This window comes from Acinonyx jubatus, chromosome E2 (genome assembly GCF_027475565.1).
Source record: "Acinonyx jubatus isolate Ajub_Pintada_27869175 chromosome E2, VMU_Ajub_asm_v1.0, whole genome shotgun sequence".
NCBI lineage: Eukaryota > Metazoa > Chordata > Mammalia > Carnivora > Felidae > Acinonyx > Acinonyx jubatus.
In genome coordinates, this window is record NC_069396.1 from 42,830,320 (window position 1) to 42,959,298 (window position 128,979).

Below are 128,979 nucleotides of genomic sequence, written 5' to 3' on the forward strand. Positions count from 1 at the left end.
GACTCTGGTTCTCACCCACTCAGGGTCTAGTGGCTCTCCCAGCTGACCCCACTTGCCCCTGAGCTAATTCCCCAGCCCAACTGAAAACCTCGAGGCCCCATCAAGGGTCACTACAAAGGCCTGCTGGGAACGCAAAGGGGTGAATAAGCACAGCCCAGGGCTCAGTGTAACAACAGCTCCATTACTACAGAGCCTCCCCATCCCACCCAAATCCACACCACCTGCCAGACTCCTCCCTCCTTACACAGCCCACCAGCTGTCCCCCACCACCAGGAGCGCTACTCTTCATGTTTGTCTTTTTAAAAAAATATTTATTTTGGGGAGAGCGCAAGTGGGGGAGGGGCAGAGAGAGGGGGACAGAGGATCCCAAGCAGGCTCTGTGCCGACAGGCTGACAGAAGCAAACCCCTGTGGGGCTTGAACTCACGAATCACAAGAGCATGACCTGAGCTGAAGTTGGATGCTCAACTGACTGAGCCACCCAGGTGCCCCCATGTCTGTCTTTATAATGCCAAACAAGCCAATCATAGTCCCCTGTTCTCAGTTCTCAGGCCCCACCTTCCTCTTTCCCTCTAGTGTCACTGCCACCCTGACCTGAAAGTTCACCCTCCTGAACTGGACACACAACCACACCCTCGCCTACATACCAGATGCCACATTTTAGATATTTTAACTGTGGAAATAAACAAAGAGCAACCAAATAAGAAAAGCAAAGGTATTTAACCAATCTTTTTTTTAATGTTTATTTATTTTTGAGACAGAGAGAGACAGAGCATGAACGGGGGAGGGGCAGAGAGAGAGGAAGACACAGAATCGGAAACAGGCTCCAGGCTCTGAGCCATCAGCCCAGAGCCCGACGCGGGGCTCGAACTCACGGACCGCGAGATCGTGACCTGAGCTGAAGTTGGACGTTTAACCGACTGCGCCACCCAGGCGCCCCAAGCAAGGGTATTTATACCGAGCTTGCTATAGCAAGGGAGAGCGCTACCATCACTTATGTTTGGCCACCTCCAAGGCAGGCAGAGGCGTGGGAAAGCTTTATAGAGGAAACGGGAAGGCTTCAGATGTGCCCTGACTGGGGGCTGTGGGCACAGGGAAGCGGCAGGCAGGCTAACTAGAAATGGGGCGTCCTATGTGATGGGTTAGGGGTGCATATTTGGCTTTCTCTCCTTGGTCCCAAGGTGGAAGCGGGAACAAAAATTACAGAAGCTGTCAGTTATTAATCAAGCCCTGGTCATTTGGGGGCAGTTGTTACAGAAGCTATTGTTCCTGGATTGTCACTAGAGATAGCAATCTGGCTTCCTGAACTCTAATTTAAGCAGGCTGCTTCCTGGGTTGTTTATTGTAGATAAAGAGGTTGGTTTCCTGGGCAGGTCCCTGCAGGTTGTGGGTCAGAATTCTATTTTTATGGATGGTCTAGCCTTTGTCCTCTTGTGTATTCGGTCTCTCATAACCTTAACTATACCTCACCAAAACACCAAAATTGGTGTCTACCTGCCCACTCAACTCCATTCAGGCGTCTCTAGAACATCAGAGCTCAAAAGGGCCAAAGCCTCACTTCTACTTTTATATTGAATATTCCTTCTACACTCAACCTCCCCATCTCAGTTGATGGCAATCCATCCTTCCAGCTGCTGAAGCCAAAAACCACCCCTTTTCCTTCTCACCTTCCACATCAGAAAATCTGGTCAGCCTGACTTAAAAGGCGGATCTAGAAGCCAATCATTTCTACCTCCAGCCACCTGCACTACTCATCCGAACTACTGCAATAGCGGACTCCTTGGTCTTCCTGCCTCCACCCTTACCCCAAGTCAATTTTCCACTCTGCATCCACAGGGAGCCTGTCAAGACCCGAGTCAGGTGTTTCCTCTTTTACTCTAACCCATCTATGGCTCCCAACACAGTCAGAATAGACATCAAGCTCCTCAGCCCGCCATTCCGGGGCTCACTGTCTCCCAGCTGCTCTCCGGAACACTCAGGTCAATCTCACCTCCAGGCATTTGTGCACGCCGATTCCCGTGCCTAGGAAACCCTTCCTCGCGTCCTAAGATTTCGGAAATGGGAAGCGCTCTGTATAATCGCCGGCCTGGATTCAGCACCCCGGACCGGGCGTGGCTCCCCTCCAGCGCTCCCAGACTGAAAACCCGGAGAGAGGTGGGAGACGACAGAAGACAGACAAGGCCCACCTCCGCGGTCCAGGTGCGGGGCACGCGAACGTAGGGGTCGCGGCATACACCTGGGCACTCACCTGCGCCGGGTCCCTGAGCGCCGCAGCCGCCGCCATCGGGACCCGGTCTCGCAGAGCAGCCGCCAGAGACGAGTGGGCCCCCAGTGCCCCCCTCCCTCGCCTGGCCCCAGGTGCGGCGGGCCCTCGGGCTCCCGGCTAGTGCAGGCGCGCGGGACGCGGGGCACAGCCGGACCGGGCGGACCCGCGTCTCTGGGGCGCGGCACGGAGCAGGGTCCCGGCCCCCGGCTCCGGAAAAGCCACGAGTGACGCCGGCGCGCACACCCGGCCCGAGCTAGGACAGGCTGGCCTGGAACGCAGGAAGTTCCGGCCCGAAGCGGCGCCGAGCTCAAGGGCTGTCATTGGCCCGGCGCCAGGCGCGGACTCCTGGTTCAGCCTCCAAGGACCTGCGTTTCTCGTCCCGCCCACTCTCGGCCCCGCCGGAGGGCTGAGCGAGGGGGCGGCCCCGGGGCGGTGCTGGGGGCGGTGCGAGGAGGTGGAGCTGGGGCGGTGAGAAGGGGCGGAGCTGGGGCGGTGTTGGGGGCGGTGCGAGGAGGCAGAGCTGGGGCGGTGCTGGGGGCGGTGCGAGGAGGTGGATCTGGGGCGGTGCGAGGAGGCGGATCTGGGGCGGTGCTGGGGGCGGTGCGAGGAGGCAGTGCTGGGGCGGTGCTGGGGGCGGTGCGAGGAGGCGGATCCGGGGCGGTGCTGGGGGCGGTGCGAGGAGGCAGCGCTGGGGCGGTGCTGGGGGCGGTGCGAGGAGGTGGAGCTGGGGTGGTGCTGGGGGCGGTGCGGGGGGCGGAGCTGGGGCGGTGCTGGGGGCGATGAGAGGTGGTGGCACTGGGGAGAGCGCGCGGGTGGGTGATGCTAGGGGGCGGTGTTGAAGGCGGAGCGAGGAGGGAGTGCTGGGCAGTGGTTCTGCGGACGGTGCGGGGGCCGCTGCTTGGGAGGGGCGAGGCGGCGGTGCTCGGGGTGTGGTGAGAGGGGGCGGCAGTTGGGGAGAGGGCGACATTGTGGGCGGCGAAGCGAGGGGTGGAGTGCTGGGGGGGATTCTGGGGGCGGTGCTTGGGAGTGGCGCGGGGGGCAGTGCGAGGGGGTGGTGCTTAGGGGCGGTGCGGGGTGGTGGTATGGAACTGGAGGGCGGAGCGCAGGGGCGGTGCTGGGGTGGCACTTGGGGAGTCGGGGTGGGGGGTAGTGCGAGGGGGTGACTCTGGGTGGGGGTTATCGGTGCGAGGGGGCGGTGCCGGGTGGATGGGGGGGGGGATGTTGGCACGCGCTCCGTTACCTGCTTCTCGCTGGTTCCTGCTGGTTCTCTGACAGCGGAGCGCGAGCTTTTCCTCTTAACGGGGCTGTCTCCAGACTTCTCTTTCTGGAACCAAGTCCCAGTCGCCCTCAGGTGTGTATCACGGGATACCCATTTCTGCGTGCGGGGACAGAGGCTGGTCCTGCAATTCTCAGACCTTTTGGGGGGGCCCAGGTTCACACTGACAATTGAAGGTAACACCTGATCTGCGGGGTCTGTGTACTAACATGGAATGTAGCTCTAATTCAGTGCTTCTCAGCATCATCTGGGAATTTGCATTAGCATCATCTGGGAATTTGTTAAAAATCCTCGTTTGGGGGGCAACAGCCCAAACCTAGGTACTCGGAAATTTTGCTGGTGGGGCCCAGCGTTCTGCATGTGAACAAGCCTTCCAGGGGACTCCAATTTGAGAAAAAGGAGTCTTGGTAAGTTAACAGGGCCCAGGGTGTGCTTACTGCTGGATACTTAAGAGTCGTTATGGGGGTGCGTGGATGGTTGAGTCGGTTAAGCGTTTGACTCCTGGTTTTGGCTCAGATCATGTCTCCCTCTCTCTGCCCTTTTCCCAGTCGCTCTCTCTCTCTCAAAATAATAATGTTTTTAAAAAGATTCATCATCATCATTGTTATCACAAGTCACAAACCCTGCTGTGAGAGGGCAAATCAGAGACCGTTCTCTGCACGGTAACTTATTTGTCAAAATAATGAGTCTCATTCAGCAAGTAGCAGCAGAGGTAATGATGATAATGCTTACATGAGCGCACACTTTTTACCATTTGGTTATTTTTTTGTGTTCTTTGAAATACATCATGCAGGAGTGTTTCATCAACTACAGGCAGGCCTACTGCACAAGGGACAGATTCTTACAGGCCACATGACTCAACATTTGAGAACAGCAGGGTTAGATGCCCTCAGGCCTAAGTGGGCAATGGAACTCACATGGTTTCACGTTTGTTACATAAGATGAGATACCATTACTCATCTCTGGTTCTCAGGCATTAAAGAAAAAGTTATTCAAGACACTTGTTGAGAATGATAAGGCAGACTGTCTTCACCGGCCCTATCGTGTTAAGTATAGGGACCACTGCAGTAGGAGTTTGTAGTAAGAAAGAGTTTGAGAACAAGAGTTTCCTTGTTCTCCAGAGAGAACAAGGAAAAGTAGGAATTTATAGGCGCAGGTGGGAGGGAGGGGATGGGAAATTACTAAGAGGATACATCAGGGGATAAGAGGGGTTCCAACTGAACCGACTTAACAAGATTCTTGCTGAAGGCAGGTCAGGATGATCAGACCTGGGGGGTGTTGGGGAATGAGGGCCTGGATCAGATATCACCCGTGATCCGATATGGAGGGTAGTTCTGGTCAAACTGACTTTAGGGTTCTTGCTACAGTTAGACAACGCAGAGAGAAACATGGAAGTCTGAAAGCCAGGGCCTAGTTGAGAAGAGAATTCAGAAGTGTCTAAGTAGAGGTTGGTCAAAGAGAATATCACTGTCACAGGAACCAAAACTTGCCCCTCTCCTGACTACCCTGTCGTATTCAGAGCAGCCAGATCCAGGTACAAATATATGATCGCAAGACATCCCAGCTTGATGTCCGTTGGCTGGAGGCCCTTGTCCTCATCAAGACAGAATCAGCCCACCACCGCCTGGGCCTGTAGCCCACCAGGGAGCACTAAATCCTGGAGAGGTGAAAACGGAGGTCCAAGTAGGCCATACCAGGAAGGGGCACAAAATGAAGACATAATGAAGACGCAATTTCACGGTTACATCTGTCCATTTTTCATTGCCCCAAACTAATTTGCAACGGTCCAAATTAAATGTCAGGGAAGCTGGGTGTACAGAAAGAGAAAAAGAGATCGGTGAGCAAATATAACTGGCTTCAAAAACAATCCATCAGTTTGGTAACCAAATACTCATTTTGTATTTCTCCTACGCATGAACACTTGCTGCCCCTCCCAACCCAAAACCCCATCCCATCACCACCTCAATCTCAATCTTAGTACTTACACTCCGAACCTAACCTCATACCAGGAGACTACAGCAAAATAGGTTACTTATCACTTCTCGCTCCCTCTGGATAGCTGTGGTTCAGGGACACGGTGAAAGGATCTTTTCAAACTGCTGAAGAAATTACCAGCAACCTAGATTTCTATACATAGCAAAAGTGCCTCTCAAGAAAAAAGATATCTTAAAAAAGATTACTTCAAGCCAAAAAAGAAAAGGTTAATGGGAAATTAACCCACATAAAACTCAATGCTAATCATTATAATTAAGAACAAGGAGAGGTGATTCCAGGTGAAATCTTCAGGGTGAAAGGAATGAGGATCTGAGAGAGGGGTGTGTTTGTGGGCTCATGCAACTGTTCATTCTCTGTGTAAAACAGAAATACTATCTCCTGTGGGGTTAGACTGATGGCATTGCCATGCATACCATAAAAATCATAGTAATCGAAATGGGACAAAGTGATGGATATTCCGAGTTCCCTATATTGTCTGGAAGGAAGGTAAAGGTATTTATAACTCTGCGCTAATGGATTAAAATAAGTATTTGTAATTTTTTGCTTAAATAAGTAAAATCAAAGAAAATACTTTCCAAAGTAGAAAAATTGGGGGGTTGTAAATGAGTAGACAGTACTTTTTTTTATTTTTTTTAACGTTTATTTATTTTTGAGACAGAGAGAGAGCATGAACGGGGGAGGGTCAGGGAGAGAGGGAGACACAGAATCTGAAACAGGCTCCAGGCTCTGAGCCATCAGCACAGAGCCCGACGCGGGGCTTGAACTCACGAACCGCGAGATCGTGACCTGAGCCGAAGTCGGACGCTTAACTGACTGAGCCACCCAAACGCCCCTAGACAGTACTTTTAAAGTAGTGGGTAAAGAAGAAGGGAGGCAAAGAAAAGCAGAGAACCCAAATGCATCAACTTTTACACTAAGTTGCTATCGAATAAATATTCAGATTAGCAATCAGAGATTTTTTCTTTTTCTTTTTTTTTTCCTTAACGTTTTTTTATCATTGAGAGACAGAGAGCGACAAAGCATGAGCATGGGAGGGGCAGAGAGAGGAGGAGACCTAGAATCCGAAGCAGGCTCCAGGCTCTGAGCTGTCAGCACAGAGCCCAATGCGGGGCTCGAACCCACAAACCGCGAGATCATAACCCGAGCCAAAGTTGGACGCTCAACTGACTGAGCCACCCAGGTGTCCCAGCAGTCAGAGATTTTTAATGGCTCAATATGTCCCTGAAGGATTCGTCTTAATTATTTTTTTTATTTGAGTGTAGCTGACACACACTAGTTTCAGGTGTGTAGTGTAGTGATTATACAAGTTTATGCATTGTGCTCACCACAAGGAAGCTACCATCTGTCCCCATACAATGTGACCACAATATCGACTGTACTTCCCATGCTACAACCCTCATTCCTGTGACCTAATCATTCTATAACTGGAAACCTTTTATCTCCCACTCTCCTTTACTCATTTTGCCCATCTCCCTTCCCTATGGCAACCGTTGGTTTGTTCTCTGTATTTATAGATCTGATTCTGCTTTTTGTTTATCCATTTGGGATTTTTTTTTTTTTTTAGATTCCACGTATGGATGAAATCGTATGGTATTTGTCTTTCTCAATGTGGCTCCTTTCACTTGGCTTAGTACCTTCTAGGTCCATTTGTGTTGTCACAAATGGCACACACTCATCCTTTTTTATGGCTGCATAATATTCCGTCCACATCTTCCTTATCCATTCATCTATCGGTGGACTTCTAGGTTGCTTCCATATGTTGGCTATTGTATATAATGCTGCAATAAACATAGGGGTGCATATATCTTTTTCAAATTAGTGTTTTCTTTTCCTTTGGGTAAATACCCAGTTAGTGGAATTATTGCATCATACGGTATTTCTGTTTTTTTGAGGAGCCCGCATACTGTTTCCACAGTGGCCATGTCAATTTCCATGCCTACCAACAGTGCACAAGTGTTCCTTGTTCTCCACGTCCTTGCCAACACTTTGTTATTTCCTGTCTTTTTAAATTTAATTTAATTTAATTTTTAATTTTTTTTTTACATTTTATTTATTTTTAAGAGAGAGAGAGAGAGACAGAGCAAAAATGGGGGAGGGGCAGAGAGAGAGGGAGACACAGAATCCGAAGCAGGCTCCAGGCTCTGAGCTGTCAGCACAGAGCCCGAGGCAGGGCTCGAACCCATGAACCGTGACATCATGACCTGAGCCCAAGTCAGTTGCTTAACTGACTGAGCCACCCAGGTGCCCCTGTCTTTTTTTTATTTTAGACTATCAAACAGGCATAAGGTAAAGGATTAAATTTTAAAAATTAATAGTATATTTAGAGCAGTTTTAGGTACAGCAAAATTGAACAGAATGTATAGTGTTCCCATATACCTCTTCCCGCACATGTGCACTTAGGTTCTCCTTCCTCAACATCTGCAGTGTTGTGCATTTGTTACAATCTATGAGCTAACATTGACACATCGTTATCAAGCAAAATTAACCTTCAGTTTACATTTGAGTTCACTGTGTTGTACTTTTGAGACAGGGAAACTGAAAGGACCCTGTTAAAAAACTCCTTTTCCTGCTTCTATTCTTGTGAGGACCACCCCCCCACCCCCAGCTTATGTATGCCTATTGTATGTCCTCCTTGTAGATGGCAAGGAGTTAATGATTTCTTTGGAGTCTTCTAGCAAATAGCTAACATCTAAAGGGGTGACCAGGTGGGGTTTCATGTAGGTTTCCAAGACAACTGACTCCAGACACCGAGACCAGGGCATAAGTGACTTATGGAGGACACCCAGGTACTCGTCCTTATCCGACTAGGTCCTCGATGCCCAAGAGGGCATGCATACCAGACCACACTCTTCAGTAAAAACTTCAGACCCCAAACAAACAGGAGAGTCATTATTCTTTTCCTTTCTGAGTCTCTTCCAGATGCTCTGTCTGTATCTGTTCTCACTACATCTTCAATAAACTCTGCTCTTACTTCCTGCTGGTTTGCATTTGATTTCCATCCTGCTCAGTGCCAAACACCCTCTTGGCTGGACCTATGGGACCCCCCTCTGGGTCATCGCACCTGCCCTGCCTGTGTCACTTTCTCTGGGCTTTAACAAACATATGATGTCATGCGTCCACCATTATAGTTTCATACAAAATACTTTCACGGCCCTAAAAAAAAAAATCCCGTGTTGCATCTATTCATCCATCCATCTCTCTCGGCCCCCACGAGCTCCTGGTAACCACTGAACTTTTTATTGCCTCCATAATTTTGCCTTTTCCAGAATGTCATATAGTTGGAATCATATGTAGTCTTTTCAGATTGGCTTATTTCACTTAGGAATATACATTCAAGTTCCCTCTAAGTCTTTCAATAGCTTGATAGCTCGTTTCTTTATAGCACTGCATAATATTCCACCGTCTGGACGTACCACAGTTTATGCGTTCACCTACTGGAGGACATCTTGATGACTTGCAGTTTCCGGCAATTATGAATAAAGCTGCTATAAAAATCCATGTTCAAGTTTTTGTGTGGACACGAGTTTTCACTTCTTTCAAGGAAATACCGAGGAATGCATTTGCTGGCTTGTAGGCTAAGAGTCAGTTTCGTTTCGGAAGAAATTGCCAAATTGTCTTACGAAGCAAACGGACCGTTTTGCATTCCCATTGGCCAGGAATGAGAGTTTCTGTTGCTGCACAAATTCATCAACATTCAGTGTTGTCAGTGTTTTGGATTTTGGCAATTCTAATAGGTGTGTAGTGGTATGTCATTGTTGTGTTAATTTGCGTTTCCCTAATATCTCGTGTGCATCTTCATATTCTTGTTTGCCCTCTGGATATCTTCTTTGGTGAGGTATCTGTTCCATCTTTTGCCCATTTTTTATTGGGTTTGGGTTGTTTACTTTCTCTGTTAATAGTCCTTTGTTTTAGCTCACAGTCCTTTATCAGATACACCTTTATAAAATTTTTTTTTTTACATTTATTTATTTTTGAGAAACAGAGTGAGACAAAGCGTGAATGGGGGGAGGGGCAGAGAGAGTAGGAGACACAGAATCTGAAGCAGGCTCCAGGCTCTGAGCAAGCAGTCAGCACAGAGCCTGATGCAGGGCTCGAACCCACGAACTGTGAGATCATGACCTGAGCCGAAGTCAGACACTCAACCGACTGAGCCACCCAGGCACCCCTATCAGATACACCTTTTGCAAAAAAGTTCCTCCCAATCTGAAGCCTGTCTTCTTATTCTATTGACGATGTCTTTCACAGAGCAGAAGTTTTTAATCTTAATGAAGTCCAGTAATCAGTTTTTTTCTTTCACAGATTGTTTTTCGGTGATGTATATAAAAAGCACAGCCAGGGGCGCCTGGGTGGTCCAGTCGGTTAAGCATCCAACTTCGGATATATTGTATATATATTCATTTCTGAGCTCTCCAAGACCACCATGCAATTCTTCAAGTCTCAGCAGACACTGACTGGGTGTCCTCCAAATTGGACTCCATTCTGACCCTCTTTACCTGGAGTTAGCATCATATCTGATGCGGTTTTAGAGTGGTGGTGGGGGTCCAGAACTGATGGCCAGGAAAGAATTCTTGAGATGTCTTTGGTGCAAAAAGGTGATTTTATTAAAGCATGGGGACAGGACCCGTGGGCAGAAAGAGCTGCACTGGGGTTGTGAAGAGTGACTGGTTATATACTATGGAGTGAGGGAGGTAAAGGCAAAGGGAGGCTTCCAGAAGGACTTTATATGCTAAAGAAGACTCAGAAGATACCAGAGGTCTTGCTATTGTCAAGCTAAGGTTGTTTTCCCTCTAGTAAGGCATTAACTTTAAGACAAGACAGTTGGGAGTTTATTGGAGGAATGTTTTACTCTGCCTATCTCAAATATTTGTCAGTGGGCTGCAGGTTACAAAGAAATTTAATTGTATTATATTTTTGTCTTGCCTTTGTTCCCTACATTGCCATGCAGGGAAAGGTGATGTTAGGGTTCCAGGAAATTGAGTCTATGGGTTTCTGGAGGTTAGGCTATTGATAAGATTGCTTTTTTCTTGTAATTTACTAAGACGTTTGTAAACTTATGTCCTGCAGGACTGTGATCTCTATCAGTTAGCCCTTTGTTTTCTCCTTCTCTTAGCTTTAAGGCAGCCAGGAGCGCTTGAGGATTGTCACTTGTATCCCACCAGAGGCCGGAGGCTGGAGGCTGTTTACGGGGTCTCAGCTTGCCTCATGCTCCCTCATCAATATCCTAAAGGTTAAAGGTTCAGTCTCACAAGACTGTCCCCACTTCAGATGCCAATTCCAAGTCCAGATTGTTACCTGTGCCACTGACTGATTGACTATAAATCAGAGGTTCCCACAACCTCCTCCTTGGATTTGATCATTTGTTAGAATGGCTCACAAAGCTCAGGGAAACATTGACTTACACTTACCAGTGAGTACTTATTATAAAGTATATAAGTAAGTACTTATTATAAAGGATATTATAAAGGATACTGATGAACGGCCAGATGAAGAGGTATGTAGGGCCAGGTTTGGTAGAGTCCCACGTGCAGGAGTTTCTGTCCCCATGAAACTGGGGTGCACTACCCTCTGGACATGTGGATGAGTTCACCAACCTGGAAGCTCATCAAATCTTGTTGTTCAAGAGTTTTTATAGAATTTAATCTGTGATACTCCCTCTCCCCCCTTTCTTCCCAGAGATCAATGGCTGGAGCTGAAAGTTTCGACCTTAAATCACTTGATCTGTCTGGTGATCAGTTCCAACCCGAGGTTGTCTAGGGATCCCTTCTAAGCCAGCTTACTAGCATAAACTCGGGTGTACTCAAAAGGGGCTCCTTATAAATAACAGACACTCTTATCACTCAGGGAATTCCGTGGGTTCTAGGAGTTTTTTCAGTGACCAGAGACAAAGACCAAATATATTTCCTATTACAGCACAGTACCTTTGATATTATGTGGGGAAAATGACACTTTACCTTAATGATCTTCTTACCCAAGTCCTATAACCGCAGTCTAATTATGAGAAAATCATGAGATAAATTCCCATGGAGGCAGGTCCTACAGTATACCTGACCAGTACTACTCAGAACTGCCAAGTTCATCAAAAACAAGGAACGTCTGACAAACTATCATGGGCAAGCACAGCCTGCAACGACAGGACAACTGAATGCAGCATCCTGGATGGGAGTCTGATACATGAAAAGGGCATTAGGTTAAGAGCTTGGGAAGTCTGGATAAACTATGGGCTTCATCTAATAATAATGTATCAACATGGATTCATTCATTGTAACAAGCGTATCATATAATGTAAGATGTTATGTGCATATGGGAGAGGTATAGAGAAGCCTTCTGTACTTACCTGCTCATTTTTTCCCCTGTAAATCTAAAACTATTCTTCAAAAACATAAAGTCTATTATTAAGTTTAAAAACTCTGGGATATTTAGAGCTTACAGGTGTGATTGTGGACAGAGGATATGCCAAGAAACGTGTGGGATGGAGAATCAGATCTACAGCGCTCTTGGGTGCAGGTAGGAAAACCGAGACTTGCATATATGAACACTTCGGACGAAGTTCAAGGTTAATCTTTTGATAGTGAGGTTTCCAGAGAGCCAAATCCCCAACTTTTATATGTGGACTAGTTTAGATGGGAAGACTGGAGGAAAAACAGTGTTAACCTGTTGATAAGGCATGGGCATAGTCAGTCAGTCCATCGCAATATTTGGGAAAGTCTGAAATGACCAGACCAGAGTCTTCTGTAGCCCATGCCATGTGTGGAATTCTCACAGATGCTCCAGTAAGTGTCTCATAGAAGAAGAGTTGATGTGGGTGGAGATTCGAAAGTCATCAAAGCCGAAGATAAAACCTCGGATCATGGAAGGCCAAGTTTCTCTGAGAGTTTTGCAATTTTAGATTTAACAATCCATTCATGCGCTCAGTCAAGACAGGGCAAAAGCAACATCCCAGAGAGAGAAAAATGGTTCCAGCAGAAATTTAGCAACAGTGGTTAAGCAGTAGCCCTCTTACACGGGGAAGCTTTGATCCGCGTAGGCAGAGGAGATTTAACATTCTGTCTGCTGTGGAATGGGGGCAGGTTTCTGAGCTGTTGGCTTTAGCAAGTTCCCCCTTTGCTTATGGATCTTATCGCCCATATGAGTTTCTGTGTTAAATATGTCCACTTCTTTTGGCACCGATAAATCCTCGAAGTGATCAGCCACGCATCTCCCGTCTTGAGTTGCTGTGCCACGTGCGGTCATAAATACCGATCAAGTACCGCTAACCTTAAAAGTAAAACTGTTGATTATTTTGCCAGAAAAATGGGCTTGTTCAGGAATAAATAGCAGAGAACTGCAACTCAAGACATGCAAGCTACAGCAAAACCATAGGCGACCCTGTCGGCGGGCAGGGAGAAAATCTTCCTTCCGCCTGCGGGCGTAGTACAAACAGGCTTCTTCCTGTGGGAACATGCAAGGAAGGTCTCTTGTGGGGTCTGCAAAGGGCTGTGAGGAGTGCTACAGCGTGAGCGCTCCCCCTTCCGGCCTTATTTATTTATTCATTTCTAGGGAACCTTGCTTTTTAGAAATATTTATTCATTTTGAAAGAGAGAGAGAGTGTGCATGCGCAAGTGGGGGAGGGGCAGAGGGAGAATCCCAAGCAGGCTCCACAGCGTCAGCGCTCAGAGCCCCATGTGGGGCTCAGACTCACCAACCGTGAGATCATGACCTGAGCTGAAATCAAGAGTTGGATGCTTAACCGACTGAGCCACCCAGGGGCCCCCTTTTTTTTAATTGAAGTTTTGTTTTTTATTTCTTTGTATCCCAGGTGGGACTCCAACCTATGACCCCAAGATTGAGGGTTGCATGTTCTTCCAACTGAGCCAACCAGGTACCCCCTCCCAATTCCATTTTAGTTTAGTTTAGTTTATTTAAGTTTATTAATTTTTGAGAGAGAGAGAGAGAGAGATAGCAGTGGAGGGGCAGAGAGAGAGAGAGAGAGAGAGAGAGGTGAGAGAGAGAATCCCAAGCAGGCTGCATGCTGACGGCGTGGAGCCCAACTCAGGACTCAAACCCGTAAACCTTGAGATCTTGACCTGGGCTGAAATCACGAGTGAGCTGCTCAACTGACTGAGCCACCCAGGGACCTCCCAACTCCATTTAAAACGACATTCTCTTTACTCAGTTCCATAGTTCCAACTCAAAAGGTATCTGCTATCTGTGCAGATACTAACTCTCCTATCCTTAACTAACGTGCAGGCCCGCGTGAGAACCATAAGTTCCACCAATTGGAATGAATTCTGTTATCTGGGATGGTTGGGTGTGAGGCTGACACTCATATTCATGGGGTTCTGGAAACCTACAGATTCAGGCAGATCCTGCCTGAAATGTTCCTTGTGAAGTGAGGAGCTAGTAGCCATCAACAGAGAAAGTGAGGTCTGGGTCCGTTAGGGGAAGCTCTGAAAGGCCGGAGTGCAGAAGGGTTAAGTCCAGGTGGCTGCCTTGCAGTCACGTGGGTCCCCTCCAGTCAAGAAAGGAAGAAGACCAGCAACGCTAAGATTTCGAACAACGGGGGTGGTAATGTGAGAAGGAGCGAGCAAAAGGATCTCAAGAGAGGTAAGATGAGAGGTGAAAAAAAAAATATGCGGTGTTTCAGTTAGGAGAAGGATTTGGGCACACGGGGTACATACCTAACACAAGATCCGTTGTCGCCTGAACCAACTTTGCTCTTGCCATGACTGCTCTACAACAAGAAATGGCTTCAGCCACGCAGTCCAGAGCGAGACTAAAATACCCAATGGGCCTCTGCTTGAAAAAGCACCTAAAGCATGTCCTTCTCTCTCATGAATGAATGACTAGTGAGAAGGGCAAAGGATGCTTTGGGAGACTCAAGGTGGAAGCACAGGAAAGGGAAGTTTTTAAGGATTTGAATACATCATGGAAAGTGAGTCCCATTGTAGAAGGTGAGGCATAGTTTCCTAAATTATGCCATATAAAGGGGACGCTACGTTAGAAAAACTTGGAATCCACTTCCTACAACATCCAGGTAATCCTAGAAAGCCCCAGAGCTGTCTTTTGGTTTCAGGCTGAAGGTAATGAAGGATGGTCTTGCTAGTTCTGAGGACAAGGGTTTTCCCTCAGGGTTAGATACCATGTTCTAAATATTGCACCTGGACGGCAAAGTTGTATTTTGCCCCTTGAAACCTTATGCTCCTCGTAAATGTGAAACTGAATAAGGAAAATGTCAGTTATCTTTTTTTATAAGAAAGTCTCATTTAAAGTGGAGTTGGAAGGCCAGAAGGGGGAGCTCTCACGCTGTACCATTCCTCACAGCCCTTTGCAGAGCAAACAGAAAGAGACAGACCTGCGTTCCCAAAGGGAAGAAGCCTGCTTTACAATCCCAGCAGGGGAAGAAAGATTTTCTCCCAGCCCAGCAACAGCCTAGCCAATGAGAGACTGTCACACACAACTCAACCAATGAAAAGCCACTACACTTCCCACTCCCGGTTTACTCCAATGGACTTTTTGTTTACAACAGCTCCTCCCAAGTCCCCCACCCCCCTTTTCTCTATGAAAGAGCCAACTTCTCCTTTGTGCTTTGGACTTGTTTGTGGTTTTGCTGTAGCTTGCGTGGCTTGAATTGTAATTCTCTGCTGCTCCCGAATAAATCAGTTTTTCTGGTAAAATAATTAACAGTTTTATTTTTAAGGTTAACACAAGCCGGAGCTTCTAATAGGTATCAAGTGTCTGTGAGTCACTGAACCGAGTAAAACAAAGAAGGTCATCCGCATATTGACTGAGGCTTGAATTATAAAAGAAGCCTAGATTCTTTGGATTTACACTTAATATTCAGGCAAAAATAAGCAGGGACTTTGGAACATCCCTGGAGCACGACGATCCAGGTATGCTGTTGGTTTTCCCATGTGAGGTGAAGAGGTATTTGGGAGTTAGGTAAAGGGGTCTGCTGAAGAAAGCAGAGCGTATCAACAGTGACGAAATAAGTAGTGTCAGAGGGTATAGGAGCAAAGACAGTGTTGCGATTTGGGAAAAAACAATATGCATTTTACAATTTTATTTATGGCTCACAGTTCTTGGACAAACTGGCAACCCCTTCCGTTAGGTTTCTTTATGGGTAGAATAGATGTGCTGCAGGGGCTCCATGTGGAGATCGGAAGCCCTTTGTCAAGTAATATATGAGTAATAGGTCCGAGACCATAAATTACCTCATTTTTAAGGTATCGTATTGAGTTAATTTAGAGAGAGACATAGCGAGGTCTACATCCACCTTTAAAGGCTCTACCTCTCAGCGGCGTCCTACACCTGCCATTCCTTTAGGCGAAAGTGAGTCAGGAAGGTGAATGAGCGTGTCCCTGCATGCAGCCCTTATCAAGGGCTTGGGGAGCTCTGAGGGGTCAAGAAAACCTTAGTAATCTATCAAAGCTGTCAGAGGGCACAGTGCCTGAGGTTGGAGTCTGGAACTTCAAAGGTGAGTCCCTTGGATGAACGTTAAATATTAACATTACAGGGGCGCCTGGGTGGCCCAGTCGGTTGAGCGTCCGACTTCAACTCAGGTCACGATCTCACGGTTCGTGAGTTCGAGCCCCGCGTCAGGCTCTGGGCTGATGGCTCAGAGCCTGGAGCCTGCTTCCGATTCTGTGTCTCCCTCTCTCTGCCCCTCCCCCATTCATGCTCTGTCTCTCTCTGTCTCAAAAATAAATAAACATTAAAAATAAAAAAAAATTAAAAAAAATATTAACATTACAATGAGAAATCAAGTCTGCCTCGTAGCTTAAAAGAGGTTGGGGGATTTAAGAGAAAAGCTTTGTTGGGCATCATGGGGTCCAAGAGACAAAGAAAGGGTATTTTTGTTTATTTGTTTTTTTAAGGGATGGATCATGTGACTGATTATCTAATCATGTGAGGGATTATCTAACCTCACTACAGAGGTGAGTTGTGTACCCTGAGGAATTATAGTAGGGCCATCTGAGGTGTTGAGGGTGGAGTATGTGACCCCACCAGAAAGGTGGCAGTGTGCCCATTGACTGAGGTGATCATCTCACCCCGTGTATTCAAGGGTGTCTGGGGAAAGACAGGAACAGATTCCTTAAAGGGAAGTCATTGGGAGTAACAATTACAGAGGGGAGGTGAACTCTGAGAGGTTACATGGCCTCAGGTAAGGTACGAAGAGACTGTTGAATGACCTGATGAGGGTTGTACTAAAAAGGCCATTTTTCTTTTCTTTTAAAAAATTTTTAATGTTTATTTTGGAGAGAGGGAGAGAGAGTGTGTGAGCAGGCTCTCACAGAATGTGAAGCAGGCTCCAGGCTCTGAGCTGTCAGCACAGAGCCCCGATGCGGGGCTCAAATCCACAAACCTCGAGATCATGACCTGAGCTGAAGTTGGACGCTTAATCAACGGAGCCACCCAGGTGCCCCTAAAATGGCCATTTTTCAATTTCATACTAGGAGAAACTAGCAGACCACTTTTAAAAAACGTTTATTTATTTTTGAGAGAGAGGGAGAGAGACCGAAAGAAACAGAATCCCAAGCAGGCTCCATGCTATCAGTGCAGGGCCTGACGTGGGGCTTGAACTCATGAACCATAAGATCATGACCTGAGCCAAAATCAAGAGTTGGACACTTAACCAACTGAGCCACACAGGCGCCCCCGAGGACCATTTTCTAGAGGGGATTTGGGAACCTGAGGATTCAAGGTCCCCTGGAGATAAACCAATTTGGGGAGACCCCAAGAACTCCAGAGAGATGATTGTAGTTCCAAATTATCCTTAGTGAAATTCTACCTTTTTCTGGAATGTCGGACTGAATTAGTGCTATCGAGGCAGAGCGTGTGTAATCAAGAACAGAGGAGGAAAGGGGGGATCCAGGGAAACGAGAATTTCCCATGGGATTAGACATGTATTCAAATAAACAAAAGAGGTTTCCCCCAAGAGCTGGGAAGATTCTCACCCGTCCCAAAACTTGCAAGATTCCTGTTCAACGGGCAGATCGGATGCCCACTCAAGAGCCAAAGAAAAAAGTTTTCATTCAAAGAGAATCAAACTAACTCCTTGCTTGTGCTACAACAGCACATGTCTGGAGCACTGGATTAGGGGTTGTGATTGACAGTGTGGAGCCAGATCTCCCCAATGTGGAAAGGACACAAGGGGTACGAGAGGCTGACATGAACACCTGGGTGACGGTAGAGGGACCTGAGCCAGCACTCCCTCTGAGTCACAGCACCAGAATACTGTCAAAAAAAAAAAAAAAAATCCAAACTTGCCTAGAGAAAGACTATTCAGAAGTCTGGACAGACCATCAGATCTGTAAGCACCTGAGGAGGCTGTGGGGAAATGGCATTTCTTTTACAGGGAGGCACAGACAAGGCTGGAAAGAGCCAGGTGTGGGGTAGGGAGGTAAGCAAGTGGTGTCGTCAAGCACCCGAACAGGAAATGTCTTTCTCTGCCGTCAGCCGATCCTCGATCCTCGGGAGGTGCCGTTGAGGTTGTCCAGCTTTCTAATGCTTGCTTCAGCTCAAGGGTGGGCTGCAGTTCAAGGGCCTGTGGAGAGGAGAGGAGCCTGACCAGTTTGGTCAGAACGAGTTAGCAGGGATTTTGTCCAGATTGGTCATTTGCATTTACGAAAATTGTAAATAGACGGAATCGTACGGTAGGCACGCTGGCTTCTCAGTATAATTGAGATTTGTACCGCCTCGGTGACCCTCTGAACTACCTTCAACTTTTCATATTTTGTCCAGCTTTCTGAGTGTTCTTCTGTGGAAAGGTTGATCTGAAGTGACCCAGTCAACCACCGTGGGAAGTGCAAGTCGACTTGGTTGTTTTGATGGCATTCTACTCATTCTACTTTTAAAATATTTATGGGAACTCTCTGGGACCTATGGTGAAGGCGCCTTCCTCCAGAGGAGTCATGTGTTTGTTTAGTATTTGAGTTCAGCAGATCCTTTCTGGTTTTTTTTTTTAAGTTTTACTTATTGATTTTTTTAGTAGTCTCTACGCCCAGCATGGGGCTCGAACTCATGACCCCTGAGATCAAGAGTCGCACACTCTTCCTACTGAGCCAGGAGTCAGCAGATGCTTTCAAGCTGAGAATTTGGATCATTGTTCAATCTAGAAAATAGGTTTTTGGAAAAACTTTCCTCTCCTACATACGTTCTTCTTTATTCCTGGATCTTTAATTTTTTAAATATATTTTATTTTTTTAAGTTTATATATTTATTTTGAGAGAGACAGAGAGAGACGGCGTGACTGGGGGAGGGGGTGAGAGAGGGAGAGAGAATCCCAAACAGGCTCCTCACTGTGAGCGCAGAGCCTGATGTGGGGCTCGAACCCGAGAACCGTGAGATCATGACCTGAGCGGAAATCAAGAGTTGGACGCTCAACCGAGTGAGCCCCCCGGGTGCCCCCTTTGTTCCTGGATCTTTAATTAGATGGAATCTCTGCCAGTCTTCCAAAAGTCATCCCTCTCCCCAACCAGAAAATAAAAAAATGGATGTTCTTTGGATTTTCTTCTAATTCTTGAATGCTTTATTTCTTTGAATTACATATTCATATATAATGCAAGTCCATTCTTTTTAAATTACCATAGCTTCCTAATTTATATGCTAGGAACAGTAAGCACCTCTTCATTACTTTATTATTATTGTTGTTATTATTTTAATTCCAGTGTAGTTCACATATAGTGTTATATTAGTTTCAGGTGTCCAATATAGTAATTCAACAATTCTGGGCATTCCTTAGCGCTCTTCAAGATAAGTGCTCTCCTGGGGCGCCTGGGTTGCCCAGTCGGTTGGGCGTCCGACTTCGGCTCAGGTCATGATCTCGCGGTCCGTGAGTTCAAGCCCTGCGTCGGGCTCTGTGCTGACAGCTCAGAGCCTGGAGCCTGTTTCAGATTCTGTGTGTCTCCCTCTCTCTCTGACCCTCCCCCGTTCATGCTCTGTCTCTCTCTGTCTCAAAAATAAATAAACGTTAAAAAAAAAATTAAAAAAAAAAAAAGGTAAGTGCTCTCCTTAATCCCCATCACCTGTTTCACCCATCCCCCCACCCGCCTTCCCTTTGGGAATCATCAGTTTGTTCTCTATAGTAGAGTCTATTTCTTGGTTTGTCTCTTTTTTATCTTTGTTCATTTGTTTTGTTTCTCAAATTCCACGTACGAGGAGTGGTCCTGGATGTCTCAGTCAGGTAAGCGTCCGACTTTCGGTTTCATCTCAGGTTATGTCCTCACAGCTCATGGGATTAAGCCCTACATAGGGCTCTGCACTGACAGCCTGGAGCCTGCTTGGGATTCTCTCTCTCCCTCTCTCTCTGCCCCTCACCTGATTGCCCTCTCTCTCTCTCAAAATAAATAAACATTAAAAACGATTCCACACACGAATGAAATCATATGGTATTTCTCTTTCTCTAGCTGACTTACTTTGCTTAACATTATACTCTCTAGATCCACCATGTTGTTGCAAATGGCAAGATTTCATTCTTGTATATAAGTACCACATCTTCAGGGTGCCTGGGTGGCTCAGTCGGTTAAGAGTCTGACTTGATTTTGACCGAGGTCGTGATCTCACAGTCGTGGGATCAAGCCCTGAGCTGAGCTCTGTGCTGTTAGTGGAGCCTGCTTAAGATTCTCTCTCCTCCTTCTGCCCGTCCCCTGTTTGTACATGCTCTCTTTCTTTCTCTAAAAAAAAATTTTTTTTAAATAAATACCACATTTTTTTAGTTGAAAATCCAAAACGTAAGAAGAATTGAAAATTCTTTACTTGGGGGGCACCTGGGTGGCTCAGTCAGTTATGCGTCTGACTTTTGGTTTCAGCTCAGGTCATGATCTCACAGTTCGTGGGTTTGAGCCCCGCATCGGGCTCAGTGCTGGCAGTGTGGAGCCTGTTTGGGATGCTCTCTCTCTCCTTCTTTCTCCGCCCCTCCCTTGCACACACACACACACACACACACACACTCTGTCTCAAAATAAATAAACTTAAAAAAAAAGGAAGAAAATTCTTTATTTGGTAAAATTAAGAATACATTGTATAACTCATGGACCACCAAGAGGGAAACATGTGAAAGTGCAAACAACAACATGAAGTAATACTGATGATGCTCACATTCAGTTGTGCCGTCATGTGGCTAAAATAAAGTTCTTCTGGTTCCTTTTGTGTCAAACATTTAAGCGCACACTAAAAAAAAAATAAGGCAATTTTGCTAAAAGGGAAGATCCTTTAAATTCTTTAGGAAGAGGTCACCTACAGGGGGAAGAGTGCTTAAAATTCTATAGCACTAAGGTTAAGTGGAGGCCATGACCAAATAAATGTGTAACCAAGACATGTTTTATGCTCTTTAAAGCAGTACTTTTGAGTCGGGAAAGTATCCAGAGAAAGATGATTCTTCCTGATGTGCTTCTCGCTGAACAACACCTTTATTCACCTTTGTATGTATCAACTGTCTAGTGCAAGTACTTGAACTCTGAAATATCTCAATGCAACTCACAAATGACACTTTATCATGCATAATACCTTCACCTGGAAATAAATTCTTCATGCCTTGCACATTCATGATTCCCAGGAACATTTCAGTTATGGTAAATTACAGGATGGCAAGAAAATTTCTTGAAGATCTTGAAGTAAGAAAAAACTTGAGGTGGGGCGCCTGGGTGGCTTAGTCGGTTAAGCGTCCAACTTCTGCTCAGGTCGTGATCTCGTGGTTCGTGAATCTGAGCCTCGTGTCGGGCTCTGTGCTGACAGCTCGGAGCCTGGAGCCTGCTTCGGATTCTGCGTCTCCCTCTCTCTCTCTGCCCCTCCCCCACTCATGCTCGCTCTCGCTCTCTCTCTCTCTCAGAAATAAATAAAACATTTAAAAAAGTTAAAAAAAATAAAAAACTTGAGGGAAGGATATGTTAAAGGGCTTCACAAATATGAAGCACAATAAAAGGCAATTTTTCCTAGATCCAAGGCTCAAGTCTGAATCCTTAAACTTCCCACCATCAAGACAGCATTTGTGAGTGTTCTTTTTGGAAAGCTCCAGTGAGCTCCCGTGTCAGGAACAGGTGCCTCTCAGCCAGCGCTGGACAGAAGAGGCTTGTGAGGCTTGCACCGAATCCAAACTCAGTACGTTGTTGGCTCTTTCTGTCAGGTCGCTTATAATCGGCAATCCACCATGTTCTGGACCTTCTCCGGTCCAGCAGTAGTGAAAAGTGTATCCAGTTTACCTTGTGTGAAGAACTAAACTCTAGTACCATTGCTTGTCACATGGAAATTTCAGACAGACACTGATCGTTTCTTTTTAATGTTTATTTATTTATTTGTTTTTAATGTTTACTTTTGAGAGAGAGAGACAGAGTGTGAGCAAGGGGAGGGACAGAGAGAGGGAGACAAAGAAGCCGAAGCAGGCTCCAGGCTCTGAGCTGTCAGCACAGAGCCTGACGCGGGGCTTGAACTCACGAGCTGTGAGATCGTGACCTGAGCCGAAGACAGCCGCTTAACCGACCGAGCCACCCAGGTGCCCCGACACTGACCTTTTTTAAACCCAAGCTAAGCCGTGTCACAGCGGCCATAGTCTCGAAGAGGCATCATCCCTCTGGGCTCCAGAAGCCTGCTCAGCCTGTTGAGAGCCTCCTGCATCTTGTCCTGAGGGTGACAATCTCGAGACTAGCCGTGGGCACTGGGTAACTCTGATCTTCATCACATGGATTGTGAACAAAGGGAAAACACCGGCAAGGATCCTGTGCTAAATTTGGCTGAACCAGTTCTACAGCCGTGGAAGAAAAATCACAACAGTAAACAGAGTCCGGGATCCCGGTTAGTCTGTAAAATCAGAAAGACTGTGTCTCTCACGCCACAACTGACCCCGAGTGTTTGGGAGCTGGCTGAGGAGCCAGAGAACTCATCAGCACAGATCTGCAGGTGACTGAGTTTCTGAGTTACATTTTCTTCCACGGGAGCCGCCTGTGTTTTATGTCCAAGACTATCTGAATTGTTCCTCTATTTTAAAACCATTCTCGGGGCACCTGGGTGCCTCAGTTAGTTGGGGGACCAACTTCGGCTCGGGTCACGATCTCACGGTTTGTGAGTTCGAGCCCCGCGTCGGGCTCTGTGCTGACAGCTCAGAGCCCGGGGCCTGCTTTGGATTCTGTGTCTCCCTCTCTCTCGGCCCCTCCCTCACTCATTCTCTGTCTCAAAAGTAAACATGAAAAAAAATTTTTTTTTTAAATATCAAGGTGTCTGAACTCAGGCACCAGTTGGATTCCTGGCTCAGCTGGTTGTTGGCTTATCTCAGCCTCTGCAAGCCTCTCCCACAAACAGCCTACAGGTGAGCTTTAAGAAGAAAATGTATATAAAGCCATCAAGTGACTAGTAATCCAGTTGTCTGTTTTAGGCGAGGAGTGTTTCTGATGTTGGTCCTTCCAAAATACGGATCCGTCCTTTACAAGTGTTCTCGACCACAACTCCCTCAAATGACAGCCGCATCAGTTCTGACTCTACACGTATGACAGCTGCCCCAGACTTGAAAACCCCAAGTGACATACAAGCATCGTGTGGCTTCTTGCTGTCCTCTCCAGAAGCTCAGCCAAGCCATCCCACCATCACCAGGACTGCTCTTCTGGGTTCCAGCCACCGAGGATTAAATGGAGCCACCAAGCTATTCACCCATATTCTGTATCTTACTCTTCCCTCTCATACAACTCAGCCACAGCACATGCATATCCCGAGTCAACTAACTGTTATCTTATAACCTCGGAGACGCCTTTCCCTTAACGTGACACCATGCAAAGCTGGGGATTCGATTTGTATTGCAATTCAGCCATCCAAAGGATTAGACTGTGGGTTTAGTTTCCAGAAATCTCAACTCGGGAGCTAAGGGAGATAAGGATTTCTCTTAGGATGGTCATTAATGGCTTTCTATCCCTTACCTTGACTTTGAGCTGAGAATTTAAAGCCCTGAGCTCATTTTCTTTCTGCACTTAAAAGCAACCAACCGGGGGCACCTGGGTGGCTCAGTCGGTTAAACATCTCTTTTTTTTTAATTGTTTTTTTTAATGTTTATTTTTGAGAGAGAGAGAGAAAGAGAGAGACAGAGCACGAGTCGGGGAGGGGCAGAGAGAGAGGGAGACACAGAATCCAAAGCAGGCTCCGGGCTCTGAGCTGTCAGCACAGAGCCTGACGCGAGGCTCCAACCCATGAATCTTGAGATCATGACCTGAGCTGAAGTTGGACGCCTAACCGACTGAACCACCCAGGCGCCCCAAGCATCCGACTCTTGATTTTGAAGGTGATATTCCCAGCTGGGAATACCACCATATGGGAGGTATGGGTCCACCATATGGGAGGTATGGGTGGTATGGGACCACCATATGGGTCTGGGAGGCACTCGCCAGACCCATATCACAGACGTTCCCCCCAGCAGGGCCCGTGTTGTGACTGGACTGGATCTCGTGGCTCCTGTCACGACTGCAGGATGTGCGTCAGTGAAAACCACCAGGGAACTTTGACGAACAAGGCTAATTACTCCCAAGTCCTGGCATGCCGGGGCCACCGAGTGAGGTCACAGGCAGACAGAACGCAGACCTGGGGCTCTGCCTTCATTAGCGTCTGAGAGGGGGGGTTCCTGGGGGCTCGTGAGGTCACTCTATATTGACTAATTTGAAGCCTAAGAGTGGGATTCAGGGCACGGGAGACTGAAGGCAGGGCCACTCAAGGCGTGTCCGTTTTCATGGTCGTCCAGGGTTTTCTGAGAGGAAAACTTCGTGGGCGTGGGGGTGCCTACTGCCTTATCTGGTTGTGCTGATCTGGAGCAGACGGCTTTTGAATGGATGCCTTGCCAATCAATGCTTAATTCAGGCATTACACCCCGACACTTCCTTCCACCACGACAGGCGGTCGTTGTTGTCACCATTTTGCTACTGTTGCACGCCGCAGACAACCGGCGTCTCCTTTACCGTCAGAAACGGGGTCATGAATCCGGTTGAGTCTGGCCAGAGAACCCGGTCCAGATTCCTATCCTCGAGTTTCTGTTCCCTGGAACCGCTCACAGCACCATCGCTGTCTACCCGTCTGCATTCAGCCAGGGAAGCAAAACTTCTCCGGGGATTCTGGGGTAAGGGATTGCTTGTGAGAACTGGACCTTCCGTGATCTCACGGTTCACGAGATCGAGCCCCACGTTGGGCTCTGCGCTAATGGTGTGGAGCCTGCTTGGGATGCTCTCTCTTTCCCTCTCTCTCTGCCCCCCCCCCACCCCGGTCTCTCTCAAAATAAATAAATAAACATTAAAAAAAAAAAAAAGAAAAGTAGACCTTATACAACTGCTTCACTTTCACCAACCAAATCTCATAAAAGTGCTTTCCTGGCCAACGGTAACCCAGAAGCATGCAGGGCAAGGGTTTCTGAGGAAGATGGCTTGAGTGTAATCGGAGCGACGTGGTAGAACCCACAACGATATCCAGGCAGTGGATTTTATTTTTTTTTTTTTTTAATTTTTTTTTAATGTTTATTTATTTTTGGGACAGAGAGAGAGAGAGAGACAGAGCATGAGCGGGGGAGGGGCAGAGAGAGAGGGAGACACAGAATCGGAAGCAGGCTCCAGGCTCTGAGCCGTCAGCCCAGAGCCCGACGCGGGGCTCGAACTCACGGACCGCGAGATGGTGACCTGAGCCGAAGTCAGACGCTGAACCGACTAAGCCACCCAGGCGCCCCTGAGGTTAATTTTTAAAAATACTTTTCCATGTTTACATCTGCATTTCATGGTTTCCATGCCTTATGTTTAGGCAAACCCTGCGTCATTTGGAATGGATCCTGATTTGAGATGATGGTTCTCTGTGTCTTATCTTCCTCGGTGGCACCACTTTCTAAGACAGTGCCTGACACCTAGTAGATATTCAATGAATATTTATTTATTTATTTATTTATTTATTTATTTTTATTTTTCATGTCTCTCTTTCTTAATGTTTAATGTGTTAAATGTTTTTTTATTTTTTGAGAGACAGAGCACGAGTGGGGGAGGGGCAGAGAGAGAGGGAGACGCAGAATCCGAAGCAGGCTCCAGACTCTGAGCTGTCGGCACAGAGCCCAACGCGGGGCTCGAAGTCACGGGACCAAGAGATCATGACCTGAGCCGAAGTCGGACGCTTGACCAACTGAGCCACCCAGGCGCCCCGACTCAAGGAAAATTTATTGAGCGGATGAGCAAATTAACACTCAGGTCTGCCAATCCACCCTCTCCAGAAACCATTAGTTTCTGCTGCCTGTGGTGCTTTGCGGCATCTCAGAGACCTTCCACACTGTGTGCTCCAACATGTTACCTAACCAGCCTGACTGAATTCCTTTTCGTAATGTGGGGCGGGAGTTAAAATATGCCTGGTTCCAGAGCATGGAACACCTGTTCTTCTAGGCTTGGCACTGAAAACCATGGAAGATGTGAACCCAAGAGTCCTGGGAAAAGGCTGGTGTTCGAGAACCAGAGCAGGTCTTTTTTTTCTCCGTGTGCAGTGTTTGGTTCCTGTTTATAGAACGCAAATTTAAAATGTAATGGGTGGGGGCGCCTGGGTGGCTCAGTCGGTTGAGTGTCGGCCTGCGGCTCAGGTCATGATCTCGCGGCCCCGTGCGTTCGAGCCCCTGCGTCGGGCTCTGCGCTGACAGCTCAGAGCCTGGAACCTGCTTCGGATTCTGTGCCTCCCTCTCTCTCTGCCCCTCCCCCACTTTCTCTCGTTCTCAAAAATAGTAAACATTAAGGAAAAAAAAAAAGAAAACTTTAGAAAAATAAATAAAATGCAACGTGTGAAGACAGAAGGAAATATCAGGGGGATGAAGGCCACCTTTGTGGGGAAAACAGCTTATGTTGTTACATGATATAAGGGGGTGGATGTGGGGGCAGGGAGGGGAGGCAGAGAGGCCAGGCAGAAACACCCAAGTGGCCCCAACTTCCACTGTTCTGCCTTAAAATATTCTTTTTCCAACAAAACTCAGCCCAGAAATCCACTTCCTCTCCTCCTGCCCTCCTGCTGCTCCAATCAATCAGTACGGGGCAAGACTTCTCAGGTTCCAACGCTAAGGAGCATAAACAGCTTCGGATCTGAGGATCTCGGGCCAGAAGTGCCAGAGGAGAGGCAGGAGCTCAAATGAAAGAAAGCCCTTGACTTGGAGGAAATGATTCTTCCTGTCACAGGAAGAGCCAGTACATCCTGAGGAAGCCACATATTTGCAGAGTCTGAGCTCAGCCTGGCCCAGGGGGAGAGAACGTGAATTTGCAGTACTCAGGGATGGAACATATATCTGAGGCTCTGCCTGATTCAGACAGGATCCACCCAGGCTCCAGGGGAGAAGATTTACAGGGGTGAGGAAGACGGTCAGTGTTCTAAGACAGGCTCAGCAAACACAGGTACAGACACACAGGAAAGAAGCCACCTGGCGGGGGGGACCTGAAACAACACTTCCTTCACTTCGATGCAGGTCAGCACGCTTGGGTGAAAACCCTGGTTGTGTGTGGTGAGTGTAGACACATGTTGTTAGCCTGAGAGTGATTGGGGATTCTGATAAAGAAGTGACGCTCGGCAGCCAGAGGAGGGGTGGTACGTTCGTTATCTGTCGCTGCATAACAAATTATCCCAAGACTTAGTGGCTTAGAACAACACACATTTATTATCCCCCAGTTTCTGTGGGTCAGGAGTCCGGGCACGGTGTAGCTGGGGTCCCCTCCTCAGGGTCTCTCCTGTTGCTGCCATCGAGATGCCGGCCAGGGCTGATGTCTCATCGCCTGGCTCAGCCAGGAAGGAGCCGCTTTCTAGTTCACTCCTTTCTCACGAGCTCTTGGACCGGGGGCCTCCGTTCCTCACTGGCTGTTGGCCAGAGGCCGCCATCGGGTGCTTTTCCCCAACGTGGAAGCTGTGATGTCAAAGCGTATGAGCCAAGAAGGCAATTGAGGGAGTTGGCTAGCAAGACAGAAGTCACAACGTCTGTCATCTAGTCATGGGAACGACAGCCCATTACCCTTACCATATTCTATCCATTAGAAGCAAGTCACAAGGTCAGGCCCCACACTCAAGGAAGGGAGTGACACAGGGCACCAATGACAGATGGGGGAGGGGCACCACAGGCCCTCTTAGAAGTTGGCCTCCCGCAGGTGGGGAAGAATCTGCAGAAAAATACTCTTGAGAAGTATTTAAGGAGACAAACTTTTAAGTGAATTAAATGGCAAAGAAGAAACGTTACACAAAATGCCAGGCTTTCTAACACACGCGAGGGGCTGATTTCCTAACAGTTTATAAGCACTGAACTTAATTTCTAAGGAGATGGCCTTGTAAAAATAGTAAATAACGAAAAATAGGTAACTCACCTGTAATTAATTGAAACCAGAGTTTCCCCACCGCCACCCCCCACACCTGGCCAAATTCAGAGTCTTCTCCCTGGGAGAGTCTGAGAGGGTTCCAGTTACCTCTTGCCCCATAAAAACAAGCCAAAGTTTAGTAGCTTTAAACAACGTTTATATTGCTCACAGATCTGCAATCTGGACAGGGCTCGGTGCCTGCAGCTCAGGTCTGTTGTACTCAGCATCAGCTGGGGCAGCCTGAAGGCGGACCTGGAATCTTCTCAAGGCTCTCTCACTCACATGTCTGCAGTTGACGCTGCAGTGGATGGGGGGGCTCTGGCCAGGACACCTACAGGTGGCCCTTCTATGTGGCTGCTAGGGTGTCCTCGCAGCATGGGGCCTGGGCTCCAAGGATGAGTGTCCTGAGAGAAACTGAGGCAGGGTGTACCGCCTTTTACGACTTAGCCTTGAAAGACACCTACCGTCACCCCCACCATGGTCTTGCGTCTGCTGGGCTCAAGGGGACGGAATGCAGATCCCACATCTTTTTTTTTTTTTTTTTTAAGTAAGCTTCACGTCCAGCGTGGAGCCCAACATGGGGCTTGAACTCGTGACCCTCAGATCCAGACCTGAGCTGACCTCGAGTCCAAAGCTTAACCGACTGAACCACCCAGGAGCCCCTCCCCCCCTTTTTAATAGAACCCACATCTTGACGGAGGAGTGTCTCCACCGTAAGAAGGTCCTATTGTGAGAAGGGCACATAGGATGGGATTCATCTTCGGAAAATACAATCCGCCACCGAGAGCAGACCAGCCGCCACCCCGTCCTTGAGCTTTCACGAGTGTCAGTGACAACAGACCTCACAGGGTGAAAGGAGGTGTGTGTGGTCATGGGAAATAAGACAGCAGGTGTAATGCTGATAAATAAGAAATACAATCCTTTCTGCCTCTTCTCCCATTGAGTGGGAGGTTGGGAAGAGATCCATCAGAGACAATCGTGCAGGGCCACTGAGCCAAGCCTGTGGGCTTGAGAGTTTCACTTGGCCTATTATCCTAAAGCCTGTAAAACTCCCTGTGTTAGTTTTCGGTTGCAGCGTAACACAGTACCATAAATTCAGCAGCTTGAACGATACCCATTTATTACTTCACGGTTTCGTAGGTGAGGAGTCCAGGCAGGTTTGCATTCAGGTTATCGCAACTCTGAGATGAAGATGTCAGTGGCCAGTCTCTGGGGAAGAATCTGCAAACATTCTAGAAATTGAATCTATTGGAGAAGGCGTCTCGCATCATTCTCCGCTGGGTGACGCTAGGGAGATTTTTGACCACCAGAGGGCGCAAGAACCTTAATCCCTGTCGCCTGGGTTCCAGCTCCGGTCTTGGCCCACGTACCCGCAGCGTCAGCAACGCCCAGGAACTTGTTAGAAAAGTGGAATCTCGGGCCCCAAACCCAGAGCTGTTGAGTCAAAATCTAGGTTTTGTCAAGACCCCCAGGCAATTTGTGTGCACGTGAAAGCTGGATGGGCACTGCAGCTCAGGAGTTCTCACCCTCGGCTGCATGTTTAGAATCACCTCGGGAGCTTTGAAAATTCCTGGGGGCAAGGGCTCCCTTCCCCCCACAGATTCTGATTTTAACCGCCCTGAGGCCAGATTGTTAAAGGGCGCCCTGAAAATTGTAACGCGCTTCCGAGGATGAGATTCTCTGCAAGTCTGGCTCATTCCTGGCTTTAAGCACCTGGTGTAGGAACCGAGCTGGGCCAGAACCGGGGTTCACCACCTTGGGTGTAGACACAGGAGAAGGACGCAAAGCCCCATGGTCAGGGGTCTCCTGGGATGCAAGACCAAGTCGGGACAAATGTGGAAGTGTGAAACGCTGAGGAAGTGTTCTCTCATACCTCATACTCAAAGTGCGTCTGAAATCCGGGTCAAACACCAATTCCTCCGACGGAAACTCCAGTTTCTCTGCCCGGTGCTTGGTGAGAACACTTCTTGATGGGTGCCCTCTGATCATGATGCTGCCTCCTGGCGGCCGCCTTGAGAACAGGAAATGTTTGCTCCACCAAGCACCATCCACAGCCCTACCTTGACCTGAGCAGTCACCACCCCCCCACCCCCGCCTCGCCCTCCCCGCCCCCCCCCCTCCGCTGATGGTGGACCCGGGGAGCTGACTTCAAGAAAGACGGTACCTGGAGGGCGGAGGAGCTCAGCAGTGTTAGGAGGGACTTTTAAAAACCTTTCTCCTCACCATTTATATGGCGTTTCCCAGTCCCAGTGCACTTTTATGCACAGCGCCTCATTTTCACTGTACTCTACCTACACGCACCCAGTTAGCTTAGACCGGGTTAACGGTGCAGATGTGGGAAACGGAGTGACCGAGGGGTGAATGGGTATGCTGAAGTTCACAGGATGAGACAGGCCGAACTAGGGCAAGAAATCGCCTTGCGAAATTTCCTCATTTGCTAAGTGCTGTTTCCAGGATGTGGCAATATCCGACTTCTGACTGTCCTTTCCTCACCGTTTGGGGGCATTTCTGGGTATTTTATCATTGTTCTTCCTTCTCCGTTCCCCTCCCCCCAACGGAGGGTTTGTTTTTTCATTCTAGAATTCTCAGTCTCCTATTAAAAATGTCCACTGACTTCTACGATTTCTCATGCTCGATAGATTTCCCGGGGGGGGGGCAGGGGGGGCAGCGAAGTCTCAATACAGACTAACAACAATGACAACGATTTCATTATCGCTTTCTTGAATGCAAAGGACTGATTTCCTGTTGTGTCTCCAGCACTTTCACAAAATATTTGTGGAATGAATGAATCACGGATGAAGTGGAGGGATTTGCCAAGTGAAATGGGAGGGAGAGAGGAAGCCGATAGAGAAAACCAATCCAGTCGGGGGCGTGCAAGTGCTGTGGCGCGCGGGCCAACCTCGGACCCCAGAGCCGTGAAGGATGGTGCAGTGTAGACACCGCGGGGAGCGAGCTGGGTTCATCCTCTCCAATCATGGCCGACACTCTGCATCCTACGCCCTTTTCCTGTTCTTCTCTATGGTGCAGAAAAAGGAAGTTTAAGTCTGGATGGATTTCCTGCTCAAGCGAAATGCTATGAAGTTCTTTGAAGAGTTCAGCGAACCTCCAGATGTTGACTCCTACCATGAGGGCCCTCCAGCTCTCCTCTGTCAAGTGCCTTACTCCTCTTGGGTAGAAACCCTTCTCCTTCCCGGGGCTCCAGGCACCCTCTCCACCCCCTGATGTTTGAGGAGGGATGGGGAACGGTGTGCTCTGCCTTCACCCCGTGTTTTTGCCCTGAGGCCCCACCCCAGGCTCCCCCCCCACCACACACACACCAGCTACACTCCCTCTTCTCCCACTGCTTCCCTCCCACCATCTCCCACTTTCTTCCTTGAGTCCTCCAAGGGGCTGCAGGGCATGTCCAGGGCGGTGCTGCAGCCCTGAGGCATGGCTCGGGCTCAGCCCCACTCGGCCCCTGGCACTGAGACTCAGGGTCCAGCATCCACGGTGCAGGAGGCCTTCTGTTGATTCTTGCTCTGGGCCTCATGAGGGGCGAGCGATGGCAGGTGAAGAGGCTGGCACCGGCCACACCCAGGACTGGCGACGGGAGCCAAGGGAAGCGTGGGGGCAGCTGGTGGGAGCACACGGGGAAGGGCATCCCAGCAGGAGAGAAAAGCTTTGTGTCTCCGTTCACAGATCACAGGGAGGAAGCTTCCGTGAGTGTGTGGATGAAAAGACAGAGTGTTCCGACTGGGGAAGTTGCAAAATGCCATAACGATGTTTATTATGTTCATTATTAGTAGTTCTATCACTTGGATTCTTAGAATTAAAGTTCTTGGGCCTAACAAAGGCAGGCTTCTTAAATTCTCATGCTGATCAGTTATTTTTTAAAGTCTTTTTTTTTTTCAACGTTTATTTATTTTTGGGACAGAGAGAGACAGAGCACGAACGGGGGAGGGGCAGAGAGAGAGGGAGACACAGAATCGGAAACAGGCTCCAGGCTCTGAGCCATCAGCCCAGAGCCCGACGCGGGGCTCGAACTCACGGACCGCGAGATCGTGACCTGGCTGAAGCCAGCCGCTTAACCGACTGCGCCACCCAGGCGCCCCTCATGCTGATCAGTTATACACACACATAGTAGGAAAGGTAAAATGATTCAACGTGCCTTTGTCTCCTCCACTCCATGCCTTCTCACCCTTGATTCCACTCTCCAGAATCAACCACTCCCTTTTCGCCGGTGCCTCTGTCGAAATCTTCATGTTTACAAATAGCAAGTTTATACACAGTCTTGATTTTTTCATTGTATATATTACCCACGGACTTTTTACTGGATGACGATAAATTAGCTCTTATACACATATTTACCTATTACACACATCCTTTCCCACACACCTCTTTCCTTCCCTTCTGTCCATCCTCCCAAGGTTGTTCTTTGATGATTTTTATGAAATCAACATTCAGTGATTCTATGATTATGATTAGTAAAATGTTAGAGCTGAGCTATGTAGTGTGCTGGGATTCACAGCACAGCGTCTCCAGTCAAGCTTTTGGTTTTTCTTTACAACTGGAGTTAACATTGCCTTCTCTTCCCCCCACTTAGAATAATTTAACCTCCAACATCACTGTTCTGCTCCAGTCTGGAGATGGATGCTCTTTAACAGACTGCAGAATTCTCTCCCTGGGACTTCCCTTTGCCATCTTGCTAGGTTGATTCCCCCATTTTGAACCTCCTAGGTTGAACCTCCTGGTTCACTCCTTTGTTTTCGGTGGAAATACCTTCTAGAAGCTTCTTGAGAAAGAGAGCTTAGGAGGCAATTTTTTGAGACATTATGTGTCTGAGAATTTCTAATCCTGTTTCCCGTTGATTGATAGTTAGAGGTCCTTCCCCCTAGCATGCTTTAACTGTGATTTTTTTTTTTTCTTTCTGGAAACTTTTAGAACTGATGTTCTGAAGTATCGTTATTGTATTTTAACAATTGTGCTCCATACTCTGTAGGCCCCTTCCAATGTTCAGTTGTGGGATTTTTTCTTGTAATATTTCTTTAATACCTTCTTAACTATTGTGTTTTCTGCTTTTTTTTTTTTTTTGGAATTTCTGGATTTATCCTCTAATTTTCTTATCTTTTCTCTTACTATCCATTTTGTCTTGTATTCTCCTTTCTAGGAGCTTTTCTTTGGGTTCAACACTTTTACTGTATATGCCATTTATCAGTTAAAGGAAGTGCTTTTCTATTTCAAGCTTGCTAGGAGTTGTTTTTTTTTTTTTAAGTTTATTTATTTTGAGAGAGACAGAGACAGTGTGAGTAGGGGAGGGGCAGAGAAAGAGAAAGAGAGAGAGAGAGAGAGAGAGAGAGAGAGAATCCCAAGCAGTCTCTGCATCATCAGCACAGAACCCGATATGAGGCTAGAACTCACGAAACCGTGAGATCATGACCTGAGCCGAAAGCGAGAACCGGACGCTTAACCGACTGAGCCACCCAGGCGTCCCCAGCTTGCTAGGGGTTTTTAATTATGAATCGATGTTGAATTTTTTGGAATATGTTTTTTTTGCATCTTTTGATCTCTTAATATGTTAAATTACATTTATTGATTTTCTTTGTTAAATCATCCTTACATTCCTGGCATGAACCCAACTGCAGGATTCTGTTGAGCATTTCCTGCTCAAGCGAAATGCTATGAAGTTCTTTGAAGAGTACAGCGAACCTCCAGATGTTGACTCCTACCATGAGGGCCCTCCAGCTCTCCTCTGTCAAGTGCCTTACTCCTCTTGGGTAGAAACCCTTCTCCTTCCCGGGGCTCCAGGCACCCTCTCCACCCCCTGATGTTTGAGGAGGGATGGGGAACGGTGTGCTCTGCCTTCACCCCGTGTTTTTGCCCCGAGGCCCCACCCCGGTCTCCCCCCACCACACACACACCAGCTACACTCCCTCTTCTCCCACTGCTTCCCTCCCACCATCTCCCACTTTCTTCCTTGAGTCCTCCAAGCGGGGGGGAGAGAGGGAGACACAGAAACCGAAGCAGACTCCAGGCTGTGAGCTGTCAGCACAGAGCCCGATGTGGGGCTTGAACTCACAAACCATGAGATCATGACTTGAACCAACGTCAGACCCTCAACCGACTGAGCCACCCAGGTGCCCCATTTTTTTTTATCTTTTTCAAGAACCAACTTGTGACTTCCAATCTTCTCTATTGTATCCTCGTTTTCTATTTTATTTTCTGCTCTTACCTTTATTGTTTCCTTCCTCATGTATTCTTAGGATTTATTCCCCTCTCTTTTCCGTCTTCCTAATTTGATTGCTCACTTCATTAAATAGAGTTTAAGGCTGTAGTTTTTCTTGTTTTTCAAGTTTTTATACATGGCATTTTCATTATTGTTAGTTCTGTATATTTTCTAATTTCTCTTATGGTTTCTTATTTGACCTGTGAATTATTGAGAAGTGTCTTTAATTTCCAAACAGGTGAGTTTCCTAGTAATATTTTAGTTATTAATTTCTGACAGTTTTATTCTGATCAGAGAATGAATTTGTTTGCCATTAAAAACTTTAACAGTGCATTGGCACTTTTTTTTTTATGTCAGACTGTGATGAAATTTTGTAAATATTCCATGTGTGCTTTAAAGAATGTATATCCTATGGAAACCAATTTGACAATAAATTTCATATATTGAAAAAAAATAAAGAATGTATATCCTAGGGACGCCTGGGTGGCTCAGTCGGTTATGCATCCGACTTTGGCTCAGGTCATGACCTCGCGGTTCGTGAGTTCAAGCCCCTACGTCAGGCTCTGTGCTGGTAGCTTGGAGCCTGGAGCCTGCTTGGGATTCTGTGTCTCCCTCTCTCTCTGCCCCCTCCCCTGCTCATGCTCTGTCTCTCAAAAAATAAATAGACATTAAAAAAAAAGAATGTATATTCTTGTCGAATCACTGTGTTGTATGCCCGAAACTAACTTAATGTGTGTCAAAAATACTTCAAGTTTTAAAAATGTTTATTCTTTCCTTACTGAATACAATTTATTAGTGCACCCAAGCTTAGAACTGTTATATTTTCCTGGTGAGTCGAACTTTTATACTGTTAGGTTGTAGCTGTCTTTACCTTTAAAAGTGTTTTTTGCTTTACATCTTTGTTGTCTGATGTATTACAGCTACACTACCTTTCCTCCAGTTAGTATTTTCCTGATAAACCTTTGTCTATCCCTTTATTTTCAACCTTTCTTTATCCTTATTTGTCAGTTATTTGTCTTGTAAAGAGCATGTAACTACGTGTTTTTCTTGGTCTAATCTGGCAATGTTTGTGCTTTGACAGGAGTAGTCTTTTAACTTGGATTATAATAATTGATATGCTTGTTAGATTTCAGCCATAATATTGTGTACACTTTCTCTTTATTCCACTTTTTCCGTGCTTCTTTCACGTTTTGGATCGAAGGTTTTTCTCTTCCATTTTCTTCCTTCTACTAGTTTATTTTTTATTTTTTTCAACGTTTATTTATTTTGGGGACGGAGAGAGACAGAGCATGAACGGGGGAGGGGCAGAGAGAGAGGGAGACACAGAATCGGAAACAGGCTCCAGGCTCCGGTCATCAGCCCAGAGCCTGACGCGGGGCTCGAACTCACGGACCGCAAGATCGAGACCTGGCTGAAGTCAGACGCTTAACCAACTGCGCCACCCAGGCACCCCTTCCTTCTACTAGTTTAGATGGTAGACATTCTCTCTTATTTTAGATGTATGCTTACTGTTTCAAAGTTTCTTATCAGTACCTTTATTCCCCTTGAACAACGCAAGGACACCGGGAGAGGCAAGGAGGGATCCTGCCCTGGAGCCTCCGGAACCCCTCGACTTCAGGCTTCCAAACTTCAGAACTCTGAGACCATGAATTTCTGTGCTTAGAAGCCCCCAAGTTCATAGGAAGTTGTTCTGGCGGCTCCAGGAAACTCATACAGGTGTCGTTTAAAATTCAGCTTTATTGACACCTATTTAAACTCGCTTGTAATGTGTGCAACATTCCAACTGAAATTTTTCAAAATGTTTTGCGTGCAGACTTTCCCAAGTCAGACCGATTTTTTTCTCCCATTTCTGAGAACAGGTAGTGTTTTGCTCAGTGTTCGAAAGAGCTGAGAGTGGCCCTGACAGGCTTGTGGAGTGGATCTGTGAACCTCCTCGGTCTCAGCGGGGCCACTCTGAGAGCCATCCCCACAGTGGCCTGTGCCTCCCTCGTGCAGCCAGTTCCCTCTTCCCATCCTTCCTTTCCGCAGGCTTCCAGGGGCAAAGCCGGTTGTTTCCCATTTAACTAGCTATACTTGGGGCACCTGGGTGGCTCAGTCGGTTATGCATCGAACTTCAGCTCAGGTCATGATCTCACAGTTCGTGGATTTGAGCCCTGCATCTGACTCTGTGCTGACAGCTCAGAGCCTGGAGCCTGCTTCACATTCTGTGTCTCCCCCTCTCTCTCTGCCCCTCCCCTGCTTGCGGTCTCTCTCTCTCTCTCAAAAATAAATAAACATTAAAAAAATTTAAATTAGCTATACCTAACTTTTAAAAAATATTTTTATTTTTAAATCTTTATTTATTATCTTTTTTGTTAGAGAAAGAGAGAGAGAAACAGAACATGTGAGTGGGGGAGAGGGCCAGAGGGGGAGAGAGAGAGAGAGAGAGAGAGAGAGAGAGAGAGACTGACCCTTAAGCAGCCTCTATGCTCAGCACAGAGCCCGAAGTGGGGGCTCGATCCCCTGACCCTGGGATCATGACCTGAGCCAAAATGAAGAGTCAGACACTCTACTGACTGAGCTACCCAGGTGCCCCTAAAAAACATTTTTAAATAAAACCAAAAAAGGTTTTATACATAATTTTATATTTACATATTATACATAATTCCAATACATAAAACAGAAAAAAAAAACTGAACCATACCAAAGCTGCCATGTTTGGAGGGCTCTCCGCCTCACAGGCCTGACTGTGGAGCGGAATGAAATCTTTCTAGTTCCTCCCTCGGCCTCTGCAAGGGAATGTCAGTTTCTCATTTTAAAAGTTTGCCTAATAAGTGATGTGGAAAAACACCCTGAGCTAAACCAAACCGACATGGGGACATGACCAGCATTCTAGAATTCTTGCATTCCTCCTCGCCCTATTTCCCCCAGCACCTGCTTTCCAGCATCTTGGTAGTGTGGTCGTCGAAATCCTGAGCCACAGATGCTCTTTCAAACACTGCCCCCCACCCCCGAACATATAATAGCAACTAAAACACTGATTGGGCATTCGCTGTGTGCTCGAGCCCAGCCTAAGCATTTTACTTGTATTATCTCATCAGAATCTCTCAGAACCCCTTGAGGTGGGCATCAGCATTTCCCACACTTCCCAGAGGAAGGCTGGAAACTCACTGACTACAGGGATTGTGTCTCTGTCCGTAGCTTAATCCCCATTTTCCAGAAGAGCAGCCAACAGTGTGTACATCAGCGGGTGGGGGGCAGCCTGGAAATCATTGCAGTTTATCAAAAGACTTCCCATCATCCCTGCTGAAAGGAAGCCCCCAATCTGGACGTTTCCTTGAAGAGTTCCCAGTCCAGGTGAGACAGAGATGGAAGGGCCACCGGGCATAACAGATCCCTCCCAAAGCAGGTATTTTCTACAGAAAATGTTGTATTTGGTCCCAACAAGTCCTTGCGGAAATGAATCCAAATGGTCAGAAAAATGTGATTTTTCAGGCTTTGAGAAGGAGAACAGGCCGCTTTTTCTTCCTTTTGGTTTTTTTGGGTGGGAGTAAAATATACAAAATCAGAAGGCAAAATGGAAAACTAGGTGCTGGGAAGGAAGCTGGGAGAAAGAAGAAACGCTTGGGAGTTTCTGGATGACAAAAATCCACCTTCATCACTCGTCCCTAGTCTTGTCAAGGTGCCCATTCTCGGACAACTCGAGGTACACCAAGCTTTCTCCTCAGAGAGCCCCAAGTTTCAGGGCAGGAAATGGTCTTGGCCTGGGTGTCTTTGCCTGAGGGGAGCAGCACTGACACTTCCATCCAAGATGCTGGAAAGACAAAGCAGAAGTTCATGAGACACAGAGGCCCCAACAGCACTGACTGGGAGGTCAAGGCAGAGGGCGGCGGGCAGGGAACTGTCCAACTTGCCCCCCACCCCACCCCACAGTGGCGGGTCACCACCTGGTGCACATCTGTGTTGTAGAAATGGAACTCAGTCTGGCCCAAAGGGAGAGGTCTCAGGATGCCAACAAGGCATTGAAGGGGAGGACATCAGAGAATTTGGGACTTTCCAGGGTGGAGAGTGTGGGAAGGAATTTGCTAAAATCAGACACACTAGGGAAGAAACCTTACGTATACAGAGAGTGTGGGAGAGATTTGGTAAGAAGTCAAATTTTACCAGGCCCATGTGGGCACAGTCACAGAGGAAACCAGAAGCCACAGTTCACTGGAAACAGATAGATACAGTCAGGAAATCTTGAAGTATCTGGGGAGTGCAAACATCACATTATTGCTTATTATTCGTCAGAGATACATAAGCCCACACTCTCTGGAGCACCCACGTAGGGGTAGAAAATGGAACAGTGAGCATAGATTCTATCTGTACACGAAATCTCCATGTGGAAAAATACTACAGAAACAGCACAGAGTCTGGACTCCTCAGCCCAGACTCCTCGTTCCAGTTGGGAAGAGACTCCAGTGGGCAGTGCTCCCCTGGATGAGGGGAAGGCGGAAATAATGGACAAGAAGCAGGCGGTTTTCAGCCACAGAGATTCTAGGATGGAGAACACATGGGGTGTTCTTCTGTAGCCTTGCTCTGTTTGAGATTTCATTTCCACATACCAGCCCTGCCCATGTTTCCAAGGACATTGGGTTCTAATGAGTTTCCTTCTCTCCACCAGCCATGAACTTGACTGAGAAATCTGTCTGCAAAGGCAGAGGTCAGGAAAGGTAAAAAAACACTGACCACAAGCCCAATTCCCCCCTGTAACCTCAACCCCTAAGAAAGAATCTTATGCTAACCTTGATGTTTCTTGAAGACAATAATCCTGTGCAGGGAGAGAAGGGTGGGTTCTGGAAACAGATGTGCCAGGTGAGGTGAGGGACATTTGACAGCTAGATTTCTTGGGGTGAGTGACCTCCGCCAACACGCTGGGGAACGCCCAGACCAGCGCTGATCTTTATTTGTCCAGCTGCCGACTGAACCTGTCCATCTAGGGGTTCTGTAGGCACATCTCCAACAAGTTTTCCATAGGACTCTTGATGTGTTTCAGCGAAACATTTTCTTATTTCAATCTGCCACTGTGCTTTCAGTTTCACACTACAGGCTGAGCCTCACACCGGGCCCCACTCCTATACATGAACTGATAGGCAAGGATCATGCACAGCTGAGGTAAGCATCGAACATGAAAACCAAGAGACTCTTAAAGAAGAGCAAGGTGGGAGGGTATCAAGACTAATTATAAAACTGTACATATAATTAGGATAATTAGGCATATATAATTAAGAAAGTGGGAGTTTTGCACAAGGATAGACAAATAGACCAAGGAAGCTCTGAAACACCCAGAGATGGCTGGATGAATGGATGAGAGGATGGATGGATGAACGGATGGATGGACAGGTGAGTAGATGAATGGGTGGATGGATAAATGGATGGATGAATGGGTGGATGGATGGATGGATAGATACCTGATGCCTGACAAAGAGGAATGCAACGAGACATGTAAAAGAATGTTCACAGCAGCACTATTTTTAATAGCCCAAACTGAGAAGCCCTCAACTGTCCATCAGTATAATTGATAAGCAAGTAATGGTATTTATCCACAACTTATTTCATTGATACTATATCAATACTATACAATATTAAAAATGAACACATTACAGCTATTCACAATAAGGTGAATAATTTACAAGCATACTGTTAAATAACAAAAGCCAAATACAAAAGAATTCAAAGGATGTTATTCTATTTGTACAAAGTTCAGAAACTAAACTAGGGTTTTGGGGAATATGTGCTTAAGTGGTAAAACCAAAGAAAAGCAAAGGAAGGAATTTTCAAAGAAGTCAATGTGTGTATAATTAAGATAGTGTGAGTTTTGCACAGGGATAGACAAGGAAGCTCTGAAATACCCAGAGATGGATGGATGGATGGATGGATGGATGGATGGATGGCTCAATGGGTGGGTGGATGGGTGGACAGATGGATGATGGATGGATGGATGGATGACTGGGTGGAGGGAGAGGGGTTTGGCTGGGAAGGCATTTGTGGCTTCTGGGGATGCTGGCATACTTTTTCTTGGCCTGGGTAGTGGGTCCATGTGTTCTTCCTTCATAATTATATATTAAGCCGTACATTTATATTTAATGCCCTTTCATGTGTGTATTATCTGTCACAAAAGAACTTCTGTAAACATGAAATACCAAAGGAAAAAAATCTAACAAAAGATACGAAAGTGGGAGGAAGGAGAATTGGAGGAAAGGGCCAAAAGGCACAAAATCCCAGTTATAAGATACTGACCTCCTAGAGATGCAATGTACAACATGACGACCATAGTCAACGCCACTGTGTGACAGACAGGAAGGTTCTCAAGAGAGTAGATCCTAAGCGTTCCCACCGCCAGGAGAAAATTATTTTTCTTTCTTCTTTTCTTCCTGCTTTTCTTTTTATTGTATTTATATGAGAAGATGGATGTTAGCTGAACTCTACTGTGATCGTTTCACAATATATGTGTCAAACCATCATGCTGTATGTACCTCCTAAGCCATACAGTGAGGTATGTCAACTATTTCTCAATAAAACTGGGGAAAAAAAGATATGAAAGAACTTTAAAAGAACAATTATTTTTCAAAAGTACCTAAACACATGATGATTATGGCTGCATAATGTTGAGTATTGTTGACACTATGGAACTCTACACTTAGAAATGGTTAAGATGGGGGGTGCCTGGGTGGCTCAGTCAGTGGAGTGTCTGGGTCATGATCTTTTTACCCTGCGTCGGGCTTGGAGCTTACTTAAAAAAAAGGTTAAGATGGTAACTTTTATGTGTATTTTGCCACAATTAAGAAAAATTCCTAAACGCCCAGAGAGTGACCTAAGTACTAGGAGAGTGACCCCATGTGGACATTTTGGAGAAGTCAGTAAAGATATCAATTGTTCGTTATAGCATAACCATGGAATTCTTACTGATTTTTTCCCCCTTGGAACTCGACAAGCTGACTCTGGGAGAAGAGGAACAAGATAGGAAGATTTGCTCACCAGACATCAAGACTTACTTTAACACTAAAGTAATAAAGTCAGTGTCTTAAAATAATAAGTAAAGTAATAAAATAAAGTAAAAAATTAAGTAATAAAGGCGGGATAGAAGATCCACAGAAACACCCTGAGCACTCAGACACGAGCACGCACAGGGGAGGCACGCGGGTGGCCGGGCGATCACTGGGATGCTGGTTTACCAGGGAGTTACGCAAGGAACACATGCGGGGAATGTCAGGACGGCGTCATTCATCAGAGCAGAAAACCAGAAACAACCTGCCGTCCATGAGCAGGTAAGATAAAGAAAGTGTGGTATATTCCGACAACGGAAGGTAGCATAGTAGCAAAAACAGGATAAGTGGGGCTACCCCTATGGCTGAATCTTAGAACTCACGTTGAGCGAGGAAAGCAAGTCACAGATGACACAAGGTATGGTTCAAGAGCTCAGACGCAAGAAAAACTAAAAAAATACATTGTTTAGGGTTGTATAGCAATGTGATTAAAAAAAAACTATTAAAGGGGTGCCTGGGCGGCTCAGTCAATTAAGCGTCTGACTCTTGATCTCAGTTCAGGTCTTGATCATGAGGGGTCATGAGTTCAAGCCCCACACTGAGCTCTGAGCTGGGCATGAAGGCTACTCAAAAAAAAAAAAATAAATAAAATAAAATAAAATAAAATAAAAATAAATAAAAATAAATAAAATAAATAAAAAATAAAATAAATAAAATAAAATAAAAAATAAAATAAAATAAAAATAAATAAATAAATAAAATAATTTTAAACTATTAAAAATGTGAAGGGTTGATGACCGTCCAGCAGGGGTGATGGAGAATTCTGGAAGGGAAGCCGGGTGGGCTGGGGGAGGAGCCTAAGGCAATCACCAGTGATGTGCTGGTTCTCGAATCGGGTGGGGGGGCTAAAGGGTCCATTTACTGTTATAATTTATAACTCACGTCTATGATGAATACACTCGTTAGTATGTGTCAATTATTATGCAATAAAAATGGAATAGCAAGAGAAAAGCGCCTAGACCTGAGCCGTGGGGAATACTAGCTTCTCCAGACAGGGTAGTGGAGAGGGGTGTGCGCAAAAGTGTGAGGGGGTGCTGTCAGCGAGGTGGGAGGAGAGCCAGAAACTGCGGCATCTCAGAGGCAAAGAGAAGCTCCCAGAAGGAAGAGGGCTGTCCCAGGTTGTGGCTTCTAAGAGCAGGGCGGGAAGATGAGGACTGGAAAGCGTCCCGGATTTGGTCACCCAGGGGTGACCCCTGGGCTTGGAGGAGCAGTTCTGGGGGAATAATGGGGGACAGGCAGGAGCTACACTGTGGAGAGAAGGACCAGCAGAGGCCTAGGGAAGACAGCCCCTTCCTCAGTGGGGCAGTCACGAGGGCAAGACAAGGCGGCTGACTTCACCCTCCTCTGTACGGGCGCCCCCACCCCCACTCTGTCCCTTCTCCCAGGAACAGCTGGTCAGAGGGGAACACGACTCCAGCTGGACATGCTATTCTGGCCGCAAGGTTGGGACTCTTCGGTCCAGCCAGGACTCCTGGGGGGAGGGAAGGGCCTGGTCTCCTGTCCTTATCCTGGAAGTCTGAACCCCGTGGGGACAGGAGGAGGAAACCAGAAGGTAAGGGTATTGGGGTGCCTGGGAAGGACCCTGGGGTCCGGGCCTGGCCTGTAAGGGTCAGGGTCTCTTCCCCAAGCCAGGGGCCACCCTCTCTGGGTCCCACAGGTCTTCCTTCCCTACTCCCTGGGCAGCTGGACACCAAGCAGCCCTTGCTGTGTTCTGCCATGTGGACAGACACTGATTTGATCTCCGCAGACCCAGGTGGCCTGTAATGTCACATCTGCGGTGCGAGAACTGGCCTGGCTTCCTCCCAGCTGGGGAGGCCACAGCCGGCCACCCTCCCTTTGTTTGTCTTGGGAGGGGCAATTGCTGAGCAAACAGGGAAGGGAAATCCTGGATTCTGTCTCCTCAGCTTGATCAGCCGTTACCTAGGCCCGGAGGCCTCTGGGGCCCGCTCAGGCCCGGCTCCTTCTTGGCCTGGTGTGTGTGGAAAGGAGCTAGGGTGACTGGTGTATAGAAAACCCAGGGCTTGGCCTTGGTGAATGTTCAGACAAAATAAACCCCAACTCAGGAGCACAAACGGAAGTTCACTGAGCACTTACTGTGTGCCAGGCCCTGGGCTGGGCACCCCACATGTCAGAGCTCTCTGATGCAACCCAGCCACCATAGGAGGTGGGCATCAGGATCTCCAGTTTCCAGAAGAGGAAACTGAGGCTCAGGGTCAGGAAGAGAGGACAGTGACAGAGGTGGGATTCCCACCCAGACCTCTCTGACCCCTACACTGTGCTCTGAACCTCAGTTCGGCTGTGGAGCAGTGCGGGGTGGTGAGAGGCAAGGCTTCAACAGGGGCCCTTCCCTTCACCTCTCTTTTTTCTCCCCCAGAGACTGTGCAGTTATCCAAGGCTCCAGAGCCGGCAGGTGGAGCCCTTCCCATGGCTGAGCTACTGCCCCAGCTGCCTTGGCCCCCATCGGTGGAGGGTGGTGTCCAGGACTCAGACTCATCAGTCCCTGCAGCCGAGTGGCAGAACCAGCAGCCACGAGATGGCAGGGCAGAGGGCCCATCCCCTGAGACCTGGAGGCTCCCGGAGGTGCCTTCCATTCACATAACACCATCCAGTGATGGAGAGTCACCCCCTTGCACCCCGATCCCCCAGCGCCTACGGCTGCCGAGGACCCCAGACCTGGAGAGTCTACCCCAGGACAGGTCAGACCCCGGTGTTGGGACAAAAGAGAGGTGCTCTCTCTCTAGGGACTCGTGCTCGAGGGTGGCTGACACCATCCAGGTGCAGGAGCTGAAGGTCAGTTGGACTGAAGTTGTGAAATAGGTACACAAATAAAACCAGGCAACTGGGACTGTGTGTTGAGACAACTGATTCTGAGCTCCCTGCTCTCAGCAGAGCACCGCCTATTAAGGGGACACCCCTTTCGACACACCCAGTGTTTCTCCTTCCTTTTTTTTTTTTTTTTTTTAATTTTTAAAAGTGTTTCTTTCTTTTTGAGAGACAGAGAGAGAGAGAGAGAGGCAGAAAGAGAAGGAGACACAGAATCCCAAGCAGGCTTCCTGCTGACGGTGTGGAGCCGGACATGGGGCTCGAACTCACAAACTGAGATTGTGACCTGAGCCAAAATCAGGAGTCGGAAGCTTAACCAACTAAGCCACCCAGGTGCCCCTCTGGTGTTTTTCAAACTGTGGATCATGACCATTTAAGGGCCGTGAAACCAAGGTAGTGCATTGCGAACAGAACTTTTTCCAAACAGAAATAGGGTAGAATTTAAAATACAATGTATGAGGCATAGTGAATAAGTGGGGTTTCCTGCAACTTTTGTGACATTACATGTATTTATATATATATTATATACATATTACAGGTACTTCTTGTACTGGAGACCAGTGTAAAAGGTATGTCTTGCTGTAGCTCATGGGAAAAAAAGAAAAAAGAAACTTAAACAAAACTTCTGTGAATAAACGCTGCCTCTGGCACAGGGAGACAGGAACTGAAAGTTCAAGGCTGCAAGGGGAAAAGAAGAAAGAACTATATTGGCTCTGAGTAGAAATATCCACTGTGGTTTCTTCTAACAATGGATGCTAGATAAGAGTTAAGGTTTATGAAATAGAGCTCTGTGTATCAGTGTGGAGAAAACTCAGAAACAACGATGATGGAGAAAACAAGTTGCAAAATGATACATTAGGAGACTAATCCTGTGTATCTTTCAAAAGACACTGAACAATAGGCTATATTGTTAACAGATGCACCCTGATGTCAAAAAAAGGATGAGAAAGGGCACAGGAGGAACACAGCTTCAGGGAGGTGGGTACCTTGGGGGTAAGACCAGAGAACAGAGGGATGGGGAACTGGGCCTTTGGCTGTGCCTGTAACAGTTTATTTCTTTTAAAAAAGAAAATAAGATCTGAAATGAAAATGGCAAACTCTCCACATCTACCGTCTATGGATGGTGGGGATGATTGTTTTATTTTTTTTCCAGTTTGAAATAAATATTCCCTAATTAAAAATTTAAAAGTATTTCAAAAGAAGAAACAGGTAAAGAGAAGTTGAGGTGACCTTTGAACGATGGGGGGGTTAGGAGGCACTGGCCCACCATTCAGTCAAAAATCCAAGTGTAACTTTTGACTCCTCGAAAAATTTAGCCACTAATAACCTACTGTTGGCCAGAAGGCTTCCCTATAACATAAACAATCAATTAACACGTATTTTGTACGTTACCTGTATTATATACTGTATTCTTACAATAAAGTAAGCTAGAGGAAAGAAAATGTTTCTAAGAAAATCATAAAGCAGACAAAATACAGGTGCAGTACTATACTGTAAAAATATCCGTGTGTAAATGGATTCACATAATTCAAACCCATGTTGTTCAAGGATCACCTGTATAGAGAATGACAGCAATGAAACAGAGGGGGATGGTGGAAGGAGTGCCTAAGATCCCAGAGAAGAACGCAGAGGAAACAGCAAGTGCAAAGGCCCGGGTAGGGGTGGGGGTGGGGGAAGTGTCTGGTGAGCTAGAGGAAAAATGGGTGGTGGGAGGGAATGCAAAAAAAGGAGGAGGAGGAGGTGAAGTCAGAATGGTGACAAGGGCCACCAGGTCCTTAGATTCTGGAGAGATTCTGTGGGTGGAGTGGACAGGGATTGCTGAGAGATTGCATGTAGGTGTGAGGGAAACAGAGGGGTCAGGGAAGATGGAAGTTTTGCGCCGGCCATCCACCAAAATGGAGAAGTGGAGTGGCTTTTGGGGCGGGGGGTGGGGGGGCGGTGCGGGGAGATGCTGCAAAGGTGCGGAGAGAGATGGGAATGGAATTTTGTCAAGACTAGGAACAGAATGTCATAGGGAAGGGTGGGGAGTGCTGAGGTGCCTCCGGCCAGGAGCTGTGAGGTTGGACTCACGTTTCCGTGTCTTCCTGCAAGGAGCCCGGGACACCAACAGACAGCCCCACAGGGATGGACGCAGGTTACCGCGTCCCAGCAGGGCTGTGGCCAACTCTGCAGCCTACCCGCTGCGTGACCTGGGCCAAGCCACTTCCCGTCTTTGAGGAGGGGCTTCCCCATCTGTGAAAGGGCTGCTGTCCCCCACCCCAGCGCTGCCCCATGGGAAAGCCCCTTACCACACAGTTCGTGGGATCTCCAGGACTGGGGTGACTTGCCCAAGGTCACGACACAGCTAAGAGCCAGGCAGGCTGGATTCTAACTTGGTCTGCTGACGGAGACTGGGATGGAGAGGGGTCCCCAGATGTCGAGGACCTCCTGGGCCAGCACTGGGGGGCGCGGGGGGGGGGGACGGAAACGGATGGGAAGAGGGAGGCGGCCTACGGGCCCCACCCCGTTCCCGCCAGAGGCCGTTCTTCGGTGCTCGCAGCCCCCACCCCTCCGCTTCCCAGAAACTTCGTCCCACCTCTCAGGTTCCGCCCCGGGCGGCCGGCAGCTCCCGGCCGGGGGCAGAATTGGAGCCGAAGACCCTCTCCGGGTACCAGAGGAGAGGGTCGCAGCCGGTGCCAAGGCACTGCCATGGCGGGGTTTCCTTTGAATCAACTGTTCCCCTTTCTATCCTTCTCTCTCCTCTGTTCGTTTCTCTGCCTCCTCCGATTCTCAGTCTCTATCTTTTCTCTTCCTCTCTCCTGTTTCGGTATCTCCGGCGTCCCAGTTGCTCCTCTCGGTTCCCCGCGTCGCCCTCCCTCCCCCGGTGCACCCCCCTCCCTTCCGCGTCCCAGCATCTCCAACTCTGGCCGCGGGCCTCCCGCTCCGGGCCTGGCGGCGCCCGCCGGGCCTCCCGGGCCTAGGCCAGCCCCCGCCGCGGGGTGCCGGCCCGCGCCCCTCCCCCCGCCCCTCCCCCGCCCGGGTCCGAGGGCCCTCCCTCTGGGCCGCACCGCCCCCCTTCCCGCGCAGGCGGGGGCGGCGCGGTGACGCGACGGGGCGGGGGCGGGGGAGGGAGGGGTGAGCTGACGCTGCGGCGGCTCCCGCTGCTCCGGGGCTCCGGCCTTTGTGCGGGCCGCGGGCGGCGGGCGGCGGGCGGCGCGGTCGGGTGGGGGCGGCGGCCGCGGAAGGCGAGGCAGGTGCCCCGCGGGGACGCCCAGCTCAGCCCATCCCCGCTCGGCCGGCCGTGCCCTGCGGCCGGGCGCGCCCGCCGCGCCGCATCCATGTTTGAGTAAGGACCGGGGCGCGGCGGGCGGGCGGGCGGGAGGACCGGGCCGGCCGGCCGGAGGCTCCGCGCGCTCGGCTTGCGGGTAGCGCGGTCGGAGCCGAGGCTGGGGGTTGGGGCTCGCGGGGTCGGCGAGGTGGGGGGTGGCGGGCGACCGGGTGGGGGCGGGGAGGGGGGCCGGGGCCGCCCTGGGGGCAGGGCGCTGAAGGCGGGGAGGCTCCAGGGCTGGCTCGTCACTGACGGGGCGCGACGCGCCGGGGTGGCGGGGCTTTGGTGGGGGTCCCGGGCTCATCCCGCGGGGAGCGTGGCCTGCGGGGAGGGCCCCGGCCTAACTGGCCGCGGCCCGGGAGGAGAGGGGTGAGCGCAAGGCCGACCCCGGGCTTTGGGCCTGGGGTGGAGGCTGGGCGGACTCTAGCCCCCGCTGGCCCCCTCGCAGGCCACCGAGCCCCGGGCGGGCCCGTGAGCAGCCCCTCCCGGTCTGGGCCCCCTCCCACCGCCCTTGTCTGTCGCGGGGCTCCGTGAGCCTCGGACTGTCGATGGTGGGGGCTTCGTGCCTGAAATTCTCTGGGATTGCGGGCCCAGAATTGACCTCCTACTCCCTGGGCCCGGTATGTTTCCCAGCATGAATCGTAGGTGTCTTGGAAATGTGTGTACGCGTGCCTGTATCCCTACTGTGCATCCTCTTTTAATGTGTGTGTAATTTACGTCAAACTCCATCTGTGGCTCCATGTGTTACTGTAAGTTCCCTGAGGATGTCTGACAGTGACTCTAGTGTGTGTCGGGGCGGGGGGGGGGGGGGGGGGCTCTGCGTGTGTGCCTGTGACCTTCTGTGGTCGTATGTGTGTGAAGTATTATCACATCCCGTCGGACCTGTGCATATCTGGTTGTGACTTTGGAGTGTGTGTACATGTGTCTGGGTCTCCTAGTGTGCAGACAGCTGTGCTCCTCCCTGGTTGAGTGTGTGTGTCTGTGAAATTTTCCTCTCATTTCATCTGTGGCTCCAGGTGTCACTGCAAGTTGCCTGTGTGTCCAGTTGTGACTCTGTGGTGTGTGTGCGTAAGTGTCTGGGACGGTGCTTACAGCTGTCACTTTCTGTCTGGGTGCCTGTAATTCATCTCTGAATGCATTAGCTCTTTGTACAAATGTAAGTTACCTGTGTGTGTCCAGATGTGACATTGTGTGTCTGGGGCCTGGCATATGTGGCTGGATCCCCCTGGGGTTGGGGGGTTGTGCCTGTAATTTACCTCTGATTACATCTTTGTGTGAAGGTTCCGGAGTGTATTCATATGTGACAGTTTTGCGTGTGCCTAGGCTTTGTGTGTCCAGCTAAGACACTCTGGGGCTTTATGTGTGTGAAGAGCAAGAGGAAGAAATCCCTTGTGGCTTTTAGTGGGCCTGGGACCCTCTTTCCTGGGACCTGGGGTGTACCCTTGACTCTCGAGCAGTAAGAACTGGCATTGTTCCCCTGTTGCAGTTGAGAAAGCACATCCCACATGTTATTTCAATACCTGGCCACTGTGCTATTAAGATGTGGCCGTGACCTCCTGGGTCCTTCATGGCTTTGTGAGTGTCTGGGTTCTCTGGTGGTGACGTAGCTGGCACTTCCATCCATTGCCACGTTAGAGCAGGCCTTCCCTTTGTCTTCCCCACCAGTTGGTGAACATCGGGAGAGTCGAGCTGAGCCTGTGACTTAAATTTACTGACGTTGTTCCTCTGCGGCTGTTCTACTTGTATGGCGCTCTCTGTAGAATGTGATTTGCTTTCACCTCTTTGAGACTTTCTCGAGGCTGTATGTGTGCATGTAATTTATCCGGGACTTTCTATGGTTTCTGTGACCCTCTGCAGCTGCACGTATGCATCACGCACATGCATGTGTGTGTGACGTCTGGGACTTTGTGACTGTAGCGTGCTTGTCATGCTGCAGCTGCGTGTGTCAGTGCTGGCACACTGTGATCCTGCGTGAGGGTAACATACCCTGATACCGCTGCCATGTGTGGGCTCCAGGTGTCACTGTAAGTTGCCTGTGTGTCCGGTTGTGACTCTGTGGAGTGTGTGCATATGTGTCCGGGATGGTGTGGGGTGGGGGAGACTTCTTGCACCGTGGGGAAGTACGGTTGCCCGTGATGCTGGCTGTGTGGGACCCACACCAGGTTTCCCTTTTATGCACACCTGCCTGTGCGTCTGTTCCTCTGTGACGAGAGCTCAGGGCTGTTTAGGCCCAGGAAGTCCGTATCTGCAGGGGCAAAACCCGGTTCTCTTCCAAGTCCCTGCCCCCTCCCCCCCCCCCCCCCCCCCCCCCCCCCCCCCCCCCCCCGCCAACGGTCCTTCAGCCACGACGGGCTCTTCCCTTCCCTCTGCTACAGCGTGTCTGGTTGGGCAGCCTCAGGGCTGTGCCTGCCCTCAAGCACTTCCTCTTCCTCCTACAAAGAGCCACATCTGGGGGTGAGAGACCTGCCCCGTCTGTGTGTTATTGGACCTGTTACTGGCCTAGTCCTAAGGACCAGCCCCTTAGACCTGGGGCTGTGGGAGGGTAGGACAAGGGGAAAGGGTCTGCATTTTAGGGTAGAGAGGTGAGAAAATGAGACAGGGGAGGAATGTGGTCACCCCCTCCTTCAGAACCCTTGCATAGCTCACCAGTGCCCTCAGGGTGAAGCCCAAGCTCCTGACCAAGGTTCGGGGCCTGCAGGTGGGCCTGTACCCTCCTGTCCTCCTTCCCCAGCCCTGCTGGCCACCTCAGTCCTCCTCAGACCTGCCAGGCTCTGTCCTGTCCCTGAACTCCATGCTTCTGTCCCTAAAACAGTCTTCCCCTGCCAGAGCTGCCCTTTGTCCTCAGGCTCAGCTCAAGTGTGCCCCACACTCCACCCACCCGTCCACTTAGCCCTCATTTATTTCTCTGGTCCTCAAACCTGAACATGCACCAGTCTCCTAGGCCCCACCTGGAGGTGGGTCCTGGGTCCCCGAATCTGCATTTCTCACAATTTCCTGCTCTGCCGGTGCTGCGAGCTGTGCTGCTTTATAGCACAGACCAGCGTCTGAGATCAGCGTCTTCGTTTACACGTTTTCTTGTCGGTCGTCTCTGTTCCCCAACCAAATGTCAGGTCCCTGCAGGCAGGGAGGGTATCCGTTTTGCTCACTTCTGTGTCCCCAGTGCCTGGCACAGGGCACGTGCTCAGTGCATGCTTAGTGAATGGTGGAGCTTGGGGGTCAGTTTGGGCCCTGAGCCCCAGGCTGAGGTGTTTATATGGTGCCTGTCGGGGTCAGCGTTTGCATCTTGGACACAGGTGTGCTGCGGCGATGGCCGGTCCTTGTCCTCATTTTAGCCCTAGTCCCTACTGATCAGAGCGGAGTGCCTTCCACGCTCTGGGCTTCATGTGTGCTTGACCCTTGAACAACACAGAAGTTAGGGAGGGCTGATCTGCCGCACAGTGGAAAATTGGTGTGTAACTTTTGACTCCCCCAAAACGTAGCTACTTAGTTTCCTGTTGATCTGAAGCCTTACTGATAACATAAACCGTCGATTAACACGTTATTCTGTTTACTGTCTATATTATATACTGTATTATATTATTACAATATTGTATTACAATAAAGTAACCTAGAAAAAATGGTATTAAGAAAATCATAAAATGGGGCGCTTGGGTGGCTCAGTCTTAACCGACTCTTGGTCTCAGCTCAGGTCTTGATCTCGGGGTTGTGAGTTCAAGCCCCACCTTGGGCTCCAGGCTGGGCGTGGAGCCTACTTAAAAAGAAAAAAAAAAAAAAACCATAAAGAAAATGCATGTACAAGAGTGTACTGTATCTGTTGAATGAACTTCCCATAGAAGTGACCCCGTGCAGTTCAAGCCCATGCTGTTCAAGGGTCAACTGTATATTACCTCACTTTCTCCCCCAGACAACCCTGTGAGGTGGATGCTATTATTATTCCCATTGTATTCAGGAAGGAGCTGAAGTACAGGAAGGTGCAGACACTTGCCCAAAGTCACACAGGGAGCAAGTGGCCGGGGGTCACTGAGGGGTTGGGCAAGTCTCACACTGGCTTGAATCTGGGTTCCCTGAGGGGTGGGAGAGGGTCAGTCATTCATTCAGTCCACAGGGAGCAGATGCTTTTGGAGCACCTACTGTGCCTAGTTCTAGGCAGTAGGGATGTAGCTGGAAACAAACCCCCTTCCCCTGTGGAGCATGGAGAGAGAGATTCCAGAAGTTCAAGTGGGGGAAGGGCTGAGGAGAAAGAGGAAGAGGGAGGAGGTTAGAGAGGTGGGGAGTGTGATTTCAATAGAGAGTTGAGACTTGGAGAAGCATCCAATGAGCAGAGACCTGAGGAGGCTCAGGAGCCCTCCAGACATCTGGGAGGAAGGGCGTTTGGGCAGAGGGAACAGCCAAGGCAGGAGCTGGGGAAGAGTGAGCAAGGGGTTGATAACAAGGTCCAGCCCTGGGCTTTTAGCTGGAGTCAGGTACAGCGGGGTGTGGGGGGGTTCCCACCTGACTCAGGTGTTCACAGGCCCCCCTCTGGCTGCAGGTGGGGAGCAGAGCACGGGAAGGGGGTAGGGGTCAGGGAGGTCTGGGAGAAGCCAGCTCCAGTAGTCCAGGGGGAACGGCAGTCACTTGGGTCACCACCTATCTCATTTATTTATTTACTTACAATTTTCTTCCACAAATTCACAAGTGTGACATGAATGCCTACCCTGGGTCCTGGTCCCAGCAATCCTGGAGACAGAACAGTGACCGGGACAACAGGCTGGCCACCAGGGAGCTCACGGACCTGTGGGGGAAATGGAGCTGTCACCAGGCAGTGACAGCCCAGGAGTAGTCAGGGCTGGGATGGGGGAAGCAGAGGCAGAGTGGCGGTGGTGCGGTGGTTTGGGAAAGGATGGGAGCTGCCAGGGGTCTATGGGAATGGGGACGCACAGCAGGGAGGCTCTGTCTAGGAGGGAGGGGTGGTGAGCAAGAATCCTGGAGGATGCACTTGAATTCACTAGGCAAAGAAGGCAAAGGGCAGTCTCCACTGGGAGAACAGCGTGTGCCAAGGCTTGGAGGCAAGAGAGGGAAGTCTGAGGAGCCCCGAGTGGTCCAGGGACTTGGGATGGAGTAGATAGAAGGCCCCCAAGGTAGAACCCTGCCCTGACTTAAAGCAACTGTGCAAGGGGCCCCTGGGTGGTTCAGCCGGTTAAGTGTCCGACTCTTGATTTCAGCTCAGGTCATGATCTCCTAGTTTGTGGGGTCGAGCCCTGTATTGGGCTCTGCACAGACAGTGTGGAGCCTGCTTGGGATTCTCTCTCTCCCTGCCCCGCCTCGCCCCCCCCCCCAAATTTTTTTTTAAAGTAGCAGCCGTGTTTCCTTAGACAAGTGGTTTGCTGCTTTATGCCTCAGCTTCTTCCTCTGTAAAGCAGGGATGGTGATAGTGTCATGTGCACAGCGTTGCCGGAGGAATAAGTAATGATACAGAGAGCTTGCCGGAGTCTTGGTACAGAGCCAAGTGTCCCTCTGCTGCTCCCGCTCCAGCCGGTGCACAGATCGTTCGGGTAGTCACCATTGTTTGTTGGGAGCTCACTGCGTGCTGGGTACAGTTTTGGGTGCCAGGGACACAGCGGCAACCAAGACCTCCTTAATCCACACAGTTGGAGGCAACAATAGGCAAACCGAATAAGCCAACAGGAAGAGTTGAGGTAGTGTGAGGTGGGCTTCGGGGGGGGGGCTGGGCCCCCAGGGGAGGAGGAGCACTTGAGCCAAATAAGACAGAATCTGTTAGGCTGGGCTGTGGAATGGTGTTTTGCGCAGAGGGAACAGAAGTGCAGGGGCCTTGATGTGGGAATGCTGTCGGTGATGCTTAGGGAAAAAAGGAGGCTGGGGTGGCTGGAGTGGAGGGTGTGACAGGCCACAGCAGGGCCTTGGGTGCCGGGGGGGGGGGGGGGGGGCTTGGCCTTTACAGGGAGGTCCCTGACCTGACTCGGGTTCACCCTCTGCTGGGGGTGGGGATGGGGACAGGGGGCCCAGGGAGGGGCTGCTGTGGTGTCTGGGAGGGGGAGGGTGGAGGCTGGGCTAGGGCGCTGGAGCAGGGGAAATGGGCATAATAGAAATAACGGAAGTAGATTTTGGAGGTAGAGCAGGTGGGACTTGCTAATAGATGAGAAATGAAGAGTGAACAGGAAAAATAAGATGCTTAGGCTTTTTCGCTGAAGCAACAGACTGGAAAGTGGCTACTCCATAAATGTTCCTACAAATGAATTGATAAGTTAATTTTAAAAATAGACCTCCCTATGTGCCAGGCTCTACTAAAAGCACTTTATACGTGTTGATTGACTTGACTGTCCAAACAAGCAGATGAGGACAAGTATTATCTCCCCTGGATCACGGATGAAGTCACCGAGGTGCAGAGTTAGGGAACTGCTCGGTCACCCTGCGAGAAGGGGAGAGAAATTTGTGGGTGGGGATCAGCGGGCTCGTGTGTGGCCTAAAATAAGCCTGTGCCCGCACCTAGCCTGTTTTTCCCCCTGATGCCCCTCTTTTCCTCCCCCAGCACCACCCCCCACTCCGGCCGGAGCACGCCGAGCAGCTCCCCGTCTCTCCGTAAGCGGCTGCAGCTCTTGCCCTCAAGCCGGCCCCCACCCGAGCCTGAACCAGGCACCATGGTGGAGAAGGGGTCAGACAGCTCCTCAGAGAAGGGTGGCGTGCCTGGGACCCCCAGCACCCAGAGCCTGGGCAGCAGGAACTTCATCCGCAATAGCAAGGTTGGTGCAAGCCCAGGTCGGGTGGGGAGAGAAGTGGAAGGGTGGGAGAGTTAGGGGCTCATTCTGACGCTGCTCCTTTCTCTTACAGAAGATGCAGAGCTGGTACAGTGTAAGTGCTGGGCAGGGGGCTTGCTGGAGGGGAGCGAGGGAGGGGGGCAGGTGCTGGGCCGGGAGCCCCAGGCTGTAGCAGTCAAGGAGTGGGTGCGGGGGCCAGCTGACCTAGGGTCACATTTTGTGCCGCTCCTTACTTCCTGTGTGACCTTGAGTGAGCTGTTTAACTTCTCCGGGCCTGTTTCCTGAGAAACTGTCCCAACCTTTCAAGGCTGGAGGGAACACTCCCTAAGAGTCCGTGGTGCTGGTGGGTACTTGCTGCAGGGCCTGGCTTATGTGGAAATCTACGAATGACAGCTCTCGTCATGGTTAGTTTTGGGTTATGGGCAGTGGAGGCCAGACGTGAGCTAGACTTGAAACCGCAGAGAGCTTGTCTGGGGATGAGGAGACTCAGGGGCTTCTGGGGGCTTTGTGGGGCAGAAGTAGGGGTGTGAACCCACATCCGGGTACTCACCTTCCAAACTCCCCCAGATGCTGAGCCCCACATACAAACAGCGGAACGAGGACTTCCGGAAACTGTTTAGCAAACTCCCTGAGGCTGAACGCCTCATTGTGGGTGAGTCCTGACGCCCAGACCCAGTGCTGGGCCGGGCCCTGGGTTCCCAGCTCTGCCCTCCCGCCTCTCCCCGCCCTCGCTGGCCAGCACAGCGTGTGTGACTCGGGTGTCTGCCGTCTCTCCCCTCGGCCGCCTCAGATTACTCCTGTGCCTTGCAGCGCGAGATCCTCCTCCAGGGCCGCCTCTACCTCTCTGAGAACTGGATCTGCTTCTACAGCAACATCTTCCGCTGGGAAACAACAGTGAGCCGACTCAGGGTCAAGGAGGGGCTCCGGGCGGTCTGGGCCCTGGCCTCTTCTGACTGGCCTTTCGTCTTCAGATTTCCATCCAGCTGAAGGAAGTGACGTGTCTGAAGAAGGAAAAGACAGCTAAGCTGATCCCCAATGCCATCCAGATCTGCACTGAGAGCGAGAAGGTGAGCCTGACCACCTGCTCGGGGGGCTGTGGTCACTGGTCTTAGCCAGCCCCTCCTGCCCCAAACCCTGCTTATTCTGCACCCTGAACTCTCAGATCCCTCGCTTTCTCTTGACCCCCTTGCCATTCCACCGGCCTGGCCTGGGCTCCTATCACCACCGACCTGGAACCCCCACACCAGCCCCTCGTCTCAGTCCCTATAGTCAGTCTGTCCTTTCACACAGCTGCTCGGAGATAATATCATTAGTAAAATGCTTCCCTCGTGAGTTCCCATATCTGTCAGCTCAGATGCCCCCTCTCCTTGGAAGCCTCCCCTGACACTCCATTCTGTCCTGATGATTGTTGCCTCATGGTCCCAAGATGGCTGCCTCCCATTAATGACTCAGAAAGGGAGAAGGGAACGGTGGGAAGACCTCACAGCCGACTCCCCTTTGTGTTTTGTTTGTCAAACATGGATTGGGTGACCACCCCTACTGGCCAAAGGAGACTGGGAAGGTGCCCTGGGCTTCACCCCATCACAACCCAACCACTTTGGGCCATACCTGTCTCTCGCCCTGGACTGTGAGCCCCGGGGGCAGGGCCGGGGGCCGTGTCCTCAACACAGTGACTCCAGCATCGTCCACTGCCAGGCTGGGCATAGGATAAACATTCTGTGGAGTGAATGAAGGGGTGAATGAACGGATGCATCAGGATGGAGATCCAGGCCATGTCTGTCCCCCACCCCATCACACCCCTCTCTCTCCTGCAGCATTTCTTCACCTCCTTTGGGGCCCGGGACCGCTGCTTCCTCCTTATCTTCCGCCTCTGGCAGAATGCGCTGCTTGAAAAGGTGGGTCTGGACGGGACCTGGATGGGGGATTAGGGGAAATCATGGAGCCGGGAGGGCTAGAACTTGGGGAATGGGCACAGGCCTGCCGTACCTGCGGCATCTATGGACTCCGCCAGGGGGCCACCACGGGCCCTAGTGCCAGGCCTGTCCACATGTACGTGTATCCATGGCCTTTTATTCACTGTCCACAGATCAAAACTGCTCTCAGCTGAGGGAGGTATCTTTGTATGTGTGGCTGCAAAACCTCACCTGAGCTAGCGTGGTTATTTGTAGTCTGTATCAGCACTGATAGAAGTTTCTGCTAAGATGAAAGTATTCTCCATCCATGCTGTCAAAATATGGTAGCCACTGGCCACATGTGCCTGTTGAACTCTTGAAAAGTGGATAGTGTAGCTGAATGTCTGCATCTTAAGTTTTAATTCATTTATACTTAAATGGCCGCATGTGCTTCTTGTATGGCTCAGGCCTCCATTTATCTCAGTGTGACTGTTCATGTGTTTCAGGACAAAAAATATCAATGTGCATGACTGAGGTACACCTTAGGTATAATTGGAATTCAATATAAAGTTATAATATCTATCCAATATAGAATATACCAGTGATTCTCAAACTGTAGGGCTTCAGGAACCTTTTATCCTCTTTTAAAATACTTGTGGACGCCAAAGAGGTTTTGTTTAGGTGGGCTATGTCTACCAATATTTACTGTATTAGAAATTGAAACTGGGGAATTCTCAAACACAAGAATACAGGAGCACATATTGCATTGGGCCCTGGAAAAAGGCAGCATCCCATGTCATGTAGCCTCTGGAAAATTCCACCGTGTACCAGGATGAGAATAAAAGTGACAAAAGCGAGTAGCATCTCGTATTGCTAGTAGCGCTTCACATACTTACGAAAATAATTTTGGTGTCATGGATCTCCTGGAAGGGTTTGGGGACCCCCAGAAACCCTTGGACCACACTTTGAGAACCTTTGGTGTATACCGCACTGAATACTAAGCATAATACAGTTATCGTTATTGATACCGTATTGCTATATACAGTATAGGCACTGTATTAGCTTTTTTAAACCCCCAAACTGCTTAATTTTGAATTACATCTTGCCCCACAGGTTTTGAGTAAGGGCTTTTAAACTTACCCCATCCTTTTTTTTTTTTTAAGTTTATTTTTGAGAGAGAGAGAGTGAGCACATAAGAGCGGTGTAGGGGCAGAGAGAGAGGGAGAGAGAGAATCCCAATCTGAGCTGTCAGCACAGAGCCCGATGTGGGGCTCGAATCCATGAACCGTGAGATCATGACCTGAGCCAAAATCAGGAGTCGGACGCCTCACCGACCGAGCCTCCCAGGTGCCCCTGGACTTCCCGCCTTCTGATGGTCTGCTGGGCGCTAGCCTGAGCAGACCCTCCCACAGTGCCCACCGTGGTTGCATGAGTTTACGTAGGATACAGTCGACTGCAAGTAACTGAAAACTCAACCAAACATGCTTTAAGCAAACAGATACTGAGTTCATAAAGTAATAATAACAGCTAATACTTAACGGTGCTACTGGATGCCAGGCGCTGATCTGAGCATTACATGAATTAATTCACCTTATCTTCACAACCACCCTACGAGGCAGCGTGGTCATTACCTGTTTCACCAGCGAAGCATGGAGCGATAGACTTGCCCATGGCCACAAGGGTTTTTGTGTGGCAGAGCTGGGGTTCTGACCTGTTGCGGTTAGGTTCTATCTCCAGCTGACGCTCATGAAACTAGAGGTCTGGAGGCAGGCAGTCCAGGGTGGATTTGAGGGCTCCCCCATGTCATCAGGGACCCAAGCTCTTGTTTGTTCCTCCGTACTATCACCCTCTGCATATTGATGTTTTGTCCACATGCTTTTTGCCTCGTGGTTGCAAGATGGCTGCTACAGCTATAGGCATCATGCCCTCACGTGAGTGTCCCAGATGTGAAGGAGAAACAGGTGGATAGAAAGGGGACTTTCCTTTATCAGGGAGGGAAAACCCCCTTTAAAGGGGGGCTCTGCACTTCTTTGGCTAGAACTGGGTGACATGACCACCCTCAGTTGCAAAGGAAAGATGGAAAACTTGATGTAAGCCAGTTATAATTTATCCCTAGGGGTGGGGAAGATTCTCACCCCAAACACATTGGGGTTCTGCCGGCAGGGAGGGAGGGTGGATAGGTGTCGGGTAGGCTGCTCCTGCTGGCCTGCGGCACCCCAGAAGGCCAAGCCTGCTTCTCTGGCTGCACTCCTGTCCCCTTGGGGTGGCTCCAGCCACACCCGTCCTCAGGGGCCAGGGTGCTGGAGTAGGAGCCTGGGGAGGGACAGTGCAGCGGCAGGGTCTCCAGGGAGGGTGGGGACAGAGGAGGCTTCAAAGCTCAGGGCCTGGAGCCAGCCTGCCAGCGCTGGGATTCCAGCCCCATCCCTGAGGAGCTGAGTGACCAGCAGGTCGCTGAATCCCTTCAGATAGGGACATTCCCTCCTTCAGAGCTCCAGGGCTGAGCCCAGAATCCGTGCTCAGTCGGGTCAGCTCTTGTGGGGCAGACCTGTCCAATGGTTAGCTCCAGGGTGCCAGACCGGCCCCTCCCCGGGACCCATCTCAGCCCCGCCACTTGAGCACCTCTGCGCCTCAGCGTCACTGCCTTAAACTGATGGCGTTAGCGCTTCACAGAATTGTTTTTGAAGATTCAGTGAGTGTGCGGGAGGGGGTTGGAAGAGTGCCTGGCGCCTGGTAACAACTCAGTGGATGGCCGCCCCTGCTGCTGCTGCTCTTAACTTTTTACTACCATTTCGTCGTCGGCCTTGCCGCTCTGGCCAGGAGCACTAAGGAAGATAGGGGCAGGGTGGCCTGGCGGAGGGTGCGTTGGCTCTGGGGTCCGGCTGGGTTTGAATCCCTGGGTCGCCCCCAGTCAGTTGTGTGACCTCAGCCCGTGGTTTCCCCTCCCTGGGCCCCCGTATTCTCCTCTGTAAGTCTGGGGATGCTAACCTGTAGACGCGGGAGTATCGTAAGGACCCAGGGGGAAAGTCCAGATGGCCCTGGCTCCTGGTGCCGGACCTTTCGGAGCCAGATTGGGTGAGGGCTGCCCCCTTGTGGACGCCAGGGGAGCGCCGCGTCGGAGGGCTGGTGGGGACTGGGCTCAGAACAAGGGTTCTGGGACCAGAGAAACTCAGGCCAACCCCATGTCCTGCCTGGCCAGACGCTGAGTCCCCGCGAGCTCTGGCACCTGGTGCATCAGTGCTACGGCTCAGAGCTGGGCCTCACCAGCGAGGATGAGGACTACGTCTGCCCCTTGCAGCTGAACGGTCTGGGGTGAGTCAGAGGCTGGTGGCTGGCTCCTGGGGTGGGGGGAGACAGAAGGGGCTGTGTACAGAGCTCCTGGGAGTCCTGGCTGGACTGAGGTGGGTGTACGGTCCGGGCGACCAGGAGGGTGTGGGGGGTCTCAGAGATACAGCCATCTCACACCCTCCTTTACCCCACAGGAACCCCAAGGAAGTGGGAGATGTGATCGCCCTGAGTGACATCACCCCCTCTGGGGCAGCTGACAATAGCCAGGAGCCGAGCCCGGTGGGTTCGCGCCGTGGCCGCATCACCCCCAACCTTTCCCGGGCCAGCAGCGATGCAGACCACGGGGTGAGCGGAGGATGGGGGACAGAGAGGATGCTGATGGCGAGAGAGGGGAAGGCGGGTGGTGGTGTCAGGGAGAGGGACGGACTGAGGGGGGCGGTGGGGAGGGGATGGATGGAGGGATGGGATGGACCTGAAAAGATGGCAGAGAAAACGGGGAATGAGAGCGATCAGCTCAAGGGCAGACAGACAGGGAAAAGCTAAGAGACAAAAGAAGCAAGGGATGGATGGACGGATGGACAGATGGACAGATGAAGTAGGAGACAAGGCATGGACAGGATGGACCAGTGGGCAGGAGGGGCATCAGAAGGCTTATGGCCCAGGCACCCAAGATGGGCCTGGTCGGGACTGAGGGGGGCCCTTATCCGGGCAGCCCCAGGGCCCCTTGTGACATGCTCAGCTGGAAGCTTTACGTGCCCACATGACCCTCCAGCGTTGGTTTTCCTACAGCGCTGAGTCCTTATGGCCAATGTGGGTACACGGGGGCCCTCGGGCTGAAATGGCGGTGGGACAAAGCTGGATTAAGCCCTTTCTCTGCAGGCAGAGGAGGACAAGGAGGAGCAGACAGACAGCCAGCCCGACGCCTCCTCCAGCCAGACAGTGACGCCGGTGGCTGAACCCCCGAGCACAGAGCCTACCCCGCCTGATGGGCCCACCTCCCTGGGCCCCTTGGACCTGCTGCCCAGTGAGGAACTGTTGACAGACACGAGTAACTCCTCCTCGTCCACAGGGGAGGAAGGTGAGACAGGTGGCCCGAGTCCTTCTCTTCGGTTATGTGTGATAAACCTTACACAGGCTGGTGTTAGCAAGGGATTTGCTGGCTCATGGGACTGAAGTCCAGGGGGTGGGCAGGCAGGTAAGGCATACAGATGGCGGTGTTAGAAATCTGTGTGTCTTTAGCGGTGCTTTGAAGGCAGCAGAGCAGAACAGATAAGAACACAGACTCTGAAGCCAGATTGCCGAGGTCCAATTTCTGGCTACACGGCTTCCTAGCTGTGTAACTTGGGCGAATTGTTTAATCTCTTTCAAGACTTATTTTACTTACCTGAAAAGTGGGGTTGGCAATAATCATACCTACTTCATAGGGTTGGTGTTAAGGACGCTAAAATGAGTTAACATCCGTGAAGAGCTCAGGCCCGTTAGTGTTGGCTGCTGTCGTTGTTATTATTATGACTATTTTCATTTTCTCTGTGCCAGCTTCGTTCACAGGTAGCCTCTGTGTTTGTGGGGGCACAGAGAGCCCCAGCCCCGCCCCAGACAAGCCTAGTTGAGAAGAAGCACGCTTTTCCCAGGGGCTGCACCAGAAGCTCTAGGGTTGGCTCTGTTTGGTCCAACTTGGGCAACAAGCCCAGCCCGGAGCCAATCACTGTGGCTGAGAGCCCAGGCCCACCCCTGAACCAATCCCGGTGGCTGTGACTGGCTGACCCTGGGGCACATGCCCACCCTAAAGCCAGCCTGTGGCTGAAAGGGGCCGAGCAGTGGGCGCTCCACTTGTGTTCAGCCCTGGAGGGTGGGTCTGTCCGTCCACCGTACGAGGCCTGGGAGGCAGGGGAAGGGGGCAGCCACCCAGAGCCGCTCCGAGGTGGGAGGAATGCATCATCCACTGCCCTTCTCTGTCACCCAGCTGACCTGGCCGCCCTGCTTCCTGACCTCTCTGGCCGTCTGCTCATCAACTCAGTCTTCCACGTGGGTGCCGAGCGGCTCCAGCAGATGCTCTTCTCGGACTCGCCCTTCCTGCAGGGCTTCCTGCAGCAGTGCAAGTTCACAGGTCAGGGGGCTGAGGCTGCACAGGCACGGGGCGGGGGTGGGGAGGAGGAAGCAGGAGACAGCGGGTGGCTGCTGTGCAGATGTGGCGCCCTTGCGGGCTTAGAAGCAGCATCTGTGAGACCGGACTGGCTCTGCCTCTTAACTAGCTGAGTGGCCTTGCGCCAGGTTTCGAGCCTCTCTGCCTCACTTTCTTCTTGTGTACGTTGGGGGTGTGATAATAGTACCTGTTGTATCTAGGTCTCCTACGAACTACGTGAGTTAATGCTAGAAAAGTGCTTTAGAACGGTAGTATATAGTAAGTGCTTAATAAATACAAGTTCGTGATCACACCTTTAGTGCCCAGTCTGTCAGATTTGTGAAGAGGCCAGGCCAGATGAACTCGAGAATCTCGTGAGAACGAAGGTAAATAGGTACACAAATAAGTCACAGATGTGCCGAGACTGTGAGTGTCAGAGGAGTAGCTGTGATCTGAGGGGTATCCAGAAAAGCAGCTGGAAGGATGTGAAATTGAGACCAAGGCCTGAAGGAGGAACTCTTCTGGGGAAGGGGGAGCAGATGGAGGAGAAACCCAGGAGGCCAGCAAGGCATCTGCAGAGGTCCTGAGACCAGAGGAAGGCGCTGGGAGAGTCCCTTGAGGCCGGGCCTCTGTGGCCAGGTGTGGCAAGGTGGAGCCCCAGTGCCAGGTGACGTGGAAGGGTTGACTGTGGGACCAGTTGAAAGATTCAGGCCGGGGAGGGGCTAGTTAGAAGGTAGTTTCTCTCTGTTTCTTTTTCCTCTGTCCATGGAAATGAACCATGTAAATCCCCTGCAGAATGAGTAAGACTGTGCCTTGAGTTGGGGCCCCACGGTCTTCAAAACTATGCTTATGTCCCGGAGAGACTGACACATCAGACTGACGAACTCCGATTCTGTCCAGAGGCCCTGGAGAGCCAGGGAGTATTCTAGGCAGGTTAGGGGCAGGGCACAAGCTTGGCTTTAAGAAGCTACCCCCTGGACCTCAGAGGTGGAGACTGAGGCCAGAAATTCCCGGGGGCTGCAGTGGGACCCTGGGTGGGCAGGGGTGGGCCGAAGCAGGAGCAATGCTCAGGAGGTCAAGTGGATACCCAGGGGAGGGAGTGTCCAGGGCAGGCCCAGACCTCCGGGGGGAACGTGGGGGATGGTGGGGCTGCCCCTGCGATGGCACCCCGAGAGGAGGGGAGGTTGAAGGGGATGTGGAAGCCAGCGTGGGACCTGGTGGATGTGAGATATCTGGAGAACTTCCAAGAGAAGGTGTTCAGGAGGTCACAGGACCCTAGGTCTGAGGCTCAGGGGAGAAGCCTGGACTGGTACAGAGAGGGAAGCTGAGGCTGCAAGAGTGGACAAGAAAGCCCCAGGATGGGTGAGAAGTGTAGCAGAGAAGTCCCAGCTCTGAATTACTGACATCTGAAGTTTTAGGTGTCTAGAAGGAAGGTGGGGCAGACACCAAGGTGGGGGGCCTGGAGGTGGGGTGGGTTTGGGGGCAAGTCCCGAGAGAACCGGAACTACCTGAAAAGGCTTTCTCCTGTGGCCTGTGGGCAGAAACTGGAGAATGGTCTCCTCATCCTGTTCCTCCCTCCCCCAGATGTGACCTTGAGTCCCTGGAGCGGGGACAGCAAGTGCCACCAGCGCCGAGTGCTGACCTACACCATTCCCATCAGCAACCCGCTGGGCCCCAAGAGCGCCTCTGTGGTGGAGACACAGGTGGGCCAGGCAGAGCGGCGGGCTGGGTGGCGTGGCCGGGTGGCGTGCCCCTGACCGCTTCCTCCTTCCTCGTCCCTGCAGACGCTGTTCCGGCGCGGCCCGCAGGCAGGCGCATGTGTGGTGGACTCCGAGGTGCTGACGCAGGGCATCCCTTACCAGGACTACTTCTACACTGCCCACCGCTACTGCATCCTGGGCCTTGCCCGGAACAAGGCCCGACTCCGGTAAGTGGCGGCCTGGCCCCTCACTGGCCACCCTGCTGCTCCTGGGGTCCCTGCCCTTCTGTCCCCACCCCGAGCCCGCAGCACGACGTGGGTTACCACCGCAGAGAAGCAGACGTTCTGGGTCCCTGAGTTCTCTGAACCCTGAACAGTGGAGGGTAGAGAGGGCAGCCCTGGGGACCTCTCCCCCATCTGTGGAAGGGGTTTGAGCCGGAGGCGAGTGAGTGACTGAGTGCACGATGATCGGTTTAGTTGTTTGTTGGCTATGGGTTATGTGCTCTGTGCCTGGCACTGTTCCAGGCGGTGGGGGTGCAGCAAACCAGACAATCCCTTCTCTCGGGGAGACGTGTCAGGAGCACCTGGGGGTGTCCGGCCTGAGCCAGTAGAAGGATGAAGCTGCCATTGACTGCGATGGGGAAGGCGGGGAGGAATAGGTTTCGGGGGAAGATCAGGAGTGGGATGTGCTGAGCTGTCTCAGACTCCGTGTGGAGCTGGGGCACAGCGGCAGGATGGAAGAGTCGGGAAGGAGGTGCGGGGTCAGCTGCCGGCGTGAGTGGGCGCTGCTAAGGTCGGGAGACTTGTCAAGGTGTGTGTCTATGGGTGACGACGGGCCCTCTCTGAATTGGCGGAAGGAGAGCTCCCCGTGGGGAGTGGGGCTGCGAGGTTGGAGTCAGACCCCGACCCCCTCGCCCTGTTCCCCAACCCCAGAGTGTCCTCTGAGATCCGCTACCGGAAACAGCCCTGGAGCCTTGTGAAGTCACTAATCGAGAAGAACTCGTGGAGTGGCATCGAAGATTACTTCCACCACCTGGGTAGGGGCCAGAGGTTGGCCAGGGCAGGGACGGGCTCGGAGCCTGGCGAGGGGCAGCCGTGCAGAGGCCTCTCCTGTGTCCACAGAGCGAGAGCTTGCCAAAGCCGAGAAGCTGTCCCTGGAGGAAGGTGGGAAGGATGCCCGGGGATTGCTGTCAGGCCTGCGGAGGCGGAAGCGGCCCCTGAGCTGGAGGGGTCACGGCGATGGGCCCCAGCACCCAGACCCTGACCCCTGTGCCCGGGCTGGCATGCACACCTCGGGTGTGTCCCCTCAGGCCTGGGCAGGGCAGGCGGAGGAGCGGGGCTCGGGGGGGTCATGCTGGGATGGGTCTGTCTGACTCCGTGGTGCTCTCCTCAGGCTCCCTCAGCTCGCGCTTCTCGGAACCGTCCGTGGACCAGGGCCCCGGGGCAGGCATCCCCAGCGCCCTTGTTCTCATCAGCGTCGTGTGAGTAAGGGGCCCGGGCTTTGGGGTCACCCAGGCCTGGATCTGTATTCTGGCTGTGTGACGTCGGGCAGGTGCCTGGCCTCTCTGGGCCTCTCCTGAAGCGGGAGCATGGGCACACCTCCTAGCCGGGCAAAGATGAAAGGAGAGGATGTTTGGAAGGTGCCCAGAGCTCCTTACACAGTGTGCTGCTCAGTGGGTCGTGGAGAAGCGTGTCCTGCTGGAAGAGGGAAGCCCTGGGAGCTCTGGGAGGTCGGAAGGGCCTGCCCTCACCCAGGGGGCAGGGAGGGCATTCTGGGAGAGCAGGCACCCAAAGGAGGTGGAATGAGGTGCTCCAGGAGAGATACGGAAAAGGAGCACTGTCACTGACACATCTCATTCCTACTTTCTGTACCCAACCCTAACCTGGGTGACACTGGGGACACAGTAGTGACAAACGGACTTAACACCAGGCCAGAGTGCTGGGGGACAGGGCCAGGACGGGAAAGCTGTGGGAGGCAGGGGAAGGCTTCCTGGGACAGTAGAGGATTCCTGAGCTGAGACCCCAGAGAGCCGAGGCAGGGACGCTAACGTGCACAAAGGCCTGGGGGGCGGTAGGGGACGTGGGGGGCAGGGCACTCTGAGGACCTGGAAGTGAGGTCCGAGCTCCCAGCAGACCCTGGGGAGTGACAGTCAGCTTGGTCACACACTCTGGGCCTCAGTTTCCCAGCACGGGCAGTCCAGAGTGGGGCAGCGCAGCATGCTTCCGGAGGGGCGGGGGCGGCTCTCAGGGCTGGGCGGCTCTCACCTCTTTGTCTCCCCCTTGCTGCCGCCTCAGGATCTGTGTGAGGTAGGGCCCCACATCCCGCATCCGTGGCACCCCTCGCCTCAGTCCCAGCCGCAGCCCCTTCTCCCCACTCAGTGCCCCCAGCTCTCCCAGTGAGGCAGCCTGCTGTGCAAGTTAGGGGGTGTGGGTGTCAGGCCCGGATTTGAACCCTGACTTTGCTGGTTGTGGACTGTGTGACCCTAGGCGTGTCTCTCACCCTCTCTGAACCTTCACTTTCTCCTCTGAGAAGGGGGTAATTGTGGTGCTCCTTCGAGGTGGGGTTGTGTGGGTGCTGACTTATGGGAGTGTCTGCGTGCTGGTTCTGACCTCTGACCTCTGACCCCTGCCCTCAGCCTCATCGTCCTCATCGCCCTCAATGTCCTCCTCTTTTACCGCCTCTGGTCTCTGGAAAGGACGGCCCATACTTTCGAGTCCTGGCACAGTCTGGCCCTGGCCAAGGGGTGAGTGGGTGGCCTGAGGGGGTTGGGAACTTGGGTAGGTTGGGAAAGGCGACCGCCCCACTCAAGCCCTGCATCCCCTACAGCAAATTCCCCCAGACGGCCACGGAGTGGGCGGAGATCCTAGCCCTGCAGAAGCAGTTCCACAGCGTCGAGGTGCACAAGTGGAGGCAGATCCTGAGGGCTTCCGTGGAGCTCCTAGACGAGGTGCGGCTTTGGGGCCGAAGGGCCCTGTGGTCAGATCCCACCATGTGGCAGACACATCTGGGCCTCAGTTTCTTCCTCTGTAAAATGAGGAAGCCATTCATAGTCCCCAGCTCCCGGGGTTGCTGGACAAATCGGAGAAAGAATTGGCCCTCGTCCTAGGAAAAATATCCACGGGTGTCTGACCTCAGGCATGGCTGGATCCAGCCACCCTCATTCCATCTCTTGACTCTGTTCACCCCCAGGGCTGGCTTTGTTTTGGGCATCCTCCTCTCCCACCCTTGACCAGGGTGGTACCTGCAGCTCTAGGCTGACATGTAAAGGAAAGCGTTCATTCTCACTGGCTGCTAGGGTCACAGGCCCGTCCCTGAGCCAGTCACAGAGGCCGGGGGTAGGCGAGGCTTGGTCCTTGAACCCCACGGCCGCTGTGGGGTGACTAGGGTCACGTGAAGGTGGGAAAGAGTTTCTCCAGAGGATGCTGGGGTCAGATCTCCAGAAGGGGTTGCTCCAGACACTGTCTGTAGTACGGTGGCAGCATCTATTCAGATGTTGAGGTTCGAATTCTGGTGTGTGACCTTGTGCGAGTGACTTCACCGTTGCCAGCCTTGGCTTCCTCCTCTGCGAGCGGGACAATGATTGCTGTTCCCTCAAAGACTGTTGTGAAAATCAAGTGAGTTCACGTACGAACGTCAAGCCCAGAGTGAACGCTGTACACGTGTTTGCTGTCATTAGTGTGAACCCAGTGCCTGCACACAGTAGGTGACCAATTCATGTGGTGGTGGGTCAGCATAAATGTCAGGTCCTGGATTAGTGCCTTAGGTGGGAGGGGGGTGTGTGGGAAGCTGAGAGCTGGCTGGCATTGGCTGGATGCCCAAGGGTATCAGAGCCCAAGTTGGTGGGTAATGGTGAAATCACATGTGGTCACCGTAGACCGTGATATGGAGTCGCGTCTAGGGGCCTCGTTGCACCCTGAAGTCATACTTGCGGGGAGACGCTCGTGCTAGGAAGGGCCGTGCAGAACAGGGTGGAAAGGCATTGAGGCTGGGGTCACGTCACTCACAGAGAGGGATGGCAGGGCCTCCCCATCCTGAGTTAAGTCCCATTATTTTCCTCCCTTAACTGCCGAGGGCACAGGGTCAACTTCATAGACTTGTTAGCAGCAGCCACAGATTGATTTGGGCTGTTCCATGTGCTGCTGTGACCCACTGATTTGCTCTTCGTGGCCAGCCTATGGGAGGGATGCTCTTGTTATTCCCCATCTATTAGATGGGGGTGCTAAGGCCTGAGAAGTTCAGACTTGCTCAAGGTCACACAGCGGGGAACAAGAGTAGCTGATGTGCATCAGGCACTTCCTGTGTGCCAAGTGCCAGGTGTTTGCCCATCGGATCCCTGAAATAATCCTGTGAAGCAGGTTTGTGACTGACCTGTCTTTCAGCTGAGGGACCTTGGGACCGTTAAGGGGCTTGCCCGAGGCTACCCAGTAAGTAGCAGAGCTGCAACTTGAACCTGGGCCACCTGGGCCCCTTCCATCTCCAGCACCTTGGAAGTTAAACTGGGTGCAGTGTGGCTCCGCTATTGTCACAGGGTGACCTTGGCAGGGGATGTGGCCTCTCTGGACCCTGCCCGGTCCCTCAACTGCATGAAGGGGAGGAACATCACCCCTGCCGGTACTCACCCCCTACCCTGCCCACTTCCTCCTCCCAGATGAAGTTCTCTCTGGAGAAGCTGCATCAAGGCATCACGGTCTCAGACCCGCCCTTCGACTCCCAGCCACGGCCCGACGACAGCTTCTCCTGAGGACACCCAGCCATGTGGCCGACCCCCCTAACGGACAGATGGACACAGAGCCTCGGCGGCCACTGCTGGCACGGTGTGAGCGCCGGGAGCCTCCCGCCCGCCCCTCCCAGTGGCCCAGCCAGGGGCCACACAGACATGGGGACCACAGAACCGAGATGCACTTTAGATCAGCGTGTGCGAGTCCAGCTGCCATCGCCTGCCTAGCCAGGGAGCTGGCCTGGCCTTCGGCAGGCCCCCCGCTAACTTATTTTGCCCAGCTGGGGTTGTGGGGGGTGCCTCTGGGGTGCACGATGCCCTCAGCTCTGGGTTTAATGTATTATATTTATTTGGGGCTGACAGAGCCCCAATAAAGGGTTGGAAATGGCTGTGGCTGTGCCTGTGAGGTCCCTGGGAGCGGGTGGGAGCCTCCCATTGCACTAGAAGGGCGGGGGGCGGGGGTTGGTCCATTTTCTGGGGCCTAAGTCACTGACACGATCTGGGATTCTCTAGCATCTTCCACAAGCCTTGTGTCATCAGAGTCCAGTGCCAGGCTGTGAGGACAGAGTCAGGTGCCTGGAGGCCCGAGTTCAAGTTCTACCCCTGATTTTTAGCAGTCATATAACATGGAGCGGGGTCAAGCCCTCTGAGCTTTGGTCTCCCCTTTTGTACAATGGGCATAAGAGTGGCACCTGTCTCCCAGCGTTCTTGGAAGTGACTAGTTCTCCAACTTGAGCTGCACCAGAATCTCCTGGAGGCTTATTGAAAGAGTGCCAGAGCCGATGCGCAGAGTTTCTGAGCCCGCAGATCTGGGGTGAGCTGAGGGTCTGCACCACCAGCGAGTTCCCAGGGATGCTGATGGTGCTTGTTCAGGGACCTTGCTTTGCAAGCCACGACTACTACAACAGTTGAGGAGTTCATAAACGTGGCCGCTTACAACAGGGCCTGGCTCAGGAAGTTTCCAATAATGTTACTCATCGTGGAAGAATTGGGGGGAGAAAAAAGTAAGTCCTATAGGAAGCACCAAGTGTGCACCAGGCTCCATGCCAGGGTCTGGTGTTCCTTTAAGTCTCCCGGCGACTCCATATGAGACACAGATGGATAGTTACATGACTGAGGCCACTCTGCAGAAGACTAGGGCTGCAGGCCCAGTCCATGGTGTCTGCACATTTAGATGCAAGGTCCTACCCCTGCGGGACCCCACAACAGCCTGTCCAGGTTGAGGCCATCCGGACCTCTAACCTACCAATGAAGAAATGGGCTTAGAGGCAAAGTCTCTGGTCCAGGTAGAACCCAGGTCCGTCTCACACAGCCCTATTCTGGTTCCATAGTGAGGGGTAAGGAGAGACCTTTGACATGTCACACACAGCCTGTAAGAAAGTTCTTGATTAAGCGCTTGAGGGAGAGGACTGGAGGAAGGGTTGGATGGAGGCAGGAGGGGCCATAAGTGGCAAAGGGCAGAGCCAGGCTCTCCTCTAACTATGTGATCGTGGCAGGTTACCCACCCACTGTGGGCCTCAGTTTACCATACCTGTTAATTAGGAATAATGGTAATACCCATCATGTGGGGAGAATTTCAGTTCCTATTAGTAAAGTGCTTAGAATAGCACCAAGCCCATAGTAGGTGCTCAGTGAACACCGGCTTATAGGGCTGTGAGTAGATGCCCCTGCCCAGTGCCTAAGGCCTGTCCTCACTGCCTCTCTGCCTGTCACGGGCTGCCAGAGGGAGGGCTCGGAACGGCAAGAGAGTTATTTTCTGCAGAGGAATCTCACAGCCCAGGAGGTGTTGGCACAGAGGCCCAGACCACAAAGGTGTCCAGTGTCCCTGGCTTCCTGTTCCTCTGCCCTGAGCCTGCCCCACATCCTTGTTCCTCTTCCTCTGCAGGACTGGGTCAGGGGGATTCTGGAACTTCACCCCACCCAAAACCAGAGGTCGGGACCTGAGCAGCCAGCTAAAAGTCTCACTCCCACCCTGGTCCTGACAGCCCAGAGCTCCCACCCCCAACCTCTCCATTTGGCAGAACCTACTAAAAGGACAAGCCACCCACTATTGCTGGGGCAGGATTCCAGATCCTTCCACTTGAGGCTAGCTACATGACCCTAGGCAAGGGTGTGAGCCACTCTCAGCCTCCCTTTCTTCTGTAAAATGGGGATAATAGTAGAACTTACTGCCAATGTTGGGGAGGTAGAAATGGATCCAGCATACGCGAAGGGCTAGAGCTTTGGCATGTATTTATTCATTTGATGAATATTTATGGAGCACCTATAATGTGCCAGGCACAGTTCTGGTGCTGGAAATACAGTGGTGCCCAGGACAGTGTCCTCACCTGGGGGGATCTTGTATCCCAGGGTTGAAGGAACGGGGTGAAAGGAAGATCTAAATAAAGGAAGACAAAAATGTAGTGACAACTGCGGTCAAGTAAGGGACAGGGGAGGCAGTTTCCTGGGAATGGACAGAAGACCTGAGGAAGGTGACATTGGAGCCAGGAGCTGCTGGAGAAGAGGGAGTGAGCCTTATGGTTACCAGGGGGGAAGAGCAGAGGCAGAGCAGGCAGAGAGGGAAGAGCAAAGAGGGCAAAGGCCCTGAGGCAGGAATAAGTTTGCTGTGTTGGGAACAGCAGCAGGGGCCTGGGGTGGGGTGGGGCTGGGGGGACTGAGCCGCGGGAGGCGCAGGTGGGTGAATGACATCAGAGACCAAGTTACCCCCTGAAACAGGTACCCCCAAACCCCCAGAGAAGCCTCTGTGGTGTAGATCCGGCATGGCCCTCCCTCCCTCCCTCCTGCTTGGGTGGAGTCTGAAGTATTTTCGTGGCCCTAGCATGACACCCCCCCACCTCACGCCCACTTGGGTTCCTGCACAGTGACCCCTCAGGTCCAGATGCCAGGGATCTGAGAGGGAGGTCACTTGGAGGTCCCAGCCAAGTCCCCCTCCATCCCAGGAGGATGACCTCCATAAATTGAAGTCGGAAGCCTTGCCCCTCAAACGCCCTCTAAGCCCTCCTGGGACTCTGTGGGTGACCTTTTCCAGACTCCGAAGCTGGGGGTCCCCAGCGTCGGGAAGGGTAGGGGACACCCAGGCCATCCGCCCATGCCCAGAAGCCGCGGTCCCTGCGCCACCGGGAGAGGCCGGTGCGGCGGGCGCCTCCCGGGCCGCTGCGGCAAAGGCTGGGCGGCCGCGCCCTCCCCCCGCGGTGATTCATCCCGCCCCCTCCCGCTCCCTCCTCCCTCCCCAGGCCGCCGCCGCCGCCGCCGCCGCCGCCGCCGCTGCAGTGCGCAGGAGACCGCGGCCCGCGCCTCAGCGCGCCCGAGCCGGAGCCGGGCCGGGGTCGGTGCACCTGGCGAATGCGCCCGGCCGCGCGCGCCAGCGCAGGAGCCCGAGGAGCGGCCGCCGCCGGCGCGGCGGGGATGCCCGGACGCCGGGCCCCGGGGCTGGGCCCCCGGCGGTAACCGGAGCGGGGGGGCCGCGCCCCCCCCCCGCCCCCCCCCCCCCCCCACTTGCCGGTCCCAGAGCCGCAGCTGCTGCGCCCGCGCGCTCCCGGGGACATTCTAACCGCCGCCCGGGCCCGCTGCCTCTTGCCCCGCTATTAATACCGGCGGCCCGGGAGGGGGGTGCAGCGCGCGCAGCGCAGCCATGGGGACACTGCTGGCCTTGGTGGTCGGCGCGGCGCTGGGTGAGTGCGCGGTGGCTCGGGGGGGGGGGGGGCGGCGGAGGGCACAGCCCGGGCAGCGGCCCGGCGGCGGTGTTCGCGCGCGGGACCCGGGACAGCGGGGCGAGGGCCGCCCCCGGCCCATTCCCCGGCGCGGCTAAGTCCGCTTCCGAAGTTGTGAGCGCGGAGCGCCGGGCGCGGGGCGGGGGAGGGCGGTGGAGGTGCGGGTGGGCGATAGAGGGCGGGGGCCGGGCTGGCAGAGCTCGGCGGCTGCGGGCGCCCAGCCGGGGGCGAGGAAACGCGGAGTCAGCTGCTCTCGGAGCCCCGCAGGCTGCAATGTGACACCCACAGCCGCGGGAGGGGGTGGGGGAAGGCGGCGCCCGGAGACTGGGACGGGGGAGACCGAGACACAGGGAGAGATGGGGACGGAAGGAAAGGCGCGAGAGACACAGCCACTCGGAGTACTCGGGCTTGCTCCGCGGAGACTGGGGATCGGGAGTAAGGGGGGAGACGGAGACTGAGAGGGATGTAGAGGGTGCCAGAGAGAGGCCGAGAAGCGAGTTAGAAATCGGAGCGCTAGAGAGAGAAACTTGAGAGAGGCAGGGCCAGGCGGAGACACAGGTAGACACAGGAAGAGACGGGGTGTAAAAGAGGCAGGGAAGGGTGGAGAGACCGACCGGAAGAGGCTGTCTGAGTCTGGAAAGAGGACACAAAGCGGTGGGCCCTCCAGAGAGACTCCCTAAGAGATATAAAGTAGGGGAGACAGACACAGAGGTGCGTAAGGAGTTGGAGAGAGACCGAAGAGAAGGAGGACAAGAAGTTCCCAGGATTCCTAGACGAAGACACTCAGGGGGAAAACAAACGAACAAACAACAGAACACCCAGAGCTGGAGCTGGAGAGGCATAGCATTCTCTGACGAGTGTTGGGCCTTGGGAAGGGGGTGGCAGGTAAGAATGTGGAGGAGGCACCCAAAGGGACTGGAATCCAGTGCGGACGCAAAGTCCCTGAGGATGCAAAGAGCTCAGTGAGTTTTGAGAAGCTGACAGGAGGTGGGACAGGAGTCGGGAGGTGAGGAGCCTTGGGGGCAGAGGGGCCAGAGGCCGAAGTTGGGTAGGGAGTGGATGACACCAGAACTTGGGGACCTGGGGAACAGGGCTGGAGCGCAGGTCGGCCCTGCTTCCAGTGCCCACCTAGCCCCCCGAGGCCTTGCCTTCTCCTGGTCCACTGTCTGGGGCTGACTGGTTTTTCAGAGCAGTAATGGTAGAAAAGACTCTGCCACCTTGAACTTCTAACCCATCTGGAATTCTAGTCCCACTACCTAAATGCTGCAGCACCCTGGGCAAGTGGATTTCTTAAGAAGGGCTACTTGGGTGGCTACTTGGGTAGAGAGCAAAGACTCAAAGTTCCTGACCATAGTGACAGCCCTATTTTGCTAAGGGGTCGGGGGGGGGGGGGGGGGGAGCTTCCTGTGTGGCAGGCCCCCTGCTGGGGCCTTACCTAACTCACCGAATCTGCCCAGCAACGCCCAGAAGCAGAGACGATGGTTTCCCTCCCCTCACAGAGGGAAACTGAGGCCACAGATTCTGAGAGACTCGCCAAGGGGACACGGCAAGTGGCAGGGCCAGGCTTAGTGTCTGGGTCTGTCCATTCATAATGTTATTGAGGGGAAACAGATGGTCTCCGAGAGCCAACAACCAGTGAGCCTGGCACTGCCTAGGGCGATGGGTGGCCCTGCGCGACCTGAGCCTGCTGTCCCTGCAGTGTCCTCAGCCTGGGGGGGCTGTGTGGAGGTGGACTCGGAGACGGAGGCCGTGTACGGGATGACCTTCAAAATCCTGTGCATCTCCTGCAAGCGCCGCAGCGAGACCACCGCCGAGACCTTCACCGAGTGGACCTTCCGCCAGAAGGGCACGGAGGAGTTTGTCAAGGTGTGCGGGCGCACGGCTGCGGGAGGGTGGGCATTTGTGTGGGGGTTGGTGGCGGGCAGGGGCCAGGGGCCAGGAGGGGGTGGCTTGTCTGTTTTCAGTAAGGTGCCACTATCGGTGGCCTGGGTTCGAACTCCGGCTCCCCCAGTGACCAGCTGGTGACCTTGGGCAAGGCGCTGAGCTTCTCCGAGCCTCAGTTCCCTCTTCTGGAAAGATGGGGGGCGGGGTGATGGTCTCTAGCTCCGAGGTGTGTGTGAGGGTCCACGTGGCTGTTGCTCCTGGGACACGGGTGGCACAGAGTGAGTGTCGTTGGAACTATTTAGTGCCAGCAAGAATGTCTCAGGCAGTCATTATGGAAGAAAAGCAGAACTTTTTTGGCCTCCTTTGTGTTACACGTATTTTGCATTACAAACGAGGGGGCGCCTGCTGGAGAGCTGGGGTCTGCAGCAGCTGAGATGGGACCCCTCTGTCCCTGCCTGAGGAGTGTGCCTGGTGGCCGGGAAGAACTTTAGAGAATGAAAGCCAGGAAGGCGGAAGGGGGGGTGGGGGGTACTCCGGAGGATGCCTGAGGAATATGTGTGTGAGTGTGCGTGTGTGTGCATGTCAGCTCCAGGGACACACTCGGCGTTGGGGGTGGGCCGGGGCCTGATCCTAGCCTCCCCTGCGCCCTCCCTGCCTGAGGTCACGGTGCCCGTGTGTGTGTCCACTGACTGTCTGAGTGTCAGGGCAAGGGACAGAATAGTCTGGGTAGGGGGCCGGGCGCAGGCAGTGACCGGCCCTGCCGCCCCCAGATCCTGCGCTATGAGAACGAGGTGCTGCAGCTGGAGGAGGACGAGCGTTTCGAGGGCCGCGTGGTGTGGAACGGCAGCCGGGGCACCAAGGACCTGCAGGACCTGTCCATCTTCATCACCAACGTCACCTACAACCACTCGGGCGACTACGAGTGCCATGTCTACCGGCTGCTCTTCTTTGAGAACTACGAGCACAACACCAGCGTCGTCAAAAAGATCCACCTTGAGGTGGTGGACAAAGGTGAGTCAGACCCTGCCTCCCCCCCTCACCCCTGTTGCCCACTGGCAGCCAGATGGCGGGACAGATGGCAGGTAGGGGACAGGCTGGCTCCACGCCTGGGCCAGGCAAACGCCCACGGCGGTGGGGGTAGCCGCACCTCCTTCCCCAGCCCCAGCTCTGGCTTCCATTTCCTTTCAACCCCAGGCAAGGGCCACAGCAGGCCTCTCCTCTGGACGTTCTGGGTGCCAAACTCTGCCACCTGTGCTGTGGGGCCTCCGGCAGGTGCCTTCCCCTCTCTGAGGGAGGGTTGTCCTGTAGGATGCAGGTCGATAATGGTATCCACCTCCCAGGGCATTGTCTGAACTGTTCTATGGGGAGGTGTGCTGGGTGTCAGCTGCCCCTGTGCCTGGCCCGCAGCGGGGCCTCAGCAGTGGGGATGACGGTGGAGGTTCTGACTGTCGGAGAGCCTCAGCCCCTCCTCCCTTTGTGACTGTGAGGGAAGAGATAAGAGTGTGTCCCTTGGAGCAGAGCTCCTTAAATTCTGCTGTGTGCGTGGACCTGCTGGGAGTCTTGCTAATGTGCAGACTCCGACCCAGCAGGCCTGGGGCGGGGGCTCAGGCCACATGTCTAACAAGCTCTCAGCAAAGCCGACGCTGCAGGTCTGGGGCCACACTGAACAGCAAGGATGCAAGGTGTTTTTGAACATTTCATCATTTTGGCTCCAGCTGCCTTGGATCCCTTCTCTGAACCACCTTCTGATGGGTGCAAACTGGAATTTTCCAGGGCACAGTGGCCCATTGGCTTAGAGTCAGGAAGATATCCCAGAACTTGAGCCACCCGAGAGCCATGGCAAGTACGCCCTGTGGGGCCCACGGCGCATGCGCATTGTCACGGGGACTGTGCATCGTCCTTTCTTTTCCCCCAGGGGGGTGCCAGCCTCAGAGCCTACGTGCAGTCCCTCATTGAACCCTCCCACCCACCCTCCTGGCTAGGGGCTCTTACTACCCCCCACTTTACAGATGGGAAACCCCGGGCTCAGGGAGGTAAGACTATGTGGCCGAGATCACAGAGCTGGGACCCGGATTTGAACCCAACTAAGCGTGTGTGACTGCCGTTTCTGTTCTTGGCATGATTCACTATACTCTGCTGTCAGCCAGAGCCTGGGGGTTTCTTTTGATAATTAGCATTTTTACGCTTGTTATCAAAGTGATCCCGCAGGATTCAACACAGGAGACGTGTCGGAGCTACTCGCTGGTGTAGGTCACGATGCTGGGTGGGTGGCCACCCACGGATGTAGAAGATGGAGCCCCGCCCGAGGGAGTGGCTGTAGCAAGAACGCCCCCAAACACTGTAGCTGAACAAAATCTGTGTCAGTCTTGTCTCCTGAATCGGCGCCGAGGCCAGGGGTCAGGAGGGCAGGGAGGCTCCATGATACCGTTCAGGCAGCCGGGTTTCTTCCATCCTGTGGCTTGGCCCTTGCTCGGGATGCTGTCCTCACCTGTGAGGGGGAGGCGGGGGTCAGGTGCGCCCACGTCCCAGCAGAGCCTCTTTTAAACTTTATCTACCATATTCTCCTCCCCACCAGAGCCGGTGTTCTTAACAATTACCATAGGCAGAGCTATGTTGTTTTCCCAGAGTCTGTGGTTTCTTCATTATCCAACATGCTCTAGTGTTTTTTATCCACCGTATTAAAGCATTTTGTATTACTATATACTATACTCTTTAACATTACCAAACATACAACAATGTTTTCGTCATAATCCATCATACAAGAGTATTTTTAACATTACTCACCATGCTGTAGTACTTTAAATTAATCATATTGTAGTATTTTAAAATTTTACTCGTTATGCTATAATATAGTCAGCATTACCCAGCATACTGTAGTATTTTTAACATTACTCATCCCACCACAGTATGTCTTTCATTACCCATTATATTGCATTGTTAGTATTGCTGGCCATACCATATTTTTTCTTTTTTTCTTTTTTAATTTTTAAAAAATTTTTAAAGTTTATTTATTGAGAGAGAGAGCGAGCACGTAAGGGAGAGGCAAAGAGAGAGGGAGAGAGAGAATCCCAAGCAGGCTCCACACCATCAGTGCAGAGCCCAATGCAGGGCTCGAACTCACAAACCTCGAGATCATAACCTGAGCTAAAATCAGGAGTCGGAGGCTCAACCGACTGGGCCACCCAGGCACCTACCATATTCTTTTTTTGTTATAATCCACAATCGTACTGCATTCTCAACATGACCCATCAGCCAATACTGCCTCCTGGTAATAACCCCAAGGCGGGTTTTCCAAGGAGTCATTTCCAAAGGAGGGCCCGTGGGTGCTGGTGGTGGGACCTTTGCCAAGCTGGCAGAGCTGCAGGAGACCAGAGAAGCACCCGGGAGTCCCCCACCAGGAGTGGAGCCAGCAAACAGGGACCAGAGGGCTGATTCTATTTTGGATATACCCAGCACGGGTGGAGAATGTCTTGAGGTAGAGCAGCGTCTGAGGCGACGGAGAAACCCGGCATGCACAGATGCGGGCGGGGGCCTCAGATCTGGGGGCTTCTACTGGGGGCAGGCAGGTGAAGCTTTTAGAAGACTTGGGGGGTTTTGAAGAAATCAGAGTTCTCCCCAGGCAAGGTGCCTATTACCCTCTGCCCCAGTTCCTCATCTGTGAAGTGGGGGAACCACAGTCCTACCTCCTGGGATGTCTATACGGCTTGATGGGAATTTCACTTGATATACAGCAGCCTTTACCAAGTCTTTCTTCGGCTGTAGTAGTTCCCAGGGCAGATAAGAGCCCAGACCCTGCAGCTGCTAACGCTTGGGGTTGAATCCTGGCTCCGAGTCCAATCCTGGCTGTGCCTCCTTGCCTAGCACCGTCCACTTTCTGAGCCTCAGTGTCCTTGTCTGGAAAATGGGTTAAAGAGCCGTGCCTGTCACTGTCCTAATCTGATTGGGAGGGCAGGAGACACCAGATTACCTAAATCCCTTTGGGCACTGAGTTCCAGGAGCAGGGATGAGAACCCGATGGTGTAAGCTTTATCCAACATATATCCAACTCAGTGTGCTTCCTGAGGTCCGCTGACATGGGAAGCCAGAACTCTCTCTATCCTTAGGGTGTTTCAAAGACTCAGAGAGATGCCCAGATAAGGAACTTAGCACAGAGCCTGGCTGAAAGTGTGCATTCACCATATGAGATACACTTGTATCTTTTGAATGAATGAATGAATGAACGAAAGGACCAACGAATGAATGATGTGTGGAACCCTTTCCCCAGCTCCTTCCGGCAGAGAGGCAGGGGAGAAGCATCCGGCCCGCACCCTCCCTCACTCTGGCCCAGAAAGCATCGGTGCCATCTGCACCGGTTGGAGCAGCAGAAAGTGCCCACGGACAGGGGAGGAAAGACCATGTGAGGACAGGGGGGAAATGAGGTCCCGGCCATCAGGAAGGAAAGGCCCGGGGATACGGACTGGACACCCGTGAAATCCGGCCGATGACGCCACGGTGGCCTCCACCTCTAGTTCCCTGGCTGAACGCATCCCCCTCATAGTTTAAATTTAGGCTCAATGAAAGGAAGCTGGCAGTGGCAAGAGGCAGTGCTGAGGAAAGGATAGAAGGTTTCCGGAAAATGTCAGTGAATAGCCAACATTTAGGCAGTGCTGACTGGGAGCACATCCAAGCGTGTACTTGGATTTTAAGCGTGTGCTTAATACAGATAGTAACTTGTTTTCTCTTCCCAGCCACCCTGAGAGAAGGCATGAGTCTCATCATCTCCGTTTCACAGAGGGGGAATTGAGGCCCAGAGAGGCAGAGTCATTTACCTAAGGTCACACAGCTAATAAGAGGCAGAGGCAGGATCTGAACCCTGGCAGTCTGCCCCCAGAGCCCCCACTCTTAACAGTAATAATAGTATTAATAATAGTAAGCATTTATTGAATGCTATCTATAGGTTAAGCACTGTTCTAAGGATTTTTGAAGCGGACTTATTTTTACAGCACTCCCAAGAAGGAGCTATTGTCATTATCAGCTTCTCACAGATGGAGAAACTCACACCCAGAGAGGATGAGTCACTTGCCCAAGGTTACACAGCTGGCAAGTGGCAGAGCCGGGACTTGAACCCGAGCCTTCTGGTTGCAAAGCCACGGCTCTTGGGCACCTACGGTCACCTGAATGACACAGGTGCCCCCTCAAGCCACACAGGGAGGCAGGGTGAGGGGGACCTCAAGGCCCACCTGAGGCTGGTTATTAAGAATCATGGTGACGATGATGACTCTAGGGAAGCTGCATGGTCCTATTTGCAGACCAGGCCCAGAGAGGCCAAGCCACTTGCTCAGGCTCACACAGCAGGCTTGGGGCGCCTCAGGCTGTCATGCCTCCTGAGCCTAGCCTTGACTGCCACCTAACCCTGCCTGGCACTTGCAGCCAACAGAGACATGGCATCCATCGTGTCGGAGATCATGATGTATGTGCTCATCGTGGTGTTGACCATATGGCTCGTGGCAGAGATGGTTTATTGCTACAAGAAGATCGCCGCGGCCACGGAGGCTGCTGCACAAGAGAATGCGTGAGTGGGGTCGGTAGGGAGGGGGGTCAGGCGACCCAGACCAGGGCTTCCCCGAGAGGGATGTTTGTTGTCAGAGATGGATAAGGTCAGGTCCCAGCCCCTTCCCCTCCCAGGACCCAGGAGTCTGGACCCCCAGACTCCTCCTCCCTCAGACTCAGGACTCCGGGCCCCAGCCTGGACTTCTTGTGGATCCTGGAGCCCAGCCTGCAGTCTCCTCCTCTCTCTAGCTCCAGAACCCTGTACACTTGGGGCGGAGACCCCAACCCACCTCAGTTTCCTGGGGGTGGACCAGACTGATGATGGGGGTCGCTGTACATCTGGCCTTTGCCCCCACAGCTCGGAATACCTGGCCATCACCTCAGAAAGCAAAGAGAACTGTACGGGCGTCCAGGTGGCCGAATAGCCCTGGTAAGGTAGGTGGGTGGGCAGGGACCGCAGCGCCCGGGAGGGTGTCGCCCACTAGGTCCCTGATACCTGTCTCTCCCTCACCTTTAGGCTCTGGGCTCCACCTCAAGGAAGAGCCAGCCCTAAATGGGGAACATCTGGGCACAGCCTGCCCCCAGTGGGGGTTGGCCATTCCCGGGCCTCCACGAGCCTCAGAGTCCTGCCAACGGAGCCGCCAGGGTGGGAGGGGGCAGGGGGCTTGGCTCACACCCCCAATCCAGCCTACTTCCTCCTGCTCCATTGCCTACCCACGCCATGCATGATGGGTAAAGCAATACTGCCGCTGCCCCCACCCCTGCTTCTGCTGCCTGTTTGGGAGGGGGGGCGGTGAGGTGGGGGCAGCGGCTCCGCACCCCTCCTCCTTGCTGATTTGCACACACTGGCCGCTTCAGATGCACACTACTGGGGCCCAGCCCCTCCCTGCCCCAGCCCCCACCCGGTGGGGGGTCGTGATGGGCTGGCACGGTTTGGGGCAGGGGGTTCTGGGGCCCACTCCGATCCCCAGCAACATTTCCCCTCCTTCCTCTGGCTGGACCTGGGGTCCCCTCTCCCTGTGATGCACTCTTGTCCCCGGCCCAACCCTGCCCTCTCTCACCAGCCTTGGATCGTGGCCACTTAGAAAGGGGCCCGTTCAGCCTCGTCTCTCTTCACACAAGTAGTTTTGTTCATGAAATAAAGATTCTTGGACTTGATTCATAGTCTTTCTCGTGAGCCCCGTCACCCTCTACACCCCTCAAATCCCAAAGCCTCAGTTCTCATGGGGAGCCGCCCTCCCGGGCAGGCAGTGGGACCTCTCTGTGCATGTTCAGGGGTAAGGATGAGGAAGGAGCAGGTGGGTGGGTCTCGCCCTCCCCGGGGACAGCCACTTAGTACTTGACTAGTTGGGGTTGGGGGGCCACTAGCTCAGTGGGGACCGTGAGTGGTATGGGAGGGTGGGGGAGGGCAGAGGGGAGCCATGGGTAGGGCAGGGGGCAGCAGGGCAGGGAAGGTGCTCTGGAGAGGAAGAGAGGGAATGCAGCCGTCTCTTCCCAGCAGTGTGGGTCTCTGCTGTGATGGGAGCTGGGGAGAGGGAGAGGGAGATGAGGGGCTGGGCAGCAGCGGGGCCCCGCCAGCACGACCCCCTGTGAGAGGCTGTGGCTCTGAGTGGAGCCAGTGTGTGGGGCGAGCAGCTGTGGTCTGTGTTTGGGTGCATGGCTGTCCACAAGCAGGTGTCTGATGGTGACCCTTGTGTGTCTGGGTGTTTATCTGGCCCTGGGGTCTGACGTGGATCGCTCTTGGCTGCTGGCGGGACAGTGTGTATCTGCCTGTGGACACTTCCGGCCACTTGGCCTGGGCCTCAGCACTCAGTGCTGCCTTTTCCGGGCCAAGCCCCCCATCCCCCCTGTGTAGGACTTCCAGGCTCCAGAGGTCACTGCTGCAGGCAGCAGGGAAGCTGCCAAAGCAAACCAGCCCCCGTGACTTGTAGGAAGGCAGCTGGGGGGAGGGGGCCGGGGCCAGGGCTGGGGCAGGGACCCGGACTGCCTTGTTCAGGAGCTGCACATGGGGGGCAGGAAATGGCAGGGGCAGTGGCAGGCTTGGGGCTGGGCAGGAGGTGCTAGAGGAAGCAGGGGAGGACAGGGAGGGAGTTAAGCCTGAGCTGGGGCAAGGTGGGGGGGGGGGCGGGTAGGGAGGGGGCTGGGCCAGAGGCAGGGGCAGAGGCAGGGGCAGGGTGGGCTTGGGGCAGCCGGGGCCCTCTGTCTGGTTGCCTCCAGTTCAAAGGCCCATCCTTCAATCCTTGCGGGCACCCCCTCAGCCCCACCCCCCATCCCCGGCCTGCTCTGTCTGTCTGCCCAACCCCCCCCCTTCCATGTCCCCTCAGACTGGCACACCTGGGCCCCCTCCAGGCCGGAAGGAGGCGATGCGGGGGCAGGCCGGCCAGGTCCAGCCCCTGCAAACCCTGCCCCACCAGCCAGGTGGCCGCCAGCGTTGCCGATCCCTCCGCCCTGCCCCTCCCCGCCCCTTCCCCCGCCTCCGGCCCAGCCCCCCTCCTCCTCAGGTGAGGCAGCCAGGCCTAGCAGGCCCCACGCCGCTGCCTCTGCCTCCGGGCCACCGCTGCTGCGGGGCCACCATGCTCCTGCCCAGGCCTGGAGACTGACCCGACAAGGGCACTATCTCTCAGCTCCGCCCCCACCTGCCGGACCCCAGGGTAAGGACCGGGGCCCTCAGTTCCAGGCCGGGACACGGGTACCCTCATCCTCACCCTACCTAGCGCCCACCTCCCAGTAGAGGGGCTCCCAGACGTCTCTCCAAGGACCTTGGAGCTCCAACCCCGTCTCCCTCAGACACAGGGATGGGGCCCCAGTCTCCGCCTCCCTCAGACCCGGGAGTCTGGGCTCCTATGCCCCTCCTCCCACATACCCAGCAGTTCAGAGCCCCCAAATGCCTTTTTCCCCAGGACCCAGGAGTTCAGGTCCCCAGCTCTCATCTACTCCCTCAGCCCTAGGAATTCAGACCTTCAGCCCACTCCTCACCAAGGCCCAGGCACGGGGGGCCCCCAACCCTGCAAATCAGGCGTCCCCTGGCTGCTGGTCAGACACTGACCCCATCCTTGAACCCGGCCCGATCTGCGTCCGTGATCACGGCGTGCTCTGGCCAGGGCCCAGTCCCTCCAGCCTCCCTGGATGGGCGCCTGGGACTGGGGGCACCGGGGCTGGGCTCGGCTCCCCCAGGCCCTGCCTCTCGGTTCATCTCCCCACAGGTCCCTCCCCGGCCCAGGAAGTCAGCCGGGGAATCATTAACAAGAGGCCGTGACATGGCGGAGAAAGAGGGTGAGTCCCCTTTTCCTTGAGTCCCAACCTTGGCTCTGCCTCGCGCCCCTCCCTCTGTGCTCTGTTCCCAGCCCTCCACCCCCTCAGAGCCCCCTTGCTCTGGCACCCCTCCTGGGCCCACCCCCAGCCCCTTATGAAGTCTCTTCCACCTGATTAACTATTAACCAAATTTTCTGTGGGGCTGTGCCACCACCCGCCTTCCCGCTACCCCATATGACCTGCCTGGCTCCATGCCTCAGTTTCCCCTCACACCCCAGTGATCTCTCAGCGAACCCTGGACCGTCTTCTCCTTGGGGCTAAGGTGGGAAGACCAGCTATCATGGTTAAGGACACAGACTCTGGAGCTAAACACACAGGCCTGTACTTGAACCTGCCACTTTTTTGCTGTGTGGTCTTGTACAACTGACATCCTTTCTCTGGGCTTCATTTTACCCCTGGGTCAAGCATGGATCCTAAAGCTACCAACCTACCTACCTGCCTATGTACGGGGGTTGTTGGGAGCTCGGAGCACACACAAGGCACCACTGTGGGGCTTAGCATGTGAGACACATGCCATGAACTGGAGCGGTTATGACAGAGGTCGGCCGACTTGGCATCCCCAGGACCCGAGACCCCCACCGATTCCAGACATTCCTCCCACCTCCCCGCACTGTGGGCAAAAGAGCAGAGAGAGGACTTTGGACTCGGCCAGGATGGATGGAGAGGGGAGAGGTCGCAGAGAAAGCACTCCAGGAACGATGGGGGAAAACACGTGCCCGAGTGGCTGGCACTGAAGGGCTCTTGGCAGGCCCCGGTGGGGGCTCCAAACAGCCCGCCTCTCCCTCAACCTCTTCCACGCTTGGGGGCCAGCTGGAGGGGCCCGATCAGGGGACGGCTTTTCCTGCCTGCCTCTCCAGTGGGGGCCGGCTCCCTCTCTTCCTCCTGCAACCAGGCTAGCTGAGTTTGGTCCCAGGTGGTGGCACTTTCTGGCTGGGAGGTCCCAGATTTATCCTCTCTTGTCCTCAAGCTTTCATCTGTAGAATGGAGATGATACGAAGGCACGCCTCACAGGGTGGCATGAGGGTCTGAATGGCACGCTCGGCAGGAAGGGCTGGCTGTGTTGGCTGAAACGATCAGTGTGGACACTGCCCTTGTGGGGTCTCAGCACAGTTGGCAGATCAAGCCCCAAGCCACACGGCTGTGGCCCAGAGCGAGCCCAGGCTCACAGTGGCTCAGGAGGGGGCACTTGTCCTGGCTGAGCAGGTGGGTGACAGAGCCTGGAACCTCAGGGACGGCATGTCTCCTGGGGTCCCCGGGCCCGGGGCCCATGTGTGAATGAACCGGGGAGAAAAGCAGGTCATGCCCAGAGGGGTGGCCGGAGAGGGTCTGGCTACAGAGAGAAGCAAGGCAGAGTGGGGCTCCAGTGCACCCCCGGGCAGCTCAAGCCGGTCCCGTCGCAGGGTCCTGCTGGCGGGGCTGGAGCTGGTGGTCAAACCTGGATACAGATGCTTAGAGGTTCTGGTGCTGCGCCGACTTGCTGGGTGACCCAGGGTAGGTGGCTGCGCCTCTCTGGGCCTCCTTTCCTCATCTGTACACTGGGGACGAGGATAATGATACCGTCCTTATTAACACCTGGTGCAAGGATGTAAGGGAAGTTCAGGACGGGGCTAGGACAGGGCTGAGAGCCATCCCTGCCTTGTGGCTGCTACATCTGTGTTACTTTGAAGTGCGCCCAAGGCAGGCTTCTTGGTGCTCCCTGGGGACTCAGAATTGGAGGAGGCGATACCTGGGCTGACACTCAGGACGAGTAGGGAATAGGTAGGGTGTCCCAGGCAGAGGGAAGAGCGGCTAAAGGCAGGGGCTGACAAGGCGCTGGGTGTGCAGTGGCACATGGGTAATTCGGCTATTTCTGGAGGTAATACCGGAAGTGGAGCTGGGGCAGCGGTGAGGTGAGCAAGCTGGAGCCACGTCTCTTAGGACTATTTCTGCTGAAGGGCTGGCTGATGCCTTGGCAGTGCTGGGTCTCTCCGCAAGATGGCGCTGGTGGTTAGTCTTCGTTTCTCTTATACTGACTTGTGTTTTACAAGTTCTGGGGCTTTGACTGCTCTTTGGAAACTATTGGGTGTCTGATAAAGAAAGCCCCATAAGACTCTCTGGGAATTTGGGGAAATATGTTCAATCCCCGAATCTCTAACAGCTGCACCACAGGGCTGAAGGTCTAAGACTCTGTCCTGGGGACACTGGGGAGCCATGGAGGGTTCTAGGTAAAGAAGGGACAGGATGGATTTTGTGTTTAGGAAGATCTTTGGGCTTCTGTGTGGAGGCTGGACTAGAAGGGAGGCTGAGCCCAGGTGGGGCTGGGAGCAGGGAAGGAGAGGGTGGACAGGAGATGCTCAGGAGGCCTGCAGGCTGTGAGCTGGCAAGCTGTGTGTGTGGCAGGGGGAAGCATCCTGCAGATGAGGGACAGTCCTGAGGATGAGAGCCTCTGACGGGACCTGGGGGTTGGGAGGACATTGAGGCCAGTGTCAGACCAGGAGGGTCCTGTGGGCGGGGACATCTACGAGGCTGCAGGACAGAAAAGGGAAACTGAGGCTGTGGAGGTGTGTGAGACAGATATGGGAGCAGGGGGCCTGAGTGGGGGGAGGCCATGTGCCACCCTATGGACCCCAGGTTTCAGGGAGTAAGAAGAGGGTCAGGGGATGGGGAAGGCCCCATTGGAAAAATGGAAGGAAAATCGGGCACGTGCCGTATCCCGGAGGCCAAAGGAGGGCCCTCCATTCAGGAAGTGGGAGCTGGGTAGGGTGAGGGCTGAGCCGCGAGCCTGAGTTTCAAGCCAAGGAACCAAAGATGTCACTTGTGAGGGTTTGCAGCCAAATGGTGGGGGCAGAAGACCTGAGGTAGGGCAGCCTTAGTGCCCTTGGGGGGCAGAGAGCAGTGCCTGCGGCAGAGGCTGGGCAGGCTGCCTCCCAGGCCCGGAGGCTCCCCTGCTTCCCGGGAATCAGGGCAAGGAGGCTGCCTCACGCCCACAGTGAGGACACTTCCTGCCTCCGCAAAGACGAGCTGTGAGGAGGCCTCTCACACAGGCGGACCCAGAGTGAAGACGCCTCCTGTCCCACCAGGGGCACCTGTTTTAGGGTTACTCGAAGTCCGCAGATCCAGAAGGCGTGGAAGGAGGTTCTTCCCACCCCAAGAGACACGGGGTGGCAGGCACACCAGAGCCTCTGGGCCGGGCCCAAAGCCCTGACAGGCACCTGAAAACAAAGGGACCAGGACCAGCCTCATGGCTGCAGGGAGTCAAGACCTCCCACCGGAACCAGGAAGATGGTTGGGGGCAGAGTCGCCGGTGGGCGGGCGTGGGCGGGAGGCCAGGGTTGGCCTGGCCCACTGTGGCCTCTTTGGAGGGAGGGAGTATTTGTTTTCTCATGCCTTGATGGGAACTGCTGGCTTCTCAAGTTCTTAAGACACCCAGACGCCGGCCGTCCCAGGAGGATCCTGGACCAGGCCTTGCTCCGTTCTGGGTGCTGGTCTGGCCCTGTGCCCACCAGCTGTACTACCACGACATGGAGGGGAGAGCTGGGAGCTCCTGCTGCCCTGGGGACGGCCTGCAGGTGCCAGGGACAGCTGGGCACACGCCAGGCCCTGCCAAAGGCATTTAGCAGCCCTGCATCTTCGGCCCTCCCACAATCCCTAGCAAAAGGGGTTGGCTCTTAATCCCCAGGGCCTCTGTCGCAGTGGAAATGAAACCCCCCTTCTCCTCAGGCTACTGGCCTCCCTAGTTGGTCCCAGCCTCGGTGCCTGCCTTCCCCCAAGCTCATGCCATTCTGGCCACATCAGTGGCCTCTCTCAAAGAGATCATATGCTTATTTTTGCCTCAAGGATTTTGCCTGTGCTGTTCCCTCAGCCCACAGCGCTCTTCCTTGAGATCTTTACATGGCTGGTGTCACCCTTCAGGTCTCTGCTCAAAAGTCCCCTCTTGGGGAGACCTTCCCTCAGCACCCTCCAGAGGCCACCTGCTGCCCTGACCTGCATTATTTCCTTCATAGACTTCGCCACAGTCTGGAAATGATCGAGTTTGCTTACTTGTTTATGTTTTCCCCTCAACCTTACACGTATGAGAATGTGAGCCCCACGAGAGCGAGCATCTCACCTGTTTTGTTTTGGGATGTGTCTCCTGAGCCTAGAATGGGGCCAGCTACAGTGGCTGCTCCAACAGGACAATGAATGAATAGAGCTCCATTTACCAATGAGAAAAGTGAGTCCCAGAGAGGTGAAGGGTATTGCCCAGGACCACACAGCTCTAATGATGTAAAAACATTTATTGAGAACTTGTTCTATGCCGGGCATTATAGCACGGGGAGAGGTAGCATGGCTTAGTGGTTCTACACTTGGGCCCCAGCACCAAACGTGCCCGGGGTTCAGGACTCAGCACTGCCTCTTGCTGGCTGAGTCACCCTGAGCATGTGACTCCACTTCTCTGAGCCTTAGTGCTTCCTGCTTGAAGAATGGGAACCATAATTGAAATGAGCCTGAGTAAGTGAATGCATTTAGAGCAGTGCTTGAGAAAATAAGCCTGTGATTAGAGTTTGGCTATTATTGAAGAGAACTTGAAAGTATTATTTTTAGGTGAGTGCTGGGAGGATGCCCATTAAATAGATGAGAAAGCTGAGGCTCAAAGAGGTGATGCCACCCGTCCAAGGTCCCAGGGAGGGAGGGGTAAGGCCGACATTTAAAATGTTTTTTTAATGTTTGTTTATTTATTTATTTATTTGTTTGTTTGTTTGTTTGTTTATAGCATGGATTCTTTAACTCTTTTTTTTTTTTTTAACATTTATTTATTTTTGAGACAGAGAGAGAGCATGAACAGGGGAGGGTCAGAGAAAGAGGGAGACACAGAATCTGAAACGGGCTCCAGGCTCTGAGCAGTCAGCACAGAGCCCAACGCGGGGCTCGAACCCACGGACCGCAAGATCATGACCTGAGCTGAAGTCGGCCGCTTAACCGACTGAGCCACCCAGGCGCCCCAATGTTTATTTATTTTTGAGAGAGAGACAGAGACAGACAGAGGGAGACGGAGCATGAGCGGGGGAGGGGCAGAGAGAGGGAGACCCAGAATCGGAAGCAGACTCCAGATTCCGAGCTGTCAGCACGGAGTAAGACCAATATTTCAAAGTGGGGCTTGCGAATTTTCAAACTTAGGTTCCTACCCTCCAGGGGCACATTTGACCTTGGAGCTGGGTCCTGCGGGAGAGGTCTGGCTTTGGGAGAATACCCAAGGACGGAGGGACTGGAACAGACTGGTGGTGAGGAAATGCCAAACAGGAGGGAAGTGAGCTGCCAAGGGGGCAAAGGTCAAGGGTCACAAGAACCTCTGAGAGAGTTATCAGAAGTGAGAGTTTCGAGAAAAGGGTGCAACACGATGAAGGAGATAGCAAAGTGCGGAAGCGCCTGTCATGTGTCACCGACACCGGGGAGGAAAGATCATTACGTGACAGGAGTGCGGCTGTCCTGGCCACGCCCCTTCCCAGCGGGAAGCCTTGTGGAGCTGGACACCTGGTTGTCCACGCTGTAGGGGAGGGACGGCCCTGAGAAACTGGGCCCAGGGCATGGCAGGCTCAGGCGTGCTAAGTTAGCCCTGGGGGCTAAGAGCTGGCTCCGTGCCCAGACCCTGCCGTGATGAGGACAGGCCTGGCGGTGGCTCCAGCACGGTGTCTGTTGCAGGTGGCCGGACTGTGCCATGCTGTTCCGGACCCAAGGTGGCAGCTCTCGCTGCGGGGACACTGCTGCTCCTGACGGCCATCGGGGCAGCATCCTGGGCCATTGGTGAGAGTGGCCCCTGGGCCTCTACCCTCCCCTGCCCCCTGCAGCCCCCCCCCTCCCCCCCGCCGCCTGCCTGCCCTCACCTCTACCTTCTCTGCAGTGACCTTTCTACTCAAGAGTGATCAGGAGCCGCTGTATCCGGGTGAGTAAAGCAGGCTGGGACCCTTTGGGAAGCCCTGGAGGACACATGTACCTGGTGGGAGCTCCAGAAAAAAGGTCCTGAGTGACTGCGGGAGCCTGTGCAGAGAAGTTAGCGATGTTGTGCCGTGTGGAGGGCCTGCTCTGGGCCAGGCACTGTTCTAAGCACTTCACTTGTCTCGTGTCTCTTAGACTCTAAGTGCATTACCCGCTTGGTGCATCGTGAAATTAAATTAGGGAGTTGAAAACCGCATTTTAAAAAATAGGTTAGATTAGAAAATACCACAGTGTACCTCTCTCCGTAAGAAAAAGTTTTGTTAATCTTCTGTTTTGGTTTTACGAGAGTGGTACTGCTTATCAGTCCGTTTTACAGATGGGGAAACTGAGGCTCGGAGCAACGCAATGATTCGCCCAGAAAGCACAGGTTCAGGGCTACGCTGTGATGTAAAATGTGTTCCTTACTGCGAGGCAAGGTCAAAACCTGTCTGAGGGGTGCCGTATGAATTCGGCGACCCATTCTAGTTCTTCTGGGGGGCGGCTGCTGTTATGACCCCCATTTACAGATGTGGAAAATGAGACCAGAGAGGGCACACAGCTGGTAGATGATGAGGCCAGGAATAGCTGTTAGACTTGCTAGAGCTGTGTCTGCAGGCAGCTGAGAATGAATGGCCACACTAATAATAGATACAGACACTAAATGTGGAATGAATGGATGAATTTTCCCAGATGCCAGCCCCAGGCTGCCATTCTGTGGCCCAGAGCAGCAGGAAGAAAGGGGAACTTAAGTGTCGGCATGTATTTTTCACTCCCGTGAGCCTTATCAATTCCATAAAGGGCTCTGCTCACGTCAAGAGAAGAAATGAAAATCCAGACAAGGGAAGCCTACGTCCATGTTGGTCATCATGTCAGCACTTGGCATTTACAGGTGCCAGGCGCAGGCCCCTGGGTTCTATGCTGTCAATTCATTAACCCTCCCCTAAAGCTCATTTTAATGTGGGGAGGCCGAGGCACAGAAAGGCCCAGTGATGTACTGCAGGTCTCAGAGCTAGTAAGCGGCAGGGTCTGGGATCTGAACCCAGGTAGCCTAGATCTGCTTTTGTGCAGAACAACTACACTCTGTTGTTTCTCGAGAAATAGCCAAGCAACTGGCCATAGTGACGGCTAACATCTGCCAGGCCCTGGCTGTAAATTTTGCACCATACCCTGTGAATTTGGAGCTGTTATCATCCCCATTTTTCAGATGGGGGAAACTGAGGCCCAGTGAAGTGAAGACCACACACCGAATAAGCGGCAGGACAGAGGGATCGTGCCCCTGCCGAAAACCCCTCCATAGCTCCCCACTGCCGCTGGGCTAAAATCTCAACCCGTTGCGGCTCCAAGGCTCCTGGGGTCCATCCCCCTCTTCCGCCCGCACCTCAAGCTTGCGTCTGGCACTCGCCAGGGTCCACTCTCATGAAGAACCCTCCCGGTCCCACAGTCTTTGCTTATCACCTCTTTCCAGCTCACACCTAGAAGCAGTTTCAAGGTTCCGCACCGTCACTCTGAGCTCTGGGGCCTCCTACCGGTACTGCCCCGCCTGAGTCCCAATAGCCTCATCTGTAAGCGGCGAGGGGCGCGGGGGAGAATGAGAGATGCAGGTCCTTGCAGTGCTTGGTTCTCAGCCACTTGGTAAATACTGCTTTTGTGTCTCACCTTCAGGCTTTAACGTTCCTGAGCAAGGCCTTCCTGCACCCCAGACCTCATGCTCCCCCCGACCCCACCACCATCCGTGTTGCCGCGGTAAAACTCTCCTCACACTGATAATTATGTACTTCTGGTGCATTTTAGGAGGGCAGGGGCATGTTGTTTGCTGTCCTAGACGGTGTCCTGCATCTAAGTCGGTGCTCAGGGAGTCTTTGCCTAAATGAATACACACAAGTTGCCAATGAACGACCTTGTTCTTGGCCTCCAGCTGGAAAGTAACCAGGCCGTGATTCAGACCGAGCTCCGGGCAACGTCAGCACTACTGCTCAAGTTATACTTGGGTTTTCCAAAACTGCTGGGAAATTACAAAACAAACAAACAAACAAACAAACAAAAACAGACGCAAAACTATATCCCCACCTCATTTTCCTGGCATTTTCACACCTCTAACTATATCACACAATTTAGTAAGCCAGCCAGGTGACCCGGAACACATTTTTTTTTTTTTTTTCAAATAACTCAAACAGGAATAAAGAGTTGAAAAGTGAGCAACGGTGGCACAGAACGTGGCTTCAAAAATAATTGGAGGGGGCATTTGATATTCCCTCCCCGCATCTCCCCCAACCCATATCCATAAAGCGATCATTTTTTCCCTAAGGCCTCAGCCTATCTGGAACACTTGGAAACTTTTCACCCCCAGCTGACGGTTTGAACCCCAAGTCTTGGTCTTGGAATGCGGGGTGGTGGGCGCCATCCAGCAGAGGCACCAGGCATCGCCTGCCCCCACCTCAGAGCAGGAGGCCATAATTAAGGCAGGACAGCCAGGAGGCTCTTAGTGCTAGCTGGGGGAAGTGTGCCCAGGGTGGGGCCGGTGAAAGTCCAGGTGAGACCCTCAGAAGCAGCAGTGAGTATGTAGGCTGGCAGGCCTGGGTTCAAATTCTTTGCTGGTTCTTAGCGGTAGGTTCCTGGGCAAGTATGTCCTCTCTGAGGCTCAGTTTCCCGATCTGCAAGATGGGCATAGAAGGGGTCTCTATACCCTAGGATGGTTGTGAGATTCAAAAGCCACCCCCCCTACTAGATATGACATAGCATAACATGGTCCAACCCACTGACGTCCCCCCGCTGTCACTGTTTGACCCTCAGAAGGGGAAGTGGCTGGACAGGCCGCCTAGGGCAACATTCACAGCTTGGGGTTTGGAGTGGCGAAGCCTGGGTGCGAACCCTCTCTGTTTCTCACTCACCCGGTGATGTTGGACAAGTCACCCCGTCTCTCTGAGCTTGGGGATCAAAATGGGGATCTCTGTGGCTTCCGGGTGGTGTGGCAAGGCCCTGCTGTTGGTGGTCAGGGAGAGCACGAGGCATAGTGCTGGGCACCTAGCAGGGTCTCAGCACGATCTTGTCCAGATCTGTGGGGCTATGGGAAGACCACTCGGCTTGGGTACGGCCTCGCTGGCTTCCTCCTGAGAGGTTGGCAAACTGAGTTTGCCCCAGATTTGGTTTCTTAGAATGTGCTCTGGAGCAGCAGCAATGCAGGAAGCTCGGGAGAAAAGGACCCAGGAGGTCACAGCTGGTCCTTCCCCAGACCTGCTCCCCCGGCCCCCTTCCCCATCCTGGTCAATGGCAGCTCCATCCTTCTATGGCTCAGGCCAAACACCGTGGAGTTGTCCTTGACCCCTGTCCTTCCTTCACAGCCACGTCCAGTCTGCCAGCAAACCCTGTCCCTGCGACCCAGGGTCTAAACCCTTCGCCCCCACCATCCCTGCCCTGGCCCAGCTTCCATCCACCCCCTCCTGGACACCACAGCAGCCCCTCCCCAGGTCCCCCGCTGCTCTGCTCCCGGCCCGCAGGCAGAGGGAGCCTGTGAACCGCCGAGTGGGGTCAGGGCCTCCCGGCTCAGAGCCTCCCCTGGCTGCCCCTCTCTTCGGGGAGAAGCAAAGTCCTGGTGTTGACCCAGCCTGCCTCCCAGCTCCTCTGCCTCTCGCTCACTCTGCTCCGGCCTCCTTGCTGGTCCTCCCCCACCGCACCCCCCACCAGCCTTGGGTTCTCTGTACTCGCAGGTCCTGTGGCCTAGTTCTCTGTTCCCTCACCTACCTTCGCAACTCTCTCCCCTCCTTCAGATCTACATTCACACTCCACCTCCTCAATGAAGCTCTCTCTGGAAAATGGCAGCTTCACCCTGCACGCCAGTACGCCCCTGCCTCTGTCAGCCTTGATTTGGCTCCCCGGCTCCTTTTGTGACACACCATCTATTTTACTCATGTGTCCCTTTCATTCCCCGTCTCACCTACTGGCCTTTGAGTTCCACAGAGCAGGGGTTTTGTCTGATTCGCTTACTGCTTTGGCAATTTGTCCACTGCCCAAAACAGAGCCTGGCCGTGCTGAGGGGTAAATGTAAATAAATACGCCTGAGGCCTGTGACCTGGCTTAGGTGTGAAAAGGGGTCCTCTGGCCGTATGGGGAGCAGCCTGGGAGGGGCTCAGAGGGCCTTCAGTTCTCAACACAACCGGCCCCAGACATGGGCTCTCTCCAGCCTTACTGGGTCTCCACCCCACCTCTTCTCACAGCCTGTGATGAGGTGTTTGGTTGAGTGACTTTTTTTCTGCTGTCTGTCTTCCCCACCCCTGGACTTGGGCTTGGTGAGGGCACAACCCAGGGCCGCCTAGGTCATCTTTGTGCCCCCAGCATCACCCCACACAGGACTGGGTACGGAGTATATGTCTGGCTAACCCTTATCTGGTGAATGAATGAGTGAATGAATGAATGAATGGATACTACTTGGAGAAGTACCATATGCATTTTAGTATATTCAAGGCTTGGACAAGTCGTGCAGAAAAGATAGCTTTTCTTTCTTTCCCTTTCTTTCTCTTTCTTTCTTTCTTTCTTTCTTTCTTTCTTTCTTTCTTTCTTTCTTTCTTTCAAAAAAACTATAGGGTCTCTAGATACTTGGGCAATCTGATGTGTCAAGGGTCTTCAGGCTGCAGAAGACAAAAAGAAAAAAGAAACAAACTGGTTAAACAGAAAGGGAAATGATGAACTTACTTCTCCAACAGTTCTGGGGGTCTGGCAAGCCTGGCTTCATCAAGGGGCAGATCTTGGCTTTCCTCCACGTTGGCTGAGTTTTCCCCTCCTGGGGGTAAAGATGGCCCCGGGAGATCCAGCCGCACACGCCCATCCTCTCTGGAGCTCGGTGGAAACCGCTTCCCTCTTCCCAAATGGCCAAGCAAAGGGTCAGACTAGCGGTGCCTGTGCAGCCGGCTCAGGCAGCCCGGCGGCCACAGGAAGGTCCCCGGGTTCCCAGCCCATAGGTGCGCCCCAGCTCCTATTGGCTCCGCGGAGACCCTGGCCTGGAGCCCCGCAGGGTCGGGCGGGCAAGCGGGTGGGCACAGCGGGGAGGTGACCCAGGCGGCCGTCCTGTCGCCCTGCAGTGCAGGTCAGCCCTGCCGACGCCCGGCTCATGGTGTTCGACGACACGGAGGGCACGTGGCGGCTGCTGTGCTCCTCACGCTCCAACGCCGGGGTGGCGGGCCTGGGCTGCGAGGACATGGGCTTCCTCAGGTAGCGGGCGGCCCTCGGGGGGTGGGCGGGCGGCGCGGGGCGGGAGGAGCAGGCCTGACCCCTGCCTGCCCAGGGCCCTGGGCCACTCGGAGCTGGACGTGCGGACGGCGGGCGCCAACGGCACGTCGGGCTTCTTCTGCGTGGACGAGGGGAGGCTGCCGCTGGCCCGGAGGCTGCTCGAGGTCATCTCCGTGTGGTGAGGAGGGCAGCGGGCAGGGGCGCCCACCCGCCCGCGGTCGGTGCCCTTTCTTCCGTCTTAATTGGCCTCTCTTTTTATTTCTGCCTCTGCCCCTGTCTTTCTCTCACAGTGACTGTCCCAGGGGCCGTTTCCTGGCTACTGTCTGCCAAGGTGAGACTCTGAAACTCAGAACCCTCTCCCTTAGGCCCTCCCCCCAAACCCAGAGCAGGGCCATGTCCCATCAGGCACCCTCCCCGCCCCCCGCCCCCCACACTGGCCATATCCAACCCTACAGGGATAGAGCTGTGTCCTCTCAGACTTCCTCAGGATGGCAGGACCTTGTCCCCATAGATCCCCAAGGATGGGGCTGTGTCCTGAGGTTCCAGGCCCTCCCGGGGCCCTCGTGACTCCGCCTCTCCCACAGATTGTGGCCGTCGGAAGCTGCCTGTGGATCGCATCGTGGGAGGCCGAGACACCAGCCTGGGCAGGTGGCCGTGGCAAGTCAGTCTTCGCTACGATGGAGCTCACCTCTGTGGAGGGTCCCTGCTCTCTGGAGACTGGGTGCTGACAGCTGCCCACTGCTTCCCTGAGTGAGCGTCCCGTAGCGCTGAGGGGGAGAGGCGACGTGGGACGGGCCGTGCCCAGGCAGCTGCCATCCTCCTCTCCTGTCCCCTGGCAGGCGGAACCGGGTCCTGTCCCGATGGCGGGTGTTTGCCGGAGCTGTGGCCCAGGCCTCCCCCCATGGCCTGCAGCTGGGGGTGCAGGCGGTGGTGTACCACGGGGGCTACCTCCCCTTTCGAGACCCCAACAGCGAGGAAAACAGCAATGACATCGCCCTGGTCCACCTGTCCAGCCCCCTGCCCCTCACGGGTAAGTCTGGAGATGAGCCTTGGCCTTGGGGACTCCAGAGGCTGGGAGGAGAGAGGACGGAGCCATAGGAATCCATGGGGGTAAGGGAAACGATCTTGACGGGCACGCGTCAGACAGGGACGACCTGGTGCAGCCACTTTGAAAAACCACCCGGCCGTTCCTCGAAAAGTCAAACATGGAGTTAGCATTGGGCGCAGCAAATTCCACCCCAGGGTACGTGCCCAGTAGAAGCGGAAACACATGTCCGCACAGAATCTCACACACAGATGTTCAAGGCAGCTCGGTTGACGACAAGCAAAAGATGACAACCCACACGTCTGACAAACGGATGAACAGAACGTGGTCCATCCACACACGGAAGGAGTGACAGGGTACCAACACAAGACACTCAGATGAGCCTTGAAAACACTGTGCAAAACCAAAGTCAGACACAGAAGGCCGCTCTGTGATCCCGTTAAAATGAAATTCCAGAATGGGCAGGTGTGGGGACAGAGAAAGATCGGTGGTTACCCGGGGGTAGGGGAGGTATGAGGTAGGGGCGAGGCTGGGGTGGGGAGACTGGGAGGGGATGAGTCAAGAACACAGGATCTCTTTTGTTCTGAAATGGATCGTCAGGCACCCAACTCTATGTGAACCCACTAAAAAGCCATTGACTCGTACACTCGAAGAGGGCGACCTGCATGGTGTGTGCATTACATCTCAAGAGAGCTGTTACCAACAAATATAGTTAAGATGAAATGAAGAGGGGCGCCCGGGTGGTTCAGTCGGTTGAGCGTCCGACTTCGGCTCAGGTCATGATCTCGTGGCTCGTGAGTTCCAGCCCCGCATCGGGCTCTTGTGCTGAGAGCTCAGAGTCTGGAGCCTGCTTCAGATTCTGTGTCTCCCTCTCTCTCTGCCCCTCCCCTGCTCACGATCTGTCTCTCCCTCTCTCTCAAAAATAAACATAAAAAAAAATTAAAATGAAAAAGATGAAATGAAGAAGGCTTTTAAAATAGATGAATCAGAGAGGGACTCAGAACTTAGCCCCTCTGCAGTTCTCTGGGGCATTTCCTTGCTGTCAGGGGGCAAGACTCCCCTTGGGGGCCAGGACGCTTCTCCAGGGCCTGCCTCTGGATTGAGAGCAGACCTTGGGCTTCCGCTTTCAGCAGGCCACAGTGTGGTGACACTAATCATAAAAACAATGGCCACGAGGTCGTAGTAATGACGACGATGAGCCTCCGTCAGGCAACGGTACAATGATAATGAAATAGTACAATTAGCCCCCACAGCAGCCTGGGGAGGGTGGGTCCTCCTCTGATCCTTCGTTCCCACGTGGGGAAAGATCCCGACACAGAGAAGGGAACTCTGCTCCAAAGTCCCGCAGCTGGAAAAATGGCAAAGATCTGAGCCAAGCCTGCCTGGCGTGGGAATCTGTGCGTGTAACCCCCAGGCTGTGCTGTGGGACTGTTTTGTGGTTTCTAGTATACTTATTTTTATGCCTATTTTCTTTTGAATGATCCGTGTTATTGGTTTTCCCATCGAAGGGGATGGTGCACATTTTGCTTTTTTCTTTCGTATTTATTTTCGAGAGAGAGAGAGAGAGAGAGAGCATGCACCAGTGGGGGACAGAGAGGGGGAGAGATCCAAATTGGGCTCCACGCTGACGGCACGGAGCATGTGGGACTTGAACCCACAAACCATGAGATCGTGACCTGATCTCATGATCAGATCTCATCACCTGATCGTGACCAGGTGCCCCAGATACACGTTTTTTTTTTTTTAAAAACAAAGCCTTGTCTTTGGGGGTTACAAATACTGAAGTAAAGAAGTGTCCGTGGAAGCACAGGAGGAGGGGGTGGGAGTGGCTTCGGTTCGAGACACGGGGCCGAGGGGGTAACAGCATAGGATTTGGGGTCAGATTCCGGGGCTTGCCGTCTATGTGATCTTGAGTGTGTGGCTTCACCTCTGTCTGTGCCTCAGTTTCCCTGATCCATTAAATGACCGCCTAGGGTTTTTGAGACGATTAAAAGGGGAATGTGAGTAAATGAGCGATGGCAGCACACAGTGAGCACCCAGTTCGTGTGAGCAGTCACCGCTTTTGTCGTTTATTACTGTGACTCATTCATGTGAGCATTTCCTATGTGTCAGGTGGGCTGCTCAGTGCTTCGCCAGTTTCTCACCACACCCTCTGGGGGAAAAGATTATTCTGTCCATTTTATAGCGTAGAGCTCCGAGGCTCAGGCCCGTGAAGTCACCAGCAGGGAGCAGACAAACCCTCTGTGCGTGTTGTGCCCGGCACAAGGACATCGCATCTCAGGGGCACCATTGTCACTGTTGTGGGCGTAGACCTGTGTATCTACTGTGATGATTTTCTGGCAGTTGGAAGTCAAGTATGTAAAGATAGGGATGCCTTTTCCTACTTCTCACAAAGGCACCCTCTCGGCAGGGGCTGGCCCTGTGGGCCGGGGTTAAGAACACCGGCTCCGGAATCAGGCCGACCTGGGTTCCAGTTCTAGCTCTGTCAATGAGTCGTTATGAGACTCTGGACAAGTGACTGGGCTTCATGTCCCTCCTCTGGAAATGGGCTAACGGTGCCCCTCCCCTCCCCCCGGGCTGATGGGAGTTTGGAGGATACGGGAAAGCGCCTCGTACACGGTTAACTCAGCTGATGGCAACTCTTCCCGTGGTTATTTTAAAAGAACCGAGGAAAGGGTGTACTGGGGCGCTTGAGGCCGCCGGACAGGGGTTTGGTACAAGGTGGGCCAGGCTGGCAGAGGCTGGACCGCATGGTCTCTCTCACAGAATACATCCAGCCCGTGTGCCTCCCGGCTGCCGGCCAGGCCCTGGTGGATGGCAAGATCTGTACCGTAACCGGCTGGGGCAACACACAGTACTACGGTGAGTCCCATCCTCTGTCTGCGGAGCCGCCGTCAGGGAGACTGAGCTGGGCTGGGGAAAAGCAGTCCGGCTGGTCGAATGCTTCTGGGCCCCGGGGCACAGGGATGCTGAGGAGCCCGGGCGGGGGGCACCAGGAGGGAAGGGGGCCGCGCACGCTCCCCAGCCTTGGCCAGCCTTGCCCGCACACCCCCAGGCCAACAGGCTGGGGTACTCCAGGAGGCCCGAGTCCCCATAATCAGCAACGATGTCTGCAACGGCCCTGATTTCTACGCGAACCAGATCAAGCCCAAGATGTTCTGTGCCGGTTACCCTGAGGGTGGCATCGACGCCTGCCAGGTGAGGGACTGTGTGGGGTAGCCCCTAGCCCCTGCCACTCCGGGGATGGAGACCCAGGGCAGGGGGCGGTCGGGCTCCCTATCTCAGGCCCAGGGGGCTCTGTGGCCACAGCCGCTGGCCATTCAAGAGGGCCTCCTGGATGCCCTCTCGGCCTCCAGCCAGGCCTCCCTTCCCCCCACCAGGGTGACAGCGGTGGCCCCTTCGTGTGTGAGGATAGCATCTCTCGGACGCCACGTTGGCGGCTGTGTGGCATCGTGAGCTGGGGCACCGGCTGTGCCCTGGCCCAGAAGCCAGGTGTCTACACCAAAGTCAGTGACTTCCGGGAGTGGATCTTCCAGGCCATAAAGGTGAACGTTGGGCCCAGATGGGAGCCAGAGGGCGGGAGTGTTTGGGACTCTAATGGGGAAAAGGGAGAAGGCGGGGTTTTCTGGAAACCTATGCTCAGGCCTAGAAGAGGGCGGCCTAGGGAACAGATGGATTTCAGAGGGCTTCTGGGGAGGGGAGGGGAGCTGTGGGACTGGGGAAACCTCTCAGTCCTCAGAAGCCCCCAGTTGTCTTTCCCCAGACTCACTCCGAAGCCAGCGGCATGGTGACCCAGCTCTGACCTGCGGCTTCTCCTTGATGTGCACGCCTCCAGGGCCCAAGTTCGCCTAGGTGGCTCCAGCCCCACCTGGTGGGGTTCACCCTGGGCCTGGAATGGGACATTTTTCTTCTTGGGCTGAGCCCACAGGTCCAAGGATACCCTCCCTCCAGGCTCCTCTCTTCCACAGTGGCGGGCCCACTCAGCCCTGGGACCACCCGAGCCTCACCCTCCTGACCCCCATGTAAATATTGTTCTGCCACCTGGGGACCCCCATCTAGGTGCCCCTGATGACAGGATGCTCTTTAAATAATAAAGATGGTTTTGATTAATGCGGCCTCTGAGTTTGCAAATGGAAACAGCGATGAGGACATTTGTGGGGGAGGGAAGAGAGAAGTTAGGGACTGGCACAAATCAGGCAGGGAGCATTATCCTCCAGTCCCCACTGGCTTAAGAGAAAAAAAAAAATAATTGGTTCACTTAACTGAAACTGCCCTGGAGCAATCGGCTTCAGGTACTGTTGGATCCAGCTGCTCATATACTTTTTTATCGGGACTGTGACTCATTTCTTCTCTCACATCTACTTTTCTCCATGCCAGCTTTATTTCCAAGAAGACTACACTACAACCAGAGACAGAGATGTCCCCCCCCTTCAACCCAAACACAAGGCTTATCTTCACGGACCACTTAGCAGCCCCAGTGGAAAGGGAATTCTTAACCAGTAGCTACAGCAAGGTCCAGGCCTGGCTCTCTCTGGACAGATTCGGGTCATATCCTCATCCCTCATCAAATCACTGTGCACGTAGTGCATGGAGTCAGGAAGGTTGACCCTCAAGAACTATATGACTTGAGTATAGGGGGTTCCCCAATGGAAAATGGGGCGCTTTTTCTAAAAACATGATGTGGATACCCAGTGGGGGAAAAAAGATATTCATCATAGGCCAACACAGGAAACTGGGTCCCTGTAGCATGGAGACAGGAGTGCCAGGCCCTGTGAGCAGAACCTGAGACAACCACCCCTTCCTTGGTCTGGGCTGGAGGTCGGGTCCCAGCTTCCCCGGGTTCCCTAGAGCATCTGCAGATCTCTTGGAGGCCTGCCGGCCACTAGGGGGTGCTGCTGCCCCTAAACTGGGAGAAATCAAGTGTTTTCTGCCCTGGTCTCATCCATGTGTTGCTGACAACCAGCTGGTCTGCAGGAAAATGCTCATGGGTGCCTGCTTCCCATGACTTTCGGTGATAAAAATTATGTGTTGTCCATCCGAGCAATTTCCTAAAACATAAATAGACACAGGAAAGTGCCTTTGGATAACTGAGCGTTTGGAAAATGCTCCGAGCCTCACTCCCTGGATACCAAACCCTTAGTGTGGTTGATCCCCACCATCGCTTTGTCCTTTGGGAGCACCTCAGCCCCACCCGACCCCCTCCTCCCGTCTCATCCGCAAGCTCCAGGCAGGTTTTCCAAATGTCCGCATGTGAACGGACCATCCTACCCATCCCATCTGGGACTCGACTTGCACATCGTGAACATAAATTTTCTTTTGTAATTAGCTGAAAAATGACCCGTACGTGTGTTTTATGAAGCTCAGGGCTTCTGAGAGAACATGGCCCACCGTAGGGGTCCTGAGCGGGTGGAGCCAAGTCCTGGAGGAGCTTACCCTGGCAGGAGGGGCTGGGCAGAGCAGACATGACCTTGCTCCGCAAGGGACTGAAGAGGGCACGGCCTGCCCTGGGGCTCTGAGGGGACACAGCCCTGCTCTAGCGGATCTAGTGGACGTCTGGGCATTAAAAGCCGATAGCAGGTGTACTGGAAACATGCCAGCCATGGGGCGGCGCTGGCTTCTGCGACCATTATTGCGCCCACTCACTCAGTAGCCATTTACCAGTTTCCTTTGTTTGCTGAGGGTCGGTGAGCCTCAGTTTCTCCTCTTGTCCCCACCCACCTCGCCCCCTCCCCAAGGAGCCACGCAGATATGAGAAAACTAATGACAACACAGGACTGTTTTGATGTTCTGCTGAGGTCTTGGTCTTCAGAAAAGTCGAAGATCAGCACTCTTATTTCCGTGTCATTGGCACGCATCTCCGAGCCAGAACTACTCGGCCCACCGGGTGCAACCCTATCCGGGACACAAGCAGGGGTTTGCGCTCATAGACTTTTTATCTGAACATTCGCTTTCAAATATAGAAAAGCCTTCTGGATGACTTGGGGTGGAAAGCCCCGCGTGTGGTTTGTAAGCTGGCTTCCTCCCCGTCCAGCGGAAGGAGGAACGTACAGTCTTCCACAACAGCTCTCTTACAAGGAAAATGCCACCCTGATTAACAATGATTGCAATGATCGGAAATAATCACTGTGAACGTTCAAGGCGTGGTGGGAGTAGGGAGCGGATTTTAGTTTCTGCAGAAGAAGTAATACTATTTAAATGCGTCAGCTATTAAGTGAGCAGCTGTTCCCGTCTTCTTGCTGCATAACAAAACACCCCAACCATCGCGGGGGGGTTAAATAGCAACCATCTCGTCGTGCTAGTGGAGTCCGTGGTTCAGAAGGTCTAACGGGAACAGCAGGGACAGCTTGTTTCTGCTCCGTGACGTCCAGACCCTCAGCTGGAAGATCTATGGGAAGGAAGGAGTGGGTGGACAGAGACTGGACTAGGAGAGCTACTTTATTCCCATGTCTGGTGCCGGGGCTGGAACAGCTCAGAGGTTAGGCTCAGCTATCAGCTCGCTGGCCTCTGAGCATGGCCGCCCCAGGACACTTGGACTTCCCAGGTGTCTCGGGCTCCACAGTGAGCCTTTCCACAAACACTGCCTCTTACACCTCAGCCTCCCCTCTGCTCGACTCAGTTGGCCGAAGCCATCACAAACCTATCCAGACTCAGAAGAGCAGAGAGAGACCGACCCCAACTCTCAGTCCGTTGATAGAATTCGGGACCCGCATTCTAGAACCGCCACAGAAACTTATTGACCGGAGGAGCATGTTGGCAGCTGACAAAGTGGGGAAATTATCCCTCCCTGAAGTGTTCAACCTGAAAGATTTGCCTGTTGTGATTGTGGAAAATAAGGCCGTGACAGCAAGAAATGTTTAATACATATTCAGATTTGCTTTTACGTCTCAAAAGTTTGTCCTAGGATGGTGGTATTCAGCTTTGGGCATACCTTGATTTGATTGATTTATTTAAAAGTTTTTTTTAAATGTTTATTTTTGAGAGAGAGAGCATGAGTGGGGGAGGTGCAGAGAGAGAGAGAGAGAGAGAGAGAGAGAGACAAAGGATCTGAAGTGGGTTCCATGCTGACAGCACAGAGCCCGATGCAGGGCTCGAACTCACAAACTGTGAGATCACGACCTGAGCCGGACGAAGTCGGATGCTCAACCGACTAAGCCACCCAGGTGCCCTGGCCATATCTTGATTTTCATGCTCAGCCAGTCAGCATTTGCCCAGAATGTCTATTTGGTGCACTTGTACATAATAATAATTTTTTATAATAATAAGTGTATGTATGAATATTTTTTAGCACTTATGTCTGGGTGCTTCCAAGGGTTTTATGTATGTTCTCTCATTATTTCCTCAAAGTCAGACATTTGAGTGTGGATTTCTTAATTTGTATTATTTCTTCCTTCCTTCCTTCCTTCATTCATTCGACTAGTATTTATTGAGCACGTATTACGTGCCAAACAAGCGCGATTCTAAGCACTGAGGACACAACTGGAGACCAGACAAAACCCTGCTCTTCTGGGGGTGTCTTGGGGGAGGCAGGCCAGCAACAAATACCACTGGTCCCACTTGTATTATTATTTTATTTAGATCATGTCTTTCTGCTTCTTCTTTTTGTCTTTCTCTTTTTCCAACTTAGCCTTGACTTTAGTGGCGATATTTCTAAAACTGTAGGTTTCATATGGCAGTGGCACATTTTTTTCAACATAAATACAAAATATTAGATTGAAAAATATGAGTAAAATAATAACCAATGCTTCCTCACTTTCTCCTATGCACTCCCAGAATTCCTGCACGGACTGCAGCCCAGGAGCCACACGTTGGGAAATGCTGGCTTAATCCTCGTACAAGCCAGGAGGCAGGGGCTGTGGGGTTTGACCTTCTACTAGGTGGTGCATTTGAGGGGACAAAGCTGGGAATGTGACCAGAAGTGGCCCCACTCCCAGCACCCCCCCCCCCACCATTGACCAGGCCTAGACACTGCTCCCAGGGGGTCCCCTGGGCCCCATGCTGGGGTGTTCTGGGGACATAGATGGGAGGCCTTAACCGAGATTCCTCAGAGGGGGGGAAGGTGAGGGGTCCACTCATATCAGGGCCTGTATAAGCACCCCTCTGTCCCACCTGGTTTGACCAGGTGAAGGCTGGCTTGGATTTGGGGCGTTACAGCAGTGTCCCAGGGACCCCCCACTTTGACAATGGGGTCCCCACTGCCTAACTCAGAACCTCCCCTGCCAGGCAGCCCCCACCGGTCTCCAAGGTACACAGCACGAGCCCCCTTTGCTGGTTGCTCATTCACCCCTCCAGGTGCACCTCTCCTTCGGCCGGTATGTCCCCCAGTCATGCTCCCAAATGCTCAACTGAGATTTTCTACCACAGAATCCCCCATCATTCTCTGCAGACGCCCCCTGTGGGCCCCGTGTCGGGCCTGCAGCCGCTCCATCTCCCCAGGTGCACATCTTGACCGCTCTGTCCGCACCTGCTGGCTCCGGTCCCGGGAGGCTGCGAGACGGTCTGTAACCCACTGCCGGTGGGGTCCAGGGAAGGAGAGGCCCCTGCATCGTCAGCTCCCCAGGCAGCAGAGCTCCAGTTCTCTGTCTGCGGATCGCTTGACTCATGCCGAGGCCTGCTAATGGAGTGGGGAGCCCCTCCTGCACCCTGGGGCCTGGGGCAACCCTGCTCCCGGGGAGGGCCTGGAAACCATCTTGTCTGCTCTCCTTGCCCCACCCCCACCTACAGGCCTGGCCCAGCCCCGGCCAGACCCGATGAGGACCAGGATCCCTGGGAGCTTCCTAGGCCTGCTGGGTCCATGAAACATGGATAGCAGAACTGACAGTCCCCCCAGCCCCACCTCGGCCCCCTCCCGGGCCCCCACCTCAGCCCTGGGGATAGATAAGCCATTGCAGCCACCCAGTACACGAGGCCACCATGGGGATGCTCTGGCTGCTGCTGGTGGGCAGGGGGCAGTGAGGGCTCTGGAGGTAGGTCAGCTGTGGCAGGTGGACCCCAGCTTTTGGCCGAACCCCCTTCCCCTCAGTCGTGCAGAGCCAGGTGACCTGGAGCGAGGCGATCAGAGGTGAGGCGGGACATGCTCCCAATCTGGTGAGCCCTGCCCTTGGGGACTGAGGGCCCCCATGTCATGAGGGACATGAGGGGACATGACCCTTCCCTGGGAGTTCTGAGAGGTCACGATGTCCCCAGCCTTGCCCCTGCACCCCTATGGGCTGAAGCATGGAGATGAGGCCCTCCCTGCAGAGGACAGATGATGGCTTCTCTGAGGTCATGCACAGGACGGCCAGTGTGAGTGCCCTGACCCCTGACCACAGGTCCCTGACTGATCCTGTCTATATCTGCTCCTTTCCTCTGTCCTTCTGGGCCCGGGGCCCTGTCCCTCCAATCCCTGACCTGATGACAATCCCCAGCCCAACTCTTCCTTTCCCGCCTCCCCCAGGTCTGCCTCGATGGGCTGGTGTCCTCTGGGGAGGCTGTGGCCCTGTTCCCACCTGAGGCATTTCCCTGGGAGTTGGGCCAGGCCTTTGTGGCCCCGTCCTGGGCAGATGGGTCCACGTCGAGTCAGGGCTGTGTATGTTGCAGAATCACAGGCAGAGTTACTATAGCGGGCCCCCAAGATCTGGCCTACGCCTTCCCCAACGTGTCTCCCAGCCCAGGAGCCCTGCTCGTGGCCACCTGGGACCTGATTCCCTTTTCTGGGGATGGATGGAGGTGAGGATGGGGGAGGGGAGAAGGGCCCAGGCTGGGGCTCTCTGGCCCCACCCCCAGGGGAAAGAGTCTGATTTCTGGCAAGTGGGAGACAGAGACAGAGGGCGAAAGCAAGAGATAAAAATGAGAGGGACATGGGGAGAGATGGAGAGAGAGAGGAGAAGCAGAGACACAGTGAGAGAGAGAAAATGAGAGGCAGAGAGATGGAAAGACACAGACTGGGAGAGGGATAGAGAAGGAAGGAGAGAGAGAGCAAGAGCAGGGAGACAGAGAGTGAGAAAAGGTGAAAGATAGATGGTTGGGGGAAGGGAGGGTTGAGGCAAAAAGAGAGATAGAAAAATAGAGAAGGAGGGTTGGCGAGAGGGAGGCCCACGTGGACAGGGGACTGGGACAGGGGGGAGCCAGGAAGAAGCCAGCTCCGTGGGGCAGATGGAGCCCAGCTGAGGAGCCGGGCTGTAGGCCGCACTCCCCCCTGCAGGTGAACACCTTCCAGGTGGTGCTCCATGGCCAGCGGTGCCTCACGGGCACTATTTCTCTACAAGGACATCCAGTAGGCCGTGGGTGTGGCCAGCGGTGGGAGCCCCACGATGGCCCGGGGTGGGGGGGTTGGGCATGGCTGCCCACGTGGGTGGGGAACCAACAGCGGCTGCCCAGGGTCCTCAGGGTGAGGAAATGGCCTGGCTGACCCTGTCCCGAATCCCACACCACGTGGGCTTCGACAGTGGCCAGCAGAGGGACTGTTTCACCATCCCAGGATCCGGGACCCCCGACATCCCGTCGGTGGCAGACAGCAGCAATGTGGCCTCCCCGGGTACTGGGCCTGCCGCCCCGACACCTCTGTGGTCCCCGATGGCTGTGCCTACAGTGGTGAGGCGGTGGGGGCTCTTATCCCAGACCTGCCTGCTCCCGGGTCCAAGCCCACGGGCACCAGGAGCCCGAGGCCGCAGCCCTCTCCTCTTCCAGGACCAGGGGTCCACACCCCCCACCCATTCCATTCTCCAATCCAGGAGTCAGGGTGACCCTGTCCTGTCCTCTCTCAGGACCTGGAGTCCAGGCCCCAGCCCCACTCTCTCCACAGTCCAGTTCCTGCCTCTCTGTGCCTCTTTCTGGAACAGTAATGCCTGTAGCCATCGGTGCCACCGTGTGCGGGAAGGCCGGGTGCACTGCCGGCTGAAGCGGGCAGGTCGGCAAAGCGCATGTGCACAGCCCTTCCCTCGCCAGCCCCTCCTGCCACCTGGGTGCCCTCCCCCCCCCCCCCCCCACCGGGCCGTCTACACACACTGCTGAGAAGCAGCCGAGCTCCCGCCCTGTCAGGCTGTCCTGGCCCTGCTTTCCTGGCGTCCACGTCCGTGTGGAAGTGGGGCGGGTGGTCCATGGGACCCTCGTGGGGCGGGTGGTCCACGGCCAGGACGTGGTGGTGAGATCCCGAGGCCCAACAGGACATGGGCTGGTGAATGAGTGAGGCTGGGGGCTGGGCAAGGAGTGGAGCAAGGAGGGGCACCCAGGGAGCCACAGGCACAGTGGGAAAATGGGCATCACAGGGACTGACTGTCAAAGAGCCTGGCAGGCAGGCAGCGAGCCGCAGGGTGACAGGCAGGCCGAGAGGGAGAGTGATGAGAAGACAGACCGTCAGGCAGACGGATGGGCAGGTGGACCAAGAGAGTGTCAGACTGACGGAAAAACGGAAAGCCGGAATGATACTGGGCCGAAGGAAGCAGTGGTGAGATGGAAGTCGGGGAGACAGACGGACAGGTGGACGAACGGTGGGCGGATGGCGAATCGCACGGCGGACTCTCCCGAGGCAGACAGAGGGTCACGGGAGACGTGGAGCCTCCCAGGGTTGGGTCCTCACCACAGGCCTCTCGTGGCCCCTCCCGAGGGGCAGCCCTCCAAGGCCTCAGCTTCACCCCTACTCACCGCCACTTTCCTTGTTGCACAAGCCAGTCTCTGGCTGCCCCTGAGTCTAGCCACTGGCCGGCCTCACTGGCCATCCAGCCCACGGACCCACTGACCCTACTGCTGCTTCCCCGCGCCCTTCCTTCTCCGGTTCCGGGCTCTGTCTGTGACTCCGGCCGGCCGGCACCCTCCCCTCCCTCCCGCTCATCAGGCAAACCCCACTTCAGAAGGCTCCCCTGTCCTCTTGCACTCGCCCCTGGGCCGGCTTCACATCTGTGATCGTGAACTTGAGGGGCCACCTGCCCAGCTCCCGGCTACCCTCACTTGCCTCTCCTGGATGAGCACTCACACCTCCTTTCCCGAACCCCACTCTCAGCTACGCTGCCACAGTCTCGCCTCCTGTTTCTCTGGGAAACACAGTGGGAACCCTCTGGGGCCCCCTCTGAGTCCCAGCAGCTGTGGTGACGGTGGCCTTGGTCCCTGACTAAGCTCCATCCCTGCGACTGTTCCCGGGTCTCACCCAGAGATCCTTCTGTTCTCTCGCCTCTGCGTCGATGGTTCTCGAAGTGGGGTCCCCAGACCGCAGCATGAGCAACACCTGGGGACTTGTTGACATGGGAGCTCTTGGGTCCCACCCTGGGCCACCACTCCGTGGGGCCCAGCAGTCTGTTTCAGCTAGACTTTGGGGACTCTGATGCACACTGGTCTGAGTCTACCCACAGTTTGCCCCTTTCTGCTGGATCCTTCTCACCTTGTTCCAACGGGCTGCGATTTGTCCCACCTGCCTAGGGGCACCTAGGTGACTCAGTCGGTTGAGCCTCTGACCTCAGCTCAGGTCGTTATCTCACAGTTCGTGGGTTCGAGCCCCGCGTCAGGCTCTGTGCTGACGGTGTGGAGCCTGCTTGGGATTCTCTCTCCCTTTCTCTCTGCCCCTACCTCTCCCCACTCCAAAATAAATAAACGTTAAAAATTTTCTTTACGTTTGTTAAAAAAAACCCAAACAAACCTGCCTTGATCCCTCAGCCCCTCCAGCAATTGCCCCCTGCCTTCAAAACCCTTTAGAGCAAAACCCCCCACAGGGTTACCTGTGCTCAGTGCCTCTGATCCCTCCCCTTCCATTCTGTGAAGCTTCTCTGCTCGGGCTTCTGTCCGCCTTCAAGCTCACACCAGCCAGACTGGTCCTGATGAGCGCCCCCGTCCCCCCAGCGGCCCATCCTCAGCCCACATCCTGCTTGGCCATCCGTGGCTTGAGACACCCCAACCCTTCCCTCCTCCCTGAAGCACTTTCTCCCTGCGTCCAGGACCCCAAGCTCCTGGTTCTCCTCCCACCTTCCGGCAGTCACCACCCGGACGCCCACTGAGTGCCTGCCCGGGACTCAGCCCAGCCTCCTCTTTGCCCACCTGCACCTACTCCCCAGAGCGACGCTTTCACATGGTCTGCTGTTAACGTCCACGCCTCCCCCAGAAGTGAACCTGCTGAGGTCCCCTGAACCCGGGCTGTGTCCTGTCCCACAGCTGGAAGGGTGTCTGCTTCCTCCGCCCCCTCTGTCCCTGAGGCTGGGCCTGCTGTCCACGCACGGTACTCAGTCACCCACCTGGCCACGGGCGCCAGCCTTGAACTGTGGATCCAGGATGTGCGCCTGGAACTTGTGGGACCTGAAGCTGAGGTCGCTGTCGCAGGGGGGGGGGGGTCGTGTGGGCCCAAGGCCTTGACCCCCCCTGGAAACACCCCAGCTGGAGCCTGGGCTGTTCCAGGCCAGCTGACAGGAGGTGGGACGCTGCAGCTCCGAATGGTCCAGACGCCCAGCCCAAAGGAAGGCTACGTATGCAGGCCCCAGGGCCTGTGGCAGCTCTCAGAGCTGACAGGCCCCTTTGCAGCCTGTGCCTCGACCTCTGTGGGCCCATTCGTGGACAGCTGTGTGGAGAAGCAGTGTGCAGCCAACGGGAGCCTGGCTGTCAGGCTCTGGGTGCCCTTGCCTGGGCCTGTCAAACTATTTTTTTTTTAATTTTTTTTTTTAACGTTTATTTACTTTTGAGACAGAGAGAGACAGAGCATGAATGGGGGAGGGTCAGAGAGAGAGAGGGAGACACAGAATCTGAAACAGGCTCCAGGCTCTGAGCTGTCAGCACAGAGCCCGACGCGGGGCTCGAACTCACGAACCGTGAGATCATGACCTGAGCCGAAGTCAGACGCTTAACCGACTGAGCCACCCAGGCGCCCCTGGGCCTGTCAAACTACTGACATCCCTGGGGGTGCCTGGTGTTGTCCTGGCTTTGGTGGTGAGTTGGAGGGAGATAGTGAAGAGGAGGGTGGGCGCTGTGTCTAGAACTACTGTGTACAGTCGCACAGGCTGTGCACTGCACAGAAACATCTGTTCTTGCTTTGGGGTCTGAGAGGACACAACCCTACTCCGTATGCGTGTGCGTGTGCGTGTGGGTGTACATGTTGGGGTGGTTCTGAGGAAAACACAGTACTGGGACTCTGAGGGGTCTTGACCCTGACCTGAGTCAGAGTGAGGGGTGAGGAGAATGCTTTGAATCCAACGCTTGATGCTGATTTCTCTCTATCTCTCCTTACCGCAGAACAATCCTGCTCTGAAAACGGCCTCTGGCAGACACATGTCGGTGTCTGTGAGGCAAGCTGCCCCTGTACGGAGGTGCCTCTGGCCCGCCACAGCCTGTGTCGTGGGGGCTGCATGTATGACACCAGCTACCTGTTTTGTGCAGGTACCGGGCTCTCTGTGGCTGTCCCCAGCAAGGCCATGTCTTGCCCGTAGGGGCTCAAGAGCTGAGCCCCCTCTGCTGCGAGCTGTGTGAGTACAAGGAAAGGGGACCACGTCACTGTCGCCCCCGAGCTGGCAGAGATGGAGCTCCATGCCCCTTGCACGCTGGGGCCTGGCACCGTGGAGTCCCAAGAGGCAGATGTCAGGAGACCGCCACCACCGCATCTTTGATGGCGCAAACCTCACAACCCCGGGGGGGTCCTGCTGCTATGTGCTGGGCCGCACCTGTTGAGTGGGCGGGGCACCGGTGTTTATGGGGCGGGAGGACGATGAGCACCTAAGCCCCATGGCTGGTATGACTGGGACGCCGTAGATCAGGTGGGGTAAAGGTGACGATGGAGGCTCAGAGTCCGGGAAGGTACAGGTAAGCTCTGGCAGAGGCTGGCACCTGGCGTATAGTAGGTACTCGAAGTTGAACAAATAAATACTACAGAGAGGGGCCTCAATACGTTCATTGACTCAACAAATATTGACGGAGGTTTGCCTTGTGCTGGGTGCTGGAGAGACAGCAGGCAACAGAATTTGATCTTGGGGCAGTGAATCGGTGTCCTTGTGACTTGTGTCCCTCCAGAGCTGGCCTGCCCTCCCAACAGCCACGACGAGGTCTGTGGCTTCTCACATGTCCCAGCTCCTACGCCAAGCCTGCCCTGCCCGACAGCTGCCTGACTCTGCGCCAGCGTGACACGAGCTTCAGGCTCAATGTCACTGAGTGTGTGTCCCCTGTCCAGTGTGGCTGCTCCACGGGAGACAGGGACAGGCACCACGTGGCCGGGGAGGCCGTCTGGGCTGGGGAGCACTGGGAGTGATTCTGCCACTGCCCAACCACCCCATGGGCTCCCCCTCCTCCTGTGGGTCTGGGCAGAAGTGTGGGACCCTGAGGGGCATCTTCACGGGCCACCTGCTCCCCTCTGGCATCTGGGCACTCACACATCACCATCTTCGACGGTGGGACTGTTGAGTTCCCAGGCACCCATGTATCCATCTGCTGAGTCCTGTGGCTTCTCTGGCTCATTGCCCTTTTTCAGAGTAGAACTGGGGTTTGAGGGGGGGGGGGCGGGCAGGAGCAGGTCCAGAGCCCCATCATGCTCATCTGAAAGGTGTCTATCCAGGTTAACGAGAACGGGGTCCACCTCCAGAGGGACAGCCCAGGCCTGGCTGGGGACATGTGGGTTCTAGGAATCCCAGGCCCTTGGGAAAAAATTTTCCCTCCAATGTTTCCTCATTTTTACCTCTATTCTGATGATACTTACTCTTCTGTCTATATCCACCAGAACACATTCAGTTTAAAATAACAGAAACAGGGCCACTTGGGTGGCTTAGTCGGTTAAGTGTCTGACTTCGATTCAGGTCGTGATCTCACAGTTTGTGAGTTTGAGCCCCGTGTCGGGCTCTGTGCTGCTGGCTCGGAGCCTGGAGCTTGCTTCCAATTCTGTGTCTCCATCCCTCTCTCTGCCCCTCCCCTGCTCATGCTCTGTCTCTCTCTCTCAGAAATAGACATTAAAAGAATTAAAATAAGTAAAATAAAATAATAGAAACACACCTCAAATCAGCTTAAGAACGAAAAAGGAATTTGTTGGTTTACATAACTGAAAAAAAAAAAGTCTCTGGCTTCAGGCACAGCTGGATTCAAGTGCTCAAACAATGTGTCCAAAATCTGTGCCCATTTCTGGGCCCTACTCTCCTCTGCGGGGGCTTCATTTTCAGCGCATGCGGCCCCACGAAGAGGGCGGCCAGTTTAGCAAGTGCTGGTGGACAGAGGACCGCTTTCTGAAGCCCCAGGGCTTGTCCCTCATTGGCCCGGCTTGAGTCATGTGACCATCTCCGGCCCAGTCACGTGGACTAGCTGACTGCTGGGCCTGGGTCAGGTGCTGGAAGCTACGGGGGGGGGGGGGGGGGTTGGGGGTGAACTTCCCCACTGTGTGGATTGGCGGGGTGGTTCCCCGAGGAAACCCAGAGAAAGGGCAAAGAAGGCTGAGCAGGACCGGACGAGAGATGGTCACCATTACACTTTTGTCTTTGCCCCCCTCACTGAGGATCATTTCACATGTATTTGAACATTTGAACACCTACCATGTGCCAAGCAGTACTAGGCCCAAACGAACTTGGCCCTATTGTCCTGAACCTTCCTTTCCTCTGTCCGCCCCTCAGGCTAACAGCGAGACGGTGAGCCTCCCCGTGGGCTTGAATGGAGGCAGCCTTGTGTACGGGAACGACCTCTGCCCCGTGCTGCAGTCCTACTGTGGCCAGTGGCTCAGCCCCGATGTCACCCACAGCCTCCCCCTTCCCCTCCCCCTGCCACAGCCCCATGCGGGTCACCCCTGTGGGCTCTGCGGGAGCTTCAACCGTGACCCCAGTGCTGACACCAGGACCCACGTTGCCAAGCAAGGCTTATGGGGATGGCTGTGGGCTGCCTGTCCAGCGCGAGGGGACCGGGGGCAGACGGCGTCAGCGGGGAGGAGGTACTGGCTCCCGCACCCCGGACCCGTGAGTGTCCAGCTGTGTCAGGGATCTGTGTGTCTCGGAGGGCCGTGGCCGCACCCTCTGCTTGGCCCCGCAAACGCATGCCGGGCTCACCACTGGGCTCTGGAAGAATCCTTCCCTCTGTGGTGAGTCACGGTTGAGCGGGGTGGGCACTCATCTGCGAGCCCGTTGTTAGCAGACAGAAACGCTTCTGTACTCCTGACTGCCCCCACCTCCTGCCGTGTTCCGAAGCCTGGCGTCGCAGGGGCTTCCAGATCCCCTTTCCAGGCTCCAGCTGGATGCATGCTGATGGGTTTGGAGCTGGCATTCTACTGACTGGCATACGTTTTAATCCCACCTCTGGGCGGACTCTATGACTCCCTGTGTTCTTCCCTGCCTCCCTGTCAAGGGGACTGGCTGTCCTTTCCCACCCTTGGAGAGCCTGACCTGAGATGCCCAGAGATGCCAAGATCCTACTCCCAGCAACTCTCCCGATGGGCTGTGCTTTGTGCGGAGGGAAGCAGGTTTCACAGTTTGCTGCTGCCTGGGCCGGTCACGGGTGCCAGGCCTGCCTTGTGGTTGCCTCTGAGCATCACCTTCCCTTCCTGACCATCCTCATGCTGAGCCAGCTCCTCAATCTCTGCTCTTTCGGGCCCAGCTGCCAGGCCCACACTTCTGCCTGCTCCAGGGCTCCACCGTGCCCGGTCAGGTCCGGCCGCCTGGGCAGGAGATGCTCATGTGGCCTCTCTCTCTCCAGGTGGGAGACCTTGGCTGGCTGGAATGGTACCCCCACTGCTGCAGCAGGGACAGAGCAGAGTGTTTGCACGACAGCCCAGCTTGCTGCCCTGTTGGGGATGTCTGCGGGCTGTGGGGTGACCGGTGGGGCTGCTAGAGCCCTCTAGGCACCTGTATGGTCACCAGAGACCCTCATTACTTCACCTTCTGTGGGGCTGCGGTCCACTTCCGAAGCACCTGCACCTACCACCTGGCCCACCCCGGTGGGCCACGTCCCTTCCCCGGGCCCTTCCTTCAGTGCGGATGCTTCCAACAGCAACTACTGCAGCCAGTGTGTGTCCTTCTTCTTTACACTGTGGAGGCGGAGCTCAGCAGCCCGGGACCGAAGATGCACGTGGCCCCGAAGGGCTGCAAGTCCAGCTGAGAGGGCAGAAGGCAAGCCCACTCAGCTCTGTCCAGGCCGCTCCCTCATCTTGCCCTCATCCAGTCAAGCCCATGCTGTATCCACCCATCCATCCACCTTTCCACCCATTCACTGATCCTTCCAACTCTCTACCTCTTCATCCCTCCATGCCTCAGTTGACCCACCCCTTCATCAATCCATCCCTTCATTGAAATTCCCCTGCATCAAACCATCTCCAATGATGTAGCGTGCCATTGATCCATCCAGCTTTCCATTCTTCCATTCACTCCTCCATTTATCTATCCATTCATTCATCTCTACATCCATCCATGCATCCATGCTCCCATCCGTCCATCCATGCACCCATCCATGCATCCATCCATCCATCCACGTATCTATCTATCCATCCATCCATCCACCCATCCATCTTTCAACAAGACTTTACTGAACATTGACTTTGTGTCAGATCCTGTTCTAAGCTCTGAGGACACAGCAGAGAAGAAAGCAGACAGGTCCCCTCAGATTATAAAGTGGAAGGCAAACACGAAAAAGCAAATACATATCAGATGGTAATAAGTCCTAGAAAAATAAAACATGAAAGGAACATTGGGAGTGCGTGTATGTATGGGGTGGGCGTTATGATTTTAAATAGGGTGAGGTTCCCTGTGGCTTCATGTGGGGAACAGACTGTTGGAGGCAGGTGGGAGCAGGTAGACAGAGAGGCAGCTGATGCACAGTCCAGGCGGGAAGTGGCCGTGGTTGGAATCGGGGAGAGGGTAGTAGAAGGTGGGGAGGAGTGGTAAGATTCTGGAAATATTTTGAAAGAATCAGACGTGGGGTGACGGAGAGTGGGTTCCAGGAGGACTTGAGTGCTGGCCTCTGCAGGCCAAAGGGTAGAGCTGCCCCTGCCTGTGATGGAGGAAGTGAGGGGATGGGGCTTGAGGAGCTCAGACTTGGACATGTGCACTTGGAGATGTCCCTTAGTGCCTTCTCTGTCCCCCTGTGACTATTGTGGGGGTTACAAAGGGATGTGTGCCTGGCACTGGGCAGGGGAGGGCGTGGCAGGAGGAGACGGACCGCGTGCGCTGGTGGAGGACCTGGGGGTAGGACACCCAGTGCTCTGAGCCTGAATGTGGTGGGAGGCAGACCAGATGCTACTGCGGGTGGGCACCCAGCTACAGGTTTGGTTCAAAGGCCGCAACATACTGTTTGTGTGGGTGGGGCCCAAATACCACGGCTGCCTCCGTGGCCTCTGGGGCAATTTCCACAGAGGCCGCAGTGATGACAAGTCACTCTCTAGTGGGGCACCTGTCCCCAGAAATACCAATGTCAGCAACGCCTGGCAGACCCAGGACAGACAGCCTAGGTGAGTGGCCACGCTGGGCCAGGGAGGCCTGGGTTGGGGGAAATGCTGGGCTGGGGCCAAACAGCAGGCAAGCCGGCAGTCTCTCAAGGACAGACAGGCTGAAAGGCCACTAGTAGTAAGCACGTGGTGCTCCTTGGTACCAGGAACCACTATTACACCCCCTTACAGAGGGGGAAACTGAGGCACAGAAGGACTGAGTGTTTGCCCAACTTCCCACGGTAGGAAATGGGGACTGGAACCCAGGCAGCCTGGCTCCAGAGTCCTGGATCTTAAATACTCCACTCTACCAACTCCCGAAAAGGAGGCAGGAAATACCCAAAACCTTAGTCCTGAGATGTTCGACGAGGCAGCCACTAGCCTGGACGGTTATTTAAGTTCAAGTGTAAATTAGCTTAACTTAAACATCTTGCTCCTCAGTCACACTAGCCGTATTTCAAGCGCTCAGCAGGCCCGGGGGGCTGGTGACTCCTTTATCGGGTGGCACAGATTTGGAAATACGTCCCAGTGGAAGAGCTGGGATTTGGAGGCAACAAGGCTGATTCCAGAACCCGTGTCCTAACATCTTCTTTGTGGGGAGCAATGGTATGAAAATTACTTGTTACTGCGGGCTGGGTTTTTTCAAGTTTATAAAACTGCACGAGGAGATGGAAGGGTCTGGAAAGGAGAGGCTGGAGGAGGCTGGAGGAGGGGGCTGGTGGGGTCAGCCAGGCGGGGGAGGCAGGACACGTGGGTTGGGGGGGCCCGGCTGAGTCCCCGTGGTCCCCTCAGCTGCCGGCGGGACACTGGGGACCCCGAGCCCTGCAGGACAGGCCCCAGAGAGCAGCTCGGCGGGGTTCTGGGGAACTGCCCCGGGCCCTTCTGCAAACATCACAGGCACGATGAGCCCATGGCCTAAATGCAGGCTGCATCTTCGACCTCCACCGGCGGGGCCTGGGCAACCGCACGCCGGGTGCCATGCTGGAGGCCTCTGTCCAGCTCTGCGCCCTGCATGGCATCCGCCTGCCTGAGTGGTGAGCCAGCCTGAGGGGGGCCGTCAGTGCCCCTTCCCCTTCTGCAAAGGGCCTCACGCCTTGGGCAGCTAGGATGCCACCTTCCTCAGCCGATTGGAACCCCTCATCCCCAGGGAGACCCTGAGCCCTGCTCCCGGGGATGGGGACCCAAACCTCAAACCAGAATCCGGGTCCCTCACAGGCCTCTTGTAAACATCTCCTGCACTTGATCCTGAGTTGTCTAATTGTTCATCACATGCTACCATTAAAAAAAAAAAATTCAATGTTTATTTTTGAGTTGGGGAGTGGCAGAGACAGAGGGAGACAGAATCCAAGGGGACTCCAGGCCCTGAGCTGTCAGCACAGAGACGGACGCGGGGCTGGAACCCACGAACCGTGAGATCATGACCTGAGCCAAAATCAGGAGTCAGACGTTTAAGGGACTGAGCCACCCAGGTGCCCCTGACATGCCAGAATTTTTAAGTTGCCTGCGGACATGATGTTAACAAGCCATATGGAGAGAAAGCATTAACCAGGAACAGTGGCAGTTTGGAAAGCACCCTGTGGTCCATCCCTGCCTTCCTCCCTGACCTGCAACCATCCCAGGTTTTTCTCCCTCTGGTTTGGGCTGGTGGCCTCCGATCCATGTGTCCCCTCTCCCGGGTGTGGCACGTCCGACCAACAGTGACTACGACTTCTGTGGACCACCCTGCCCGGCCACCTGTGCCTGCCTTAACTCCTCAGGGCCCTGCACCCCCTGGCACACAGCCGGCTGCTTCTGCTACAAGGGTTCTCCCTGGTGGCGGGCATGTGAGTGTCGCACACCGACCGTGGCCGCCACCTGCAGGGGCGCTACATCTCGGGCACCCAGGTGCCGTCCACGGCCACCCGTGAGCAGAAGTGTCGGTGCCACAGGCCTGGACACCTGTTCGGGTGCCACCCTCATGCCTGTGGGTCCTGAGAGTCGTGCCACAGCCTGCCAGAGCAGCGCGCTAGGGGACACTGTGGCTCTCTGGAGACCCCCACCTGCACACCTTCAATGGGACCCAGCACCACTTCCAAGGGCCTGGCCAGGAGGTGTTGGCCAGAACACGTTGGCCGCACCCTTGGCCGTCTGGATGGAGGACAGGCAGCAGGAGCCCTGGGGTGCTACGTGGGCCCACAGGTGGACGTGGACATGGAAGAAAGGCAGCTGTCACTGCCAGTGGGGCAGTTTGGGGTGATCCAGGTAGGCGTGACCTAACTCTAGTCCTGGTCTCGGAGAGCCCTGATGACTAATGAGCGTAAATAACGACAGGCTGATGAAATGGTAGCCCAGGGGTATTCACTTTGGAGAAGGAGACACTAGGGCTTTGCCGCCCTTCGAACTGGGCAGAGGGTCCCTGCCCCAGCCTTGCACTCCAGGGTCCCGCCAGCTCTGGCTGTGCCACTCCCCACAGGCTGCAGAGCCCAAGGACCTCTGGGAAGTGCCCTTGGATCCTGCACCCCCTCCTGACCCCTTTCCAGAATCTGCTCTGGGAGCCACAACGCCAGGGCTCTCAGTGACCTCATCCCACGTCCATCTTCAGGGGGTGGACTCTGCAGGCAAGGTACACACAAGCCCCACTGCAGGAGGGGGGGCGGCCAAGGTGGGCCGAGGCTACAGGGTTGTATCATTATGCAAGACCTCCCTCCTGCAGCGTGGGCCACAGCCGGGCTGGAAAGATGGGAAGTGGGCCTGGGCAGCTTCTCCTGGGCACCACGTCCTGTCCAGAAACTCTGTGGAATCAAGAATTCTAAAGCCACACCTTGCCTCCGGGGAATTAGGAAGGTCTCTGTGTTGAGGGTAGAACATAGTTCATTTAACAGTTTGGCAGCTGGGAGACATGAGATGTGGGCCTCCATTCACACTCTTGCTCCAGACCCCACGAGTGGGGCAAATGGTCACTGGGCCCACACAAAGAGTGTTAGCCGATGCTCTAACAGGCAATGTGGGGAAGCAATAAAGCGTGTGGTGCTGGGCCTGGAGGCCTGGGTTCCAGCCCCACTGTGCCCTTTGTTAACTATTGACCTTGGCCTAGTGGCTTGGTTTCCCCATCTGTGAAATGTGAGTACCGTGTGGCATATTCTCTGCTCACCCAGAGCACTTCTGTGACCAGATGTGTGCGTTTCCCACACCAAACAATTCTCTAATTCTCTGTGGGCAGCAGCCGAGTGTCCTATAATTCAGTTCAGCTCTGACACATCTACCCGGAGATGGCATCAGACCCCACAGGTTAAGGGCTGACCCGCAGGACTGCCCCCCCCCTCCATTTCAGATGCCAGTCGCAAACCTGCTACCGGGGGTCACTATGTTTCCTGTCCGCCTTCCTCTGGACAACATAGGAGTTCTCCAAGCGCAGGGACTTTGTTTGTGCTGGTGAAAAAACTAGACACAAACCCCTGAGAGCACCCTGAGGATGTCAGAGGCGATGCATGCAGTTTGTTCTGGAGAAAAATAAGGCCCGGAAGGAGGCCAAAGAGGCCCGTGGAGGCAGGGAGGTAGGGAAGCACTGGGACAGAGACCTGAAGGAGGTGAGAGGGGGAGTCGTGTAGACACAGGAGGGAAGAGTGTCCAAGAAGAGGGAACAGTCAGTGTGAAGGTTGGAATGGGGCCTGGTGTGTGGCTGGAGCAGAGTGAGTGAGGGGCTGAGTGGGCGGAGATGAGGACAGAGAGGTGACACGGGCCGCAGTGAGGACTTTGGATTTTATCTGAGGAGACCAAGGAGCCATGGAAGGGCTTGAGCAAGGGAGGGACAGGATGTGATCTGTGATGTTAGAAGATTCGTTGGAGGTCATGAGGAGGGTGGGTCACAGGCGGCAGAAGCCCCGACCCCGAGGGGCTGGTGTCTGGGCAAGGCCGCCTGACACACCTCGGTGTCTGTTCTGTCTTCCAGGTGAGCAGGTCCCAGGCCAGCCTGCCCCTGCCTCTGCCTGGGGTCATACTCTGGGCCTTCTCCACATCCTCGGCCACCGTGGTCCACGTGACCGGTGGCCTCTCCATGGCCTTTCACAAACCCCGTGTCCTCAGGGGGATAGTGCCGGAGATCTACACTAGCACCGTCTGTGGCTTCAGTGGGGACCGTCACATGGGTATCTTGGATGATTTTGGCGACTTCAAGGGCATATACTTCTCTGATGACCACAGCTCAACCATAGGCCTGGCCCCCTGTGCCCGCCGGACAAGGCAACCCAACACCGGCCCTCCTGCGGACCACTGGGCACCCACAAAGGGCCCTATGGGGCCTGCAATGAGGACACGGAGCCTCTGGTCCACATGGAGAACTGTGTCCATGACCTCTGTGCCACAGGGGGCTTGCAAGAGACTTTGTGTGCCGTGCTAGGGAGCTGCGCCCAGGAATGCTTCCCTGTGCCTCCCTGAAGACCCCTGGTGGCCTGCGGTGAGTGGTATCGTCACGGGGATCTTTCTGAGCCTGATCTCACTGGCTGGCCCAATACCACCTCCAGGATGTCTTCCTAGGTCAGTGCCACCCAAGTGGAGTCACTGCATGCCCTCTGGGTCACTGTGCCCCTTAAGACCGTCCCCCCTTAAAATGCTCCAGTCATAATGACAGCTGACATTGACACTATCGGGTCAGCCAGGATGGTCTATGTCACGCTGCAGTAACAAACCGACCTGACATCTCCACGGCCCAACGCGGCCAAAGATTATTCTCTCTCCTACAGATTCCACAGTGTTCAGGGCACCGTTCAAGTTCACTTCCATCCTGTGATGCCACCCCGGTCTTCAGTCCTTCACCGTGGAAGTCACATTCACAGCTCGTGGCACTTTGGCCACATGGTCCCACCTACCTGTAAGGGGGCTGGGACGGGGAAGCATGTGGGCATTTGGTGGCTCTAAGTGACTCTGCCATATGCATTAGCTCATTCAATCCCCGTAACCACCTGCCAAGGGAAGTGCTATTAGGACTTGTTTGATGGGTGAGAAAACTGACGTACCAGAATGTTAGGGGACTCGTGTAGGGTCACTTGGAGGGTCAGTAGGATGTGCGTTGCATTGATTCCTGCTGCCTTTAGGATGAAGCACAAGCCCTTGGCTGAACACTTGAGGGCTCATGTAGACTGGCGCCCACTCCTGATCCCTGTCAGCTGCTCCTCACCTACACTCTGGGATCCTGAAGTGTGTGTAATTCCCACCCTCTCCAGCCAACTTCCTGCTGCTTGTCGCTCCTTCAAGTCCCAGAAACCCACACGCCAGTGGGGCCAGGCATGCAAATGGCTGACATGGGCTGGGGGAGGCTGGGGGAGGCTGGGGTGTGTCCTGCCTGGGCCGGGGTGGGGGGGTTGGCATTGCTTTCCAGATAATTCTTGTCATGTGGGATCGTGGGCTCAGTGGAGCCCAATAGCTTATTCCAAATCACTCAGCAGTTGCGTGACTTTGGGCAAGTCGCTTAACGTCTCTGGACCTCAGTTTCCTTGTCTGCAAACGGGGTGATGAAAGTCTATCTCATGAGATTGTTGTGAAGGATAAACAAGGTGGTATATGAAAAACAAGCTCCTGGTAACTGCTCAGTTATAGATAGTTCTTTTTATTGATGAATGATAATAACCTTGCACAGTTTCTTGCTAACTCAGTTTTCTTCAGTGAATTCAGGAAGAAAATACTAAGGATTAGAAGAGATAATACCTAGAAGGAGCATAGAGCAGGGCCTGGCATACAGTGAGTGCCCAAGAAATGTTATGTAAGACAATCCTCATCACCGTCATTGCCATTATCATCACCATCAACAGCATCACCTCCTGATGATACCTCCACATTCCCCACTCTGCCCTGATGATCCGTCCTTGGCCTCCTCAACCTGCCCTCTGCTCCCTTAGTCATCTTCTGGTTGGAAACATTCCGGAACAGTAACGCTTGGCTAATTATTAGCCCCCATCTGTGTTCTTCCAGATCTGGCTTGCCATCCCACCATCCATTATGAGCTCTGCGGTTCCTCACGTGTCCCAGCTCTTGCACTCGGCCTGCCCTGCCCGACAGCTACCTGACGCCATGCCGGGAGGGCTGCTAGTGTGATACGGGCTTCGTGCTCAAGCAGCACTGACGGCGTGCCCCCCGCGTCCAGGGCGGCCGTTACACGGGGGGCAGGTACCACCCGGCCAGGGAGGACTTCTGGGCCGGGGAGCGTTGTGAGCAATTCTGCCACTGCCCACCCACACCGTGTGCTCCTCCCCTTCCTCCTGCAGGCCTGGGCAGAAGCGTGGGACCCTGAGAGGTGCCTTCAAGCGCCACCCACTCTTCCCTGGCACCTGCCAGGCATGTGGGCACTCTCACACTGCCACCTTCGATATGAGGACTGGTGAGCTCCCAGACACTTGTGCTTCTGTCTTTGCTAAGTCCTGTGGCTCCTCTGGCTCATTGCCCTTTTTCAAGGTGGAACTTGAGAAGGAGAACAGGTCCTTCTCCAGATGTCTATGCAGGTGCAGGGGCTGAGATTTGTCCACAAGAGAAATACTTGACCGGGCCAGGGTAAGCACTTAATGGCTTCTAGAGACACTTGGACCGATTAAAGCTAAGAGAAATGCTTGGCTCAAACTAAGTAAAAATCATGTGACATGTCCCAGTGGAAGCACAGTGATTCTGGGCCCACGGAGTTTCCCTGTGTACGAGTTTGATTGTCGTTAATCACAAATAGCAGGAAACGTGGCTAAAATGAACTCAAACAAGTCAGATTTTTAGATTCGCGACTGAAAATTCCAGAGGGAGATCGGGCGTGATTTGATCAGGGCGCAGATTGTTTTCTCAGCATTTCTCCTAGTTTGTGGGTCCTCTATGGTGCTAGCATTGTCCTCAGGTTGGCTTTTCTTGTGGTGGCAAAATGACCACAATTTCCAGGCCTCCGGTGTGCATTTCTCACTAACCAAAGCAAAACCCAAATCTCTTTATCCCTCAATTACTAAACAAAATTCTGTGCTTCACTTTGATTGGACCCCACTGAAGCAATCCTTGTGGCCCAAAGACTGCCTTAGCCTGTCTGGTCCTATCTCAGGAGCTGTAGGTGGGAGAGACCCCCCCCACCCCCCGCCCCCAGCCCTCACAACTGCTCATTTCTGGGAGAAGGGCAAAATTCGAGCCCAATCCCAGGGGGCCCACGTCCTCAAACCAGTATTTCTTGTTGCAAGGGTCTCCAAAAAATGTAAATGCCCTGGAAGATCTCCCCTCAGAGACCTGAAAATTTTATCTGGAACCCACAGGGGTGGATGTGTTTTCCGTGCCTGAGGGCCCCTGCCGACAAGAGTTCCATTGTTGGCTGTTGGAAAACACACAGCCCTGCCCCTTCCACCCCACCCCCTTCCAGGAAGGGAACCAGCTTTCAGAATTAGTCACGCTGCCAGCATCCCACACAACAACCCCATTGAATCCAAAGGGCAGTCCTGCAGGGTGAGTGCTATTCTTATCCTAATTTACAGAGAGGGAAACTGAGGCCTAGAGAGGGAGACTGGCTTGCCTGATGTCACATGGTGAGAAAGGGGTGGAGCTAGGATGTGAACTGAGGCTTTCTGGCCCGAAGTTCCTTCCCTCTCCACCTGTGGGCCTACTGTGTGCCTCCACAGTGTGATCTACTTATGATTCATCTGTTATGAGGCCTGGGATACAGTGACTCCCAAGAATGGTTCTCATTCAGTCACTCAACAAATATTTCTCAGGCACCTACTATGTGCCAGGCCCTGTGCTTCTGGGGACACAGAGGGAATGGAACAGTTAAGGTCCCTCTTTCCTGGTCTGACATTCCAGAGGGGAAAGAGTCAATAAATATAACCAGTAAGTGTGTAATTATACTCTGTGTCAGGAGGTGATAGGTGCTCATGGGGGGGGGGGAAGAGAGAGAATAGGGTGGACTGAGCAGTTTCCAGGTGGCAGTCGTAGTTTTAACTCTGGCGACCAAGGAAAGCTTCATCAAGAATGTGATGTTTGAGCAAAGCCCTGAAGAAAGGAGATGAAGGAGGGACCCAAGCGCACATCGGCAGAAACAGTGAATCTGCTGGAGGGAACCCAGGATGCAAATGTCTGGAGACTGGGAAGGTGCCCGGTGTGCTGGAGGACCAGTGGGGAGGCCAGTGTGGCTGGAGCCCAGTGAGCAAGGGAGGGAGGGGTTGAGGGGGAGGAGATGGTGAGGTCAGAGATGCCAGGGGACCAGACAGGGGAGTGACGTATGGGTCGTGGGTCATGGTGAGGACTTTGCTTTCGCCAGGAGAGAGGTGCGGCCAGGGGAGGGCTCTGAGCCGGGAGGGCCCTGACCTGACTCAGGGGTTTGCAGGCTCCCTCTGGCTGTGGGCGAGGAGCAGACTGAGGGCAGGCAAGAGAGCGGGGGACCCAGGGCGGGGCTGCTGTGGTGTCCAGAACGGGGAGGATGGAGGCCGGGCCTGGGCAGGGACAGTGGGGGAGAAATGGTTCCGGAAATATTCTTTGTGGTCTAATTCTCTTTTCTAACCTGCCCCGTTGTCTTTTTGCCACTTCCCCCCTCCCCCATCCTGCAACACACACATACACATGGGTGTGGAACCAGACGACCTGGCCTGGAATCCCGACTTTGTCCCTTAATTAACTGTGTCCCTTGAGGTTGAGTGAAGCCCCTTGTTGCCACACTGCCTAGCAGTCCTGCAGCAGAGTCTGGAACGTTCTCTGAAAACAGAGGGAGAGAGTTAGCAACAGTTGGTAAATGACACGGGGACATGCAGGGGTGCGGAGGTGGTCCTCGCCGGGTGCGGCAGCACCTCTGTAGACACCGAGGTGCGGGGGCGGGGGAGGGGATGGGAATACTGACATGTCAGGGGCCCCTGTGGCCAGCTGCCGGGTCAGCGCCTTCCCGTGGCCACTGGTGCCAGCCATCCGAGCTCCGGGAACCGCAGACTCATTTCCCTGCCTCTGTGGCCAGGCGGGCCCTCGGGGACCCCAGTGGGCGGGGCCAGGCAGCCGGGAGGGGTAAGGCACCCACAGCTAGGGAGGAACAGAGCCGGGCACGCAGGGGACGGGGACGAGGGAAACCATCCAAGCTATGGAAAGGGAAGACATTGCAGGAGGACACAAATAGCACACAGGCTTTTATCTACAAAGAAACAAATGTTTATACATAACATTCACTATATACTATGTGCTATATGCACGAAGACACAGCCTCTCAGTCCGATTCAGTTCTGTTCCTTTAGGGGCGCCTGGGCGGATCAGGTGGTTAAGCCGACTTCAGCTCGGGTCATGATCTCCCGGTTTGGGAGTTTAAGCCCCCTGTCCGGCTCGGTGCTGACAGCTCGGAGCCTGGAGCCTGCTTCGGGTTCTGTGTCTCCCTCTCTCTCTGTGTCCCTCCCCGCCTCGTTCTCTCTTTCTCTCTTTCAAAAAACAAGCAAATAAACGTTAAAGAAAATTTTCGTGTCTAAGTTTACAATTTTTATCCATTTTCCCCAACTTTTATTTTGAATGTTTGTAACAACAGGACTGTTACGGAGAGAGTACGACAAACCCAGATACCCTTCGTGGAGATCCAAGTCTTAATAAATATTTTGCCTCATCTGCTTTCACTCCGTATGTCGGTACCCTAGTTGTTGTTTGTTTTCTGCGTCTCCTGCATCTCAGACCTCTTCTCCCGTTCTCACGCCCCCCCCCCCTGGAGCAGGCCGGCTCGTGAAAGACTCCTCAACGCCTTTCCAGGGGGAAGTCACAAAGCACGACCAAGCTCGTCTTTGCTTTTGCCTTTTCTCCTCACCCTGGGCAGATTCGGGATGACAGTTCAGGGGTCCTTCCTGCATGAACCACGCCTGATCCGTCCTGGGCTGCCTCTGTCCAGGGTCTGTGCTGTAATGGTGGCCCCGAAGGCGGAAGCAGGTCTGAGATGGGAGGTGGGTCTCCCTCTCCTACATACTTTCCCGTGAAGCCTCAAACCAGGGGGATATGGGGCCTGGGTCAACCAAAATTAATAAAGCTGCTTACCACCCCATGGCTTTGATTTTTTACTTTCATTCGGCATTCCTGAAAACCTTGTGATGTTCAGAAGCTATGTATAGGCTTGATTTTTCTCATGTTGCAAGAATTCCTAGGGTACTGAGAAATCACAGCCAATCACAGCTTCAGCAGACTCTGTAGGGCCAAGTGATGTCAAAAGCAAAATGAGGGGGAAATGTTTCAGATGACTTTTTTATCTCTATAAAAATAAATATAACACATATTTACTTATAAAAGATTATATAGGGGCGCCTGGGTGGCTCAGTCGGTTAAGCGTCCGACTTCAGCCCGGGTCACGATCTCGCGGTCCGTGAGTTCGAGCCCCGCATCAGGCTCTGGGCTGATGGCTCAGAGCCTGGAGCCTGTTTCCGATTCTGTGTCTCCCTCTCTCTCTGCCCCTCCCCCGTTCATGCTCTGTCTCTCTCTGTCCCAAAAATAAATAAACGTTGAAAAAAAATTTTTTTTAAAGATTATATAAACATACATTTATATGTATGTATTACATACATACATGAGAGAGAGAGAGAGACTTTAGATATGATTGAAGTCAAGTTGGCCTAGAAGACACCCCAAAAGAGATCCAACCCCCAATAGGATGCAAGGAGCTGCACCCACTACTGACCCCCCCACCTCCACGAGTGTCATTGTGTGCACCTTCACGCATCCACATGGGGGTCTCAAGTCAGAAGCCCCAGCCTCAGGCCAACACACGCATGGATATGGCACGTTCTGGTCCAACCCTGGGGGAAGGTATGGTCGGCCTGGGTTGGGTAAAACCCCATAAACGTCTGTATATCTGAATGCAAGGCCACCAAATTCAGGAAATAAAGCTGGCAGAAGTTGATTCTCCAGGCGGAACCCAGTCCTTAGACGTGATGTGTTTTGTTGGACTTCTGTAATTTTTTAAACCTGCATAATTTTTTATTTATTTTATTTATTTATTTTAACATTTATTTATTTTTGAGACAGAGAGAGACAGAGCATGAACGGGGGAGGGTCAGAGAGAGGGAGACACAGAATCTGAAACAGGCTCCAGGCTCTGAGCCGTCCACACAGAGCCCGACGCGGGGCTCGAACTCACGGACCACGAGATCGTGACCCGAGCTGAAGTCGGCCGCTCAACCGACTGAACCACCCAGGCGCCCCTTAAACCTGCACAATTTTTAAAAAATCTGACCCAACTTTTTTTAGCAAGTAATCTCTACACCCAGCGTCGGGCTTGAACCCACGACCCTAAGATCAAGAATCACTTGTTCTACCCACTGAGCCAGCTAGGTGCCCCTGAGCCAACTTTTAATATTGGGAATTCTGTATAAAGATTCAGGTTTCTGACACTGATGGAACATATAGCAGCAATTGGCTGGGACTGTGTAGACACTATCCTTTAATACTTTTAATTAGACTTTTTTTGAAGTAGGGTATTTTTCGAATATAAAATTCCAAAGGTAGGAGAGGGAGTCTCCCTCCGCCCCACCCCCTAGCCTCTCACCCCTCCTCCCCAGGAGCAACCACGGGTGTCAGCCTCCAAAGATACCTCATTCATGAACAAGGCATTCTTCCCTCCTTCACAAATGGTAGCAAATTCTATACATCCTGCTGTTTTTCCCTCAGCGAGGGGTCTGGGAGACACTTCCGTCTCTCTCCATGTGGCTGCCTTTTAAACAGGACAGTAGTGGGGGCGCCTGGGTGGCGCAGTCGGTTAAGCGTCCGACTTCAGCCAGGTCACGATCTCGCGGTCCGTGAGTTCGAGCCCCGCGTCAGGCTCTGGGCTGATGGCTCAGAGCCTGGAGCCTGTTTCCGATTCTGTGTCTCCCTCTCTCTCTGCCCCTCCCCCATTCATGCTCTGTCTCTCTCTGTCCCAAAAAATAAACGTTGAAAAAAAATAAATAAATAAACAGGACAGTAGTTCTCCCATTTGCCGGGTGGCCAGCGTGCCTTACGGTCTCCTGCCTGTCCTGCTTCACTCGTTCACGATTCTTGCCGGGTCCCTTTGGCAACTGAGTACAGACTGGCGCAGGGAAGGACACCTCAGCTACCACGAAGCGCTCGCCCCTTCTCGCCTTCGGATGCCTGCAGTTCTTGGACTTCCCAGCAGAGGGAGACACCACTCAACTCCCAAGACCATCAAAGGGGTCTTCCCGAGGACGCCGTAATTTGAAATGTCTGAGCAAGAGATGCTATCTTCCCCCAGACAAAGACCCCCTTAGCTGGACCGGGATCCTCCCCGGCAGGCCCCCCTTTAACACTGTTTCTGTCTCCCCCTGAACTTCCCACTTGAACGGAGATCCACCCTGAGTGCCTCCTCCACTCCCTGAAGGGACTGGTCCCTTCTTCACGGGAGTCGGGGGAGGCCGTGTCCTAGTCTAGGGCCTGGGGTTGAAAAATGGCCTGAGGGAGCCGCATAAAGAAAGCATGTGTCTGGGCGTGCCTTCCTTGCCTCTCCATGCCTCCCTGTTAGGAAGTGGGGGGCCCTTTCTCCCTGGCCTGGGCAGACAACCCCCAGCAGAGCCTTGACCTCGGAAGCCCCCTCTCCCCGTCCTGTGCTCCACACTCTCCCTGGCCTGGCTCCCGCAGCCCTCCTCTCCACCCCCGAGATGGTGTTGGGGGTCGCCCGGAGTCCAGCTGGTGGCCAGTGCAGGGCCACCCTTTCCTGGCCCTGCCCCTCCCCGTGACCCCAATCCTCCGCCAGCCACTCAAAGGCGCCTTGTTCTCCATCCAGCCCCCGGACAAAAGTCCCTCTGTCTAAAAAGGCAGAGAATTGGGGGGAGGGGGCACCCCAACGAGGACCGTGTGGGGGCCCACACAGACCCCAGCCAGAAGGAATGCCACAAGGAGGAGGGGCAGGAGAGGGAGGAGGGAGCGGAAGGAAGCCCTGCACAGTGCAGTGGCCTTATCCGGAGTGGGAGGCAGCCTCCACCCCAACACCCACTGCGTAGACCCGGGCATCTGACTCCCTGCGCCCTTGGGAAGGTCTGAGCTAGGAAGGCCTGCTTGGTGCTCAGAAACCAGTTCCCAGGCTCTCTCGGGCATGGTGGACGTGACGGGGAAGAGGCCATGGTCTAAAGCCCAACAGCCCCCACCCCGCCCCCACCCCCACCTCATGACCTTGGTCACATCAGCATCTTCTGCTGGCCCTCGAGTTGTCAAAAGCGACAAGTGGTCTGGAAGGGGACTCTAGCTATCCTGCGATTGCCCGCAAGCACAGCACACAATCTTAAGTAAAAGAAATTAGATTAGGACCCCAGTGCAGGGCCTTCCCCCACCATGCTGCAGGACAGAAGCTCTGCATTTAAAGACCCCAACCTTCTTCCTGCCAGGTGCTTTTCACAGGGGCAAGAGATTAAAGAAAACCCCTCCCCTGATGTGAGGGACAGAATTCCAGCCCATCCTATTCTCCCTTTGCCGCACCCGAGGCTGCTGTGAACCTGGGGACCGCAGGGAGCTCCCCGGCATTAGTGGTAGGGGAGAAGGGTGTGGGAGCTGTCTCTTTAAGAGCAGGAATGGGGTGAGAGAGCCCCTGAGCTTTAGGGAGTCCAACTTGTTCTCTACCTGCCCAGGTTTGCTTAGGGCGGGGCAGCTGCGGATAAAGGCAGGACTCAGGCTTAGCAGCCCCATTCTCTCCCTTCTCTCCTGGAACTTTCCAAGCAGCCTGGGGAGCCACACAGGTGAGCGGCTGGGGTCCCCTCCTTCCAACAGCCTCTTGGCTCTGCGCCCAAACTATCCCCGCCCCTCCCTCTACTTACCTCTGTTAAAGACTCTAGAGCCTCCCTTCAAGAATCTTTTCTGGGGGGCAAGGGGGCAGCAGATTAAAGAAAGCCCCTTCCGTTAACGTGATCCCCACCCCCCCCATCATTCTCCCTTCCGGGGGCTGGGTGAGCCAGCTGGGATGAGGGTAAGGCCCACACGTGGGATCGGGGTGACTGGGTAGATCGGGGGTGACCGAGTTGACCAGAAGCATCTGGATTAGGGGCATCTGGGTGGATAGGGTTGCAGAGGAGTGCCGGGGAGGACTGGAGTATCCAGGTGGGTCAGGGCAGATTGAGGGTATCAGAGTGGATGGACTCGGATGTCTGGGGATTGGGGATGTGTGGATCCTGAAGGCCTCCTGGAAGAGGAGATGGTGGCTTCCTGGGGGAAGCTGTAAAATGGGGAGTTGGTAGGAAATTTCGGGGAAGTGAGGGAGTCGTCAGGCTCGAAGGGCTTGGCCACCATCATGGAGGAACAGCCGCACAAGGCGGCTGGTAGAAACAGCTCTGGACCCCGTGTTGGGCCTGCAGGGCGGGAAAGGAGCAGAGAGGGGTGGGGAGAGCCTCCACCTGCAGGCTGTCCTCCTCTCTGAGCCTTCACACCGACAACAACCAGTTCGGGAGCAGCTCACAAGCCTCTTCCAACAACAGTCTGGGCAGGTGCCCAGACACCAGCTCCCAGCAGCCTGCACCGTGGGAGGGCCAGGCCAGAAATGTCGCCCAGGGGTTGGGGCGCCGCTAGGATCCCTCATCCATCCCCCCTGTGCCAGGGATGCTGAGAGGTGCCCGAGATGGGGAGAAACAGAGCCCTCGCGGCCAGGGGGATGTGGTGTATTCCATGGACAGAGGCTTCAGAGCTGGGACTCTGGGTCCTGGGGGACGGCATGCAGCATTAAGCTGAGTTAGCAGGGGTTTCGGGGTTGTGACAGCAACGGGGGGTAACCACAGTGCCAACTTCATCAAGCCGCGAAGATTATGTAAGTGAATAAATGCAAAGAACTGAAACAGTGCCTGGCATGGGGTAAACAATTAAGCATTAGCTCTTTTTTTTTTTTTTTCAAGCTTGTTTATTTATTTGGGGGGGAAGGGGCAGAGAGAGAGAGAAAATCCTGAGCAGGCTCTGTGTTGTCAGCCCAGAGCCCCATGCGGGGCTTGAACTCACCAACCGTGAGATCATGACGTGAGCCGGAATCAAGAGTCGGACGCTTAACCGGCTGAGCCACCCAGGCCCCCAGCCAGCACTAGCTGTTATTACTAGTATTAGCACCATCTCGGGGTGACGAAGCCTCGCCAGGTAGCTTGGCGAGGACCCACGGGCCGTCCTGCCCACACACCCACTCCAGCTCTTCTCCCCAAACGTGTGGGGCCCTAAATGCCATAGCAATGCTTCCCAAAGCCACAGACCCCCTTCCTGCAAGAAATGGGCGCTCAGACTAAAACCATGAGTCCACCCTGAAGGACGAACGGCTGGGAGGATTCCCAGGATCTGAGTGCACAGGACCGGGGAGGAATCTGGGCAAGAAACAGAAAGGAACACGGAGTGGGGTTTCCATGGTATGGAGAGACGGGCTCGCTCTCTTCAGCTGTGGACGGGAGTCGCGGGGACACAGC

The 128,979-nt window shown here is 53.8% G+C and overlaps 4 protein-coding genes and 1 pseudogene across 13 annotated transcripts in view; 3 read left to right on the forward strand and 2 right to left on the reverse strand.

Moving 5' to 3' along the window:
- Nucleotides 1-2,681, reverse strand: part of ZNF792 (zinc finger protein 792) — an 8,141-nt gene extending 5,460 nt beyond the window's left edge. For both annotated transcript variants that reach the window (XM_027044732.2, XM_015071919.3), the window contains exon 1: nt 2,248-2,681. In XM_027044732.2, the coding sequence (XP_026900533.1) occupies nt 2,248-2,283 (36 nt within the window). In that variant the 5' untranslated portion in view covers nt 2,284-2,681. The remainder of the gene's footprint in view (nt 1-2,247) is intronic.
- Nucleotides 2,682-21,556: 18,875 nt separating this feature from the next.
- On the reverse strand, nt 21,557-22,498 carry LOC106974695 (tRNA N(3)-methylcytidine methyltransferase METTL2A-like; annotated as a pseudogene).
- Nucleotides 22,499-43,462: 20,964 nt separating this feature from the next.
- GRAMD1A (GRAM domain containing 1A) lies at nt 43,463-68,075 on the forward strand. Of its 5 annotated transcripts, none has more exons than XM_053211183.1 (19): nt 43,463-43,784; nt 53,745-53,955; nt 54,044-54,064; nt 54,538-54,622; nt 54,761-54,864; nt 54,942-55,037; nt 55,785-55,865; nt 59,059-59,171; nt 59,342-59,492; nt 60,027-60,225; nt 61,111-61,254; nt 62,854-62,972; nt 63,054-63,196; nt 63,902-64,005; nt 64,091-64,264; nt 64,362-64,449; nt 65,605-65,712; nt 65,796-65,916; nt 67,618-68,075. In XM_053211183.1, exons 1-19 carry the CDS (start codon nt 43,513-43,515, stop codon nt 67,708-67,710), a joined length of 2,427 nt encoding a protein of 808 aa, XP_053067158.1. In that variant the 5' UTR covers nt 43,463-43,512; the 3' UTR covers nt 67,711-68,075. The 5 variants fall into 5 exon arrangements, with proteins under 5 accessions (XP_053067158.1, XP_026900497.2, XP_026900499.1 ...); XM_027044696.2 differs by lacking the exon at nt 43,463-43,784 and adding an exon at nt 46,428-46,558; XM_027044698.2 differs by lacking the exon at nt 43,463-43,784 and adding an exon at nt 47,036-47,236.
- Nucleotides 68,076-70,990: 2,915 nt separating this feature from the next.
- On the forward strand, nt 70,991-79,967 carry SCN1B (sodium voltage-gated channel beta subunit 1). Of its 2 annotated transcripts, none has more exons than XM_027044845.2 (6): nt 70,991-71,357; nt 73,096-73,262; nt 74,051-74,291; nt 78,690-78,831; nt 79,168-79,244; nt 79,327-79,967. In XM_027044845.2, exons 1-5 carry the CDS (start codon nt 71,318-71,320, stop codon nt 79,232-79,234), a joined length of 657 nt encoding a protein of 218 aa, XP_026900646.1. In that variant the 5' UTR covers nt 70,991-71,317; the 3' UTR covers nt 79,235-79,244; nt 79,327-79,967. The 2 variants fall into 2 exon arrangements, with proteins under 2 accessions (XP_026900646.1, XP_026900645.1); XM_027044844.2 differs by having other exon boundaries at nt 70,995-71,357; nt 79,168-79,239.
- A 1,311-nt stretch (nt 79,968-81,278) lies between these two features.
- On the forward strand, nt 81,279-98,427 carry HPN (hepsin). 4 transcript variants are annotated; one of them, XM_053211185.1, is made up of 13 exons: nt 81,279-81,460; nt 82,013-82,082; nt 87,780-87,881; nt 87,979-88,020; nt 93,125-93,254; nt 93,328-93,450; nt 93,563-93,603; nt 93,857-94,022; nt 94,112-94,302; nt 97,084-97,179; nt 97,373-97,515; nt 97,674-97,862; nt 98,081-98,427. In XM_053211185.1, exons 2-13 carry the CDS (start codon nt 82,067-82,069, stop codon nt 98,117-98,119), a joined length of 1,278 nt encoding a protein of 425 aa, XP_053067160.1. In that variant the 5' UTR covers nt 81,279-81,460; nt 82,013-82,066; the 3' UTR covers nt 98,120-98,427. The 4 variants fall into 4 exon arrangements, with proteins under 4 accessions (XP_053067160.1, XP_026900620.1, XP_053067159.1 ...); XM_027044819.2 differs by having other exon boundaries at nt 81,289-81,460; nt 97,698-97,862; XM_053211184.1 differs by lacking the exons at nt 81,279-81,460; nt 82,013-82,082; nt 87,780-87,881; nt 87,979-88,020 and adding an exon at nt 92,630-93,004.
- Nucleotides 98,428-128,979: the final 30,552 nt, after the last annotated feature.

Excerpts from the sequence above, each read along its gene's own strand:
- GRAMD1A (XM_053211183.1), top strand. The coding sequence starts at position 43,513 with ATGGCTGAGCTACTGCCCCAGCTGCCTTGGCCCCCATCGGTGGAGGGT. Across the intron at positions 54,865-54,941 it reads TCTTCCGCTGGGAAACAACA|ATTTCCATCCAGCTGAAGGA; the intron begins GTGAGCCGACTC and ends TTTCGTCTTCAG. Across the intron at positions 55,038-55,784 it reads TCTGCACTGAGAGCGAGAAG|CATTTCTTCACCTCCTTTGG; the intron begins GTGAGCCTGACC and ends TCTCTCCTGCAG.
- SCN1B (XM_027044845.2), top strand. The coding sequence starts at position 71,318 with ATGGGGACACTGCTGGCCTTGGTGGTCGGCGCGGCGCTGG. Across the intron at positions 71,358-73,095 it reads GGTGGTCGGCGCGGCGCTGG|TGTCCTCAGCCTGGGGGGGC; the intron begins GTGAGTGCGCGG and ends CTGTCCCTGCAG. Across the intron at positions 73,263-74,050 it reads GCACGGAGGAGTTTGTCAAG|ATCCTGCGCTATGAGAACGA; the intron begins GTGTGCGGGCGC and ends TGCCGCCCCCAG.
- HPN (XM_053211184.1), top strand. The coding sequence starts at position 92,839 with ATGGCCCCGGGAGATCCAGCCGCACACGCCCATCCTCTCTGGAGCTCG. Across the intron at positions 93,005-93,124 it reads CCCGGGTTCCCAGCCCATAG|TGCAGGTCAGCCCTGCCGAC; the intron begins GTGCGCCCCAGC and ends GTCGCCCTGCAG. Across the intron at positions 93,255-93,327 it reads GAGGACATGGGCTTCCTCAG|GGCCCTGGGCCACTCGGAGC; the intron begins GTAGCGGGCGGC and ends CTGCCTGCCCAG.